General features: G+C 48.5%; 3 protein-coding genes across 4 annotated transcripts; all 3 read right to left on the bottom strand.

Annotated features, from left to right (window-relative positions):
* Positions 1-29,557: 29,557 nt before the first annotated feature.
* Rab7b (RAB7B, member RAS oncogene family) lies at positions 29,558-51,756 on the bottom strand. Of its 2 annotated transcripts, XM_042258105.2 has the most exons (7): positions 51,610-51,756; positions 44,859-44,951; positions 44,483-44,550; positions 43,721-43,847; positions 43,002-43,217; positions 34,924-35,049; positions 29,558-32,014 (listed from the first exon to the last, which is right to left on the bottom strand). In XM_042258105.2, exons 3-7 carry the CDS (start codon positions 44,533-44,535, stop codon positions 31,937-31,939), a joined length of 600 nt encoding a protein of 199 aa, XP_042114039.1. In that variant the 5' UTR covers positions 44,536-44,550; positions 44,859-44,951; positions 51,610-51,756; the 3' UTR covers positions 29,558-31,936. The 2 variants fall into 2 exon arrangements, with proteins under 2 accessions (XP_042114039.1, XP_006988892.1); XM_006988830.4 differs by lacking the exon at positions 44,859-44,951.
* A 7,000-nt stretch (positions 51,757-58,756) lies between these two features.
* Ctse (cathepsin E) lies at positions 58,757-87,457 on the bottom strand. The gene is made up of 10 exons (XM_006988831.4): positions 87,231-87,457; positions 69,865-70,051; positions 69,149-69,305; positions 68,448-68,565; positions 67,432-67,550; positions 64,466-64,665; positions 63,708-63,830; positions 62,187-62,328; positions 61,994-62,092; positions 58,757-59,493 (listed from the first exon to the last, which is right to left on the bottom strand). The coding sequence occupies exons 2-10, from the start codon at positions 69,930-69,932 to the stop codon at positions 59,329-59,331; spliced, it is 1,191 nt and encodes a 396-aa protein (XP_006988893.1). The 5' UTR covers positions 69,933-70,051; positions 87,231-87,457; the 3' UTR covers positions 58,757-59,328.
* A 24,443-nt stretch (positions 87,458-111,900) lies between these two features.
* Avpr1b (arginine vasopressin receptor 1B) lies at positions 111,901-118,582 on the bottom strand. Its single transcript, XM_006988832.3, has 2 exons — positions 117,119-118,582; positions 111,901-113,383 (listed from the first exon to the last, which is right to left on the bottom strand). Exons 1-2 carry the CDS (start codon positions 118,056-118,058, stop codon positions 113,049-113,051), a joined length of 1,275 nt encoding a protein of 424 aa, XP_006988894.2. The 5' UTR covers positions 118,059-118,582; the 3' UTR covers positions 111,901-113,048.
* Between the last annotated feature and the right edge of the window lie 16,463 nt (positions 118,583-135,045).

Raw genomic sequence — 135,045 nt, 5'->3', positions numbered from 1 at the left:
CTGCTTACCCTATGGAGGTGTCCGTGGCCAGTTCTGGGCTTGTGTACTTCTGCATTTTGACCACCTAGCCTGCTGCCTAGTGCTCATTAAGACTTCACTATGCGTCTATGAAATGGGTGAACAGACAATATGATGGGGTCTTTGAACAAAGCAAAACCGAAAAAAAACGAGAATCCGTCCATCAGCATCCAGCACTGTCCGGTGCAGTGGGCAGTCTGGCCGTGATCTGCATTTTGGCAGATCTAGGAAATTCCTAGAAAGCAGATGAGTCATCAGACTCCTACTGTAGCCCAGTGACAGTGGCCATCGGGATCAAACAGTAGGTCTCTTTGCTGAGGTACCATGTTTATCAGGGAATTTTTGGCTGTACTTCTTTTGGGCAGAGAGTATACTGCCCAGTGGACTGAGACCAACAGCGTTATCTGCAGATATCTCTTCTCTTTGAAATGACCCATAGATATTCTGGGCTACCGACCAGTTTAGGGTTAGCTTTATTAACCGAGTTAGTTCCCACTGAGCCCCATCTGGCTTGCTATATAGTACCTTTCAACTTTCATACAGGCTCTCTGATTTTATTCTAGAACCAGCTTTGTGGTATCACATGCTACTCTCATGTTTGGATGAGTAAACAGAGGTCGACTAAAGGGAAATAACTTGCCCCAAGATCACGAAGATCTTCACGGAAGAGATAGGAAGTGGATTTGGTGAAGTGTGTGCTTGTTGTATCACTTTGCCTTTGATCGTGTGGGTGGGGTGCCAGGCCACAGCCACCTTTTGGATACCATCAACCAGTCCTCAGGGGGTCTGGGCACGGATAGCTGGGGCTTCCAGAACAACGTGGGGGCCTCTTTGGCTCTTCTCTTCAACTTTTCCAGTTTCAGAAAAATTCTAGACAGGGAAGCTTTACCTACTTGGACAAGACAAGTGAACCCAGAAGCTCCTCTGAAGGTGAAGCTTAGATGAGAGGCCCAGAGTGGAGGAACCTGGACCAAACGTGAGGAGTCATAGGTGGTACTGGCGGGCAAGCGGCCCTGAGGCCTGGAAGGGCATCTTGGGGCCAGGCATTTGGATGGAATAAGCCTTGGCACAGTTAGGGCTGAGTAGGGACATGAAAATATAGAGAAACAGACGTGGAGCTGAGCTAAGAGCCCAGAGACAGAGAAATAGAGACCAATTCTTTGAACTAGAAAGCAGTGAAAACACCCATACCCAGAGCATCTCAGCCTTGGGTTTCCTTAGCTCACGGTCTTCTCATGTCAAAAGCCAGCCACAGGCCCTCATCTCCCTCTGGAGTGGGGTAGATTCTTCTTTGGAAGTTCCCATTTTATGCCCATCTTAGGGCTGGAAGTTGTACTGGCTTCTTCCCTCCCTCCCTCCCTCCCTCCCTCCCTCCCTCCCTCCCTCCCTCCCTCCCTCCCTCCCTCCCTCCTTCTCTCCCTTCCTCCCTTCCTTCAAAACCGCTTCTCTAGAGCTAGGAACTTGTCTTTTGAATACCTAGATAATTAAAATGGAATTCCTGTCATAAAAATATCCAGGCTGCTGGGCGATGGTGCTGCCGGGCGGTGGTGGCGCACGCCTTTAATCCCAGCACTTGGGAGGCAGAGCCAGGCGGATCTCTGTGAGTTTGAGGCCAGCCTGGTCTACAGAGTGAGATCCAGGACAGGCACAAAAACTACACAGAGAAACCCTGTCTCGAAAAAAAAAAAAAAGAAAAAAAAAAAAAGAAAAGAATAAAAACCCAAAACAAAACAAAAAACAAACAAACAAAAAATCCAGGCTGCTGAGAGGAAAGCTGAGCTAAAATCCCCAGGGGGTCACTACCAGGAAGTAGGATGTGTGATGCTCCCGGAAGCACTGTTTCTGGAGAGCTTTTCTAGATTGTGTGCGGTCCTCTGTGATCTCTGAATCATTCCAAGGGTCTCTGCTCTAAACCTGTCCTTGGGTTCCTCACTAAGCCCAAGCTTCCTCAGTGTCCCCAGTTTGGTTCTCCAACATGTCAGGATACATCGCACATGTGCACATACACACACAGACACGCACGCGCACACGCACATGGCTTGCACACATGCTGTACTCACATCAGACAGGTCTGGGGATTTTCTGAGTTACGCAGGTGAAGCCACAGTGTTACCCTCTTAACAAAGCTCATCTTTGAGCTGTTCCTGTTAAGGAACCATAATTTTTCAGATGAGTAAGCTGAAGCTAAACCTGTAAGACAGACACTGGATCTCCCCGAACTGACTGTCCATCCCTGGGCTTCTAGCATTGTGGCTTCTTGCATGAGTGCCTTGTACGGAGCCTGTGCCAAGGGTGTGGGCAGGATCATGTTTTGGGCAGAGTGGCCCAGTGACTTAAACAAACACCTCAAGGCCAAAGACAGACAAGTCTTCACTCCTGCCCTGAAATGCAGGATCTGACCTGAGTCTCAGGCTGCCAGCTTCAGGAGTACATAGGAACTGGAAGAATGTAGCGCTTCCCACAGGAAGTCACATCCTTAGCTCTCTCCCCAGGGGTTTAGTACCCCAGCTGCCGCATCATGGTCTGGTCAGAATGTCTGGGAAGAGAGTAAGGTGAACAGGGTGATGTTAGCTAGGGTTCAGTCTTCCCACACAGGGAAGCTGAGCTGGTGCCATTTGCCTGGCACCGTGATGGGCATGCGGGATCCAAGACCCAGTGAGAACCAGTCCTGAGAGGTCAAGACCCTGACAGGAGCAGATGGAAGAGGCTTCCAGAATATACATGACAGAGCTGGAGAAGAGTAGGCCAGAAGGAGATTCAAGTGGCCTTTGAGGTGGGTGGTCTGGTCAGGACAGGTTCCAGTCCCCAGAGTCTGTCACTCAAAGGGAAAAACTGTCATAGAGCTTGGCAGTGGGAAATGAGGCTTTGGGGTTGTCTGAGATACTCCTCCCTCATTTTACAGATGAGGAAGCCAAGTCCACAGAGAAGGCCAGCAGCCTTCCTGAGGTCACCAGCAGGGCTGAGAAGGCAGCGTGGTTGGTGCCCCACACGACTCTCACCTGCCTTGGCACAAGCCAAGTTTTTCTTCCACAACACCTCCCTCCCACGCCTCATGGTCTGCATCTCGGTGCGTTTTGCTCTCCTGCGGTGATGCTCCAGGTCTCCCTGCGGACTGCTGGGAGGGGAGCAGGTCTGTTGGGCGTGGATACCCAGGAGCTGAGGCTCTGACTGTTGCAGTTCTGCAGCTTCTAGAGAGAGGAGGCCTGGTGAGACCGCACAGGAGGTAGAGGCACTTGCTGCCAAGCCTGATCACCTGGCCCCTGGGACCCCATGGTGGAATGAAAGAAGAGCCAGCCTCCCACTGACCCGTGTGTGTGTGTGTGTGTGTGTGTGTGTGTGTGTGTGTGTGTGTGTGTGTTTGTGTGTGTGTGTGTCTGTGTGTATGTATTTGTGTATGTGTGTGTGTGTGTGTCTGTCTGTGTCTGTGTGTGTAGGTATGTGTGTGTCTGTGTATGTGTGTGTGGGTCTGTGTGTGTCTGTGTATGTGTGCATGTGTTTGTGTGTGTGTATGTATGTGTTTGTGTGTATGTATGTGTGTATCTGTGTATGTGTGTGTGGGTATGTGTGTGTCTGGGTATGTGTATATGTGTTTGTGTGTGTATGTATGTTTGTGTGTGTATGTGTTTGTGTGTGTATATGTATGTGTGTGTACATATTCATGATAAATAGACAAATAAATAAAATGAAGGGAAAGAGCCGGTGATACTGCTCAGAACCAGAAGTTGGTGGCCTAGGTAGGAGTTGTCCAAGGCAGCTGAAGCCAGCCTGGAGATGCTGAGACCAGGCGTGGGGACAGGCATGGGGACAGGTCTGGCGGGGACAAGTTCTGGGCTGTTGATGGTAATGGACAGGCCTCCTGGCTGCAATTCTGACTCTGGGGCTCTGTACCTTAGTAACTAGGTATAGGGGATGCTTTAAAGGGCAGGGTGTAGGGAGCCCAGTTTTCAGGGAAATTGAAATAACTGGAGAAACACAAAATTGGTCGTCTTTGTTTGCAGGATGACATCCTGTCTCCACATCTGGCTTGGCTTGCTCAGTTTGGGGATTAGATGGAAAAACCGTGTTTGTGATTTGGGGTCAGTTGGGAGAAGGCGGTGTATGTCTGTCTTTCCTTCCCAAGTCTGCATGCTTTAGGAAAAAAGGTAAGCCTAGAGGGTGCTTATCACCCACAATCCTCCCAGGGTCCCAGTGACTCCAACCACAGACCTCTGCCAATGTGAAATGCTGAGCTTTCCAAGGTGGCAAGTCTCCTCACAGCTGCTTGAGGACAGGCCCCAGGAGGCCTCAGGCTGACTTCAGGCTGATGATGTCCTGACTCCTGGTGCTTATTAGTCATGTGACTGACCTTAGGCACAGCATTAGCCCGCTTGATTGAAGTTCGGTTTATCCATCTGTGAAAGGGGCTCATGACAGAAGGGAGGTGCTGTGGTAAAGCTAACTCCTTCCTTTGGGCACAAACCCCTGCTCTGAGGTGACCACATACTGTCTGGCTACTTGCCTATCTTCAGCATTGATATCCTTCAGCATTCTGCCCCGGAGCCACACCCCAGCCCCGTGATGCCTCTATCCTATACAGCAGATGGCCCCTGAAGCGCCCTCTTGCTAGCCCTCCCTCATAACCTCCGAGATTGGCAGCCAGGAAGCTTCAACAGGGCCTTCCTCCGAGCTGCAGGGCCAGGACCACAGGCACCCTCACTCTGGTACCTTGGTCACTGGTCCCTCTGTTGGTGCGTGGGGACTGAACAAGAAGACCTTCATAAAGGAAGGGATCAGAGGACACACAGTTCACCTTTCTCCTTTGCTCTCCTCCCAGCCTTCACATGTTCCTTAATGACCTGTGGTCTTTCCAGCTCTTGGCGAGATTGGCCCCCTACTTGGTTGGAAGGAGCTCTCAGATCTGTAGATGCCTGGTGTGCTCCTGCCTGGAATAAAACAGACTCTTTAGGGCAGTATCCACTCTCTGTGTGGATATCTTTGTGAGAAACCTTGTGCCCCCAACACCACCAATTTATCCTAGAGAGTCTACTCTACTCTGAGGTTCCCTCAGAGGCTGCGCTTAAGGGGCACAAATTAGTCAGCTCCACGACTCCCCCATCAAAATCAACATTATATTGCTTTTTTTTTTTTTTTTAACCTCTGAGCTCAGGGCACTTAGGACTCAGATCCTCCCCACCCCCTTTTCAGAATCCTTCCCCAAACTTCCAAAGGCTAGGGTGGAGGTAGCTGTCAGCCCCAGAGGAGGGCAAGTCCCTTCTGAGCAGGAAGCTGGGACAAACTCCTGGTTCCTCAGACTGCTCAGCTCCTCCTGAACAGTGTCAACTCCACTTGCTTTCTGGGAGCCAGGGGTCATATGACGTGTGTGGAGTCCCCTAGTGAGGTGGATTCAGGAAAGGTACCTCTCTGAGTCCCCTCAGCCAGCAGGCAGGCCCTGGGTGGGTGGGACAAAGGCTCGTTGGGTCTTGTTGGGGTCCATAGCTTCAGATGTATCTCCATCTCTGGAGTTCAGGGACAGGCCCACCGGAAGCAGCTTTGGGAGTTCTCTTAGAGGCTCGCCCCTCAACCCCACCCGGGCCAGGTCACACCATTCCTTCAGGACCCGGCTCCAGCCAGGTTGCTCACAGCATTCAGCTTGTCTCACCCTGCTGGTACATTCTCCTTGGCTGTGATTCCAGTCAAAGACATCTTGAGGTTGCAGGCAGGGTGCCAAGCTTGTGGGCAGGATCTGGACTGCTCCACGGAGCAAGGAGCCGAGAGGCAGCCAGGGCTCCTGTCAGACGGGGATGTGACCATCTGGGGCTGTTTGCCCCAAGGGCAAGAGAGCCTCTCACGGGGATACGTGACACCACCACCACTGGCCCTGGAAGGGACTGAGTTTGTCAGACCCTGAAACCAGATCTCCTGAAGGTTGGTTCCGGCTTTCCCCCGAGGAATGGGCGTGCGATTTTTTTACTGTTCATGTTTTTGAGACAGAGTCTCTCGAGGTAGCCCAGGCTATCCTCAGATTCTCAGCTCTCCTGCCTCAGCCTCTCGAGTGCTGGATTATATAACAGGCCTGTGCTACCACACTCAGCTTCAGCAAGTTACTGAACTTTTCTGAGCTGTTTCCTCATTTGCAAAAAAAAAAAAAACAAAAAACGTGGGTAACAAGAGCACCTACCTCAGAGGGAGGTGGGGGAGATTAAACGTGACGTCATTCCCGGAAAGCACACGGCTCGAATCACTTCCTCCCCCCAAGAGCGCCCCTTCCCTCCTCACGGACACTGCTGTCCTTTGTGTGAAGCCCCCTCTCCCCAGCCATCTGGGAATGTTCTCCCGTTTTCTGAGACTGCCTAGCCATATCTCCAGGATGCCTGTCTTCTTACTCAGGCTGGCCTGCCCTCTCACCGTAGGTGGTGACTTCGGCTGATACTTGGCCAGTTGCTATCAGGGCCTTGGCTCGAATGGTCACACTTGCTCCTGGGGTTCATCTCTTCACCCCTTGCACTTAGGAGCACTGCACGTGCCTCTTCTGGACCATGCATGCCAGGCATGTTGGCGTCCTGTTTTGCCATGTTAGTCAGCTTTCTGTGGCCCTGATAAGATACCAGGAGAAGCCACTGAGAGGAGGAGACGTTTATTTTTAGCTCACAGTTCCAAAGGTTTCAGTACATGGTCAGCTGACTCCATTGTCTTTGGGTCTGTGTGAAGCAGAACTTTCTGGCAGGTACTGCATGGTGGGACAAAACCACCAGGAAACAGAGAGAGGGAAAAAAAAAAAGGGTATTCCCCCAATGACCATCTTCTTCCAGGCAGGCTGCACCTTAGCAGCTTCTACAATCTTCTAATAGCATCTGACATCAGCAGCGGAACCAGCCTTTAGCGCATGAGCTTTGGAGGCACTTAAGATACGAGCTGTATTATCCGCTGACGTCATTGACTGTGGCCAACCTGGGTCCTGCCCCAGAGCAGTGAGAAGAGGCTTAATTAATTCAGCTACGTGGTCTGGAGGGCCAAGTGTTCCCATGAGGAGCCTGGGCTTGCAACATGACCCTCTGGCTGGGGACCACATCTTCTCGCTAACCTGGATCTCCCTTGGACTGTAGTTTGCTGGCTTTAGGTTTGAGATTCTCCAGTTTTTCTCCTTGAAGCTTATTTTGTTTTGGATCTGAGGTTGAACCTGAGGCTGGGTATCTACCACTGAGCTACACGCTAGCCCTCCCCAACCCAAAACTGGTCCTTGCAGGTTTTGTTGTTATTGTTGTTGTTGATGATGAGGTGAGTCTCAAAGCAAGGCCATCTGGAAAATTCTACCCTTCTGCTGTATTTTAGAGCTCTAGCCCTTGAGGGACAAGTATCTCAGGGAAAATGATGGCCAGGAGCCACCTCATGTCCATCAGAAGCACGGGAGGAGGTTCCTGTAGTGTAGACTGCCAGCTTTTATCATCAGAAGTAAGGTCACCATGAGGATGCTAGGCCCAGTCTCCCTTCCCTGTGTGACTGTGTCCGCACTTCCGGGGACGACAAGCCACTTCTGTGCCCTGGCTCAAGTTGTGGGTGTTGCTTCTCCTATGTTTTCTCCCTAACTCCTGGCTCCACCATGCCTGCCGACGGTGGTCTGGCAAATTCGAAGGAATCTGGGCCTAAAACGACCCTGTGAAGCCAAAGGCACTGCCAGCCTTGGTTTACTCTCTTTGGAGTGGGTCAGGGGAGTTCTTTCTGGTATCATAACCCGCTGCAATGAGCTTCCCTTCACAGCAGGAATTGGCTTCTCTAACACACAGCTGGTTGCAAACCTCACTTAGGTCCAGGTGATAAGAGCTCCCACCACTTTTTTTTTTTTTTTTTTTTTTTTTGACAGGGTTTCTCTGTGTAGTTTTTTTTTGGAGCCTGTCCTGGATCTCGCTCTGTAGACCAGGCTGGCCTTGAACTCACAGAGATCCGCTTGGCTCTGCCTCCCGAGCGCTGGGATTAAAGGCGTGTGCCACCACCGCCCGGCTTGTTCCTGCCACTTCTTGAAGCTCAATACCTTTCTTCAGTGACTGGATGGAACCCAGGAGGGTAGCTGGGGGAAAGGCCATAGAGGGTCCCTTCTTAGACACTTGCTTTCTTTCCCCTCCAGAACTCTGATTTGGATGTACCAGACTCTGCTCTTCGTCAAGGCGAGCTGGGATCCCAGCATCACTTGGAGCAGGACTTCCATCTCCTGGCTTCCTAGGTGTTAAGGTAAGTAAGGCTGGCGGAGGGCTCAGCCCTCCTGTTGGCCTTGCCTCTGTCTCCAGGGCAAGCAGTGAGGGTCCTTGGGATTCAAAAAGAATCTGGTGGCTCGGTGGCTTCTCGGTCACTCTTATTCTCTTCCTGGAAATGGTGAGCGGGCGGTGGCGGAAGCGGTGCCACTCACAGAGACGGAAAACAAACAGGGCTGTAGCCAGGTGTTGCGACACACGCCTGTAATCCCAGCGCTCTGGAGGCTGAGGCTGGAGGATCAGACGCTCGTGGTTTTCCTTGGTTATATAATGAGTCTGAGACTAGCCTGGGTTATATGATCTCAAATAGCCAGTTGTGTGTGGTGGCACACATCTTTGATCTCAGCACTTGGGAAGCAGAGGCAGGTGGATCTCCATGATTCAAGGCCAGCCAAGGCTACACAGTGAGATGCTATTTAAAAACAAAACAAAACAACAACAACAAAAAACCCTAACAACAACAACAAAACACCACCACCAACAATAACAACAAAAAGCAAGAAAAACCAAGCCAGGCGGTGGTGGCATAATCCCAGCACTTGGGAGGCAGACAGACCTCTGTGAATTAGAGGCCAACCTGGTCTACAAAGTTCCAGAACAGCTAGAGCTGTTACACAGAGAAACCCTGTCTTGAAAAACACAACAAAAACCAACAAAGAAACAGCAAGGATCCGAGTCCTTCAGTAATGCATCTGGGTTTATGAGCAAATGCCTTGCAGCTGTGAAGCCCTGGGAGTTCACAAAGATCTTCTGTGAGTGCGGTCTCATCCAATTGTGCCAATGGCCTGAGATGTGGGCATGGGCTATTTGGGTTTCCATTTTTCCTGTGTAGATACTGAGGGTCTGTCCGTCACAACACAGAATGCTCAGCCTTGGATTTCTGTGCACTGCCAGGCTGGACAGTTTGACTTAAATGTTCAGAAAGTGTGGACCATGAGGATGGCCCGAAGAAGAGGCCATTGTGTTGACCCAGGTTTTAGTGTCCTCTGTACCCAGAGGGCCATCTGCCTCCCACTTGGTTTGGCCTCTGGGTAGGGATACATCATTTGAGAGAAGTCCTCGGCCAAAGCAGACTGGATGACTGAATAAGTGCTCTTTTACCTACAGTGGCCTGGCCACGTCAGGTGACTGGGTGGAGTGCAGGGCAAAGGGCCATCACGGAAGAAAGCCTGGATTGACCCTGGTGCCCCTAATTTTTGTGCCCCACTGGTTGCTTTGACACAGCCCAGCACATGGATACAAACACATACATATGCTAATCACCATCGGCCCCAGGTTCCAGCGACCTCTGTGGAAAAGCAGCATGCAGGGTTTAGGTAAGACAGAAAGGAAGCTTTCTCAGGGCGAGGCTATTGGATCATCCTGGACAGTGTGGAGCTTCAGAAAGATGTGTGACAGTTTCTAAAAACAGGAGAGCGCTGCTTCTCTTACTGGTAGTGGGGGTAGGAGTGGAATCAGGGGACTTTCCAAGTGGATGAATGAGGTATGAAGTCACTGGTCCCCAACCCTGATGCAGGAGAACAAAGGAAGAACAATCCAGGCACCTTGACGGAAGGGGGACAGGGCTGGTCCGGCTCTGGGCTGCTGGAGGGCTGGTGAGGTGCTGACACTCTGCAGGGACTCTCAGAGTCCTGGGGGGGGGGGGGCTGGGATGATCTTAGGAGGTAAGACTTGTTTTCTCCCTCCATGGTTTATTAGGAGAAACGACGAACATGCAGAAAACCTGTCAGACCCCTGCTGCCAGAGCCATGTGCCTGTCACCTGGAATCTTTCATGTCTCAGCCATGCCTCCCCACTGCCCACACCCTGGCTGCCCACCAGCCCCCTTCTTTGGATGCATTTCAAAGCAAGGTGAGGCCATCCATCTCCATCTAGACCAATGTTTCAGTGCCGGATCACTGACCACAGTCCAGCATTTTCCACAGCTATTTTGAGGCGAATTTTATTCATAATGAAACACATCAATTTACTGCGCAGGACCTAATTCTGTTGAACATTTACCCTTGGCTAACTCAGGTTCCTATCAACACCCACAGAATATGAGGGTGAACTTCCCTGGGAGCCCAATTCCAAGAAATCCCCATCCTATTCTTACATCATAGCTGTTCTGAGTTGTTTTTTTTCTCTCTCTCTGGTTTAGTTTGGCTGTCTGTGACTTCATTCATACAAGTAAAATCTTACAGTGTGTTCTTGCAAAGGTCTTCCTTCCCTTAGCATATAAGGTTCTGTCTCTGAGAAAGAATTTGCTATATGAAGTCAGACATTTTTCTTTGTCCAACTCTTTAAAAATCTGTTTAATTTTTTTTTTATTTTTTTATTTTTTATTTTTTTTTTAGTTGTTAAGGGTGGAACCCAGGGCCTCCTACAAAGTGCTCCATCACTGACCTATCTCCCCACCCCGGACATTTCTCTTACCCACCAAAGAATATATGCCCTGGTACACTCTCCATTACATAAGGAAATGATGTGACTAGCGCCTGGATGCCCACTGGTGATCCACAGAAGGTCAACAGGGTTGGATGGAGAGATATCTGTGAGCTGGGCAAGAATTTCAGACCCCAGCTTTCACTTTCTGCTGCTAAAAGATCTCTTGGGGGCAACCGACCCCACCTCCAGGATCCTTTTAATTCCAAACACTTAGTGCTCAAGCCCTCCCGCCTCCCTGACAGAAGCAGGGATCTGATAAGCAGCCATGTACACAGGATGACTGCTAGTTAGGTCCCACTGTGACTGGAGGCCTCCCCAGGTGTTCCTCTGCGGCTGATAGGCCCAGTGGCCTCCCAGACTCCACTGACACCCCCTCAGGAGGGGGAGCATGAACAGTCCCCACAGGTCCCAAAGCTCAGTTCACCACTCTCGATGGTGGACACAGGTCCCTTTAAGAAATGTCACAGATTTTTAATTCTTCCTCAGACTGGACCCGGGAAGTGCCCAGAGCTTCAGTCTATGATGCCGTGGAGGTGACCTGGGCGTTGACGGTTATATAGTGGTCACAGTGGGATAGTAAGGGACTGAACAAGTGGTTGCAGGAGTGAACACCTGGGAAGACCCAAAGGAAGTGACTAGAAGACCTCCCACCCCAAATAACAAGGGTTGGGAAAGGGGAGAGGGGAGGGCGGGCCGCTTCAAGGAGCCGTGTCCTAGTCATCACCGTGTGTGGCTCAAGAATGCCTACGCAAGAAAGCACCTTCTCCACACCCACACCCCACCCACACCCCACCCTCCCGGGTTTACCTGGGAAAAGCCACCTCCCTTGATCTCCCCTCTTCCCTTCCTCTCCTATTCCCAATGCCTTCCCTCTGTACTACCTTCTTCTGGCCCCTCTACCCTCCAGCCATCCTCTCCCCCATTTCCAGGCTCCAGGGGGCATTATTTTCTGGGCTTGGGCTTCTTCGGACGATACACACCTTGCCTAGACTGGGAGGCATAGCTTTTCCTAGACCTTTCAGTTGAAATGGCCCAAGAGGCCCAGAAAATTGTTCTTAGCACACCCCTGGAGGGAAGAGCAGGTTACTCCCGTCAGAACTGGGATGGCGGGGAGACACCTTCAGGCTGTGTCCTGCGTGACTCCACTTTGTAAAGCAGCAGTTTGCTCCGTTTTGGGTGCTCACGTCCAGGCAGAATGACTCCTGATTTTGTTTATGCAAGTAAACAGCCGCTATCAGTCCAGCACAGGCCACAAGGCCCAGACTGATAATAATGTATTTACTTAAATAAAATATTGTCACCTGACAACTTATCAAGTTAAGTCAGGAGCACATGAGTACATGGATGCATCATAGTCATGCCAGGAAGCTAGGCTGAGGCCCTCAGGTACACGGGACACACCACCCGTGTGAGACCAACAAGGTGAGACTCCTTACTCAGATCACACAAAAGGAGGGCTATCCAACCTGGGGTGCAGTAGCACCCACCTGCCCGCCACCAGACTCTTTGGTGCACATGTCATGGCATCCATAAGATCCCAGTGATTGATTGACAGGTGGCAAACGCCTGCCTCTATCTCTGGAGCCCAGCTCCACACGATGGCCTTGCTTGATGAGGCCCGCTTAAGTCCACCAGTTACAATTAGTCTGGACTCAGCATGTCCCAAACCAGCCCAGCGCCTTGCAGTGTGTTCCAGAGTAGCTCTGTGGCTGAGCTGGGTTCATCTAACTGCAGTGATCCCTCTGCCCGGCCTTCAGCAAGACCCCTCTGGATCCTGTCACTGCTTTAACCCTTTCTGAACTGCCCTCTAACTCACGTGTCATCGTGTGAACTGTGACATATGACCCGGGAGCTGATGTTAGTCATTAACATAGGAAGAACAGAACCGATGCCTGCAGCATGTCCATAAATACTAGGCTAGGGGTGTTGGTGAAGGAAAGACAAGGAAACCGACATAATGTGATTTTATTCTCCTTTAGCAAATTCATTGTGGAAAGACACAGATGGCGAGTCTCTGTTTCTGACAGGTCTCTCACGACGGTACCCTGCTCCCGGGAGACCAGCTGAGCCCTGGAAAGCTTGCTTTTGAGACTGCTCAGAGTGAAGGAGTCTGGGTTTTTCTTGGCCACTGGTCAGCATTAGGGGCCACCACAAGCCGGCTCAGAACCGTCGGCACTCAGCTCTTCCCTTTCCAAACCTGGGACCCCACGCCCTGTTGCCCAAACCCCTGTTTCTTCACCCAGATTCTTCCTCATTTGAATACGTAGTTTTCTTCAGCCTGGCTCTACTTGGGAACCATCTAGAAGATTTAAAAATAAACACACAGATCCCCAGGCTGTGTTCCTAGGAGTCCAGATCCATTACACAAGAGGCTTGTCCTTCTTATTTCCTGACAGCTCTCCAGGTGACTCAAGGACAGCAAAGCCCCGCCTCCCCTTAATCTTGTTTTCTCTGCCCTCTTCCCCAAGTATGTGTGTCTCTGTTTCCCAGCACAGATGACCAGATGTTGATCGGCAGCTGGCAACTTTTCACCTCAATGGTTTTAGACTCTAGCCTTCTTGGAACCCTGCAGCCGACTCTCAGCCACTCTGTCTGGTGACGGAGATGCGGCATCTTGACCACTCGTTGCATAAATCATGTCCTGTGTCCTGTGCGGCCCCTAGCTGACCAAGGTTTTAGTGAGTAGAACAGTTTGGGAGGGAGTGCTCCTCATTTTGATCACTCAGAAGGAACGGTTATGGTAGGGACTGGCTTCGTAGAGGTCCCCAGGCTCAGGACTAAACAAGCTTTGAACAAGTGGCCTCTCCGCGCCCCCTGCCCTCACAACCCCATGTTTTGTTCTCTAGAGTTCTCAAGCTGCGGAGAAAGTACTGGTACTCGATCCCATTGCTAATTCAGCCTTCTCTTGGGCTCAAACAGTTCCCCCACTAAGCAGCGTAAACAGTGATGCCATTTTGGCCCGTCCCTCCACAGAAGAAATTGGGTACCGCATCAACAAACCTCACTAAATTGCTGAGTTACAACCCTAGCCCTACTTAACCTGACCAGGAAGGACATCTCCGTGGTGTGGTGTGGTGTGGTGTAGTGGGGTGGGGTGGGGTGGGGTGGGGTGTGGGCGCATGTGGAGGGACAGAGGGAGGTGGGAGAGAGAGAGAGAGAGAGAGAGAGAGAGAGAGAGAGAGAGAGAGAGAGAGAGACTGACTAAGCAGAGGATTAAGTTGAGCAGGACCTAACACCTAACCCCAGAATAAAATTCCAACCCCAGTGAAAGGGAGAGTTTTACAAGTGGCAACCATGTCTTAAGGCTCACTCTGAACGGAGAAAAAAAAAAAACCTGTACATGTGTGCATGTTTGAGTGACACACCTGAGTTATAGCTTGCGAGCTATTTCCTTCTTCTCTGACAGAGGACAAATAAAGGATTTCTACAGAAAAGTGACTGGAGTCCGTAGGAAACTAATTTGAAAAGTCAAGGGGACTTCTCTCTGGGTGCTTGCTTTTCTCTTTTGCCAGTGACCTCATTCTAAGAGCTCAGGCCTTTCATCTCCCTCCAGTTTAGCTCAGATCCAGGCGGGGGAGGGGTGGGGTGGGGGTCTGGCATGAGACTTCGAGAAAGTCGGAGGCCAAGGAAAAAAATCCCCTCTCCAAGAAGCCTGGAGCTCCCTGATGCAGCTGGCTGGCACTGCCTGCGTCTACCTTGGCATGGCTGCGGGCAGCTTACTCCCTGGAGCTTCCGGGGAGCATCATGGCGGAACATCAGTCCAGCTGAGGGGCATTCTCCCATGCCAGGAATGAGCAGCCTGACTCCGCCTGGGCTAGAGTCAGACTGTTGCTTCTCCAGGCCTGGGATCTGTGACAGTTCCTTGCTTTTCTCCCCCACTGCATGTCTTATGCTCCTCCCTTGATTCTATGTCCCCATGTTTCTCAGACTCCCACCAGACACAGAATACTCTTTGTTTGTTTGTTTTGTTTTTCGAGACAGGGTTTCTCTGTGTAGTTTTGGTGCCTGTCCTGGATCTCACTCTGTAGCCCAGGCTGGTCTCGAACTCACAAAGATCCGCCTGGCTCTGCCTCCCGAGTGCTGTGTTTTTTTTTTTTGTTTGTTTGTTTGTTTTTGTTTTTTGTTTTTATTTTTTTTTTTTTATTTTATTTTTTTTTTTTTTTTGGTTTTTCGAGACAGGGTTTCTCTGTGTAGCTTTGCGCCTTTCCTGGGACTCACTTGGTAGCCCAGGCTGGCCTCGAACTCACAGAGATCCACCAGCCTCTGCCTCCCGAGTGCTGGGATTAAAGGCGTGCGCCACCACCGCCCGGCTGTTTTTTGTTTTTAACACAGAATACTCTTTACTAATTACATATATACGTTTTGATTCTGAAACTAATTCTTTCTCACTATAAAAATTCAAACAAAATGGCAATGTACCAATAAAAAAAATAACAAAAGTCCCCATTATATTATTTCCCTGAGATACTTGGCCATAGCAGCTGGGTGGAAGACTTCTAGATCCTTCTCTAAGCATGCACAGCTATGACAGCCATGCTTTTGATTTTACACCTTTGCTCCTAGGGTCTAATCTGCTGTCTGGAATGTTCTCTTTTCTGTTTCTGTACAGCTTTCTGAATGAGGCACACTGCTGCTACCATCCCCTCCCAGCCCTCAGCCTTGATCTGGTACCTCTCCTCTCCCCGAGCCCCCGCCTAGCCTTATTATAGCATCTTGGGCAACAAGTGATCAATCGCTTGCTTTTGTGTCTGTCTTCCATTAGAGCACACATTAGTGGCCAAGAGATGAGGGCCAGGGTAGACCCCAGTGGAAGCCACAGCCTCTGGGCTTTGTTGGACCATGCTATTCGTTTATCTATCTCCAGCATCAACCTTGCAGAGAATTCAGGGTACCTGGACATCACTCAGGAGGAAGACTGATTAGAGATGTCTTTATCTGGAAGTCAGTGGCTAGTAGCTTCCCTTAGTCCTCAGAAGGAGGTGGGAATCCACTTAATGGGTGAGGTTGGTTTGCAGCAAAACCAGGCTACTGGACATAGGTTGAAGCTACCCTGAGGTGGGCATGGGCTGGTACACACACAGAAGCCGGTTGAATCTCGGTGTCTGGTCTGCCGTTGAGGGGTTGGAGCAGTGATGTTGTTCACCCTGAAGCTTCAGGGGTACTGGAGGTGTGGAACACTCAGGATCTTCCTTGAGATACAGGGAGGCAGAGCTTGTGGAACACAGGGAAGCCTTGTAGACCACCAAGGGCCCTCTCTCAGGGCAGAAATCAGCCTTTACCCTGCCTTTGCCTTGCTTTGCCCAGTGATCAGGTATCTTTATGAATGAGACAGCCAGACTGTTTGGTGTCCTGAGATTGAGTGAACCATCTGTCACTGTAGAAGCTAGCCAGGTCAGTCAGGCTGGATGTTTGACTCTTCTCTGAGACCTTCCTGCCTTTTGCTTCTCTGGCTATTGCATCTCTGACCCCTGGGTTGGGGATGGTGGAAGAGATTTTCACTCTTCGGTGATGGCCACTGCCCGGCTCTTGGCTCTCCAGTGTCCCCACCTCTATTGGCCTATTATGGGTGGCCCAGCTCTCACCAGACCCCTTGGCTTCCTAGCCCAGGGTCGTCAGCCTTCCCCGGGGGCTTGGTTAGAAGAGCTGGGCAGATCTCACCCCAGCACTATGCCATCCATGGGGTATGGGCTTAGGAACCTGCATTCTAGTAAGTTCCTCAGAGTTCTTAGGAACCATCAGGTCTCCAGCCACCACATGAGATCACCACACTGTTCTGTGCTGGAGAGCATTGGTCTCCTCGGATGCCAGGAAGGAGTCTGGGTTGGTGGCGGTGAGAGAAGACTGGCTGAGTGAGCAGAAGCCCAGGCAGGAAGGCATTTCCCTGGCCGGACGCCCTTGGAGCAGACGACTGCTTTCTCACCTCTGGGTCCACTGTGTCACCCCCCCCCCACCCCCCTTCTCAAGTGCTCCTTCTCATCACAAGCCAACCAGGAGCACAAGGTTCATGCCCAAAGAGGAAACCTGAGGAAAGGCATGGACGTGGGCCAAGGAGAGTGAGGAAGTAAGGGAAAATTCTTTTTTAGAGTCACTAATTCCAGAGAAAAATGAGGGGGCCCTTTATCACCATCCAGGAACTTGGGAGACTTGTTAGACTTCTGACCAAATAATTGGAGACTGAAGGTCGGATGAAAGGAAGGAGGCGGGACGAGAAGGGGCTTGTGAGGTACTGACCCTGGTCGGGGAAGACAACTAAGGAAACTTCTAGTCTTGGGCTTTTTGAGGGTAGTTTTTTCAGTTGTTACTCAATATGACTTAGGGTCTACTAAATTAATCAGTGGAGGGGTGAGAACCATGAACAAGGGGCACTGGATCCTTCTTTCAGGTGCCGAAGGTCACACAGAAGGTCATGTCCTGCCTCCCTGGCAGCCTCCTTGTCCCCATCCAGAGTTAGCTATCTGGCCGGCACAGGCAGGTGTAGCTCTTGCTCAAGCCGGACGTGGGCCCCAGGGGGAGTTTGTGAGAGGAGGAGATGTGTTGGGGATTGGATGCGAGTGGGAGGCAGTGCCTAGGAGGCAGGAAAGCCATCTAGTGGAGTTTCCTTCCTCCCTGAGGTCCCTGCGTGTGCCAACTACCTCCATGGCTCACACACACACACACACACACACATCTAGAAAGCTGACCGACCGCCAGCCTTCTAGTATGTCACCACATCTCCACAGGAGCCTCCCCCATGACTCAAAGGCCTGTCATGTGGCCAAGCTGAGCAACCCAGGATGTCCCTGGAGCGCGGATGGTCTTGTTGGGGAAAGCTCCTGACTCACTGCATGTGTTCCAGTCCAATTGGCCAGGCCTGTGAAGTGTTTCCATAGACAACTTGGTCCCCACTGGAAACCTGACCTCTCAGATGCTCAGCTCAGGCTCCTTTGAAGAGCCTGTGAGGACCATCTCTCAGCACCCTGACCCACAATTCTTTTTTTTTTAAAAGAGTATCTATAGACCAGTAACCCCCTGGGAGGAACACAGGAAGGGTGTCTGTTGTCACCTTGTAGAGTGACCTGGAACTGTATACAAGAAGCAGTGAAAGAATGATTCAAAGCTGGGTGGTGATGGTGCATGCCTTTAATCCCAGCACTTGGGAGGCAGACCTAGGCCGATCTCTTTGAGTTCGAGGCCAACCTGTTCTACAGAGAGAGATCCAAGACAGGCACCAAAGCTACACAGAGAAACCCTGTCTCAAAAAAAAAAAAAACTTAATTTAAGCCGGGTGTTGATGGCGCACGCCTTTAATCCCAGCACTTGGGAGGCAGAGCCAGGTGGAGCTCTGTGATCTGTGAGTTTGAGGCCAGCCTGGACTACCAAGTGAGTTCCAGGAAAGGCGCAAAGCTACACAGAGAAACGCTGTCTCGGAAAACCAGAAAAAAAAAAAAAAAAGAATGATTCAAACCCTGTCCCCGAGGGAATGGGAGCAGAGACTTGGGTATTCCAGGCCCATGTCCAAGGGTTCCTGAGTCACTGGTAACCTCAGATAAGTTCTGGAACCCCTGGGCTCTCCTTCTTCCAAATGGGGAGATGATCCACAGCTCCCAGTGAAGAGGGCAGACTGGGCGCTGGATGCTTACTGTGTACCTCACCTCATCAGAACCTCCTAGACTGTGAGGCAAGATTACTGTTGTCCCTATTGGATAAAGGAAGACGCTGAAGTGAGGAGGACTGAGTAACCGTCTAGTCAGGGATAAGCTTCGCCACAGCCTGGCAAAGTCCTTCCTTTCAGTGGTTGGGAAGTGACGCCGTAGTCGGGCAGCCTGGCCCCACAGTGGCTCTCAGGCCCCCAGGCTTCCTGGAGACTGGTCCTCTCACACAGCGCCTGTGCCACAGTGGCAGCTGGGTGCCTGGAGACGCCTTCTCCTTCTGCTCACCCTGAGCCAGCCGCCAGCCTGTGCCTCTGCATTGCGCGCCTGCCCAAGCCCGCACGTCCTCTTTGCCCTTCAGAACATCCGTCGTTCCGTCTGTCTGTCCAGGGCCGCTCCTGCCTCAGGCACAGGAAGGGCCTTGAGCCGGTTCTGAGGCTCCCGCAGGGTCCTGTAGCTGGGGCATGGGCAGGACGGGACTGTGTCCACCAACGGAGGGGTCTGTGCAAGGCCAGGTCCTCCTAGGGCCACGCATGATCCAACGCCACTGGACAGGGATTCTGAGGACTCAGTGAGGCACGGCTGGTGTTGGATGAGGTGGGTCATCTACTCACTCACTCAGTTGTCCACTCACTCATTCATTCACTCAGTTGTCCACTCACTCACTCACTCACTCACTCACTCACTCACTCACATTATTAACTCATTCATTCACTCACTCACTCATGTAGTCTTCACTCACTCCTTCATTTACTCACTCCTCATTTAGTCTTCACTCATCATTTATTCACTCTCTCAGTCACTCACTCACTCATTCATTCACTCACTCCCCATTTAGTCTGCACTCACTCATTTAGTCTTCACTCATTCATTCATCCCCTCACTCCCTCCTCATTTACTCTGCACTCACTCCTTCCTCATTCACTCACTCATTCATTTGTTCATACACTCACTCATCGGTTCAGCCATGTTTTTCCGCCATGTTGAGGATCTGTGTTCGCTGCGTAGACACAGTACTGAGTGTACTTGTGAGCTCAGAGACCAGGGCACCGGCCAGGGACAGGAAGCAGGAAGTGAGTGGCCCTTACAGTAATAGACAGGAGGACTGAAGGACACCTACATTTTGGAGGCAAGGATGTCCCCTAAGGAGATCTTGAGGTGAGGTCTAGCCTGAGACCCAACGCATGCGTAAAGGGGCTTCTGGGAGGCTGAGGACAGGACACAGGGATGTCCCAAGTGGGCAGTGGCGTGAGAGCAAGTCACCAGTCAGCATTCTGCTACTGTGTTCTCCGTGCCACCCTAGGCTCTCACCTTTGACCTTTTTGTTTTCTAAGCACTTGGGATCTGGGCTCACCCCCAGGGCACTCAGCTCCCGTTTCCTCTCCAGTGGGCAGCCCCGGGGTGTGTGTGGGGGGGTGTGGGCACCGCGGCAGCTGCTCTGCCCACTGCCCTGCCGTCTCCGTGGCTCATTCCCTTGGGCGGTAACTGGAGAAGAGGTGGCAGGTGAGCTGTGAGGAACATCCTGGCACTGGGTCTGTCTGTCCTGGAGACCACGGAGAGCAAGCCTTTGTCCTGGTGGCCTGTAATGAGTTTCAGGAGAGAGCTTCAATATTTGATGCAAACAGAGACGACAAAGGATGTGAAGGACCATTATGAGCTGACTAAAGAGGAGCTAATCCTCCTGGTTGGGAGGGATTCAAGTGCCTGGAGGGCCCGGGGTGGGGGGTGTTGCCGTGTACCAGCAATTGTGAGAGAGAATGGTGCGGGAGGGAGACAGTCCCTCCACAGAGAGAGGCAGTGAGAGACACTCCCTGGAAGGCAGCGGACGGTGACAAGGGATGGCACCTGTCTCACAAGCCCAGAGACAAGGGGCGACACTCCCTGCACCCCCATGTCCCCGGACTCCGTGCCTGGAACAGCAGCTCTCTCCATGCAATCTGGATTGCCTCGTGGGCTGCCCTTTGCTGGGGTCACTTGGGGCTGGATATGCAAATGAGAGTGAAGGTCAACCGGGCCTCTTGGGCCTCTGCCCTCTGCCTCCCTCCAGCTCTTTCTGTGTCCTCATCTCCTTCGGATCTGGGCACGGAGAAATGGCAAACAGCTGTGCTCGTATGCAGCTAGCATAGAGAGGTTGTATTGCAGGGGGCTGTTCTCAGTTCCCCGCTCCTCAGATCTGCCCAGCGATCTCATCTGACACAAAAGTGTTCCGTTCAGTCACCAGGACTGAGTCTCTGCTGGAGGTAGTTGGTAGAGGGGTTTCCCCAAGTCCCTTCCAAGGGTGGGTTCCCGTGGGAGAGGAGCCAACCAAAGGAAGACTTGGAGACCTCAACTCTTCAAGCTTTTCTTTGCATTAGCTTTGTGGGCTCCTGCTGGAACTGCCTCATCTCTAGACTCCCCCAGGGCTTCAAATTTTGGGGGTTGTAAATACAGAACTGTGGCTGGTTTGCATAAATTTGCATAATACTGTATAATTTGCTTGGGTAGGATTATTCTGTTTTATAGAAAATTTCCAATTCAATGTTTTCCTTCCTAAGAGTTCCTCTTTGTTGTAATTTTCTTTGGATTTAAGACATTTTAGTTTATTTTTTATAAGACAAGGTCTTGTCTCAGGCTGGCTGTGAACTCACCGTGCCTCAGTCTCCCAAGTGCTGGAATTACAGGGATGTACCACCCTGTCAGATTTCTTCTGATTCTGGTTAGTGTCCTAAAATGAGGACAGTAGAGATGTGATGAAGGAAACCAGAAGAGAAGGCTTGTAGATGTCTGAGTTGGGGAAGGGCAATGTCTAGGGCCTTGGCCAGGTCTTAGAACTCCCTCTGGTCCTAGGATGCTCAAGAATCCTGAGGCATGGAGGGTGTTCTCGGGACACCTTCCTTTTCCAGAGCAGCCACAGAACAGAACCCTAAGAGCTGGACTCTCAGGCCGCACTGTGGCAGAGGTGGATCTACATCTCGGATCCAGACCCCTTCAGGGAGCAGGGGTTGGCTTTAAGTGCACCCTTCAAACCACCCCACTGACCCTGGCAGCAGAGGATGCTCTCCCGAGACAGCGGGGTGGGAAGAACTCTGGCCCCTCTCACAGGGAAGGGCTGGAAATTGATCTGTTTTTTTCTACTTACAGCCAAGGATCATTGTATGGAAGATAAATGAGGTCTGTTTCTGTGGAAGAGAAACACCTGCTACAAAGTCCTGCCAGCTGAAGGACTTGTCCCGCCCCCTCTCGGCTTCCTCTCCGATTTCATGAGAGCATCTCAAAGCTCTTCCCATCCTTGTTTTCCAGGTCTTTTTAAAAACTCACATTGTCGTTCCTATTATTTGTAACTTCCATGCTATTTAATCGGTTATTAGTTATAATACCCCACCAAAGCAATAGCATCCTCCTAAAATGTACATCAGGCCACATTGCTCCCTTGTCTGGAGAGCGTCCTTTCCCAGTGTGCCAGGCCCTGTGTGGCATGGGTGCATCCTTCCTCCTCCCCCCTCCCCTGTCCTCACCTTCTGCTCCTATCCTCGGGGCGCCTTCTGCTTGCCTGGGGGCCTCCCCAACCACTTCACATCTCAGTTCCTGTGCTCTTGTTTGCTCTTTCTCCAGGAAATCTTGAAGGCCAGTGTCTCCTCACTGGCTCAGGGCTTGGCAATGATATCCCTGCTCCCAGAATCCTCCTTTAGCTCCCAACCTAGGTAGGATCCCCGGTTATACAGTAACAACTGTCTTATTTATGTGGTGACCTATCTATTCGGCTTTCCATCTGGCCAGAGACTTCTGGTGCTTTGTTCATGGGTGTCTCCAGTCTCTGGCACAGAACATAAGCATGTAGGAGATGCTCAAATATATGTACACGCACACATACATGCATTTTAAAGCATTTATTTTATTATTTTTAATTAGGTGTGTGTGTGTGGGGGGATGCAGAGCCTGTGAAGGTTGGAGGTGTTGGATCCCCTGGAGTTGGAGTTACAGGCAGTTGTGAGCTACCCAGTGTGGGTGCTGGGAACCTAACGTAAGTCCTCTGAAAGAGCAGTAAGTACACCTAACTGCTGAGCCATCTCTCCAACACACACACACACACACACACACACACTCCTTTTTGAGACAGTATCTTGTTATTTAGCTGGCCTTGAATTATGACCCCCTGCCTCATCCTTCCAAGGCTGAAATTATTGGTATGCTTGTTGAATGAATGAGAAAGTGTGACTGAGTTGGGATAGGTGACAGATGACAGATTTTGCAGTCTGAGAGCTACAGCATTGGCTCTGTCACTCACTGATGGACAGTCATTGGCAAGTTACTCACCTCTCTCAGCCTCTGTCCCTCCCTTGACAGGGACAGCAATAACTTCCGTATCAAAAATTAATTCCAGCACCGTGCTTGTGTCTGCCAGCATCTGGCACAGGTAGGAGCCCATCAAACGGTAGTCATTAATGTAATAAGCACACGGTACGTCATCCTTACTGTACCAGGCTCTGTTCTGCCCCAGATATTACCCAGTTTATTGAGTGATACAGAGATCTGCAAGCCATGAAGAAATCATGGTGAGTATAGATAACCAAATTCAACAAGAGCAAAGTGGTCGAACCTATCCCCTGAATGAGCACTTTACAGTTTACAGACCGTTCGCACCTAGCTCACTTCATCACCTCCTGAGCTGCTGGGGCCCGGCAGGACTGGCCTCGGTGCCTCTGTTTTACCACAGGAGAGCAGGAGCTGAGGAGGTGGCCCAGGGTGACACTTCTCCCTTGTTCTGCCTGACTCCTCTCCCCTAGCACGCCATCGCCGCCATGCGGGGGTCCTAGGTGGTTTCAGGAACACTAGCTCCCGGGCACTCTGCTCTGTGCACGCTTCCCGCTCCAGCTCGTACATGCCAAATCCTGTTACTCTACGGAGAAAAGCAAATGAGGGGAAGAGAGGTTGCGGAGGCGGGCTTCGAACCTCTCAATCAGGAGGCCCATTAGCCGAGGAGGGGCTCGGTCCTCGGAGTTCAGCCCTGCCACACACTAGCTGTGCAACTCCGGGGAGTTAATTAGCTTCTCCGTGCCACACTTGGCCCACCTGCGCATCGGAACGATGATCCACCTAGTTTGGGGCGCTGTTGTGAGGCCTGCTCAGAACAGCACCTGGTGCACACAGTAAGCTCCAGCACACATTTGATCCCCAAATTAATACCTCAGTCCCAAACCTAGTGTTCTTTTCCCAACACCTAAGTGTAAAAGTTCATGGATTCTCAATCGCCAGCATGTTCATAATATTATATATATCTATATATGTATGTAGAATGTATATAAGAATATGTATTTATGAGTATATATATACACACACATATATATATAAATAAAATCTTTATAGAGCCTTGTGAAATCAGCAAGAAGTAGTTGCCACCCTTTCACAGACCAGAAAACCGAAACTGGGAACGAAGAGTCTATTCAAGGTCACGCAGGTGTGATTTAGGAGGTGGCTGCTTTGCTCATGACTCGGTAGGTCGGTCCCTGCTCACATCTACTCTGTAATAGAATATACTTCAACCTTTTCCAGATGTGCAAATGCATTTGATTTCCTCTGATCATGTCCTATCAATACAGGCAAGACCAAGGCTCCTGGCCATTTCGCATCGAGGAAAACTGCAGAATCCAGAGGGTCCACCTGGAGTTTTCCGGCAGTCAGCCTCTCAATAAGCAGACATTTCCATGAGCGGCTGTTGTGGACCCAGGGCTGTGCCCGGAATCGTGGGGAGAGGGGAGATCATGAGAATTTTCTGCACAGGATCTAGGGTCTAGGTTAGAAGAGGGGGCTGCACCTTCTCGGGACTCGGATTCTCGGGTTTGTGGCTCAAGATTCTGGGAAGCTGTGAGTATGAATCATGCTTTAATTTCAAGTTTTCATTTGCTTGCCAGAGGATTCAAATCCCAGAGTTATCCAGGAAAGAAGGTGTGGAGCTAGGGAAAGAATCCATGAACGTGTTCATCTGTTTCCTCATTCATTCATTCATTCATTCATTCATTCATTCATTCATTCATTCAACCTTCTTTTACTGTGCCCTTCATGGACAGTGGAGATCCCCAAGCTTATGGCTGAAGTCACAAACATTTTTATTTTTCCATTAGAGAGTGTTAGTTTCTGTAATCAAACCCAAATAGCTAAGACACATAATATAAACACAATATATTACCCTTCACTCATAGACTTAAAACAAGTGCCCCCACCAAATCCAGGTGTGGGGGTGTATGTCTTTAATCCTAGCACTTCAGCACTTGTGGGGGGCGGGGAGCAGAGGGAGGCAGATCTCTGTGAGTTTGAGACTAGCCTGGTCTACAGAGTGAGTTCTAGGATAGCCAGGGCTACACAGAGAGACACTGTCTCAACAAAGCCAAACAGCACCAAATTAAATGCCCCCATAACTTTATCACAAACATTTGTTGAGCACCTACTATGTGCTGGGCATGCAACACACAGGATAAGCTTAGGGTGTGGTGTAGGTTTTGAAATTGGGTTATTTGAGTCATGAAAAGGTCTGTGCACTCACACCCACCCATGATACACAGCTTCATGATAAAATGACCTCACCACCAGCTGGAGTGATACAGCATTTCCACTCGGCCTAATCACCTCGCACGCCTCTCCAGTCCCATTGCCCTGCTCCCCCTTCTCCTGACTCCCACTGACACTTGGGGTGCACAGCCCCCTTAATTTGGCGTTTAGAGTTTTGCTTTGTCACATATGTTTTTGACCCACACAGAAAAGACCCCACTTATTTTTGCTTGGCCTGGACTTGACCACAGCACCCTGCATTGTATCTTCTTCCTCAGCCTGCTCTCCTCCCCACGCTCTGAGGGGCGCCTCGTCCACGCCTGTGAGGATCCTCTCCTCACTCCCTCAGCATGGAATTCCACTGGGAACTAGATCACACTTTGTTTATCTGGTTTTCTCCTGAAGGTTATCTAGTTTATTTCCATTTTTTTTTTTTCTTTTTCTGTTACAAACAATGCCTCCTCTTGATCCGGTCCTTTGATGTACCCAGCAGGAGTGTTAGGTGTACAGGGTGGAACTGCAGAGCTTTTGGGCCCATTTTGTTTAATACAAACTAAAAGTAGTTGTACCTGTTTGATAAGTAAAATATCCCCCGGTAGTGGGTAACTCCGTTGACACAACAAATCAGATCAGGCCAAATCAAACCGAATTAAAGTCCAGGTTTTAATCTGAGGAAAGCATTCCTCGAATGGTCCTGCAATGGTCCGGGGGTGGTGGCGGGAGAGAAACCACAAGGCCAGTCTACGGGCTGGGTCTTAAATATTTGTAGGCGTGGTCTTGAGCATCTCAAGGGGAGGAGCCGCCACTTGGCGGGCTTTCTCAGTGGCGGGGTCTGGAGAGAGGTGGGGCCAAGGTGGAACTTCCACCTAAACACTGTTGCCTTGTAAAACTGAAGGAGCAGCTGCTGAGAGCGGGCTCAGCAGTCAAGAGCACTTGGTGCTCTTGCAGAGGACCGAGGTTCAGCTCACAGCACCCACGTGGCGGTTCACAGCCATTCGTAACTCTAGTTCCAGGCTCTCTGGCCCCTCCCTCTTCTGCTTCACGGCATTAGGCACACATGTGGTGCCTGGACAAACACACAGGCAAAATACTCCCACACGTAAAGCAAACAAATCTTTAAAAACCGAAACAAAACAGGCCGGGCAGTAGTGGTGCACACTTTAATCCCAGCTCTCGGGAGACAGAGGCCTCTGTGACTTCGGGGCCAGCCTGGTCTACAAAGTGAGTTTCAGGACAGCCAGAGTTGGTACACAGAAACACCCTGTCTTGAAAACCAAACACAACAAAACAAAAATTAAACAAAACCAAACGGAAGGAAATCCTTTTGAAGGGCCCTTTGGGCTCAGGTTAGGGGGCTCTATTGACTAACTAGAACGTCCAGAGACTGACCTTGGGAGATATCTAAGCATATCATTTACATGGTAATTCACAGAGCACGGCACACTTTTGATAGTTTATCTCAGAGCTGAGCCTCTGAGCTTGGAAACACAGGCTGTTATTGACTGACCCTTCGGAGAAACTTGACTTCTGGCCCGGCACAGGAGAACCAAGAAAGACCGAGGCGATCTTGCCTCACTGGAAGCTTGGCATTTGTGCCATGCCATGTGGGCTTGGAGAGATTTATTCTCGTGCCCTTCTATTTAGAACTCAGTTCATCAGCCTTGGCATCAAGGCCATGGCTAAGTCTCAGTGGAGCCCGATCTCTCCTCTCTCTAGCTCTTTTTCCTCCTCTCTCCCACCAATGGTTATCATCCTTCCTTTTAATTGTTGGCTGAGTAATACCTTCAAAGAGGTGGAAATTCAAAATGAAGGACGGTACTTTGGAAAGACTCAATCCTACTTGCCCAGAGTCTCCTATGAAAGGTAACTCACCTGCCCTCCTAGAATTCTCTTTATGTAAAAGTTACTATGCAAAGTTTCTAAGATAGACTAGATAAGGTATTATTATTATTATTTTTGGTTTTTCGAGACAGGGTTTCTCTGTGTAGCTTTGCGCCTTTCCTGGAACTCGTTTTGGAGACCAGGCTGGCCTCGAACTCACAGAGATCCGCCTGCCTCTGCCTCCCGAGTGCTGGGATTAAAGGCGTGTGCCACCACCGCCCGGCAAGGTATTATTATATACGGGTTTCTGACATGGAATTTTCAAGTATCAATGCACCATGAGTTAAGAATAGTTGTGTAAACAGCTGTGATTGCATTCACAAGATCAAGCCAGCCTACATCCCATGGAGGATGGGGTGGGGCAGGAATCATGGAATCCCATCAACATTGGCGGTTGGTGACTGCTGGGGGAGGGGTGGCGTCAGTTCTCTCCAGGGATGCATTGACTGGGAGGCTGCCGCGCTCCAGGAGATGCTTCCACACAGGCAGCACTAGAAGGACTCAAAGGGTTCTAAAAAGAAAGCGCATCAAGTTGGGAGAGGAAAATGGCAGGGGTGAGACACAGGGGGTGTGGGAGGGGAGGGAATGGGGGGTGGGCTTGATCAAAACCTGTGGAATTCTCAAACAAAACAGAAACGGTGAAAAAAAAGTAATGAGTTTTTCTTAATCAAATGTATGTATTTATTTAAAAAATAGCTACGTAATAGTCCATTGTCTCTCATTAATATTCATTTATCCCCTACTGTCCACCTATCTATCAAGCTGAGTGCTAAGGGAAGGGCTTAAAATGATGAATCAAAATATGCCTTCCCTGGGGACCGGGAGCCCGAGGCAGAAGAAGAATATCAAGTTCAGGGCTATGTATCAATAACAACAACAAAAGACAAAACTCACACACACACACACACACACACACACACACAAACCCCAAAACAACGAAAAGTACCTCTTCCCCCCAACAAAACCAGAAGTAGGCCCTGCCTTCAAGGAGACCACAGAGGAAGCGTGGCCAACGACAGCAGGCGCTGTTCACTCCGGAGCTGCTTCTGGAGTGCCAAAGGGTCTTCGGCACTGCTCTGGACCATCGGAGGACGAGGGCAGGAAGAGCCCTGAAGTGCCCGGCTGTGGCTCTCTGGCCCCAGCAGAGCTGATAGTGGCCATTGCGACCAGAGAGGACAGGGAGGCTGCTAGGGCCTCTGCCGCCGGACTTGGACCATAGACAAGGCTGCGTGTGTGTGTGTGTGTGTGTGTGTGTGTGTGTGTGTGTGTGTGTGTGTGCTAGAGCCAGGTGTCTGACTGCAGGTAGAGCTGGAGAAGCTGCCTGTGGCTGAGGGCTAGCCAGGCCACCGACGGGGCAGAGGTGGGAGAACTTTGCCATGTGGAGCAAAGGGAAGGAAAAACGGGCATTTTCCCAAGTCCCCTCGGGGCAGTCTGGGGCCTATCGTCCAAGCCTCGTTTGTTTGATGATAAGATTTGCCTGTGTTTTTTCCCCAGGCCCCAAGGGTATATGGCACAGGAGTCCTGGCCTGAGAACTCTCACCTTTCAGCAGCCCAGGCGGGCTCCTTTGAGCAGGGTCAATAGGATCAGTAGGAGAAAGACTCAGGTCTCTCTGTGAAGGGATGGTTATGAAGAGGACCTGGGATGTGCTACCACAAACCCCTACCTGGTCCTCCAGTGGGTGCCACTGTGGTGGGCCAAAGTCCCTGTGCCTGCTGGCATGGGTACTAAGGGCCAGTCTTGAACTCAGAGTCACGGTGGGCTGTGGCGGCTCACAGGGAGCCCTCCTTTTGGATCGCCTTAGTTCACTGTGGCCTGAGGCTGGGTCAGCACATCTCCCAGTTGCAATGGGAGAGTGTGAGTCTCCAGGCCCACAGGTCCCCGCTCCCGTTTGGAATATTTAGTCCATGCTCTGACTCTCTACAAGATGCGTGCCATGGACTCTGTAAGGCTGTAGTGGAGCCTTGCCTTCAAGCTGCAGTGTGTCCAGCAGGGCCGGGCCAGCACTCTGTCATTCCAGCTGAAAGCCCATGGCGTTCTCAGGACCAGTTCACGGGTGGGTGACCCGTCCTCAGGAGGACTCACCCTAATGTCGGGTGCTGTTGCTGCGTGCTGAAATTCTTAACTTTTGAACAAGCTTGCTTCATTACAGGGCCTTGGAAATGAGGCAGTTTTTGTTGTCTGCGCTCTACCCTGATGCCTTTTTTGTTTGTTTGTTTGTTTTCGAGACAGGGTTTCTCTGTGTAGCTTTGCGCCTTTCCTGGAACTCACTTGGTAGCCCAGGCTGGCCTCAATCTCACAGAGATCCGCCTGACTCTGCCTCCTGACTGCTGGGATTAAAGGCGTGCGCTGTTGCTGCTGCTGCTGCTGCTGCTGCCGCCGCCGCCGCCGCCACCACCACCACCACCTGGCACTCTGATGCCTTTTGTCGTTGTTTTTTGAGACAGGATTTCTCTGTAACCCTGGCCGTCCAGGAACTCACTCTGGGCCTTGAACTGAGATCAGCCTGACTCTGCCTCCCGCATGCTGGGATTAAAGGCGTGCGCCACCACCGCCCGGCTATTTTTATTTTTTTTTTTAATTTTTTTTATTTTTTATTTTTTTTGGTTTTTCGAGACAGGGTTTCTCTGTGTAGCTTTGCGCCTTTCCTGGAACTCACTTGGTAGCCCAGGCTGGCCTCGAACTCACAGAGATCCGCCTGCCTCTGCCTCCCGAGTGCTGGGATTAAAGGTGTGCGCCACCACCGCCCGGCTATTTTTTTTTTTTTTTTTTTTAAGTTGAATCGTGAACACTATAGTTTCTCCTTATCCAAGGAAGCACTCCTGGACCCACCACAGATGCCTAAAGTCACAATCCACACATGCCTATGATCAAGTTTAATGAATAAATTAGGTACAGCAAGAGATGAACAACACTTGATAATAAAATAAATGATCATGAGTCTGTACAATAATAAAAATGATGGAGATGTATATTTCAAAAATATTGTACTATTCTCAGCCTTCTCCCTTTGTGGTGATATGGGATGATACCACATCTGTGTGATGAGATAAAGTGCGGTGAGTGACCTGGGCATTGTGACAAGGCTCTAGGCTCCTATTAATAGAGGCATTGGAAATGACGAACGCTGATATGATAGCTGAGACAGCTCCAGTGACTGGTGGGTGGGTAGCATATACACTGTGGACACACTGAATAGAGGGATGACTGTCCTGGGTAGGACGGCACAGGCATTCATCACACTACTCCAAAGGACATGTGATGTGAACGTTGTGAGTTGTTTATTGCTGAAATTTGCTGTTTAATATTTTCGGTTCACAGTTGGCCGTGGGTAACTCAGACTGCCACCACAGACCGAGAAGGACTATTATTGCTCTACAAAGGATGAAAACAAAGGAGGCGCTTATTAATTGTTTGTACATTTAGATACGGTCCATACGTTCATTGTGATGCTAATGTTGATGCACACCCACACACCACACATCCCTTCACAGTCTGACTCCCAGGAGAGCCGTGTGTGTGTGTGTGTGTGTGTGTGTGTGTGTGTGTGTGTGTGTGTGTGAGAGAGAGAGAGAGAGAGAGAGAGAGAGAGAGAGAGAAAGAGAGAGAGAGAGAGAGAGAGAGAGAGAGAGAGAGAGAGAGAGAGAGAGAGAGCAGTGCATAGCGTTCACCTCTGAAGGACCCAGACGGTGGTCTGTTAGGGGTGCACTCTGTTCCTGTGGCTGCTGCCCATGGTGGTTTGCTTTCTACTTCAGAGCTAGGCTGGGGGCAGACGGGGTCCTCAAGTCCCTTGGTTAGTGCCTTCATCACTTGCCCCTCAGAGAATCTTTCCAGTCAGGTGCTTCTTCCTACAGGTTCAGATTAACACCTCAGATCTGCTTTAGGACTCAGGAAAGGAGACTCCTGTGGAGGCAGGGAATGTCTGCAGTAGGCATGAGGCATGAACCTGACCATGGAAGACCCTGAAAGTTCATCCTGTCCATCTCCTTCAGACTGGGCCACCCTATCTGTGCTGCTGAAGCCAGGAGGGGGAAAAAAAAAAAGGTTGTATCCTGGAAACGTGGGCCACAGAATCCGTATGCTCTCCAGATACGTCGCTCTGGGACTTGTCTCTGGTTTTGCTTTGTCGCCTGAATCAAGGATCCTGAAGTTTTTACCCAGGACACTTGAATTCTTACCCAACAACCCCGGAGCCTGGAAGCAAGCCTCAACTGCCTACTTGACAGAAACAACCAGCTTTTCAAGTATCCTCAGAACAAAGGCCACAGCCTTGGAAGCAGAGGACATGTCTGCCCCCTGGTGGTCAGTCACCAAATCTTCACGGTGCCCTCTGGAGCCAGGGTTTCCTTGGACAGCAACTTTGAGTCCTCAGGTAGACTCTTCATATGGAATATAGCAAGCTGTCCGTCGCCCCAGGGCTTGGCCTCGCTGCTCCCTCTCCTGACATGCTCTTCCTGTAGCCGTGAGCCCAACTGTCACCTCCACAGGAAAGCCCCCTTGCACCCCTTTGTCTACAACAGCACCTCATCGCCGTCATCTGTTCTGCTCCGTGCCTGCTGCCTCTCTTTCTCCAGCTGTCCTTTGGGAGATAAGGACATGTGTTACCCGTGTCCTCAGTGCCATGTACAGAGAAGGCATCAAAAACACCTGCTGAAGGAGTCAACGTGTGTGCCCGCAGCAGCAAGTGGGACTTGGATGCATCGTCTGGTCCTCAAACCACAGTGGAATATGGGGGACTGTGGGACCGCTGATCTGGCAGATGGGCACACTGAGGCCTGGTCAGTTATGGGAGCTGTTTGAGCACCTGGGAAGCAGGAACAACATCTTTCATCTTGCTTCCTCACTTCTCCCTGGAAGAAGCCGCAGGAGGTCTCAGGCCTGTTGGCTTCTGCCCGTCAGGAGTGAGTGGTCCATGTCCTGGCTCCTCGGCCTGGCTGCTGACGGAAGCAGAGCCACACGGTCATCGTCCTCCGAAGCTATAGGTCCGCAGGGCTCAAGGGAGCAGCCTGTCTGCAGAGATGAGCAGGACTGTGTCAGGGGAGGGGAGGCAGAAGAGCGTAAGCCATCCAGACTCCTGTGACGCCTTCTCTGAGGCCAGGATTTGCCGGTGACATTCTTTCCTGCTGCAGTGCCTCAGCCTCCCGGCTTGGCAGGGGAATGCTGGGGACTGGTGGGGTTGAGCTTGGAGTGAGTGGCCTGCACACAGCTGCAGGTAGGAGTCTGAAGGACGAGTCCAGGAGTCAGCAGCACCTGCTCTTTGGCTGGCCTGGCGAGAGCTTGATAGAGTCCACAAGGTGATTCTCTACGGTGCCTTGGTACTGGGGAGGAAAGAGGAGTCAGTATTCACAGCCTGTGGTCTAAAGAGCCCTGATACTTGGCTTCTCAATGGGCTTGGGAGCTGGGAATTCCGTCTTCCTTCTGTGATATTGTTGGGAAACTGAGGACCAGAGGGGAAGCCCGTACCTTCCCACCTTCGCCCTTCCCTCTCTCTGTCCTGCCTCTTCCCAGGAGTCCAGAGTATTCAGTGGAAGGATTATAGGATCTCAGGTGCCTGGCTTCCAGTCAGGTCTCATAATTTCCCATTCCCCAGAAGGAACAATTGAGGTGAGTGACATTTGGGCTTGGGTAGAGATAGACAGCTGGCCCCTCATCTCTGATGGATACTCGTCCCCACAAACATTTCCATACCCCCAATATTCTTTGTGCCTGGGCCCTTCCTGTCTCTTATGGCACCTGGAGGAGCCCAGCTGGCCTCCGTCCCCATCCCAGCTGTAGGGAGACTTGCCCTACCAGTTCAGTGTGTCCATGCCACTTTTCTCCCTCTTTGGCAACTATCCAAACCCCTGTCCCAACAAACACCCGGAGAAGGCCCCTGCCCACCTAACAAGCCCCTTGGTGCCCACCCAGCTCTCTCCCTCCCATCCCTTGGTTCCAGGGAAGGCCAGGAGTTCCTCAAGGGCATGGCTTTCTTTTTCTCTCTTTTAAAGACAGGGTCTCCCTATGGTTGGAAATCACAATCCTCCTTCCTCTGCCGTGGCTCTAAGGCCACGGGTCGCAGAGACAGGAACGCAGCTGTTGCTGCTTCTGGATTTATTTTTATTTTTTTAATTATGTGTAGTGGTGTGAGCTTACATATGGACATGTGCATTCTCAAAGGGGGCAGAGGTCAAGTGTCAGACCCTCTGGAGCTAGAGTTGTGGACGCTTGTGATCCACCTGACGTGGGTACTAGGAACGAAACTGGGGTCCTCGGGGAGAGCAGACGTGCTGTTGACCACTCCTGCTTCACTCTTTTTCCCTCTGGAGCCTGAGTGCTGTGAGGCCCCATCCTGAACCCCCACGTGACAGCTGGGGAAGTGTTGACAGGATGGAACGTTTTTCATCTTATGCGTGGGGGAACAGGCTCAGGTCAGCCATATGTTTTGACAGGTATGTACATAAAGCTGCTGGCACAGGACTTTATCCAGGTCAGTCCGAGTGCACACACCGTGTCTGTGACCTCCAGGCCCCGGCTCAGACTCCTGCACAAGTATCAGGAACTGTGGTGAGTTGTCTAGCTCTCCTTTTGCAGAGAAAGGATGTTCGCAAGAACAAGCATCGCTAACGGCCTCACACGACGAAAGTGACATCATAGGAAGGATATACTTTAACTCCAATTTAATGGGAAGGAAAGGACACTCTCTCCCCTGAACGGACAGATGACAGCCACATATATACACTGGCCGTAGGCTGGGGAAGATTCCTTGTGACTGAGTGTCTGGCAATAATTGCGCCACATTATCTTGATAAGTTGTGATAAGCCGTCCTGGCTAATGGTCCAGGCATGCTCACCTGCTGCATATTCGGAGCCTGCTTTCCTGACTGTGGCAAAGCTACGCTCACCAACCATACACTGAGTACTCTCTGCTGTTCTTCCTCAGGAGGCAGTGATGGCTGGAGGCTGACCTGAGGTCCAGCCTGGGCCTTGTGAACGGAGAAAGCTCTTAACTTTTCTTGCGCAGCTGCTGGAGGCAAATGCTGCCTGTCCCTACCAACGGCATCTTGGGACCTTCCCTTCAGGACAACATGGGTCATGCAAGTCAGTCAGTCACCTACAACGAGGTCGGCGATGGCAGCCATTTCCACCTCGGGGATGCCTCCAATCTCCTAACCATTCCTTGTTCATTTCCTCCACTTAAAATCGTTGCTCTGGCAATAATTTCTTTTTGTTTGTTTGAGACAGGGTCTCTCTATGTAGCCCTGACTGTCCTGGAACTCACTGTGCGGACCAGGCTGGCCTTGAACTCACAGAGATCTGACTGCATCTGCTTCCCGAGTACCGGGATTAAAGTGTGTGACACTACGCCTGTCCCCCTCTCTTAACTCAAGGTGGCAGGACAAGGTCGCCAGATGAACTCCACATTGCAACACTAAAGTTCTGCCATTAGCCGGGCATAGTGGCACACACTTGTGACCCCAAACACTGTAGAAGTGGAGGCAGGGGACTGTGAATTAGAGCTTAGTCTGGACTGCAGAGTGAGACCATGTCTCAAAGAAACAAAATCAAAACATACAGAAGCAAAGCCCACAATTGTGCCTAGGTGGCCTTCAGTGGCCGCTCCCGTCACGTGGGCTGTCACTGGGCCCCTTCCCTGGACTCCATCACCAAGTCTGCTCCAACCATGCAGAATTGTGTTGCAGTCACTCATGTTCCTCGTCTTCCTCTTGAGTCTGAGAATCCCCAGACCCCCTCACAGTGTCTGGGACACACGCCACACTCAACACAAGCTGCTGACGTTATCACATCGCAGCGCCTGGGTCTGTTTATCTTTCCGATTGGAAGCTGTCAGCAGCTCCTATAGGCTGGAGATCCCACTTGACTTAATGCAAGCTTGGTTGGCTCCACCAGACTTCTGTCCCACAGTGAGGACTGGCTTAGAGACCACTTCTCAAATCCTCACTGAATTCGAATCTCCAGGCACCAGGCACAGGACTGACCTTTTAAATACTGCACAGGGGATTGGGATAGCTGGCCATATTTGGATACCAACCGCTTGCTCCCAGGTACTTGATGCCTCTGGCAAACGTGGCACCAGAATTGCTAAGCCCATCCAACTACTAAATAATTAAAAAGACGAATACTCCCATGCCCTCTGAGTCCTTACCTACACCCACATTTTCTTCCTTGGGAGATCCTGAGGACCCCTGCCTAGGGCAGCTCTGAGGAGTTCCACCACCACATCACTTACCCTCAAGAGTGCCCGGCTGGCCAGAACCTCAAAGGCTTGTACCACATTGATGTCATTCTTGGCACTAACTTCAAAGTAAGGCATGTCCTTCTCTTTACACCATCCATGGGCTACCTCCTGGGACACCTGAGGGAGAGAAATGATCACCGTGTCCGTATCGCTGTGGCCACAGCCGCTGCCCTTGTTGCTGCTGTGGTTTCGGTGTGGCCTGTTCCCTCCAGAACCCGGGCTGAAATTGCTTCCCCAGGAGGACGATGCTGAGAAGAAAGGTGAGACCTCGAAGGGAGACTAGGTCATTAAGAAGAACTAACACGGCACCAGGAGGATAGCTCAGTGGGCAAGAGTATTCCATGTTCTAAGTGTGGAGTTCACCTAAGGACCCGAGTTCAAGTCCCTGACACCCCCACAAAAGCTGGGTATGATCATAGATGCCTGAAATCCCAGGGCTGTGGGCCAGAGACAGGTAGATCCTGAGAAGTCACTGGCCAGTCAGCCTCCCAGACATGGCAGACTTCCAGTACCATGAGAGACTCTGTCTCAAGGGAACAAGGACATTCATGACAGAGCAGGACAGCTGATGGCCTCCCTGGCCTCCGCCCATGCATGGGCATATACTCCTTTCTCAACATGCGCGCGCGCGCGCACACACACACACACACACACACACACACACACACACACACACACACACGCACTCATGCCTGCCCCATACACATGCATATACATTTTATGAAGAAAAGATAAAAAGAGATCAGCACCCAAGGGAGTGAGGTCTCTATTTTTTTTTTTGTGGGACTGAGAGCCGTCTGTCAGAAAGTGAGGCCACCCCTCAGCTTTTGACTCTCTCCCCTTTCTCTTCCGTTTCCTGCCACCACCACCCTCCCTCCCAACCATCACCCCAGCCCCCGTGATCACGGCCACCGCCCCTCTTGATGACTGAGAGCCTCTCCTGTGTCTGCAGCTCCATAGTTTATCTTTTCAGTTCCTAACATGACTCTGTGAGGTGGGTGTTGCCAACGCCATTTCACATACAGATGAGCACCTGGAGCAGTGGTTCTCAACCAGTGGGTCCTGACCCCTTCCAGGGGTCACCTACGGCCATCAGAAAACACATACATTTACATCAAAATTCATAAAAGTAGCAAATTATAGTTATGAAGTAGCAACAAAAATACTTTCATGGTTGGGGGTCACCACAACATGAGGAACTGTATTCAAGGGTCGCAGCCTTAGGAAGGTTGAGAGACACTGACCTGGAGAATTATCTTTGCCCGGGATACACAGCCTGGGCAGGATTTGGACATGGACCTGGCAGAATTAGAGCCTGCTTCACTCTCTGGCTTCCTAAGGTCTGGCTAGAAGCTTCCTCCCAACGTTGACTCCCTCTAAAGGAGACAGCCCCAACAGATGCAGGGCAGTCAGGGTGGGAAGCGAGGGTTCCCTCTCTGCCTCCTGCCGACTGAGCAGATCTGTGCCAGGAGGGACTCTTTTCCCTAGGGTAGAGCCCTGGAACAGTGAATAAGGCCCCCACTAGCTATGAGATGGATGCTGTTGGCTTGACTTTAGAGGCAGGAACACTGAGGCTCAGAGAGGTTCGGAAACATACCCCTGATCACACAGCTCAGGGAGGCAGAGCATGGATGCAGATTCCCCTGGCATCTGAATTGCCCCTGGAGGACTCTTTGTAAGAACCTTGATCTTCTTTACTGTTCCCCCCACGAGACTCCAGGTTCTTCCAGTTCAGGCTCAGGACCTTTTTATTCTCAGCCCTATATGTGAGTGAGCTAAGAGAGGACATTGCTTCTAAGTGCAAACAGCTGGATGCAGTTGGGGGCTGCTGGGTATGCCCCACATCCTTCTGAATTACTTGGAGGGGTGACTCATACCAAAGAGTGCGATGTCTCATTAGTTATTTAAAGGGGAAATTACTATATATCTTATATTTGCTGTGCCTGGTACTTTAACATTATTTAAATTTATTTAAGGGGAATCAAGCTCTTTGTCCCAGAGAAAGGACCATTTGTGCCTTTTCCTAGAACACAGGGCAGGCAGGTGAGATGAAAGACCCCCCCACCCCTTATCACACTGTCTCCCCACGCTTGCAGGTTCTGGGGACACCTATCTTCCTGAGATTATGAAGTACCACTGTTGTTCACTGTCTCTCTGGTTCCTGCCCTGCTGGGCTCAGGACTGGCAGGAATGCCCAGTGGCTCACGTCTTCTTTACACAGTGCCTCTATGGACCACCAGCTCTGGCATTGTGGGGTTTGCAACATAAGACTGTGGTCAGCAGAGCAAGAACGTCCAGGTCTCAGTCTTAGCCTCTGATGCCTAAGATTTTCCTGCCTTTGGGAAGAGGGACCCCAGCATTGGTGAGGAATGCTCCCTCCTGTGGGACAGATGAATGGCCAAGATCTGTAAGCCATCAACAGTCCTTCTAGATTGGGGTAAGTCCTAGACTGTTTAGAGGGAGACTTGGGACGTCTGTACTAGTAACATGCAGATAAATGATCACTAGACATTAATACATTATGCCTGAATAGCATCTTGAAGTAGTCATTAGATGTTAACACCTTGTACACTGGTGTCATCCTGTATATTCAAAGTGCTTTGGATCTTTCAAAGACTTACACTTCTTTACGTCCAGCCCTCTCCACCTCCCATCTCCCCAGATGCTGAGTGTTTAACTGCGACTGTTAGCTGGTGCTCAGGAGTTACTATCAACTGGGAAGGGAGTGCAAAGTGACTGTGTCTCTATGGTGTGGTCTGTAGGGGACACTTTTTTTTTTCTTAAAGATTTATGTATGTATGTATTATGTATACAGTGTCCTGCCTGCATGCATGCCTGAAGGCCAGAAGAGGGCACCAGATCTTACTGTAGATGGTTGTGAGCCACCATGTGGTTGCTGAATTGAACTCAGGGCCCCTGGAAGAGCAGCCAGTGCTCTTAACCTCGGAGTGATCTCTCAGGTTCCTGTAGGGCACTGTTTTTACATCAAGGCATAACAAGCAGAAGCCCGCCGCTGCGTCCGAGGCTGATCACCCACCGAGGGAGCTTGGGAGACATGCCGTTGGTTGCAGCTGCAGTGGCAGCTCTGCTGTCCCTTCCCTCGAAGCAGCAGACCGTGATGGAGGCGTCCTCCTGGTAAGACCCACATTCATCTTATCCCCCCGCCCCCTTTCTGATGGGTCTCGAAAATGACTGAGGGCAATCTCCAGAGCATCAGAGACTATGCTACAGCGGCCTCTTTCTGAGTCTCCAGCCCCGTCCCTACAGAGGGCTGGCTGGAGAGAAGCCACGGAACAGCACTTTAAGTCCTCTCTGCCAATTCCAGCCGTGACTTCATGACTTTGAGGATCATCTTGCCTTTTATTTACGAAGTACAATAGTTATTTATAACTTAAGCTCAGAGAACTCTAAAAGCAACTCCAAGACGTGGTACCTGGAGACGACTGTTACTTTCACACGGTTTCCTTTTGCTTACAATGGGCTGTTAACATTTGGTTCTGCTCACTCATTGAGAACCAGTGTTTGACAAAAACTAGGCCAGATTGCAAAAAAAAAAAATTATTCTTTTTTTTTATTTTACAGTGTGTGTGTGTGTGTGTGTGTGTGTGTGTGTGTGTGTGTGTGTGTGTACTTGTGGACATCAGAGACAAGTTGTAGGAGTCAGTTCTCTCCTTCCATCACGTCTCTCCCAGGATTCAAATTCAGGTAGTCAGGCTCTGTGGCCTTTACTGCTGAACCGTCCTATGGGCCCCTATCTGCATAATTTTGGTTTTGATGCGTTCTCCTTGTATAGAGAGAAAATGATTGTTATATAAATTTAAAATTAGTATATCTGGGGGCTGGAGAGGTGGTTCAGCCGTTAAGAACCTTTGCTGCTCTTGGAGAGGACCTGGGTTTGGTTCCCAGCACCCATATGGCAGCTCAGTTACTGACTGTAACTCTGGTTCCAGGGGATCCGATGCTGTTTTCTGGCCTCTGCAGGTACTGCATGTATGTGGTATGCTTACATGCATGTAAGAAAAATACTCATACATAAAATAAGGATAAATAAAACTTTAAAGGAATCAGCATATCTGATACTAGTTAGTAAGCCTCCAAGAATAACCAACAGTACTGTAGGAGACACCATTCCAGTTCCATTGGTGGTAGATCAGAACTCACACTTGGGCGTGGAGTAAGGCATTAAAGTTCCAGAGAATAAATCCCCACAGCTCAGATGTTAGAGGCCCTTTCTCACGAACCAAGATTTTCCACTGTTGACTTCTGTGGAAGGGTTTTTTGTTTTTTGTTTTTTTAAACAAAGATAAGCCAGTAATTTCTTTCAAATTATTCTGGCTATATGTGTGTTTGCATATGTATGTGCATCTTTATTGTAGTAAGATACACACCACATATAATTTAATACTGTAGTCATGTTTAACCATATAATTCAGGGCATTAAGTATATGCCTACTGTTGTGTGACCATCATCATTACTTGAGTCCAGAATTTCCTCCTCCCAAATCTAGCCACGTACTTTTAAACACTTATCTTCCTCTAACTAAGTAGGAAAAACTAAGCCAGGTGGCGGCAGCTCATGCCTTTAATCCCAGCACTTGGAAGGCAGAGGCAGGAGGATCTCTGTGAGTTCGAGGCCAGCCTGGTCTACAGAGTGACTTCCAAGACAGCCGGGGCTACACAGAGAAACCCTCTCTTGAAAAAAAACAACAACAAAAGTAGGAAAAACTACTTTTCCAGACCTGTTCCTGAGGAAGATACAATTACAATGTTTCCATCAACCCTCAAATAATATAGGGAAATCCATCCTCTGGTTTCCATGGCAGAGAAGAGGTTGGGGTGGACCCGGGGCATACAGGGAACATGGCGGACCATCGGTGGGCCACTCAGCCGGGGTGTTGAAAGAGATGGCGCCTACCTCCTTCAGCTTTGTCCCAGGGAGTACAAGCTTCCCTAGATACAGTCACGTGGCTAGTCTTTATTTTCCTCGTCCCAACCAGGGGTTAACAATCTCTTTGCTAAGTCGGCATCGGAGTACGGAGATGTGAGGGCAGGAGCCGCCGCTGCCGCCGCCGCTGCTCCTTAGTTCTTGGCCCTAACAATATGGGGTCTTTGTGGTAAGTCTCTGCACTTTCTCCTCCCACTTCCTCTTCCCTGAACTCATTTCCTTGTTGTGCAGTACCTCTTACCTCCAGTTCCTAGGCCACCTCCCTCCGGACCTTTCTTCTGGGCCACCTTGCTCACAGACGAACTCCCTTCATCTTCCCCAAATCATCCTTTATCCACCCCATCTGGCTGACCCTGGCTTCTCCTGGTGTCTCCGTCTTCGTCTCACCATCTCCATTGAGGGCATTACCCTGTCTTCCTCTCCAAGGATGATGTAGGATTGCCTAGTGTCTCATTGTTTCTTTCTCCCCCTTATTCTTCTCTAATGCAAAGCACATACAGGCGTGGCTTGGCTCAGACTTCTGTCTTAGGAGTCATCAACCCCCTTCACCATCCAGGCGCCCCCCAGTCATTGAACATTCACAATCTGTTTCCTTTCTCCATCAACACAAGGCTGCCACGACTCAAGGGAGCCAGAGTTCCTTCTCCGCTTCTCCATCTTCTTCACAGAATCAGGTCCGAATACAAACCTAGCCTTCCTTTCTGTGGCCACCGCTTTCTCTCTTTTCAACTTCTGCATGCCCATCCCATCCTGCTCCCTAGTATCTGATGCTCCAACTACCCCGCCCCCCTTCCTTCAGGTTTCCCGGGAGCCCTCCCACCCCCACCCTCTGATTCCCTTGCTTGGAAAAGCTGCGTCCCAGGTCCCTGGTTCCTAGCATCTGCTCCAGCAGGGCTGCTGAAACACTCCAGTGATGCTCCTTCAAGCTCAGCCTCCTCCTTCAGCTGAGCGCTTCGTGTTTCATCAATTCTGGTCCTTGTCCTTCCCCCAGCAGCTCATCCTCTCATGTTTGGATTTAATCAGTTATCAGAACCCAGCCCTAAATTGTATTAATTTGGAGTGGATGAAATTTAGAGAGATTCTAAATGGCCCATCTTGACCGTGGTTCTTAAGCTTCCTTTTTGGTTTCCTTCCTCACTGGAGGATGGTACCTCTTACTTCACTGAGAAAACTCTGGCCCCCTTTTCCTGAACTCCCTTAACTTGACCTTCAGATATAGGAAAGGGATGTTAAAATGGATGTTTGGATCTTAGCCTCGTAAGGTGATAGACTTCAGATGTGCAGTGGGATGGCCTTGGGACCACGCGTGTCTCCAAGGGTTTATGACAAAGAATCTCTTAGATGACACTAATATCCACAACATGGACACAAAAGGCTTGCAATGGAGGATTGGCTAGTATAGATAGATAGAAAGCTGTATGGTACATATAATTACACCTGCCTCCCCCAGGAGTCAGAAGAGGGCCTTGAGGTTGGTCGTAACATATGGCCTCTGAAGCCTGGTGGCTGTGACAGACTGGGGTCTGGCACAAACCTGCAGGTTCTAAGGTGAAAGGTCATGAGCTGGAGAGAACACTGGCTCCTGAGAACATGGCCAGAATGCCTGAGTATGCCTAGGCCAGGCGTGGGTTCCACAGAGGGGCAGCAGGGTTGGAGCTACCAAGAGGGTTGATTGAAGCTGAAGGAAGAAAGCAGGAGAGTGCAAGAGACTCCTTTCTTCCGGGCACCATGGAATGTCGCCCAACTAGGGGGTCTGAAGGACCCCAAGGGATGATTCACAGAAGAGGGGCCTTACCACACCCGCCAGGCCGGAGAACTCCAAGCTATACCACAAAAGACCCACAAAACAAGGACTGTCCTGTTCCATGACCACTTCTCAGTCTTCCTGCTTCACCCCAGACAGGATTTGACCCCAGATTTCCCATCTGACCTGAGCAAGTGGGGACTATGGACTTGTAAAGCGGACAGTGACGTCCCCACGGCAGCTAGTCCAGAGCGGGAAGAAAGGGAGACTTGGATTCCCGTCTGAGACAGGATGTTCCACGGACACGCAGTTTCCAACCTGAACTGGCCACACAGAGCGGGAGACTCGTCTCCAGTTCACACTTCTGTCCTGCAGTTTTGTTCTTAGGTATCCCAAAGCTTGCCGGTTCCCTAGCTGCTTCAGGTTGCTCTCCCAGCTTCTCAGATTCTGGATGCCCAAGTCAAACACATCTTCCTCTCTGAATAGGGAGCTTCCTCTCTGCAGGTGAGTGCAGCTGGAAGTACCCTTCTGTCTCCTCCCTTCTCTGGACCACCCTGTACTTCGCAGTACTAAGTTTTGGTTCATTTCTCTTGCGGCTTTCTGTTTGAACCATGGTGAAAACGGAGTTCCATCACAATGACTCAGTTCCCCTTCAACGCTTTTCCATTAGAAATACCGAAAGAATGTGGTTCTAACGGCTCCTTTCGGTGTTATTTGGGCTTCAATTGGCACAACATACCATGTCTTAATTTTTACAAATCAACATAACCTCTATTCCTTCTTTTGGTAGCAAGGAAGGGGTGGGAGAACTTTCCACTCAATAGCCCTGTGATGGCCATTACCACACAGGCGGGGCTGCTGCAGGCATTGGGGTAGACCAGTTGTCTAAAGGCTCATCGACTACCCTGGCTATATATGACTCAGTGGAAAATTATTGATTGCCTAGGAAATTTGTAGATCTGAAAACTGATACCTTCAGATCCCACTGTGATTCTAGGCAGAAATCCTGTTCTAAGACTAAATCAGATTCCTCCAAGACCTGACTTCTGGCTCCTCTCAGGTCCTAAGTCTCCTACTCCTTGTTACTTGTGTCTCAGTTTACATCATCCTGTTTCTTTAGCCTAGAACCCATTTCTTCTAGGAAGCTAGCTCTCTATTTTGGACTTAGGCATCCCTTTGTTCTGATCTCCAAATCTCCAAAGTGTGTAACTATCATTGCTTTTTCACATTGTACCATAATTGTCACTCTTAGATGGTGGAGTCCTTGAAGGGAGGACTCTTTCAGCACTGTATGTGAGGCCTAACACAGCATCTGGTATGCAGTTGTTACATAGTTTGTTAATGAATGAATGAGTGAATGAATGAATGAACTCACAGTACCTTCCTGTCTTCCAGATCGATTTTGTTCCCAAGCACTACCATGGGATACGACTGCTCCATGGGGATGATCTTTGCCAGGACGTCATCCCTCCAGATATCCAGGGCTTCAAAGGACTCTGGATCAGTGACATCGAACGCCAGGATACAGCCATCGGAACCTTTGTAGAACGTTGATACCATGGAGCGGAAGCGCTCTTGACCACCTGTGTCCCAGATCTGGAGGGGAAGAGCAGCGCCCCACAGGCTCTGATGAGTGGCTGAAGGGAAACCCAGCAAGGCTATGTCATGCCAAAAGCTTCATTTCTGGGTGGGGGAAAGCCTTGGTGTAGGTGTGCACGGCCCTTCCCCATCCAGACAGTGCATCCCTCCCACTCACATACACCACCACAGTTCTTAGCTCTCACTCTCTCTCTAGGTTATCAGGGCAGGAGTTGCTATCCCATCCCCTAACAATAGTGTCTTTTGGCTTTGTAAGTCACCCGTCTCTGTTACATTATTCACCTCTGCCATAGTAGGTAAGCAAGTGGGTGTGTCTGGGCCCCAGTGAAGAGACTAGAGTTAGCCCATGAGTTGAACTTTGCTGATATCTCTCCACGTCCTCTGAACTTCTAGTACGTTTTGCTATGTAAGTGGGTGATTTTCAGGTGTGTGTGTGTGTGTGTGTGTGTGTGTGTGTGTGTGTGTGTGTGTGTATTTCAGAGACGGAGGGGAGTGCTCACCTGGAGCTTCAAAGTTGTGTCATCCAGTATGATAATTTTGGAGAGGATGCTGGCCCCCAGGGTGGTCTGGTATTCCTCAAAAAATGTTTTGTGTACATATTGGTGAAGGAGAGAGGTCTTTCCCACACTAAGGGGAAAAAAATCCACATATGGTAAATGCACACCTATAAACACACACACACACACACACACACACACACACACACACACACACAGCTATGCCGTTGTTAGGACATTACCATGCTCTTTGCAATGCAGTCCTTCCTTGAGCCTTTGATAATTTTTAATCAAAGTTGGAGTTTAGGAACAGGCTTTGGTACATGAGTGATTTGAGGTTGGAGGAAAGACAACAGTACACACCCTAGGATGGGCTCAAGGGTCTCAGGAGAGAGTTGCTCAGAATTCTGAATTTCTAGTGTTAATGGTCTAGAGACCACCCTTTGGGGGGCAAACGATTGGGAATAGTTTCTAGGAGCAGGAACCAACCAAAGTGAGCAGTTTTGGATAAGATTGTCCCACAACAGTGCTCAGATTTCTGTTGGGTGTGGCAGGCGGTGGGAGGACCTGAAAGGTTACATAGCCAGTTATCCCACGGCTGGACCCAAGCCAAGAATGTTTTCCCTTCCTCGAAGCAGGATGCACTTTGTGCTGCCACTCTGACTCGGGAAGGGTCCCTTGGAGGTGGGAGCACAGCTTGGAGGCCTTACTGCTCCCAGGCAAAGCTGTTTTCCAGCGAACTCACAGCAGCCGGGCTTGGCTTACCCAAGAGCGCCAACGATGATAAGTTTCAAGTCCACTTTCTTTCGGGGATTCATGAGCAGCTTCAGAGCCTGTGGGCAAACAGAAGTCATTTTCACACTGGTTAGCCTTGCTTGTGGCCATTGTCACTGAGGCTAAGCCTCCCACACCCAGTCACTGCAGGCCTCCCCTCCCACGTGTCCTCCAGGACACCTTCCGAATAGTATTTAGCATGCTGTGACTCCTTTCACATCTGAGCTCTGTTTTCCTCTGGTTTATCAGGATCTCTGTCCTTGGCTAAGGACTCCAGTGAGGCTGTTCTCCTGAAGGACACACATGACTCAGCACCCTGTACACACCCTCCCCTTACTTTGCCTTGCCAAAGTTGCAGATCACTCACCCCTCAGCTCTTCAGAGTCCTGCGCTGGGAGGTAGCCCAGAGTGCCAAACAGCAGAGCAGATCTGAACAGAGACCTCGCGCACACAGCACAGCCTAGAGCCAGGAATGGAGGCCGGTGTGGGAAGAGGGGATGGGGTGGGCAGGACAAGGGGTCCATTGTCAGGACTGCCTGGAGCCTTTGGATGGACGAGAGCCCCTCCCCCAGCCAAAGTGTGCCGTGCTTGCAGAATCACAGGGCTCTTTGCTGAAGCTGGAAAGGGCGAAATCAGTATATGTTTCTGGAAAGCTACTTGGCAGCATGTGTGGGGAGCCTCAAAATAGTCCTGCCCTCTGCTTCTAGGAATTTTTCTTACGGAAGTCACCAGGAACTTGAGCAAAGACTTCTAGCACTGCTTATAAATACCCACAGCGAAGAAGTAGTTAGGCCAGGACACATGAAGGAGTACTTAGTAGTCATCGGAATGGAGTATTTGAAATATTTTATTATATGTGGGAAAATATTCATGCTCTATAATTTGACTGAAAATCATTGCTAAATTATGTGTGCAATATCGGCTAAGTGTCGACTACTATCACAATTGCATTAATTTTTTTTTTCAGTGTTGGGGATTGAATCCAGGGCTTTGTGAATGCTGGGTAAGCACCATATATATGCACAGCTCCCATGAAATACAGAATGTATACATTGCAATATAGTCAAATCCAATTAATACATGCACCACTGAATATCAGCAAATGTACCCCTTTCCTGTGAAGAGAACACATGCACGTCCTGAACTTGACACTGGGAGCATCCAGGATGAAACATGTAGGACCCTACTCCAGGAAACATCAGGGAAGAAGGAACAGGGACCGAGCGACACTAGAAAGTGTTCCCAAGACACAGAAAAGGTATGGTGCTGACAGTATGGCGAGCCTGAAGAAGTGAGGCGTATGGTGTGTAGGGGGTGATATTTCCTAGGAGAGAATGAAGTAAGAAAATTCTGGGGATGGAGAATGGAAAAGGTGATTGATTTGCTTCAGGACAGCAAGACTGAGGTGGACTATCCCATTTCATTCATTCATTCATTCATTCATTCATTCATTCATTCATTCATTCATCCATCCATCTATCCATTCATTCATTCATTCATTCATTCATTCAATCAATCATTATTATTCTTCTAGCTACTTGGCAAAAAGTCCCCATCTCCCAGGGATGTAGAGGCAGGGAACTAATGATACTAACCAGGGTTGGCATACTGCAACAATGTTGCTGCTTACAAAGGTAAGCAGCTAAGAAGTGGCTAAGAAGTCTTGGAAGGGGCGGGTCTCTGAGCATCAGTTATCTCTTCTCAAGGGGCCTGAGAGCAACCGAGTGCTGTTTCCTAACACTGCGGTGCAGTGTGTTAACTTATCTTGAAGGACCAATACAGTATCTTAAAAGGATTTAGAGGCTGGGCGGTGGTGGCGCACGCCTTTAATCCCAGCACTCGGGAGGCAGAGGCAGGCGGATCTCTGTGAATTCGAGGCCAGCCTGGTCTACCAAGTGAGTTCCAGGAGAGGCGCAAAGCTACACAAGAGAAACCCTGTCTCGAAAAACCAAAAAAAAAAAAAAAACAAACATAAAAAAGGACTTAGAGTTTCAAAATGGAGGCAGAAAATGGATGGACAAACTCTAGCAATGGCCGAGCACCGGCAGTGGGTTGTACCACCCTTTGTGCAGCAGGCTAGCCTCACCATAGCCATGAGGTGAGTGCAAACCGGGCCCAGAGAAGGGCCACTCCACTGGGGATATGGCACAGTACTACTACAGTTCTGGCTTAACTTGAACAAGGCTTCCATCCCTAGCATACAAGTGTGGGGCGGGGCGGGAGGGAGGGGGTTGGGAGGGGGGGAGGGTGAGTCTCTCATAACTCACATATCACCACTGGTGGTGGTAACTGGATGAGCTAGTGCTTGAACGGAAGGCCAGGGAAAGCTTTTCGGTGCCGTGGTGCCTTCAGATCTCCAGCTCTGGTGTCTGTGTCCATGAACGTATAGGGCGCTGGGCTCAGACTTGTTGTGCTGGACAAAGCCTTAGGCGCACTGGGAAAAGGCAGCTAGGGGGCTGAAGAGGCTCTGTTAGAGCAAGGGACCTGGGGATGCTGAGCGGGAGCTGTATGTGAGGGACCCACACTTCAGTGGACAGGCGGCATGTGGAGGTGAGGGAACGGGCCACACACATCGCCAGGGTATGCCACACTCTATATGCTGACATTTGCTGGTCAGACGCTGTGCTGAGAGCTTTGAAAATATGCAAACAGATAACAGCCCACGGTGTGGGTTAAATGAATTAGTGTGCTGTTGTGATACATTTACTGGCACAAATTGAGGGTTTTTAAAAAGAGCGTTAAGGTCTTAAAGCACTAGCTGTTTTAGCGCCACTGTTATTATCTCTGTGTCACTAAGAACTAAATGTTTCCAGAAACTAATTTAGGAGTTCCTAACAACACACACTCGGTAGTGGGGGAGCCCGGGTTGGAGCAGAGATTTGGATCCAGGCCCAGCTCTAGAGACTGCCTGTGGTAGTCGGTACTGATCATCAGTTTGGGAGGATCCAGCATCACCTGGGAGATAAACTTCTGGGCACATCTGTGGGTGAATTTCTAGATTGAGTTAACTGAGGTGGGAAAATATGCCCTAAATATAGAGGCACCATTCCACGGTCTAGGATACATGGATATGCATACTGAATACATACATACATACATACATACATACATACATACATACATACATACGCGTATGAACACAGAGAACACAAACTGAGCGCTGACATCCACCTCTCTGCTTCCTGGCTGCAGATGCAGTGTGAGCAGCTGCCCAGGCTCCTGCCACTGTGCCTCCCCATCCATGATGGACTGTTCTCTCAAACTGTGAGTCTAAATATGCCCCGATTTCCTCAAATGCTTTGCCAGGCACTTTATCACAAGTACAATGAGTGCCACTGGGGTACCCATACGCCAGGGAGCCTGCTAGGCAAATACTCTGTCATAGAACCCCACTCTCACACCTTTCTGAGGTGAAGTCTCATGCCATTTTCCAGACTGGCCTCAACCCAGCAATCCCCTGTCTCAGACCCCCAAGTATCTAGGACTGTAAAAGTGCACCACTGTGCCAAGAGACTTTGCCCTTAAGTGGAGATGAATGAGATTAACACAGCTTGGCCCTTAAAGGCTCCATCACAGCACATATTGCTCTACCTGGATGTCCACCAACAACACGCTTTCTTCTTTAAAAATTAAACTAATTAAAAAATTCATATATGTGTACTATATTTGCACCATTTCCTCCTACCCTGCATCCTCCTTCCAACCCTTCCCATGTTTCCAACCCTGTCCCCATTCCCTCTCAAATTAAATTGATGGTCTCTTTTAATGGCAGACTTTCTACACAAATGCCAGTCCATACCGATTCTGAAATATAAGGTCATTTAAAAAAGGATAAAGTGATGATGCGCGAGCACACACACACACACACACACACACACACACACACACACACACACACACGATAATTGAAGTAAAAAAGAAGAGGCAATCTGAGTATTTGACAGAGTGAGAGCGACCCAGATTATCAGGAACAAGCACCAGCTCACCGAGTGTGTCTCTGTGTTTAATTCTACACGTGCGTGTCCCGGAAACACACAGATAGAAACATGCCATCTAAGGAGAGACAGAAAAAGGAGGCAGAAGAGACCACGAGTTCTCATTCTATCTCAAGTGACCATATTTTTAAAAATTTATTCTGCAATCTTAGTTTCTGTAACTTAAAAATATCAGAAAAAGACTTAACCTCTTTTTTTTTCTCCCTCAATCCCACCCTGACTTAACCTCTCCTTGCAAAGCATGTGTGACTGGGTGGCTGCCCAGAGTCATCTGAGTGTGATTTCCTATTTGGATGAATCACTGTGACTGGGGTGGAGGTCGGGGGAGGCTGCCTTATACCAGGCAATGACTGTGACTTTTGGGGTCAGAGAACCCTCTCTCTTTCCTAATCTACCCACCTGTGACCTTGAGCCCTGAGTATTACTAACTTTTCTATTCTCTCCTGGATAAAATAGACATGACTTATGGCTGTGGCTTCCTCTGAAGATGGCATGTGTGTGTCATGTTATGATAGCATAACAGTATCCCAAAGTTAGGGAAGATCTAGATAACAGCTTAACACTTTTGTGGGGTGAGGGTTGGTGGAAGAGGTCCTCAGATCCAGTTTGCAGAGGTTGCCATTTTTGATGATGTAAACATGTCCACTATGGCTGCTTTCATACTACAAGTACGGAGCATGCATAGTCCTGGAAGGACCTGGATGTCACTTGATCTAGCACTGGGCAGTGCTAGGCTCCTGGGAAACAGCCAGACATACCCTGAGCGCTTGTTCCTCTCACTGGGGGTAGTTTCTTCACCCACAAAAACGTTCAATTCCTCTGCAAATGCCAGGCGTTGGAAGGGGCAGTGTTGGAGGGGGTTTCGCCTGCCTCCTCTGATCCTTGTAACTTCTCCACCCCTTTCATTGTCCTGATCCCCTTTCCAGATGTGCCTTGGCACTGCTCTGCCACCAAAGACCCCTGTACCCCGATCCCAGAAAAAAAAAAAACGGCGAACATTCTAGAGCCTGACTTCTAAAAATAGCCTGGATCTTTGGTTCAGCTCGAGACCCGGGCTGACCCAGTTGGAGGAGCTGGTTTGGGGGCAGTCAGCACCGGGGGCTCTCTTGACTACTCCGGGTTTCAGATGGTAGCTGAGGTCCCTTTCCCTGTCCTCCACCCCTGGCTGGGTTGTAGCCACAACGTCCTTTTCAGCCTCATTCTAGTCTAGTCGCTGCTGGGGGAGCTTCAAAGAGGGAAGCTGGGGATCTCCCTATCAACAAGGCTGAGTCATCTTCTCTTCTACTGAACAGTGAGTAGCAGGCTTGGAATGCAGGACCAGCCCAGCCAGCCCAGCCCACACAGAGCGGGACTCACTCCAGAGCGGGACTCCAGAGGGACCACCACTTCTCCAGCTCTTCCCAGCCAAAGCCCGGCCCTGCCCATTTGCTACAAAGCAAGGAAGACTGAGTTGCTGGAGAGCACTCGGGCCTGTGACCAGTCCACAAGAACTCTTGAGGGTCTCAACCTTCACCACCGTTCCACGTCCCCTCCCTCCCTCTCCCACTGGCTCCAGGCAGGACCCAGCATAGTCTTCTTGCCTTACTTGTCCTGGGTGGGGTCTCCTGTATGTCAGGGAGACCAGCGAACAGGGGTGGCTGAGAATTCCGCAGCAGGCCCAGTCTCCCTGCCCAGTATACAATCTACCCCAGATTCTGGTCTCCCCCCGCAGTGTTTCCTCTCCCTCTGACACCCCGTACTACAGTCATCCTAAAAACAAAAAATACTGGGACCCACAGGCTGAGTGCGAAGGCTTCTGTTTAGTGAGATTCCCAGGGAACATGAGGCCTTGTTGCCTGCAGGGATCACTTGAGAGTCGGCCTCACCCACCCAAATCCTTGCAGGTCCAAACCTGCTTCCTCCACAAAGTGCACCCACAGCGCTGCTTTCAGAAGGCTGAGCATTGGCCTTTTTTAACTTCTTTGGGGAGGTGTTTGTCCTGTTCCCCAGGTAGACTGCCTGTACCCTAGACTACGCCTCTTATCTCTCTGTATTCCCGCCCCCCAAAATGCATGTTGACTTAAGCTGGGAATGCATTGATGCATCCCTCCGTCCATGCATCTGTCCATCCACACACCCATGTAGTGTACGCCTGCTATTCAGTAGCATACTATATGTCTAAGAATACTCAGAAACTGGTATCTCCATCGGCTCTTTGTAGTAGGGGATTGATTAATAAGCCCAAAGCAATCATTTTTTATCAATACACAATGCCTAGCAATTTTAGAACACTTGCATTTTACAAAACGCTATTATAGCCCAGTGGATTCTGGGGTCAGAAACTAGCTGGGGGGCTGGCAAGATGGCTGAGCAGGTAAAGGCACTTACCACGCAAGCTTGATGACCTGAGTTTTATCTTCAGAACCCATGTAAAGGTGGAAGGAGAGAACCCACTCCACAAAGTCATCCTCTGACTCACCATGTATGCTGTGGTGAACATGCACACCCATCATGCATACAGAACATCACACACACACACACACACACACACACACACACACACACACACACACACAAAACAACCACAACAACCAAGATTAGCAGCCAGCTTAGAGTAGAACCAGGTCTGGCTGTCCAACTCCATTCATTGGCTCATGTATTATGGCTCTTTGCCAGAAGAAAATACAGATTAGAAAAAGAGGGATGTTTTCCTACTTTGGGAGCTTGTCTTTCTCTGATAGCCCCCACATCTACATCCCAGAAGGCACCCTGTCTGTGTGCCAAGGAGATGCCAGATGCTGCAGGATCCAGCTGTCTTGGAAGGCTTCAGTTTCTGGCATTCCCTGCAGGTCTAGGGACGTAGTGCCATCCTCCTGTGACTGAGCTGCTGGGTCCTGTCTGGCACTGCCACAGAACCCCGAGCTGGGCCCCAGCTCCCTGTGACTGGGAGGGAAGTCCTTTCTCCACCACACCCAGGAGCTGCCTGCTGGGCAGGGGTCTTCGGGCTGCATTAAAACCCTGCACCTGCCACATTCTGATCCCCACACCGTTGTTTCTACCCGGGACAGTTCTGGAGCTGCTGGGCACATGGGAGGACAGATAGGCTGCCAGGACACTCACTGCCACGGGCTGCAGGGCACTCACCTCACACAGGTGGAAGTTCTGGGTCTGGGCCTCTCTTCCCCGGAGTGGCAGTTTCAATCTGGCCAGTTTGAGACCGTCAAAGGGTTTGGTAAGAGGCTACTTCCCTCTGAGTTTTCCTTCTTCTCTCTGCTGTGCGCAGACTTGGGAAAGTTGCAAAAGAGGCTGGGCCTGGGTGACCTCAGCTGTGTGGGTGGAGGAGGCGGAGTGGATTGGGAGAGCAGCGAGGCTTCAGAGCTGCCTGGATGTAGGGCACCAGGAATATTTACTTCATAAAGGAGTCTGGTCCCAGGGGATGAGGAATGGCAGGCCTGAGTTGGGAACTTCTGGACAGAGGGCCTGCAAGGTGACATGTCCCATCTATGGGCTTGTAGAAACATCTGCCTCTGTTCATGGGAGTCCCAGGAAAGAAGCCCTTTACTGTTTTCCATACACTCATGGAGCAGATTTGGTCAAGCCACCAGGGCACCAGTAAGGTTGGAAGGAGTTCTGATCTTAAGCCTTGCCCTCACCCTGCACACCCCTCACACACTGGCACACACACAGAGGATATACACATACATCCCTGCCACGCGACACATACATAACACACATATATTTTGTATACATACCCCACATCCCTTGTGCCACATTCCTTATATACACACTACATGTGCCCCTTTCCTCACAACTCACACTCTGTACCACCCACACCCCCCACTCACTCACATAAAATAAACTCACCACCCACACCCACACCACATCAGGCTTGTAAGAGGTAAGGCATGTCCTGGCACGCCAACCCCCCACCCCCACCCCCTCTGGTTAGGTTGTGTGGCCCAACCTGGGGCAACGGTAAATTAAAACGCTGTTGGCACACAGTTAACCTTGGCATCTCATCGCACTGTCATGGACCATGCCTTGGGTAAGCACAGCTGGTAGATGAAAGGCAGATGGAGGGAGCTTAGACATGACTCCCCAGATCTCAAGGGGTCCCCTTAAGGTGTGTTTGATGGACTCCACATTCCTCACGACTTAGTCCTTGGTGTGATGACTGTCCTGTGGGAACGGTCTTCCTGGTTCCAGTAGCCCCCTCTGATGGGGCTTTCCAGCGCCATGTGTCTAAACCAGCTGTAGAACCTTGCGTTTGGAAAGCAGAGCAGGTAGCCTTGGGTCCCACGCTTGGCCAGTGTACTGCCGGGATGGGTCTTATTAAAGAGCTTTCGGTGGAACAGAAACTAAAGCTTATTTTCTTGTGTCAACCAGCAAGCAGTCTTGGAAGAAGGGACTGAATGATTTCCACACTGAATTCTCTACAGGAAAGGTGCGGGATATTCTAAAGCCTGTTTGCACCAGTGAGGTATTCTGGTTGCTCAGGAGTGGTTGCCAAGGCGGTGTGGTGATAATTGATGATTTATGGAGGCTGCTGAGCTCTTGGACTGGTATCCTTTAGACGCTCCCAGAGTCTATACCACCCTGAAGGCGTCTGATCTCATAAGCAATGCAGAGTTGGGCCTCGTAAGAACTTAGATGGGAAAAGCTCCCCCATATTGTTCTCCTTTTTCCCCCTCTGAGACTAGCTTTAAATGAAACTTTGCCTGTGTAGTTGTGTGAATGTGTGTTGTGTGACGATCACTGACGAGACGTGAACAAATGTCACTCAGGGAACCAAGTAAGGACACCACCCAAGTCCGGCTTGGTGACCCATTGAGTTGTACTGGGGCTGCATACAGGAGTATGGGGGAGGGGTTACAGGAGCAGAAATGACTCAAAGACAGCGGCATCACCAAAGCCCTCCCAGCATGGGTGACAGCTCACAAGAGCCGGGAATCTGGAGCCCACTGCACAATGTGTAAACAGCTCAGCAGATTGGAGGGTGACTCTTCAAGGCAGCTCAGGCAGCCTCACCTCATGGAGGCAGCTGGGCTAGTCTCTGCCTCTGCTAAGCACGCCTTACTACTTATTTATGCTTGGAGAGGCAGGGGTCAGATACACCCGGTCAGTTTCAGGAACTTCCTGAGGTCTCTCAGTTGTTTACTTCCTGAGCTCAAAGGAAGCATTCCTGAAGAATGGAATGTCTCGATTCCTTGGATCCCTCGAAGATGGAAAGTTTTATCTCAGAGGAAATGAGTACGCACAAAAACGAGATGATGCTGGGGCACATACATACTGTAGAGATGCGGTGGCACATGGACGAGCAGATGTCACAAGGTCTGTTGACGCGGAGGACCCTTTGGGTTATGGGAAGTGCCCTGTCTGCAGCTGGATTTTACTGCTTCTGACCAGGATGCTGAAATTCGTTCTCCTTGGCGCTGTTTGCAGAACTGTTTCCAGCGTCTTTTGGAAACTGAGACACCAGCTATCAGGCTCCAGCCCCCACTTCCTCCATCCACGTGAATCAGAAGTCAGTAGCTTCCCTTTCCGGCTTCCGTCATGCTGCACTAGAGACGGCTGCTCCGTTTGCACCCCGCCACACCCACTGCATTCACTCAGTAGTCCCAGTAGGTCAGACTCTTCGGGAGGGGGCAGGCACAGATGGATCCAGGAGCTTAACAGTGGAAAAAAGTGACAGGGACTAAGTAAAGGCATAAGGGAATTCAGAGAGGAAGTACCTAGTACTAGACAGTAGTACTAGATAAGGTGTTCCGAAGGGGCAGAAGAAGGAACTTGATCTGGAGTTGGAAGGACTGGCAGGATGTGCATGTGTTGGGAGGAGGCATGCGGACTCAGTGAAAGGGAAGTGACCTGGGAGTAGGCAGAGGAGATGCTGGCCCTCTGGGTGACGGAAGAGAGCTGGCACCTGAAAGGCACCCTGTTCAGGCCAACGCCTTGGCTAAGCATTCTCTGTGCTGGAGAGTTCCATCTAGGTTTTGCTTGTTTGTTTGGAGATGGGTGAGGGGTGGTGGTAATGGCGTGTTACTATGGACCCACGGTGGCTTTGAACCTCCTGCCTCTCTACCTTATGAGTCCTGGGGTTGTCGATGTGGGACATCTCTTCCCCTGTGGTCCATCAAGAAGAGGCCACTCTGTGGAGTGACCTACTCCTCTGATGGAGAGGGTAGGACTCCCGAGAACAGAATGTGGCAGTGAGGACGAGGGGGGAGGGAGTCAACAGGTTCTGGTGACTTATATGCATGGTGGAGGGGGTTAAACAGGAGCAGGTCCTGGACAGTCGTGAAAATCCTTCCAGCTCCGGTGTCTTTTGGCTCACAGGAGGGACCGCAGGGAAGTGGGAACCAGGGGAGGGTGGGATTCTGGTGACTTTCAGAAATATTCATCGGTTAGGAGGTGCTGGTGTGACGTGGGCATAGGGAGGTGGTGTGATGTGGGCACAGGGAGGTGGTGTGATGTGGGCACAGGGAGGTGGTGTGATGATGTGGGCACAGGGAGGTGGTGTGATGTGGGCACAGGGAGGTGGTGTGATGTGGGCACAGGGAGGTGGTGTGATGTGGGCACAGGGAGGTGGTGTGACGTGGACACAGGGCAGCGGTGTGACGTGGACACAGGGCAGTGGTGTGACGTGGGCACAGGGAGGTGGTGTGATGTGGACACAGGGCAGCGGTGTGACGTGGACACAGGGCAGCGGTGTGACGTGGACACAGGGAGGTGGTGTGACGTGGACACAGGGAGGTGGTGTGACGTGGACACAGGGAGGTGGTGTGACGTGGACACAGGGAGGTGGTGTGACGTGGGCACAGGGAGGTGGTGTGACGTGGACACAGGGCAGCGGTGTGACGTGGACACAGGGAGGTGGTGTGATGTGGACACAGGGCAGCAGTGTGATGTGGACACAGGGCAGCAGTGTGATGTGGGCACAGGGAGGTGGTGTGACGTGGACACAGGGAGGTGGTGTGACGTGGACACAGGGCAGCGGTGTGACATGGACACAGGGCAAGTGGTGTGATGTGGACACAGGGAGGTGGTGTGACGTGGGCACAAGGAGGTGGTGTGACGTGGACACAGGGCAGCGGTGTGACGTGGACACAGGGCAGCGGTGTGACGTGGGCACAGGGAGGTGGTGTGACGTGGGCACAGGGAGGTGGTGTGACGTGGACACAGGGAGGCGGTGTGATGTGGGCACAGGGCAGTGGTGTGACATGGGCACAGGGAGGTGGTGTGACGTGGACACAGGGCAGCGGTGTGACGTGGACACAGGGAGGTGGTGTGACGTGGACACAGGGAGGTGGTGTGACGTGGACACAGGGAGGCGGTGTGACGTGGACACAGGGAGGCGGTGTGACGTGGGCACAGGGCAGCGGTGTGACGTGGACACAGGGCAGCGGTGGGATCAGAGTAGCAGCTGGGATGTTCTTGAAGCACCCCTGGGAAAGGCAAAGCTCCGAATGGGATGGGAAGCCAGGTGGTGGCAGCACTTCTGTGACAGAGCCAGTGGGACTGGTGTGGAGACGGTCACCACTTCATTTGGTCATTTGGCAGAGGCAGTGGTGTGGCTTACGCATCATGCCCACCCTTTGGACTTCTGCTCTTCTCAGTCTGCTGGACATGCAGCCCAGGTCATCACATTCTAGGCAGAAATGACCCCAAAGAGAGCATCTCAGGGATGCTGCTCCCAAACTGGTCCCCACTTGGCTCTGGGATGTTTTGACGCCGAGGGTAGGTTATGAAGTCTTTTGTCTCAAGGGCCTCTGCTTTTTCTGAGTTTCCCTGATGGGTGAAGGCCTGTACCCTATGGACCAAGGCCTGCATGTTAGCTAACTGCTTCTACATGCTGATGGGTACTATCTTAGTTACTTTTCTGTTGCTGTGACAAAACCCCGTGACCAAGGAACTTATGGAAGAAAGAGTTTATTGGGGGCTTACAGTTTCAGAGAGTGAGTCCGTGACCATCTCTGAATGGGAGGCATGGCAACAGGCAGGCAGGCATGGTGCTGGAGCAGTAGTTTAGAGTTTACCTCTGATCTATAAGCATAAGTCAGAGAGAGAGAGAGAGCTAACTAGGAAGAGTGTGGGCACCTGAAATCTCAAAACGCACCTCAGTGACACACCTCCTCCAACAAGGCCACACCTTTCAAACCTTCCCAAACACTTCCACCAACTTGGTGACCAAATATTCAAATGTATGAGCCTATGGGGGCCGTTCTCATTCCAGCCACCACAGGCACAGCATCCTCACAAGCTCTCATGAAGCACTTCCTCTTACCACGATCATTTCACAGGTGAGCAAACAGGTGTGGAGGTGCTGCTGGTGGTGGGAATCCAGTCTCGGCTTGTCCAGCTCAGAACTCACATTATTAACCCGCCTACTCTCACGCTTTGGTAGTTTGTTTAGAACAAACACCTGTTCTGAATAAACTGCAAAGGCGGTAAGTTAATAAAACAAATGAATAAAATCTGTAAAGACAAAAAGTATGTGCACGACCATGAATGGAAGGTGGGATGCAGGTGTGAACCCAGGTCAACTGTCTGCCTTCAGCGTAGGGTGTTTTCCTTGACTCCTCCTGCCTATAAATGACAGTGTGCATCTGTCCTAGTGACCTTGTGGGTCTTAAAGTACCACATTTATTGCTTGACATAAACCAAGCATTTATTGGTTTTGTTTGAACCAAGCCTCAAAGAACCAAATGAACCGGAGAGAAGATTGGATAGACAGCAGATAGATGTTAGAACAGTGAATTATTTACAGTGTGAAAACCACCCTCCCACATGCCTTCCCCTCTTTCCTTTTCCTCCTGCTCTCCATTTTCTTTTAAACAGTGACTTGATGTGTAGTGCATCCTGGCCTTGAACTCACTCACAACTTCCTGCCTGAGCTTCCATATTTTGAAAGGAAATCAGCAATTTAGAGAATATGTGGACCAATATTTAGAGAATATTGCATAACAGTAACTATTCCTGTTAATATGCTCAGAGGAAAAAATATTGATTGTGTGTGTGTGTATATGTGTGTGTGTGCGTGCGTGCACGTGTGTGTGTGTGTGTGTGTGTGTGTGTGTGTGTGTGTGTGTGTGCATGTGTACGTGTGCAGGGCGAGAACATGGATGTAAGAAGACAAGTGAAAGGAGCAGTCTTTCCTTCTACCGTGTGGGTTCCGGAGATTGAACTCAGGTCACCAGGCTTGGGAGCCAGAGTCTTTGCTTACTCTTTCTTTCATTAAAAGAGAGTTCTTATCAACAACTGTGAGCTAATTCCAGGGTCACAGAACACTTGAGTCTATTTTATGATAAGTATGAGATTGAAGACCCTATTTTAAATGAAGCAAAGGAGGGAAGAGGAGAAGTGGAACCCGGAGTGAAAATGGGCTCCATCAGTCCCTGGGAGACCTCAGGCCAGACTCTGGGGAGTGTCCCTACGCGTCTCCTGTCTGACAGGTCTACCACATATTTTCATGACAGTAGACTTAGAGGCACGCTTCGAGAAACTCTTTGGGACAGTGGTTGAGGCTGCCTGGTAGGGTGGAAGTGTGTAAGATGGGCGGGGAAAATTCACAGGAAGTAACTTAAAGGGTCACTGAAAATTGAATATTGGTGGTAAATGTCGTATGTTAGAACGGGTAGGTTTAAGTCCATCACCCTCTGCTGTAGTGCCCGCTTGTTATTTTGACAACTGATAAGTTAAGTGGGGGAGGGGAAGCCTCAGGCAGTTGTCTTCTTAGGTATATGAGGTGGACCTCACAGTGAGCAGAAGGGTGGTGAAGGCAGGTGATTTTTATGGAGAAAGGTAGAACTGGGGAAACTAACCACCATGAGGGGTTCAATGATGACCATCAGTGGCTGCTGAAAGGGGGATTTTTGTATCAGGTGGTGTAGGCTGACAGCCGTAAATCCACTCATTCAACTTAACCTGACTGGTTAAAAGACACCCAGCATCATCTGCCTCCTGATGGGATGTACCTCGTGCCATCTGGGTCACGGTTTTGCCATGAATCAAGGTCTAGCCCTAACTACCATTCCATAGGAGGGGTGGGCGCAGAGGCCCATGTCAAACGATACCTCTAAATTCTAACCAGTCAAAATCTTTTTCGTGGTCTTGCCATACGGTCCTGGCTGGCCTGGAGCTTACTCTGTAGCCCAGGATGCCTTGAACTTGAAGTGATCCTCCTGCCTCAGCTTCCAGAGTGCTGAAATATAGGCCTGTACAACCATGCCTGGTTGCAAATTAGCAAAATTCTGAACATGGAAAATTTTATATAAGAAAAGAGACTTAAGAGACATTTCAAACCAATGCAATTTAATTTATGGGTTTTTTCTCCCCTCCCCAGTTAGGGATCTAGTTTGAATCCTGATACAAATAAATCAACTGTAAAAAACAGGTACACATTTATGAGTAAGAAGATATTTAAATTCAGACTTTTAGGTCTATTAGACATTGGATACAATGATATAATTTTTAGAATTCGTTTCTGAATCTAGATGTGTGGAGCCAGAGGGAGAGAAGATCGAGGGGTCTGAGCACATGTGGATGGCTGTGAGGTGGGGCAGAGGTGCACAGGGATTTATCTTGCCATCACATCTATTTGTATATATGTTTGGAGAGTTCCATATAGAAAGTTGGCAAAAAGCAATAAAGCCTACAGACAGACAGACTTCCTTCTTCCATGACGGTGGTGGAGGAGGTGTGTGTTCCGGGTTGGGGGGGGGCGGCGCTGTGTGTGCTCTCACGCTCTCTTTAGTCTGAGTACTCTGGGATGGCTGCATCCTGTGGGCAATGACTTTTGGATAGATATAAAGAGATCTAACAGGCTAAAGGGGTATCAGGTGTCCACACATAGACAGACATCCCTGTTTAGGGGACCGCAGGGGCCAGCCCCACTTGGTTATTGCCACGGTCAAAGACCGAATAAAACTGCCGGATGAAGACGTCCCCCAGGATCCAGAGGGGCCCGGCAGGCGGTGGAATGTCAAGTCCTTGAAAGCCACTGCCGCAGAACTGCATGCCATCCACTAAGTCCTAGGGTCCAAACAAAAGAGGCAGTTAGTAGCCGACAGGGGGAGACAGCGCAGCCCTGGGAGCTGTACTGAGTGGTGGTGCTGGCTGGCTGGCACCCAGCGGCCTGAGACGGTGGGTGAGTGTCACCGTTGTGGTTGGTGGGTTGTCTTTCATTCCATGCCCACATCCAGCTTGCTCAGTACAGTGCAAGTACTTTGTCCAGTTCACTCGTCTGAGTTCTACAGTTCTGAGAACTTTTTACAGCATTACCCTGACATCAGTCTATAACTGGGAACACAGAGACCTTATTGCAAAGGGTTCGGCATTAGAACACACTGGTTTAAATCCAATCTTGTTTAGTTTCAAGCAGAGCTCAACTTAATTTTTATAAGGGAGAGAAACTGCTCTATGAATGACTAGCCACCACTTCCTTCTTGACATGGGGAAGAAGCATTTGAGTGGGCTCCCCTAGACACAAGGCAAGCCCTCATCTATTGTTCTGTGAAGGGAGCCCAATCTCCCCCAGTCTTTTCTTTTAGACACTACGTAACCCATGTTGTCCAGAACTCACTATCCTGCCTCTGCCTCCCGAGAGCTGGGTTCCGGGCATGGACCACTGCTCCTGTCCCCTAATCTTTCCACGTTAGCAAAGATTTGGTTTCTACCAGGCAGGTGTGGCTTTCCCAACAACCCTCTGAAACTCAAAGCTGATGATGAGAAGGTAGGGGAAGTCACAGCTCTGTGAGAGGACAAGGATAAAATTCAAGGCTATTCCAGCATCCACTGAGATGGCCCTGATTGAAAGCTGGCAGGAAAAGACCCCAGTCCCATGTTGGGTACAAGCAGATCCTCTTGTTGGATGAAAGTGGGAGACTATAGGTGCTAGACATCTCCCAGGATCCAGAGGGGCCCAGCTGGAGGGTCAATGTCAAGTCCTTGAAAGCCACTGCCACAGAACTGCATCCCATCCACTAAGACTGAGAAAGCCACTGACTGCTACAGAACTGCATCCCATCCACTAAGGCTGAGAAAGCCACTGACTGCCACAGAACTGCATTCCATCCACTAAGGCTGAGAAAGCCACGACCACATAACTGCATCCCATCCACTAAGACTGAGAAAGCACTGCCACAGAACTGCATCCCATCCACTAAGACTGAGAAAACCACTGCCACAGAACTGAATCCCATCCTCTAAGGCTGAGAAAGCCACTGCACACAGAACTGCATCCCATCCTCTAAGGCTGAGAAAGCCACTGCCACAGAACTGCCTCCCATCCACTAAGTCCTAAGTGTCCTAACTGCAGTCCCTTCACTAAGTCCTAGGGTCCAAAGAAGCACTTAGTAACGTGGTGACTGGTGAGCAGAGCTCAGTCTCACTGTGTGGTTTGTCCCAGCACGCTGTCTGCAGAGACTGTCCCAAGAGCTTCCGAGAGTGTCCCAAGAGCTTAGGAGGCTTACCACGAAGCTACGCTTTAGAGCATAAAGTAAAGGTAACTCTATGTTAACACCTCTATGCTGACAGTCATCGATGGCATGATTGCTTCTGCTTAAAGATTGACAAGTGTGTTTCCCAAGAAGTACATCAAAAAACCTGCCCAGGGGATGGGAAGCGACTATAGGTTTCCAAAATGTCCAGCTTTTCTTCTCTACCTCACCCTCGGAACTTGGGAATCATTGCAATAAAAGACACATTTTGGCTTGAGGAGGAAAGCTAATTTGAATGTTGGTTCCCACCCCCAAAGCAGCTTATATCTTTTTTTTTTTTTCCGAGACAGGGTTTCTCTGCGTAGCTTTGCGCCTTTCCTGGAGCTCACTTGGTAGCCCAGGCTGGCCTCGAACTCACAGAGATCCACCTGGCTCTGCCTCCCGAGTGCTGGGATTAGAGACGTGCGCCACCACTGCCCGGCTGCTTATATCTTTTTTTAAAGTCACTATAAATTTTTTTTTTTTACTATTTGTGTATATGTGTGTAGTATGTATCTGTGGCACACATAATCCGAAGAGGGCATTGCTGGAGTTACATGTGGTTTGTGAGCCACACAAAGTAGGTGCAAGGAACCTAACTGTGGTCTTCTGGAGGAGCGGCAAGTGCTCTTAACTGCTGAGCCATCCCTCCAGTTCCAGCAGTCAAATATGAACTATTTATTTAACTCGGAGAGCCTTAGCATCCTCCCCTACAAATCAGGGTAATTGCATCTCCACTCGCACATGGGGAGTGCGGAGGATTAATGTGTGTGCTGATGAATTCCTCATGGCAATATCAGAAATTCCCCTCAAATGTCTTGTACCTAAGTAGCTGCTGCCTCAGGGCAGAACTGGAAACTAGAAGCAAGTCCAGGAGTTTCTACTACAGGCAGCTTCTTCTCTTGGAGAGAAAGCCACATCAGGACTGCACTAGGTGGGAGGGAGCGTGGAGTAGCCGCAGCCTTGTGTAGATGACTTTCCAGGGGGAAGTGGCAGGCACGTAAGGAGGATGGTGGCAGGCACTGTGACTCACAGAATAAGGAAATAGCCCTTACCGGCAGGATATAGGCAGTTGGGCTGAGGGTATATGAAACCCCGTTGATGAGGAAGGCGACATTTGGCATCGTGTTGAGGGAGGCACAGTCCACAGCGTACTAAAACAGAGAAGGATGACTCAGACAGCTCTCTCCCCAGAGAAGGACAGGCTCTCCCACTCCTACACCATCCCCGCTCCAGGTAGACACTCACTTCTCCATCCATGGGTGTGGCCCCAATGGCCTCTTGAAGCTGTTTGATCTTGTCAGAGGGGCCAGTGATGAGGGAGGTCCCTGTGTCCACAATGGCCTGGCAGCCCTCAGAGCAGAACATCACCGTGTCTCCCACCTGGATTCTGAGATCAAAGGGCCCCGTGGTCCTATGGTTAGCAACTGATCCTTGGCCATTCCTGCTCCCTGTGCGTCCCTTTACCATATCAGGACACAATAATGGTATCCCCTTTGGTCTCTTCTACCACAGGAGTGTTTTTCAACTAGCTTGTTTGTTTGAGACAGGATCTCTCTGCATATCCTTGGATGTTCTGAAACTCACTATGTAGACCAGGATGGCCTTGAATTCAAAGAGGTCCACCTGACTCTGCCTCCCAGGTGCCGGAATTAAGGACATGTGGCACCATGCCTAGCCAACTTGCTTCTTTTTAAAGAAGGGTTTCACTCTGTCCAGACTAGTCCTAAACTCACCAATCCTCCTGTCTCAGCCTCATGAGTACTGGAATTATAGGCATGATCCATTATACCTGACTCAACTTTTTTTTTTTTATGGCTGAGATTCACAATAAGAAATATATTTACTTCTTGACCAAGCGCGCGCACACACACACCCCCACCCTGAAATACATTCTTGTAGTTCTATTGTACTCTGTTTTTATTCAGAAATGCATATCAGGAGCTGGGCATGGTGGGGAACACCTATAAGTAACTCCAGCATGTAGGAGGCTGAGGTGAGAAGATCCTGAGCATCCCAGGCCAGCTGGGGCTACTTGGCAAGATCCAGTCTCAGAAAAATAACGCGAATCAAACAAACAGAGATTCCTTAAAATAACATCGTGGGCGTAAATAGGTAAACCTCTACCACCTGACAAGCATCAGTAGCCAGTGAGCATTGGAGCTGTTTCACTTTTTATCCAGAACATCTTAGAACAGAAACTAGACTGCTCTGTCCTGATCTCCCACTTTATCTAGCAAAGTGCTGGCCCTGGGACGGGGGTGCATTCCTATTTCCCCATTAGCTGCATGCCCACGCATGGATTTCAAGGCTCAGTTTCAGAGCCATTGCCTCCATAAACCCTGCACGTGCAGCCTTCAGACAGAAGTCTCACTCTGCTGGCCATTCTAGCGGCTCGTGGATCGCTGACCACATCCACTCAGTGTGGTGGCAGTTTGGGACCACACCTCCTCACCTTCCATGCAAGCTTCAAGTGAGCACAAAACCGGAGTCTGAACCACGCTTGCATTCCCCATGTCACTCAGCCCTTGCCTCGTGTGTTAACTAAGGCTGTGTGAACACAGGGTAGCTGGCTGCGGGAGCTAGAAGGAGGCCTGCTGAATGCATACAGAAGGAAGCCGCTCCTCCAGTCAGTCCTCCCTGTGTGTTTCCACACCTCCAGTCCAGATGTCAGGTCCCCAGCATCTGCTCTAGTGCCTGGCAGTCACTCGGTTAATCCCGTTTGAGTTGTGGCTGTTCAACCATAGCTACTGCGTGGAGGATACTTACCCATCCAGCGCAATCTGCCAGTAGCCTTGCTTGGTGACTGGGATCCAGTTGAGGCTCCCAGAGAAATGAGAGGAGTCGTAGCCTCCGAAAGTCAGCTCACTGCCTGAGCCATGTTCTGGGTCACTACATAGAGAGAAAGACACATTGTCGAAGAAGGGCCCGTGGAAGCATTGGGGGAGGGGTGGTCCTTGAGGACCCTTTGCTGCCTGTCTGGGCACTTGCATCTGGTACCCAGGTCAGCAGAAACTACCTAGGTAGCCTGAGCCTTTGGGGACCAAAGAAGAATGACTCTGTCCAGTGCTCTGTGAATATCCCCTGCTTCTTGGATACAAAGTTTAGGAGGTAGGGCACATCAGAACGGCAGATCCAAGGTCAGGACCATCCGGGGTGTGCAAACACTGAGGATGTAGTCCCCCGCCCAAATACCCTTTCTCGGAGTATCTTCCCTGCTACGAATGCTGTGGTGTTGGGAGTCCCCACAAAATCCACTCCCCTTTGTCAAGGTGGAGAGGGTAATTTGAAAGCAATACATCTCATTAGAACTTGACTGTTGGTTAATCTTCAGTAGTTTCTTTTTTCTCAAGTTACATGCTGGAATTTAGTAAGATTCGGGGAAGAATGGCATTTCCAGGGGGAAAGGAGCAAAAAGACACAGAACCTGGGGTGCTGCAGGACAGGGTGTACCCGTGAAGTTCGTGTACCAGGCCAAATGCCTGTAGTCATCACTGACCTCACCTGGGGAACCTGACTGGCCTCACCTGCTCAAGTAGACAGAGAACATAGGCAGATCCACAAGGTTCTGGGCCATCATGTTGTCAAACACTGGGGTCACCCCTCCAGCAGCCAGTGAGGGGTATCCCAGGCCCAGAATCCCATCAAACTCCGCATTCACAAAGGTCTGGCCAGGCTCCTTAACGCTTTCTCCAAACTGCTGGCCATCCACAGTCAGCCCTTGCACCTGAAGGGAGAATTGCACAAAGGTTCATTGGATGAGGGTCTCAGATTCCTGGGTCTCCATTCTGATTAAAGCCAAGTCTTCCTTTCTCAACTTTCCTTGATAAACAGGGACAAAAATGTTGACTATAATCCCACTAATGTAATTTCTTCATGTGACTTTAAAAAATGAAATATAATGAAATGCAGAAAATATGAGTGTCTATTTTAATAACAGTCCACATACTACACATGCCCATGTAACCCTCCTGAAACAGACAGAACATTCCAAAGCCACAGTACATGCCTTTCTTGTGCGCTGCCTATCATTGTATGTTCCTCCAGAGTGACTGGTCTTCCCAGCAGCATTGGTTTGGTCTACGTCTTTAATGTTACATAAATGGAATTATCCACTATGGTGCTACTACATGCTCTTACAATGTTTTTATTCTCATTAGTATTCCAAGGTATGACTATGTTACCATAATTGATCCCTTATGCCATGGGTGGATATCTGGGCTGTTTCCTGTGTTTGACTATCACTAATAGTGCTTTGTATGCACGGGCTTTGGTGAACACATGTACATATTTCTACTAGAGTAAGTCTCTAGATTTCAGGGTTTAGAAGTACTCTTGCTGAGCAAAGGTCCTGAAGTCTTCCAAAATTGTGCTACCAATGTTTCCATTCCTGATATTCTGGGAGCCCCAATTGGCCTATACCCTCATCAAAACTTGCTGTGGCCTGCCTTTTCCATGTTGGTTTTATAGTACATATGCCGAAGGTTACATTGAGATTTTAATTGCATTTCACAAGAATTCATGAAATTGGCTCTTTGGAGAGCTCCTTTTAGGAATGCCTGCTTTTGTTGCAGTTGTTGGTGTATTTTGGAGCCAAGTCCTTTGCTGGCAACTGCAAATTTCCCTCTAACTGTCAGTGATGTCTTTTGCTGTTTTTGATGAACAAAATATGAATTTTAATGTAGTTAATTTTATTAATTTTTACTTCATTATTAGTGGTTTTTTATAACATGCTTCAGAGTTGTTATTTTTTCACAGTCATGAAGACATTTTCCAAAGTTTCCCTCCATGCTTTATTCTTTTACATTTTTGCATTTAGATCTGTAATCTACCTAAGGTCTGACAACATATGACAAAGCTATTAAGATTAATTTTTCTGCATAGATATCTAAGTGACCTACCATTTTTAATAACAGCGTTATCTTCTACATACTGCAGTAAAATGTTCAATATGAGCAAGGTGATTGGTGGGAGATTTTTGGATTTTTCATAAATCCTGGTACATTTGTCTTTCTTTTTTTCTTAGCCTATACCCACATGGCAGTCTAAATTGTGGCTTTATAATACCTTGGCAGTATTTTTACTAATCAAGATTACTTTGGTATATTATATTACATTCGTCTACATTTTAGAACCAACTTATCCAAAACTTATCCATTTCTAACAAATCATTACTGTTTTGATTATGGCAATACTGGATTTATAAATCAACTTGGAGATTTTGACTTTTTTTTAATCAAAATGAGTCTTTCTATAGGAATGTCTCATCTTTCATTTACATAAGTCTTTTAATTTTGTACAGTAATGACTTATTTTTTTTTTTTTTTTTTTGGTTTTTCGAGACAGGGTTTCTCTGCGTAGCTTTGCGCCTTTCCTGGAGCTCACTTGGTAGCCCAGGCTGGCCTCGAACTCACAGAAATCCGCCTGGCTCTGCCTCCTGAGTGCTAGGATTAAAGGCGTGCGCCACCACCGCCCGGCGACTTATTTTTTTTTTTTTTTTTTTTAGGGTAGAGGTTACATATTTGTTAAAGGTAAGCTGTTTTTGATGGTATCATAAATACTGTTTTTAAGGCCTTTTTTTCATTTGTCTTCACATAGAAATCCACTTGATTTTTGTTATATTTACCTCTTCTAGAAATGTTCGTAGATTTTATTAATATCAGTATTACCAAAGATACTTTTAGATTTCCTACATGTAGAATTTTGTCTTGTGGCTGTTTGTGATGGCACATGCTTTATGCTTTAAATCCCAGTACTCAGAAGGCAGAGGCAGATGGATCTCTATGAGTCTGAGGCCAGTCTGGCCTACAGTGAGAGTTCCAGGACAGCCAGGGCTACACAGTAAGACCCTGTCTCAAAACAAAACTAAGCAAAACAAGAGGTAAATCTTGCCGGTACTGGAAGCCTAGCCAACTACCCAAGGCTAGAGAAGTAACAGATTGTGGAGGAGAACCTACAAACACCACTTACAGTTCGGGAAGATTGGCACCAGCTTTAATTGGGACCAGGACCTCTCTGGTTCTCTGATCCCCACAGATCAGGGACCTAAAAGACTTTTGGTCTGGGACAGGGGGTATTCAAGGAGCGGCCACTAGACTTTGGGACTTCAACCCCTGTATTCTGCTCTGTTGTTTGTTGAATATCTGCCTCATGCCTTCCTATTTCACTAATGGAACCCCAGCTCGCTCACTGGCTCGATTTTCTTTTTCCTTCTCTCCTCTCCTTAGTGCTCAGAGATTGGCAATCCAGCCCTGACACCAAGCAATGCTCTGACCCTTGTTTCTTGAAGTTAGTCCCACACTGCTCTCATCTAGGGCTCAGCACACTGAAGAGACTGGCCACTGTCCCAACTCAGGTGAAGGGTTGCTCCCTTCCCTTAGAAGCTAACCTTGTCTATCCCCTCCTTCAGAGGCCTGAGACCTCTGAAGCATATCCTGCTACCCCTGTGCCCAGTTCCTGGGCAAGAGAGCAGAGATGGAGGAATTGCACTCACAGAGACTTGGTCAGCTCCGATGATTCCTGTCAGGCTCCCGGTACCATAGTGGATGAAGAAATGACTCCCTACCTCCTCATATGTGCTGGACTGGGATGGGTGGAACACCGGGTGTGTCTCTGGAAAACAAGAATGCTGCTCACTGCTTCCATCCCTGCCCTAGAGAGCCAGAGTGGCTTCCCTCCCTCTGCTCCCCACAAGAAGTGGAAGATGGAGGTTCTTGGAAAGGCTTGTCACGGCCTTTACTAGTGAGCTACTGTGTTCTCTCTAGCCTACCCAGGTGTGTTCCAAGCAGGGACCAAATATTTGTCCCTGGGCAAACCTGACCTCATAGACACAAGATAAGCAGGGTTTACCCGGCGCCAGCAGTCATCTCAGGCATCGGTGTGGGGCAGAGCCTGGCCTCCAGAGAAGGCTCAGGGGTGAACAATTACCACTCCAGGAAATTACTCCCAGCTCTTCATCCCACTTTGCAGATGTCTAGTTTCGGGTTTCAAAGAGCTTCTACCCTTGGGATGTGTCTCACACAGAACAAGGGCTTCTGTTTCCAATCTCTACCTAATCCCTACATTACCTCTGGCCAAATGGACACACCCAGACCCCTGTGCCCCACCAGCCACACCTCCCCCGGAGCCGGGCCATCGGGGCCTCCTTGAAGTAGGTGTACAGTCTTCCTTAGACGTCAACCGCCCTACCTGTTCAGGTACAGACCAAAGGAACTCCCCCCCACCCCGTGTTCTCTTGGGTGTTCCAAAGGAAGTGAGTCACCAAGTCAAAGATTTCTCTTCTTAGTGGCTAATGTTTTCTCCATTATTTTTGACTAGTATGAAAGCTGTTATCTTGACTAGTAAGTTACTTTTCATCTCTGTGCCCGGCCCAGCCACGCCAAACAGAGATAGGAAGCGGAAGCTGGTGTGGCGGGGAGGAGGATCAGGGGAGACAATCTAGGTCTCCCCACCCCACAAACTACCACCTTCGCCTCTAAGAAGTGGCTCCCGCCATTGCCATCCACTTACTGCATGCTGGGCTGGTACAGTAAACCGAAGGGACCCAGAGGTTGGAGGAGCCGGTGTCAAAGATGACGGTGAAGTTCTGTGGTGGGGAGCCAATGGAGATAGTGCCGAAGTACTCCATCTACAGGGAAGGGAGAGCAGGAGAGGAGGAGGAGCGTTTGCAGCTGGAGCCTGGAGTACCGTAGCTCACCGTCCACAGAGCCTTGAAGAAGCAAGGCTGGAGACAAAGGATGGCAGGAACAGAGCAGGGACCACCAGGAAGGACACTGAGGAGAGCTCAGGAAACTTGGTTCCATTCCTCCCTCATTATCCTGATTCTCATTATGTCATGGTGGGCGAGGCAGGGGAGACAGGAGTGCCTCCATTTTAGGGATCAGGGGACTGGGGATGTGGGAAATCAAATACTGTCTTTGCCCAAAGTCATAGCTGGTAAAATGCCCAGCTGAGCACACAGTAAGGGTCTTTCCGCCTGGAGCACACGTCATCCTTGTCTCTTGCCTCTTAAAGGAAGCCCTGCACACTGGCCCGTCCTGAGGCCTGCTTTACAGAGTTCACAGAGACTAGGGGATCATCCATCTGAGCCATCCAAGCAAGAACTCCATGCCTGAGCACCCGAAGTCACCAGTGTGGCACTGGTCCCTGCCGGAGGCCTAGCCTCCCTCCCTACACCCAGGGCCCCCAGGCTTAAGCCCAAGAAATCTTACATCCAGGTAGTTGATGAGTGGCTCATTGGTACTCTGGTCCACATTACAGGACTCGCTGAACTGGATCATGTCCAAGTTCTGGGACTTCCAGAAGTCTGAGAGCTGGCCTTGGGCCCGCAGCTTCTTCCGGAGGGACTGGTGCCTTCTGAGGGGCACCCTGGAGAAGAAGGGCAGCGTGAGGGGGCAGTTCTGCTTCCATCCCCTATTTCCATGTATCAGTGCAGAGCCCGACTACAGCAAGGCCCAGGAGGGGACCTTCAAGACCAGGGTGCGGCCAGGTGCAGCACCTTCGCGGTCTGGAGCACTCGGAATCTGATAGAAATGCCTCTACCTCCTGGGCACGGGCCCTTTGAGGGTTTTCTAGGGAGTGGGAGAGAGACACAGTCTGCAGTTTTATCTGACCCCATGAAGGGCTGACTTACAGGGACAGAAGGACTCTGTGGATAATAGTGCTCCGTCCCCCCGGGAAAGTATTTGAAGGCTTGGAGTTACAAACCATAGCTGTGGGGCCATGCTTTCCACCAACAGAGGGGAGCCCCTTGAACTGAGACAGGCACCGCTACCGCAAGGAGAGGCCTGGCATTGACGGGGGAACATTCCCTAGGAATTCCCTTGAGATCCCAGTTTCTTCTTTTTCATTTCCTCATTAGCTTTCCTCCCCCAGGGCAGCCTTGGGCTGGGGTTGGGGGATACCTAAGTTGAACTCAGTGCCTTACCTGTTCACAGCTCCTTGGGCCTGTCCCAGGTCCAGGAGCACCAGCAGTAGCACCAGGAGGGATTTCATTGTGATCCAACCAGCAGCTTCCTTCTCTCTCTGCTTCCACCTCTCTTCCCTCTTCTTTTCTTCTCGACTCAGGCCAGGGGCACCAGTTCTTCCTGGTGCCCAGACTTGCCCTGCCCAGTCTGAGGACCCAATGATAAGGTCTGGAGTCAATAGTCATATGCCCAGAGTAAACAGTATGTGTAATAGGACGTCACGTGCGTGCCGTCTGAAAATTAGGGGTGTTCCTGTCCCAACTTCTCCCAGGGTCTTTGGACACCCCACACTGGCTTTAAGAAATCCCATCTTTATTGTATGAGGGATCAAAAGGTCCTTAAACCAGGGTCCCATCCTGTTGAACTGCTACTACCAGTGTTCAGATTTTAGACCCCTGAAGGGCAGAAACTGAAATGCCGTATGTGTAGCAGGAAGGACTATAACTCAAAACATTAGCCAGGCTTTTGTCTATATTCTTATTGTCTCTCCATTCCTTTTGAGGCTCCCAAAGCAATCTGTCCTACTCAGAGCAAAACCAGTACTCCCCAAAGGCCCTAAAATGGGAAAGTTTGGCTATGGATTTGTAGAGTGAGTCTGGGGCTGTGGTCTGTACAGAAGGGAGAGCAGAGGCAGCCGTGGAGGGGCAGGGTCTGGGGCAGGCCTGTGTTGGTGCACCAAGGCTGCCATAGCAACGTGTCACAAACCAGTGCCTTAAGCAACATTTATTTCTCGTGACCCTGGAAGTTGGAAATTCAAGTTTTCTTACCATCAACCCTTCCTGTGGGTGTCCCTTCTCCAAAAGAAAGGGCCAGCTTTCCTGACTTAAGAGGTGGGGATGAGGAAGGAAAGGCCTCCCTCCGTAACTGGACTCCAGTTGGTGGCCTCTGAGCTGGACGGGACAGGCCATCACTACTGTCATAGGTGCCAGCACTTCCAGAGAGTTATGAAGTAGGAAATAGGGTGCCTGGGCTGGGTTTTAGCTCTGCTCTTCCCAGCCAATGCTCTGGCAGAGTGCCAGGGCCTAGCCTTCTATCTCCGAAGCCCAGCAGAAGGCAAAATTCGGTCTGAAGCTAAGCCAAACCCTTCCTCAGATCCAAAATGTTGACAAGACATCAAAAAAGAGGAGGAAACCAGAACAGAACCAACTTACCATGAGCCTAAAGCAACCACACCTCCCTGGCATTCGCTTCTTTCCCAGGAGCCTGTCCTCTGGCCTCTCACAAGGGAGAGGGGCCTGTCTGTCCCCCTAAAGAGGGGCATGCAGCAGGAGGGCTACGAGGCCAGGTCACTCCTCCCAACTAAGCTCTGTCAGGATTGCCCACAGTTGCCTGACCGGACACCTCAGTGTCATTCTCTGGGTTCTTAGGAGGCTTGGGGGCACAAAACAAGACACGGGGAAGCAGTAAAAACACCTTAACACATCCCACGGGCAGAAACCTGTCGCTGGAAGATTTCTTCCAGGTCCTCATGGCCAACTCACTTGCACAGCGCATGGGAACGTGGTCCGGGAGACATAAAGTGATTTCCCCAAGGGCACAGTTCATCACGGCAGAGCTAGGCTCTTAACTGCTAGTCCAGGGCTCTTTCTGTGTGCTATCCCTGAGCAATTGGTGCCAGTACGTCCGAGCCCCCCTCCTTCTCCATCTCCAGAACTTTCTCCCCATCTGTTGACTAAATTATAGAGGGTTAGGCTGTCCCATGTCTAAATGGGACCTGGGCAGCTATGGGTTACCTAACCCCGAGGGAGAAGACTCAGCCTGCCTTTTAGAGGGTCTATTGAGTTTGGGGAAGTCTGACAAAGATTGGGAGCAAGCATGTGGGGACGTTTGTCCAAGTTGATGGGCTCTGTCCTTTCTGGAAACACCAGGAACTGCAGCTCTCCTGGCTGTGTGTGTCACTGGCCTCTCCCAGGTTGAAATGGAAAATCACTGTGAACCATTGTTATGGACCGTGTGCACCCTCTCTGGGAACAAAATCCCTGGGCATGTGGATGGCTATGTGTGTGACCTCCGGGGAGAGGCAGAGGGAAGAACATTGGAGTGAAAGGGTGGCGTGGGTCATAGGGCACAATATAGGCAGTGATCTGTTCTCTCAGCACTTGCAAAGGGGCTGTGGTGGTTTGAAAGAAAATGGGCTGTAGATGTAACAGTCTTATTAAATAAGAAACACAGAGCCGGCTGGGCAGTGGTGGCATACGCCTTTAATCCCAGCACTTGGGAGGCAGAGCCAGGCGGATCTCTGTGAGTTCAAGGCCAGCCTGGTCTACAGAGCGAGATCTAGGAAAGGCGCAAAGCTACACAGAGAAACCCTGTCTCGAAAAAACAAACAAAAAAGAAAGAAAGAAAGAAAGAAAGAAAGAAAGAAAGAAAGAAAGAAAGAAAGAAAGAAAGAAAGAAAGAAAGAAACACAGAGCCATATGCAGAGTTAAAAGCCCAAGAGGTCAGTGTAAGGATTATGTCCTTAATCATGTCACCAGCCTGCGACGGCGTCCCAGCCTAAAAAACAGGTGTGCCCTCTGTGCGTTCTCTTTTTCCGCACTCTCTTTCTGTGTCACCCCTCTGCACGGTCCCTTTCCTCCCCCTCTCTCCCAATAAAGCTCTAGAAAGGTAACCATGGCTCGTGACTCTCCTCCAGCACTCTCAGTCAGCATGGCCGCCACAGGCAGCGGCAGTGTAACCCAACATTATTCAGACTCGGATAGATCAACGAGGACCTGCTGCCGCTTGCCGCCTCCTCCCCCATCCAGCGAGACCTCAAGGCTGTGAACACGCATGTCCCTTGCCTCCCCCTGGACCCACACACAGCTACCACTACTGATACTGCCATGATTCTTCACCACAATGAGTCCGCCATTCTCGAGGCTGTAGTCTGAGCTATATTCTTTGCGACGGACACCCCAGGGGTTGTCCTCAGGCTGTGCTGGCATCGGCGGGCACATTTTTGCTCCTGATGAGGGGGGTCAATGCTGTCTCCGGTCCACCGGGGACCAACTGCAGCACAGCCACTGCAGCCCTTCCCATCCCTTGATGAAGAGGACGGGAACTTGAGCTGATTCATAGATCCCTCTTTACTCTGGGGACACCCGAGATTGGAGTCTGATCCCAGTTTGTTATTTTAATTTTTTCTTGGCTACAGCCAAGTGACAAAGGGACAGATACATTTACTGCCTACATTGGTGGATAGGGGCGGGTACCAGTAAACCTGGCCACTTTGAGGGCCAGCTTTGAGGAAACTTCTGCCAGCGAATGGGCAAAGAGTTACTTTATCTCCAAGCTTTCTACATCTTGTCAAACAAAGTTCTCAGGCACAGCCAAGAGGGATACATGTCTCCAGAGCAAGCGGGTGACAGACAGCATCCCACAACACCTGTCTACCTCAGAAGACTCCCCTTCTCCATTCCCCCAAGAGCCAATCGACGTCCAGAAATCAGCTGGAAGCAGTTTTTGTGAGGAACGACGCCCCTATTCCCACCTATCTGCTTTTTTTTTATAATAAGCGAAAGTCTGGGATGTAAGGATTATTTCCTTAATTCTTAATTCACCAGCCTATGACAGCGTCCCAGCCTAAAAAAACAGGTGTACCCTCTGTGCGGTCTCTTTTTCCGCACTCTCTCTCCTGTTCCCCCCCTCTGCAGTCCTTCCCCACCTCCCAATAAAGCTCTAGAAAGGTAACTATGGCTCATGACTCCAGCACTCTCCTCTGTCGGCATGACCGCCGTGGGCAGGGGCCACGAGCGCCGCTGCGTAACCAACAGTCAGAGCAGTAGTTAAGAGCTGAGACTTAAAGCCGCCTTCTTACCCTTTCTGCCGCTGTCGTCCTTCTCCTCCAAAATAGACCTACTTCCTGTGTATCTGTCTTTTTATAGACTTTCTATTCTGTCTTCTCATTGGTTGTAAACCCAACCACATGACCTCACTGCCTGTCTATACAGACCTCCAGGTCTTTATGGTTGGTATTGAGATTAAAGGCGTGTGTCTCCATGCTGGCTGTATCCTTGAACACACAGAGATCTGCTTGTCATGTGATCTGGATTAAAAGTGTGCATCACCACTGCCCAGCTTCTGCTATGGCTTGCAATTAGATCTGACCCCCAGGCAACTTTATTTATTAACAAACAAATAAAATCACATTTCAGCCGGGCGTTGGTGGCGCACGCCTTTAATCCCAGCACTCGGGAGGCGGAGGCAGGCGGATCTCTGTGAGTTCGAGGCCAGCCTGGGCTACCAAGTGAGCTCCAGGAAAGGCACAAAGCTACACAGAGAAACCCTGTCTCGAAAAACGAAAAAAAAAAAAAAAAATCACATTTCAGCCAGGCGGTGGTGGCTCACGCCTTTAATCACAGCACTCTGGAGGCAGAGGCAGGTGGATCTCTGTGAGTTCGAGGCCAGCCTGGTCTCCAAAGCGAGTTCCAGGAAAGGCACAAAACTACATAGAGAAACCCTGTCTCGAAAAAACACCCTCTCCCCCAAAAAATCACATTTCAGTACAAATAAAATATCACCATACTGGGCCCCAAAGGGAGTGGCACTATTAAGAGATGTGGCCTTGTTGGAGGAATTATGTCGCTGAAGGGTGGGTTTTGAGGTTTCTTTTGCTCAAGCATCTCTCAGTGTGACAGTCCATTGACTTCCTGTTGCCAGTCAGATGTAGCACTCTCAGCTCCAGCACCATGTCTGCCTGCACGCTGCCACGCTCCCCTCCAGTGATGGTAATGGACGGAACCTCTGAAACTGTAAGCAGCACCCCAATTAAATATTTTCTTTATAAGAGCTGCTGTGGTCATGGTGTCTTTTCACAGCACTAGTAACCCTAACTAAGACAGAGGCCTTGAAAAGAGGGCTCTCCAGTAATGTGGGGAGGAGGCTGGCTGGATGCAGAGGTTTGACGCTTTCCAGGACGTGGGAAAGCTGTTGGTGATGACACTCCCTAATTAGCTTATTTTTCTACAGCTTTAGATTGCAGAAGATAAAATAATAACAGCTGCACAGTGCCATGTGGAAGGGAGCTGCTAGTGTGGGATAAGAGCTGGCTCTGGATGGCTGGGAGCTGCACTCCAGGGTACACTGTCCCTGGCTCTGGGACATCAGCTCAAAATGACCCCGACAACTACTTGGAGAAATGTCTCAGCTTCTTTCTGCTCAGAGTTGAGGAATAAAGGAAAATCTGCTGTTCTGCCGGGTGGTGGCGCACGCCTTTCATCCCAGCACTCGGGAGGCAAAACCAGGTGGATCTCTGTGAGTTCAAGGCCAGCCTGGTCTACAGAGCGAGATCCAGGACAGGCACCAAAACTCCACAGAGAAATCCTGTCTCTAAAAATCAAAGAACCAAACCAAACCAAAACAACAACAACAACAACAATTCACTGTCCCACATGTGACCAGGCAAGGAGGGACTGGCAGACGATGCCTGGATCCACCTGGTTTTGCCGTAACTGGCCACCTGACCGTAGAAGTCATTTCTCTCAGAGCCGTAAATCCTCCTCTATAAACTGAAGAGGCTGGGCTGAATGGTGATAACAAGGGACGCCAGGGAGCGCGTAGCTGTCTCAGACCCTGTGTTAAAGGACTTGGGAGTATTCCTTCCCACCTCACACTAATCCTGGATATTTAAAGCTACTTCACACACGAGGATAAGGAGACACAGGGTGGCTCCCATGCAGCGCTGTTAATAGGATCCAGACGCAGGTTTGCCGGACTTTAAAGCTGAGATTCCTAACCATGACACTGAATGATCTACAGAGTCTTAGGTTCTGAGCTTCTTCCTGAAAGAGGGGGATGGAGAGGCTAAAGAGAGGGAGAGGCTCGTTTCCGCCATGGCAGACGATTTGTAGGCTTGGAAGAATAAAAAAAAAGGTGTGTATAGGTGTGGTGATAAATGTTCTCAGTGCATATTCGTGAAGATTTGCTTGTTCTTTGAGACAGGGTCTCACTGTACCCAAGGCTCTAGTGTCTACAAGCCCACTCTACGTTTTGTTTTGGTTTGTTTTTCGAGACAGGGTTTCTCTGTGTAGCTTTGCACCTTTCCTGGAACTCACTCTGTAGCCCAGGCTGGCCTTGAACTCACAGGAATCCGCCTGGCTCTGCCTCCCAAGTGCTGGGATTAAAGGCGTGCACCACCGCCCGGCTAAAGGCAGGCATTTTTTTTTGTTTTGTTTTGTTTTTCAAGACAGGGTTTCTCTGTGTAGCTTTGTGCCTTTCCTAGAACTCTGTAGCCCAGGCTGGCCTCGAACTCACAGAGATCTGCCTGGCTCTGCCTCCCGAGTGCTAGGATTAAAGGTGTGTGCCACCACCGCCCGGCTGTTGTTGTTGTTTTTTTTTTTTAAATATATTTTCTATTTTATGTATTTTCTATTTTAATGTATTTTCTTGTCTTCAATGAGCCACACAGGAAAGATCATTACTGTATTGCTGATTGGTGAAAATTTTGCACCCCTCTCTGACTGAATTATGAAAAAAATGAAACTTCTATTCCATCGAAACATCTGTTTAATGCAGAGAGAACTTAGCACTAAACACTTATCCCCCCGCCCCACCCCACGCACACACAGCTTGGTTTTCTTTGTTTTTTTTTTTCAAGCCTCCTATTTTTGAGTGACTGGGAAACAGGAAGACTGACATCCTCAGCATTTCACCGTGGCACCAACTCAGTCATTTGAGTTATTTTTTACAACCACCACCAGTTGTATTCTGGGAGATTTAGACCAGAAATTGCACAGCATGGCCAGCAGAGGGCGCAGGCACCATGCAAGTTTCCTGTCCAGGCGCGGCCTCTGCTGGCTAGCATGTGTGTGCCCTGCTTCCCGAGTAGTGACTGATACCAGCTTACAGGCTTGAATGCAGACAAAGCAGGGTTTGAGTCTGCCACGTGGCTTGTGATACCATGGCTATGTTCTGAGTGTCAGCTTCTTCAACTATAAAAGAGGAAGTATGTGGGTGGCGTGGTGGGGTCACGCCTGTATAATGTCAGCCCTGGAGAGGCGGAGACCAGAGGTTCACAGGGAGACCAGCCTGGTCTACATAGGAAGTTCCAGGCCAGCCAGATCAAACAGGGAGCGAGGGAGAGCAGTCCATTGGAGGAAATCACGTATAAGAGAGCAGTTAAGATGATGTCTATGTCTAAGACGCTGAGACAGGTATCTGATTAGATTCACCAGACTCCCCTGTGGAAAAGCCTCCAAATGGAGGTCTTGGCAGGCAGACTTCAGTTATTTATTCACAGGTTTGGGGTGCACAGTGTCATTGATCTAATTTCAGAAAAAGGAGCACTGAGGCCCCAAGAGATCTCTTCCTCAACAGGCACGACTCAGGTGTAGCAACCTCAAGATTGTCTGACTAAACTTAAACGTCATGGTGGTTTGAAGGAGGATGGCCCCCACATGCTCATGTATTTAAATATCTGGTCCCTAATTGGTGGACTGTTTAGGAAGGGTTAGGTGTGGCCTTGTTGGAGGAGGTGTGGCCCTGCAGGTAAGGGTAGGGGTGGCAGTGGGGTGGGGGCTTTGACTTTTCCCTAAAAAGGCAACCTGTGCTCTTAGAAAGAGCTTTTATGGAAAAGCCAACAGCCTATACTAGGCCCAATCTTCCTCTCTCTGCCTGAGGCCTGTGGATCCTGATGTAAGCTCTCAGCCACTGCTCCAGCGCCATGTCTGTCTGCCTGCCTGCCGCCATGCTTCCTGACGTGACGGTCATGAACTCATCCTCTGAAACTGTAAGCAAGCCCCCGATGATGTTCTTTTATAAGTTGACTTGGTCATGGTGTCTCTTCACAGCATTAAAACAGTAACTAAGACAAATGTATTCGTGCCTACTACTGTAATGTAAGGGATGACGGTAGCTTGAGCGAGTGCACACGGTAGACCAGGACAGAAGCGGTGTGCAGAGAACTGTTCTGTAGCTGGAGCCCAAAGGAGTATTATGGGTTAGATAGTGGGAAGGAGGTTAGGCTCAGGGAGGACACCTACAGTTTGTCTTACTGATGCCCAGTACTGGGCAAAGTGCAGCAAGTTCAAGGTTGTGCACACGGAGCCGTTCATGATTGAGAGCTTAGAAACAGCTGGCAGTCAGAGGTGGCTCAGTGATGTTATCTATGAATGAAAAGGCTCTGGGGGGAACCTCTTGGACACATTGCTCAGATGAAAAGGTAGAACAGAATGTGAGTATGTTACTATTTATATAAAAGATGAAAGATACATAAAAATATAGTACACACACACACACACACACACACACACACACACACACACACACACACACACACACACACGAGCCCTGAGGCAGGAAAACACAGGTAATAGCTTAACAACTTGGAACTTCACTTGGCTTGGGCTATATTCCTTTTCTAACAATGCACCTTGGGACACCCACCTCCCCATGCCTGCATTAAACTGCAAGTGCACCCCACTCGGAGAATGGAATAAGTTTGTTTTCATTCAAGCGTCGTGTTCCAAGAACATGTCTTGGTATATGAATGCCAGGGACTGATCCAGTCGGGACCGATTTTGGGTTCATGTGAGATAAGGCAAACTGTGCCTTCTGAGTGAACTTTTAGGGAAACATTATTTACCTTCTTATATTTATGCATAATTTGCATGCACAGGATAAAAATCAGGTGCATTATGGGAAGAGACATGCACAATGAGCAAAGGCTTTATGTAATTGCTATGGCACACTCCTTAGTAACCAGACTCTGCCTCCTAGACCCCATAAAGGAAGGCCCCAACAGTAACCTGGAGTACTCACCTATTCACCTAGATAGCTTGCTGTTATTCTTTTAATTGATTGATTGATTGATTGTTTGATTAATTAGTGTGTGTGTGTGTGTGTGTGTGTGTGTGTGTGTGTGTGTGTGTGCGTGCATGCATGCCACAGCTGCTGGTGGAGGCCTGAGGACAACCTGAGGGAGTTGGTTTTCTCCTGCTATGTGGGTACCAAGGATCAAACTCAAGCCACCAGTCAGGCGCGGCAGCAAGCGCCTTGTGCGCTGAGCTATCTTGCCAGCCCCCGTAATTCCCGTGTTTGGGGGTGGGTATCTTTGATAGACTGTCTAGGCTACCAGATGTGCCTGTGTGAAGTTGTTAGATATATTTCATGGTGGCCCTGTACAGTAGGCATTGTTTCCTCTACTTTTCCAAATGAAGAAATTGGGGTTCAAAAACCCCAATAGTCATACCACCTTGTTAGCTGTACAGGGTCCAAACGCAAGTGTCGGTTTTCCTCTTACCGTTCATTTTTGCATTTGAGTCTGCCCTGCCCACTCCCCGGATCCCATTGGTTCATCCTGCTGTGTCTACAGCTGGAATGGGAAGGAGACCCTCCAAGTATTGCCGACTTTGAGACTATGTGGGAGGCGGCCAGGACCTGAGAGCAGTGGGTCACCTTCTAGTCCTGGTGTCATCCCTAACTTACTAAGCAGCCTGGAACAAGGAACTTCCCACCTCAGAAAGGCAAAGAAAACCTACTGTTGGGGGAATCACATTTGGTTATTTTGGAAGCTTAGTCCTTAATTCTTTACCACTAGAGTTAGAGGACGTTTTTCTAAATAAGAATTTGTTAGACAACTAAAAACAATGTGAAGTAGCTGAATAGGTAAAAGTGATTGCTGCCTAGCCTGAGGACCTGAGTTCATTCAATTCCTGGGTCCCACACAGGCTAAGGAGAGAACTGACTCTCCGAAATTACCCTCAGACCTCCACACAAGCCCTGTGGTGTGAGTGTGCACTGGCCCCACCACACACAACAAATATATTTTATAAGCAGCCACAAGCTGATGTTGCAAGCTGGTGATCCGACTGCTTGAGGGGCTGAGACAGGAATGTGTAAGGATCAAGGCCTGCTGGTGATTTAATCGGACCCTGTATCCAAACAAAAAGTGAAAAAGAGGCCTAGGAATACAGGTCAGTGGTTGATTGTTTACCAAGCATGCCCAAGGCCCTAGGTTCAATCCCTAGTACAGAGAAAGAGAAACCCAAGCCGGAGAAGCTGCTATTTCCTCGTGCCCCCAATTTCATAGACTGTGCTGGGCACTTCTTTCTAGACAGCATGGTCTGTGCTGCATGGTGGGCAGAAAACCCCAAGTTTGTTTTCAAGGACTGGGGGGTTCTGCTCACTCAGAAGGTGGCTTCCAGGGTGAATTCTTGCTGGGCTGCCCTTGAAAACTGCGATCTGGTATCTGACAACGGGATAACAGCTCTAACTGCAGAGCCCTGCTATCTGCTGAGAAGACTGGTGTGGAGTCCCTTGTCCTTCCGCAGCCTGCAGCCTGCCTACTGAGCCCGCCTGGAGGCTGCTCCATCCAAGCTGGGCAGCCCTGGGAGCCCCTGTTTATGGCTCTACAGCCTCTTTCCTCTCCCAAGCACACCAAGCCTGCAGGGTATTTCTCAGCCGAGGCTGACTCAAAGGCAGCTGGATCCCTACACCTATTCCCCAGTGCAGGCCGTACCCATATTTCTTTGTTAATTGTTTGCTGGTGGCGCCTACAAAAGCTCATGAAAATAAATTTTCCAAAGGTGTTAGAATTCCTTGTTCCAGATCTCTGGAGGGTAAATTCAAATACCCTGAAGTCATTATTTCTTCTCAATGAGTTTTATGTCAAGTAAAGATGATTTTGTTCAACTAGGCTGAGACACAAGTTAATTCACTACTGATCTTTCAGGCTTAGAGGTTTAAAAAAAAAAGTACCTGGTCTGCATATGAGTTCCAGGACAGCCAGGGCTGTGTAGAGAGACCTTGTTTCAAAAATAAGTAAATAAATAGTAAAAATAGAACTGGATCAGGAAACATATACTTTATGTACCTCCCTTTGACATTTGGTTCTGGGACTCTGAGCTGGGGCAGGGAAAGGAACAGAATCACTGTTTACGAGGCTCTGAAAACCTGTTCGTTAGTGTTTCTATGAGTAGTCAGTGCCTCCCCAAACCCAGTCAGGAGCCTTGTCTAGACCCCACAGCTGCAAATAAGAGAGGAAATTGTCTTATGAGGACAAAGGCCTGGGGCTGAAGAGCTGGCTCAGCAGCCGAGAGCCTGGAGGTCTGAGTTCAGTTCCCAGCACCCATGTGCAGTAGCTTACAACTGCCTGTAAATCCAGTTCCAAAGGTCAGTGCCCTCTTCTGACCTTCACAGGCATCAGGCAGGCAACGCACACATGCACACACAATAAAATAAGTAAATCTAAATTTAAAAAATCACGTGAGGGGCCTAACCTCAAAGGTACTGGAGAAATACAAGTCAGAGATATTTTTTGTTGTTTTACTCACACTTGTTATCAGTAACTCCCAGCTTCCAAGACACTATGAGCTGTAGGAGCTACCCCTGCAAAAACAGAGACAAAAATGCTCTTAATTTGGGTGTCAAAATAGTCCCAGGAACACTGTGGCATTTTTGGAAATCACTGAGCAACATTTATGTGAATCTCTATCTAGACCTGGAGTCTTTCAAAGCAGGGAGCATACAGTAAGCACTCAATAAATGCAGGCTAGCCAGGACATGCTAAGGAGCCAGGTTTTGCTGGCCACACTTCTCTTGGGGCTTCTTGGCGGCTCCCAAAGCTGCAACCTCCTTTCCTGACAACACAGGAGAAAAGTGCATGACCCCCGTCCTGCTCTGCTGTCCTGAAGTCAGAAGAATGAGCCCCTACAGATGTCCCCTCCTTTAGGCAAAGCAGGATCCGACTGAGACCCTGGCAGAGCAGGCATGACAAGGATGCCCAGGTGTGTGGTGTCTCTGGTAAAGGCAGTGGGGGCTGAAAATGGAGGACAGGGAGCAGACCGCTGCAGAGGGAGGTGTGGAAGGCTTGGGTGGGAGGTAGAGCATAAAGGCTGGCCCAGCTTTCTCCAGGCGATCCGGCGAGCTGTACATAAGAATTGACACAGGTAGAAGACGATAAAGAAAAATGGACTCTGTCGGGTGGTGAGAAGGTAGGCCAGGCTTTGGGTGGAGGACGGGAGGACCCGGGACTCGGAGCTGCTGAGTGGCAGGTCCTCCCAAGCCACCAAAGGTGGCTCTCTATCCCTGCTGCTCTCTATCCCTCTTACCTTACAGCGCCTGCACATCTAACGTGCTTGGCTTTGGGTTTCGAAGGGAGCTAAACACAAAGTGACTCTAAGGAGTGTCAGATGTCACACGGCCTGGATGAAAGTGACATTATATAAATAGGAATCTGGGAAAGTAGAGATGGTCTAACCCTTGCTCATCATTTGTCAGAGGAGGTTTTTTTTTTGTTGTTTTGTTTTTTGTTTCTTTTCTTTTCTTGGCTAAGCCACTTTAGCTACAAGACAGCAGACATTACTAGAAAGGTCAAGCTTCAAGACAAATGAATTTTGTGGCCACAGAAAGGTAGATAGTCTCGGGACTGAAAAGGAATTTAGGGCTGTCTTTCATTGTCAGGAGAATTCTTTCACAGGTTCAGAGTTCTCAGCTCATTCCTCTGCCCCTGCCCTCCTCAGTCCATGTCTCGGCTTCGTTCAGGGACCATTTCCCTTTCATTTCCCTCGGAGAGGCCTGACAACCCTGGGGGAGGGTGTGGAAGCCCCTCTACAGCCTCCTCACATCTACCTCTTCCTGCCTCTCCTCTTCAGGCTCCCTTTTAGTTCAAGATAGATTCATTCCAGAGATCATCAACACCCCCCACCCCTGCCCAAGAAAGATGTGTCTGGATGAGGTGGTGGATGCCTATAACCCTAGCATTCTGGAGGCTACGGCAGGAGAATGGGAAGTTTGAGGCTAGCCTGAGCTACCTAGGGGGGCTCTGTCTCAAACAAAAGTAAAATAGAAACATGAAGAATATGCAAATCACCACTCACAGATAATTATTCACTTCTGATGTTTATCCCCCCCATCGCCGCCCACCACGGACATAGACAGAGTCCAGAATGGACGGCTCAGTGGAAGGAGAGCAGGAATACACAGAGGTGCCTCACATTCAGTGGAGTGAGCTTGCATCCTGCCCTGTGTTGATGCAACAAGAACCCAGTAAATGCAGGTTGATTCCATGTGAATTACGCGTGAGACAATTGAACCCCAAATAACAGAAAGTGTGTATCTCTGGGTATAAGCCAGCTTCAGTCATAAAATCACTCCCAGGGAAAAGGAGATTTTCCGAGGCAGCGTCTTATTTCTGTGGAAACTGCTGCTGGCGTCACAGAGAGGCAGCTTTGGAGTTCCAGATGTCAGAAGTACATTTCCCACTGCAGACTGAGGGTACCCGGTCAGTACGTGCTGGCAGCACCAATCTGGGAGTGTCGTGCCCAGCGTGCTGGTCTGCAGCTAGCTGCGGCACTGTGTGGGCCAATTAGAGTCAAGAAGTGACAGACAGACGTTAGTTCCTCTTTATGTGTTTGTGTGTGGAGGGGGGGGTGCACGCGTGCGTGCGCGAGCACGTGCTGGTGTGTTTGTGTGTAAGAGGCCGGAAGTTGACATCCGGTGTCTTCCTCTACATGCCCCACTTAATCTCATGTATTTACTTATTTTGGTGTGTGTGGTGTTTGTGCACGTGCGTGTGCAGGTGCGTGTGCCCACATACACAAGAGGAGACTGGAAGAGTGTGTGTCCTGCTCCATCACTCTTCGCCAGGTTCCCTTGAGGCGGGGTCTCTTACTGAAGCTGGAGTTAGACCGGCCAGGCGGCCAGCAACCCCGAGCATCTCCCCCGCCCCCGGAATCTGCCCCCACTAAGTGTTGGGTTAGAAATATGGGTCACCATGCTCAGTTTTAGGTGAGTGCTGGGGCTCCAACTCAGGACCTCACCCTTGTGCAGCCAACTCCTCAGCCCAGACTTTGGTTCCTGGACCAGTTGTCTCAATACCACACTTCTTGCCTCATGCCTCAGTGTCAATCATGTGTTTCTAATGGTTACGAAAGTTCATGTTTACCACACCTTTTCAAATCATGTGTGTAATCCGAAGAGTGAAAAGGCCATAATATTCTTGAATATCACAAACCTTTCTTTCCAATATGGGGGGAGGGAGGATCTGATACTGACTTTTGGAGCGTAGAAGGGCTAGTCATATGACTCAGAATTAAAATGAGTTTTCTTTTTCTAGTACTTTCTATTTTGGAGAAGTTGCTAGCAATGTCAAAAGTCTGGCATCTGTTCAGCACAGCAATATATATTTCAGGAACAACACTTTGATCAACTAGGTAAAATTTTCTTTTTTTTTCTAAGTGTCTCATTCTTGATATTTCTCTGGACACTCTGTACATGAGCATTTAAGTTCTGCTTATGGTAAAATTTATGTAGTAGGGATATGGCTCAGGGGTAGAAAGAACACTTGCCTGGCATGCATACAGGAGGACCTGGTTCGATCCCTAACACAGAACAAAACAAAACAAAAATCCACGCTGACAAAAGCCAAACACAAAAACCACGGTGCTTACGTTGTCACAGACTTGACTTTCAATATCACGACAAATCAGAGCAGGGGAAACGTATTTATTAAATATACATTCTCAATAGTATGTCCTTGGCTTATACTCAAGAATCTATGTATTTAATAATGTTGATGCTTTCTAGAAGAGTGCTCCCTGTGCCACTGGCTTTGTCAAGTCCCAGGGGTTTCAAACAGATTCTTCTGTCCTCGGAGCGTCCATGTTTATTTGACTGCTCTGTTGTCATGTTTTAGCCGAAGTCAGGCCGTTCCAGCTGACGTGATAGGATTCACTAATGTCCCCAGAACTTTTAGATATATTATTTTGCACAGCCTTAGGATCTTTGGGAAACTTACATTGAAATATAATATGATTGTTACAATTTTTCTTCAGCCTTGTGTCCCTATTCCCTCAAATGCTAATAGCCTAGGTTTGGTTGGTTTCTTTTTGTTGTTGTTGTTTGGTTTTTTTCCTGATAATCTAGTAAAAATCTGCATAGTCCTTTTCCAGCTATATATTTTACTATGGAAACAATTTTTGCTTGTTTGTTTGTGTTTTTTGTTTTTGAGACAGGTAGCCCTTGCTGTGATGGAACTCACTCTGTGAACCAGGCTGGCCTCGAACTGAGAGATCTGCCTGCTTCTGCCTCCAAGTGCTGGGATTAAAGGCGTGTGTCACCATGTCTGACTAACTTTTAATGTTTATATACAGACAGATTTGTGTTTTGAAAATATGCCTAAGGAAATTAACTGCTCCTTTGGCATAGGAGACAAACCTCAGTGGTATCTAACATTTCTTTTAATATTAAAAGTGATTTCAGTCAACAAATTGGTATATGCTGTTGATTCTTTTAAGCCAAAATGTGTGGATTATTTGGTGTTTGTATTTATTTTCTGGGTTAATGTTCTGCTATAATGCTATGAATCTTCTATAATGTCCATAAATGAAGAAGATTCCTGTTCAAATTTTTTTATCTTCCTCTTCCTCCTCTTTCTTTTCTCTGTTTGGCAGCTCTGGGGATGCAGGGCTCTGACACCAGGCTAGCTCTCTACTCCGAAGCTACATATCCTCAGCTCCACTTTGCTCATTTTGAGACAGGGCCTCTCCACATTGCTCAGACTGTCCTTCAACTCATTCTGTAACCTACTCCAGCCTTGGACTTGACAGCCTCCTGCCTCAGCCTCCTTCATAGCTGGAACTACAGCCTTGTACCAGCAAGCCTGGCTCCAGAACTTTCTTGAGATGCTATTTGGAATGACAAATATTATTGTTGACAAATATTATTGTATGACAAATATTATTGTATGACAAATATTAAAAAAATTGTTGACAACAGATTTGTGTGTCTGTGTTTAACGGCAACATGCTCATTTTCCTTATCATATAGAATCTGATTGGCAACATTAGTAAATAGATATTTCCAAGACAGATTTGAAATTTGAAACTGTTGATATTTTGTTTCAGTTTCTTCGTGTTTACTGGGGAGAGGGGGAGGGTGCTGAATTCTTATCTTTGTATGTTAAAAATTTCTAGTTTTCCAGTTGGTTAATTTTCCATTGTTCTTGTTATTAAAGAACTGGTAAAAATGTAGATTCCTTTGAAGTCTCATACAGTAAGATGCAGATTCTATGCGGTTTGTTACCGTCTGGAAAAGTTATTTGTTTATTCTATTTCCCAAGACTTTTAGCCTGCATTATCATCCATAAAGTAAACACTTCTTCCTTGAGGGGAAGTTCTCACCGAGGGCATGTTCATGACCTGTATTTCCATAATGTGGCTGAGGATTCGACTTTTTCACTTTTCTAAGTCTAGCATTTATTGAAATTCCCAGCGATGGTTGAGGATGGGACGCAAAGGTGAATTCACACTCTGCTCCTATTTCTAAGACACATCTGTGTCAGCAGTTTCCAGCTGCGCTATTTTCTTTCCACGTACACCTCGTTCCCTGTCAGACTTAGTCAATAATTCAAATATCACTTCTTTTCTCTAGACCGGTTTTCATTTTTTGTTTTGGGGCTAACATTATTTTTCTTTTCAATGCCTTGAAAGACACACCATATTAGCCTAGATATATAATATATATATGTAATAGTTTATATTAGAATTTGTAATGAAAATAAGTAATAAGCTGTGAAATGTTACCAGCAGATATTTTGTTTGTTTTTTAAACAGTGACTCACTGTGTGTCCTGACTGGCCTAGAACTCGATATGTAGACCAGACTGGCCTTGAACTCAGGAGATCACCTGCCTCTGCCACCCCAGTGCTGGATCAAAGGAATACAGCAGCCCTCCTGGTCCCACCGTATGTTTGTCCTGAAGAAGTTTCCTTGAGCAATGTGCTGATAACAGCTGTGGATCAACTAGCAGTTCACATACAATGCACTCTAATTTAGGAATGAAATGTAGATATGTAGTGGTACATGGACATTAATTACAGTAAAAGTGAGTTGTGCCATAATAAAAACCTTACAGACTCAGCTAAGTTGGGGACGTAAAGGTACCATTCAGATCACGTGACCTATAATGCTAAACCTCATATTTCATCGGTACACAAACTAATAGGGGATTAAAAAGACATTTAAATACACATAGCAGGGCATGGTGGTCTATGCCTGCCACCCCTGCACTAGATAAGAAGATTGAAGGGAGTTCAAGGCTAGCCAGACCTACGTAGTACGACCATGTCTCAAAAAAAAAAAACCCAAGCAATCAGACAAACAAAAACTTCACAATCCTCGTCTAAGCTCCTCTGTGGGAAGCATTGGCAATTTCTACGGCAGTTTCTACCAGCAGGTCTTTAGCAAACTCACTCCACTTTAACTTGCAAAACAAGTGAATGTCAGCCTTCTTAGGAAAGGTCTGTTTTTCCCTGTCAGAAGATTATCATAATAAATGGATTTTGTTGGATGAAGCATCACCTTGTCATTTACCAGAAAAATTTGTAATAAGATGATGCACCCCTTACCTTTGAAGTTACCAGAGAAACGAAAAAAGCGTCAAGAGTACAGTTTTCTCGTAGAAAGCGGATGGCCGGCTCGGAGACCACGATCTGCGTGGAAACACCAGTTTCGGTCTTGGCTAACTCTGACCTTAAGCAACTCTTATCTCTTGGCCACCTCAGCTGCAAATGGGAGATAACCGCGTCTGATCCTTCTAACTGCTTCTGGAGTCACACGGGGCACCTCCAGTTCTGAGGAGCAAATGAGACTGTGAGATGGGCGAGCAGTGTTTTGGCACTTACAGGAAACGTGACTGCTTTCGGAAATAAACGAGAAGCGGGTTTGAAAGTCAGCTAAAGGGAGCTGGGTACGGTGGTGCGCGCCTGTAATCTCCGCATGTGCGAGGCAGGCACACACATAGCAGCGATTTAAGGCCAGCCTCGGCTACGTACTGACTCGAGGCTAGCCTCGGATACATGAGACCTTGTTTCCATGAAAATTAAAACAGTCAAATAAAGAATACGTTCAGAGTCAGTAGAGGGCATTATTTCTGTAACACAAAGTCTGTCCCTGTGGAACCAGCTGTGGCCCAGGTGCTGGTCTTACATGGTCACCGGTGGACGTTTGCCGGAGCTCGCAGGTCTGACAGCCAGATGCACTTAGAACACCAAATGTTAAGCCGGTTGTCGGCTGTTTGCAGATAAGCTACCACACAAATTGAAAGTCTCAAAGTGAGTCTTTCAGGCAGCTTCAGTCAATAAGTGGACTCCATGATAAACCTCAAGGGGACACAGGAAACCTATCTGGAGAAGTGAAAATTTGCGGTAACAGCCGGAAGGACATTCAAGTCCCAGACATGGTGAGGGCATTCACTTCAGAGGGAGCAGGGAAGGTGTACCTCAACATCTCTGCCCTGCTTCTACTCCCCGCTGGGTATAGCAGCACATCTGTGGCCGAGCTGAGGACAGAAAGGGGACAGTCCCAGCCGTCATTCATCCGTCAAGCATTTACAGAGGACTGCTATGTCCCTGCACTGGCGTAGGTGCTGGAGAGACGAGTCTTAGGCCACACAGAACTCTTGAAATCTACTTCGTGGACCTGTCACACGCTGTCTTCCCTTTTTTTCTTAGGATCCCTCCCTTCATGCTCAGGCACCCCGAGGCTCATCTCTCACCAGTGGTTTCGGATGCTCACTGAAGTAGAAAGGACCATAGTTCCTGATAGCACGCCTTTGTGCCTGGCACCCTCTTACCTGGAACACAAAGGCAGCCTCATGCTTCAGCACCAAGGCTACTTCTTGTTACTCAAAAAACAGCTGCCCTGGCACTTGGAATACAGAAGAAGGAGGATTGTGGGTTCAGGGCCAGCCTGGGCTTTGTATCGGACCCTGTTGAGAAGGAGAGAAGGCTTTGATCCTCTCTGATCCCACAGTCCTTCCTTTGGAGCAGGGTCTTTTTAACACTAACTTTAATCTTTTTCCGTGCCCGCTGAGGTCCAGTGGAGACGCCCCCAGTAGTCTAGGGTAGAAGCGGGTAGGGTAGGGTTGTAGGTACCATGTCTGCCCCTGCTACTCATGTCTCACACTGCTGGAGACACAGCATACACTAAACCAAGCTTTGCCATATTGGACTTTTTTTTCCCTTTGATTTTAGAATTATAGTAATTAGAATTTAGTAGTTCCCTTGCTTGGTTACACTGTGATGGTTACATCCATCAAAGATGTGGTTGGTCCTTCCTCTGCTCAGTTCTCATGGTCTGGTTTTGAGCCTTTTGGTTTCCTTGTTCTTTATCCCTGCTGTAAGACCTCAAATCTAGCTTCCAAATGTTATTTGCCTCTTTGTGTGTTTAAATGATTCTTCATTTTATTTGGATGGAATTTCGTTATAACTAATTTTCCAAAAGACTTATTGCTATTCTTGAAAATTGTATTGTTGACAGAATAATACTAGAATAATACTGATAGAATATTGGTAAAAGAGCTCTGGGTTCTTAGATCTGCCCCTGCATTCAGTCTCCTGTGAACCACTCAATGGAGCCTTTGGAAATGCCACTATGTTGTTGGAGACGCTGTGAGGCGGTAGCAGCCATCTTGGTACCCCAATGGGAATGCTTTGACTTTGTCCACCCTCTGAAAGGATCCCTGGGGCTCCCGGGGGGTCCCCAGGTACACCTTGAAAACTTTGAGACCGTCTGGCTTTGGTGCTCCAAGAAGCAATAATCTCTGGAACTTGCACCCACAGGTTAGATTTCCTGCAGCTGTCTTTGCCTTAGTGTGTCTGAGGAGCCTTCTCTCTGGGGATGTTCGTCCAGTTTGGGTCACTGTGACAAAATACCTGAGGAAAACAACTGGGGGGGGGGTACTTTGTCTCAGAAGGGTACGTCAATGGTCGGTTGGTTCCATTACTGTTAGTCATGACAAGGCAGACACATTATGGTGGAAGAAAACTGCTCACCTCATAGTGTTCGGGAAGCAGAGAGAAAGCCAGAGGAGATGTCTGGAACAAGGTATATCCCCAAGGACGCACTTCCAAAGACCTACTTCCTCTAACGAAGCCCTACCTCCTAGCTGTCTGTTTGTTCAGCTGTGAACTCATGGGTGAATTAAGCCATTGATAAGGTCTGGGCTCTCATGATCCAATGATCTTGTAATAGTACCATCATATGAGGGCCACTCTTTCAGAGTATGAACCTTGGGGGTACATTTCACATCTATTCCAGGACAGGTGGGTGCTATCCGTGTGCAGAGTGGGATCATACAGCTGTTTTATGAGGGAAGAAACATGAAAGGCCCAAATGCAGGGCAGGCAGGTGTTAGGCTGGAAATGAAAAAAAATATGAACTCAAATCCTGGCTTCAGTACTTTTCTCAGGCCATGTCTGCCTTTGGGTTCCCCCCTCTGTGCAGTGAAAGGCTGTGTGATTTCTTCAAACTGGAGACTCTAGAGTCAGACAATGGCTGTAAAGGGGATGGTTGGATGTCTTCATCCGGTGAAGAAGAAAGCTCTTTCAAGGTATGGATAATTTCCCCTTTCTTCTCTTGATCACAGGCATACTTGCCTTCTATTCCTAACTACACCAGAACCTTCAGTGGCCTTGACTGACTGTCAGGCTCCTTCACAGTGCCTCTGAGCATCTGTACTGTCATGGCGGTCTTGTTTCTGGATATCCTGTCACATCTGGCCACTGTTGGTGAGAACGGCAGTGCTTGGGAGTGAATGGTCAGAACACAGCATGGAGTCAGAGAGACATAGACGCACTGTGTCTATGACCATGAGTACGTTGGGTCCCTGAAAACTGACTTATTTACTGTCAATGGGGTGGGTTCCTGTTCCTATCTCATGTTTATTTTTGAAGATTAAATGCAGCAATGAGTATGCCTGGCATATATTAAGTCTCCAATAAATAGGGATCTCTCACTCTTGCTCTCCTGAGGCAAGAGCTAAGGTATGTGTGTATGAAGACTAGGGGCTCATATTACTAAGAGCCCAACTGTTTTTCCCTGTCAAGAACTGACAGCTCATGGGAGTCCATTCATGAGCTACCCAGGCCTGTGGTCTGTGAATGGCTGACTACTCTGTACATCTGCCCAACAGACTTGCTGGACAAGATGCCAGATGTCTGGAAGTATGCGTGGGGTGCAGGAACAAGGGAATTGTGCTTTATTGAGGGACTTACGGAGCCCCTGAGAAAGGCTCAGTTGGGCCCGTGTCGTCAGTCATGATCAGGGTCAGCTGCCGTGGGTAGTTGATAGTTGCCTGGAACTCAGCGGGTTGTTTACTCCTGCATTCCTTCAGTCAACACTTGGACGAAGTGTTTTCATTTTCTTGGTTATTGGAATGTAGCAGTGAACCTAAAACCCATCACTCTCACGGAGTTTTTAGAGGAACACACGAAAGACAACCCTGAAGATCAAAGGGTGGCATGCCACAGACAAAGAAAGCTCCGTGGGAGTGACTGGCTATTTTGTGTTGGGCGGCCATGGAAGACTGCACCACCTCTTGACCTAAGGGGACTGAACGTGGGACTGGAGGATAATGGGGGCGTGACTTGGGGAGTAGGAGCTGAAAATGCAACGGTCCTGAGGAAGGTGGGCTTGACACGGTCACAGAAAAGCAAGGGCTGTCTAGAGCGGTTTCCTGAGGTGACATAGGGCAGAGCAGTCTGTGGAAGGCATCTTGCATGGGTTTTGACTACTGGAGGGAACTTCGGGGCGTTCGGAACAGGCTCTGACTTACATTTTTAAATAACTGTTCTGGGTGCTGTGTTGAACATGGATGATAGGGTTAAGGATGGAGGGAGAAAGGTCTGATATCCATGTGCTAGAATGTTTAGTAGTTCAACCCACAGAAGTAGAAAATGTGCATGCCTCACTGGCGGCCACCAGAAGGCAGGATAGACTAGACAGAAGATAGAGGTGGAGATGTGTGTTGAAGCCAGTCACTGAGCTCCAGGGACCCCTGGACAATGGCAAAGGAGAGAACCTACCCGCTCACTCGCATCCCTCAAGTCTAACAAGAGGGCTTTGGGGAAGTCAGTCAAGGATTGGAAAAACCAGGGTGCTCTCTGCCACTGTGTTTAAGAGGCCAGCCTTCCTGTGAAGGGCAAGTTTATGTGCTTCCCCAGGACCAGCACACAGGAATACCTATCCCTCCCCAGCCCTGTTCTGCCTGGCACTGGGCACCTGCCAGCTCCCTCAGCTTGGCCTAGTCAACAAGGATATAGGAAGCAGAGACCCATTTGTCACTGGTGGGACTTCTTGGTGGCCTGCTCGATTTCAGTCATGGACCCAGCCTCCTCAGCCAGGGAAAACAGGAAAAGAGCCACTAGAATTACATTTCTCTACACAGGAAGCCAGGAAGATCACTAGCTGGATGTGTTCAGCATCATTGGTCCTTCCAGAGATTTCTGAAGACTCCCATTGACTCAGCACCCGAGTCTGTCAGTCAGTAGCCTAAGCAGTGTTTCCCAAAGTACAGGCCATGGACATGTCCAGGCCATGGGTGTCACAGGCCATGGGCAGCACAGGCCACAGACATTCATGGATCACAGCACAGGCCTTTGATGTCACAGGTCACAGACAGCACAGGTCATGGGCAGTACAGGCCATGGGACAGTAGGTACCTCAGCTGTATCACTCTGCATGCTTCTGTTGCTCTTACCTGTCCGAATAAAACATTCTCCTCGTTTTCAAGAACTTTCTTTGGAGGTGACTCGACCTCCACCTGACACCATCCCAGCCTGTCTCAGTGGCAAAGCAACCGGCTTCTCGTAAAGTTCTCTGCGATGTGTTCTACTCATGAGAGGTTTTATTTTTGTTTTTGTTTTTTGCGTGGGGCGGGGCGGGGGTGGGGAGGGGGATTAAGACAGGGTTTCTCTGTGTAGTTGTGGTGTCTGTTCTGGAGCTCGCTCTGTAGACCAGGCTGGCCTGGAACTCACAGAGATCCTCCTGGCTCTGCCTCCCCAGTGCTGGGATTAAAGATGTGCACTACCACTGCCTGCCCAGCCTTCATGAGAGTTCTTAATGGGTAGAGAGAGAATAAATTAGAGCTAGCGTCAAATAATGTTGGGAAGTAACAAGTAAGTGGAGAATAATGTGGAGAAATTCTTACTTAAAACCAATGCCCAGCTGGGCACGGCGCTGCACATTTCTAATCACTGCACTCAGAAGCTGGACAGTCTTGAATTTAACTACTCCAACAACAAAACCAGTGATGAAGGCAGCTGCCCTGTCTTCTGAGGAGGGTGCCGGGTCTCACGATGCTAGTGGATCCCATTCCACCTACAGGTTCCAGATGGGAGAACGCAGAAAGCAGGTGCATCCAAGCCTCCATGCCCTTCCCGTGTTGAAAACCGGGCAAGCATGGACCAGGCAGCGCTAGGCCTCAGCAGGGTGGAGGACAAGTCATGTGACCTCGCTGGCTTCCCATCAGCCCTGTGGAGTTATCAGGCCACGGCTACTCTTGAGTGCCTTAGTTTGGATGCTGTATTGCGTGGTTGCTTGTTAACCAGGCTTTGGGAACGTAAAAGTAGGTTTGAGGTCAAGGAATGAGGGGCAGGAAGTGGTTTGGTACAATAAGATAAGTGAACTGGGGGTGAGGCCGGGGGAGCTGGGGAGATGGCGGGGGAGCTGGGGAGCTGGGAGGAGAGATTTGATGGGAAAGTTAAACATTTTTTTTCTTTTGGAGACAGTGTCTTTTTCTTTCGTGTGTGTGTGTGTGTGGTGTATGTGAGTGTGGTTGTGTGCATGCCACAGCACATGCGGAGATTGCTGCTGTGTACCAGGCTAGCTGACCCGAGGGTTTCTGAGGGTTCTCCTTGTGTGGGGAGGGGGCAAAACAGCTTGACCACGCAGCTGCCATGAATGGCTTAGAGGCTCAGACACAGCTTCTGGCAGAGCCCACCCAGTGGGGCCTGTGTCTCAGGGGAGATACCTGAGGCCCAGACACAGCTTCTAGCAGGCAATACCTGGGTCTATAATCCCAGGGAGTGATGGCAGAAAGCAGAAAGGTATATAAGGCATGAAGACCAGAAACTAGAAGCTTTTAGCTGGTTAAGCTTTTAGGCTTTTGAGCAGCACAGTTCAGCTGAGATTCATTCTGGATTCATTCAGAGGCTTCCAGTCTGAGGAAACAGGATCAGCTGAGGAACTGGCGAGATGAGGTGGCTGTGGCTTGTTCTGCTTCTCTGAAGTCAGAGAATTTACCCCAATAACTGGCCTCAGGTTTGATTTTATTAATAAGCATTTACCCCAATAACTGGCCTCAGGTTTGATTTTATTAATAAGACTTTCTAAGATTCATGCTACACTTTTTTGTTGTTGTTGTTTTTCCAGAGCTGAGGACCGAACCCAGGGCCTTGCGCTTGCTAGGCAAGCACTCTACCACTGAGCTAAATCCCCAACCCCTGTTTGTTTTTTAAGACAGGGTTTCTCTCTGTAGTTTTGGTGCCTGTCCTGGATCTCACTCTGTAGCCCAGGCTGACCTCAGACTCTTGAAGATCCACATCCCTCTACCTCCTGAATGCTGGAATTAAGGGTGTGAGCTATCACACCTGGCTTCAGGACGTCTTTTGACCTTCCTTGATTTGTGTATTGCAGTCCTAGATGGGCAGAGACAGCAGACCCCACAAGGGTTGTTTTCCCCACCCTTCTCCCTCACCCCAGCCGACACTTGCATTGCCTGGACACTCTTGGCTGTCGTATCTGGGTGGCGCCATGCTACTAGCCTTGAATGAGTGGTGAGCAGGGATAGTGTGAAACATTGTTCATCAGAGCCAGCGGGGTGGGGTGGGGGTATCCACAGTCCTGCTGCTAAGACCTGTCTGTGAGGTCTTCCCAGGCTCTTGGGGAAGCCTTCCTCTGTGCTGACTCTATAGATAATTAGAGGTCCTTGAGCTCCAAGCCAGAGTTCTAGACTAGTGGTTCTCAACTTTCCTAATGCTGCAACCCTTTAGTACAGTTCCTCATGTTGTGGTGACCCCCAACCACCAAGTTATTATTATTATTATTATTATTATTATTATTATTATTGGTTTTTCGAGACAGGGTTTCTCTGTGTAGCTTTGTGCCTTTCCTGGGACTCACTTGGTAGCCCAGGCTGGCCTCGAACTCACAGAGATCCGCCTGGCTCTGCCTCCCGAGTGCTGGGATTAAAGGCGTGCGCCGCCGCCCAGCCAAATTATTTTGTTGCTACTGCATAACCATCATTTTGCTACTGTTACAAATTGTAATGTAAATATTTGATATGCAGGATGTCTTATATTTGACCCGAAATGGGTCCAGACCCACATGTTGAGAACCATTGTTCTAGGCGATGTTAACAATGGTGGCACTTAATAATGACTGGAAAGTCTGAGCAACTAGACAGGTGACCAGTTCCACTGGTTTGCCTGGGATTGTCGCAGTCTTAGCCCTGAAGTTCCAGGTCTCAGGGCAGCGCGGAGGCCTGGCCTGCTCTTCCTTTTGTGGCTAGGGACTCTGCGGCAGAGAATTAATCTCTCTGATTTTAAAACAAACAACTGCCCTTTTCAGGCTGGGAGAATTCTGGATGTTTCTAACTAGAGCCTAGAGGACAAGGGTGTGACAAGCTCCTTACTATTACAATAACTTCTGTCCACAACCCCCGCCTAGCAAGGGAGGGGTCCGAGTCTCCTTGACTCCGTGACTTGGTAACCATGACTCACCTCTCAGAGGAGAAATTCAGTACATTTTGCTGAATGAGCAACTGGGGGCAGTTTTTCTCGAAGGTTCTTGGAAAACTCTGTTCAGCTGGCCGAGGGCATGTGGCAGGAGCTATTTCCCTTGGGAAAGCATAATTCTGGAAGACTCTGGGATAAATGATTGATGTCTTAGCCAGGGCAGGGACTTAGAATGTAAGATGATTTGCAGAGTCCTAAGACGAATCTCTGTGTCCAGAAATGAGGCCACCTTGTCCTTTTAGTACTTCATGTGTGTACGCTCGTGTGTAGGTGTACCCCCTACTGCTCTCCACCTTGTTGGGGGGCGGGGGCGGGCTTTCTCACTGAGCCCAAAGCTAGGCAGGCTGGCCAATGAATGCCAGCACCTGACCGTTTCCTTACCCTGCTCAGTGCTGGTATACAGATACGCACTGCCATGTCTGACTTTCTATGTGGCTTGAGGACGGAACTTGGTAGTAGAGTGTTGCCTAGCATTCATGAAGGGGTGTGTCTGTGTCTGTTTGTCTCTCTGTCTGTGTGTGTGTCTGTGTCTCTGTGTCTCTCTCTCTCTCTGTGTCTGCTCTATTAGAGAATAGAAAAGGCCAGCTTTTTGTGTTCAGTGGAGAAAAATACTTTGTCACTTACAGCATCTATAATAATGTGTACATGGTGGTCATAAAAAGCAGATCACTGCTGGCCACAGTGGCATACACCTGTAATCCCAGCCATTTCGAGGCTAACACAAGAGGAGGATCAGTAGGTCAAAACCAATGTGGGCCACACGGAGAGGCCCTGTTCTTTTTTTTTTTTTTTAAAGCAAAGAACAGCAAAAAGCAGATTGCCTTTATTTGGTTTATTGTTTTCCTCTGCGACATACTCCTTTATACTAGGATGGAAAGTTAGTTCCTCGAACCCTTGGCTCCCACGGTCCTCCAGCCAGCAGTGCTGGGCCCTCACTTTCTGTACACAATCCTTGGCATTTTCTCATCTGCAAAAGGGCACTGTGAAGGTTATCTGACAGGTAGGTACCATCTGATGGTGTTATTTGAAAATACTCTGGGAACTGAAAGGCTGTCGAAATGTGGAAACTGATTGCATCACAACCAGTTATGATGTAAAGGGTTATTCCTCATTGGTCAGTTGGTGGACTAAATGTGGAGGCCTGTTTCACCAACAGTGGGTACAGGAGGCCATGTCGAAATTATGGAAACTGATTGCATCACAGCCAGTTATGATGTAAAGGGTTATTCCTCATTGGTCAGTTGATGGACTAAATGTGGAGGCCTGTTTCACCAACAGTGGGTAGAGGAGGCCATTGTCAGTTATACATATTTTTTGTTTATTTATTTGAAAACCATTCAGCAATCTTTAAAAAATTTAGATTTATTTATTTTATGTGTGTAATTGTTTTGCCTGCATATATATATATACATATATGTGTGCACCATGTGCCTGCCTGTTGCCCAAAGAGGTCAGAAGAGGCATTGTTTCCTCTGGAACTGGGGTTACAGACAGTTGTGAGCCACCATGTGGGTGTTAGGAATTGAACCCTGGTACTCTGCAAGAACAAGTACTATTAACCACTGAGCCATCTCTCTAGCCCATCCACAGGATGGCACAAGAATTGGTTTAGAACACATCCACGAGACTGCATCACTGTGGCATGTCATGTTTCTCACTATGCTCATTCATGTCCTGTGTGGTGCTGGAGACCGAGCCCAGGGCCTGGCACCCGCTGGGAGAGCGGTCTACCACTAAGCTTCACCCCCAGGCGCTCTGGTTTTCAAATGGCCACTGTCTTGGTCTATTTTATTCATTAACAAATATTTTCCAGGGCTGGACAGATGGCTCAGGGGTTAAGAGCATTGGCTGCACTTCCAGAGGTCCTGAATTCAATTCCCAGCAACCACATGGTGACTCACAACCATCTGTAATGACATCTGGTGCCTTCTTGTGGCCTGCAGGCATACATGCAGGCAGAACCCTGTATACACAGTAAAAAAAAAAAAAAAAAAAAAAAAAAAAAAAAAAAAAAAAAAATCTTTATTTTATTTTATTTTATTTTTTTGGTTTTTCGAGACAGGGTTTCTCTGTGTAGCTTTGCGCCTTTCTTGGGACTCACTTGGTAGGCCAGGCTGGCCTCGAACTCACAGAGATCCGCCTGGCTCTGCCTCCCGAGTGCTGGGATTAAAGGCGTGCGCCACCACCGCCCGGCAAAAAAAAAAAAAAAAAATCTTTGAAAACAAAACAACAAATACTTTTCCATGCTTAATCTCATTGTGAAGAGAAAAATATTTTTTTATCGCATCTTCTGATTGTCAGTATCCAAAAATAGTACAGAGACATCCCCATCAGGATGGGAGCAACTCCTACCTCCGTTTCCAGTCAAGAATCCGCCTTCATAACCCCACATGCCTTGTCTGGGGTGTCTTCTCTTTGCACTATGTCTGTTTGCTTCGTTTTTAATTAAAAAAAATGTTTTGTTTTGTTTTTTCAGTTTTTCATGACAGGGTTTCTCCGTGCAGCCCTGGCTGTTCTGGAACTTACTCCATAGACCAGGCTGGCCTCGAACTCACAGAGATCCCGCCTGCCTCCTGCTCCCAAGTGTAGGGATTAAAGGTGTGGGCCACCACCATCAGGCTTAGAATTTAGGAATTTTATTCTTTGACAGTTTTATACACGTATATAACAAATTTTACTAATGTCACGTTCCCATTCCCTGCTCTCATCCCCACCCCCTCCCACTGAACCCCTTCTTCCCTAAGTCCCCCCACTTTCACGTCTTTTATGTGTGACGCGCCGGGTTTAGCGGCAGTTAATGCAGGAACATGGGTAGGAGATTATTCGCTGGAGAGTGGGCGATCAGCCCATCAGGGGCTACACCACTAAGAAAATGACGCTTCTTCCCCCCAGCAACCACTTACAGCCAATAGACCCTCAGGGATGAGGGGACCTCACGGCGCCTCCCCCACCCATCACGAAACGTTGGCTCAATCTTTTTCTGGTCTTCCGCAGATAACCATAGCTGTGTGAGTTCATGCGTGCAGGCAACGTGTCCAGAGGATGTCTTTGTGCTGCGCATCTCCCATCCGCTGCCTTTGAGTTCTTTCTGCCTCCTTTTCCCAGACGTCCCTTGGGCTTCTGAGGGTGTGATGGCACTTATTTCTGGTAATTTGGTCAACTATACGTTTCTGAATTCGCCTCTTCCCACTTAGAGAGACTTATCTGGCGAAGGCTAACGTCTAGCACTAATCTCGATAGTTTGTCATCTCAGAGAGGAGTCCCCCCACCCCACCCCACCCCCGCCCCTTTCCACCCATCTCAGCACTCTGTCCAAAAAGACAGCAGCTCCTCTGCTCGGCCTCCGGTCCCAGGCACAAAACCTCCCAGATCTCTGGACAGCAAAGCCACTCAAGGCAGGAGGGTCCGTTTTTTTTTTTTTTGTTTGTTTGTTTGTTTGTTTTCTCTTTGTTTCCTAAATGGGAATTTGTATGTTTTACAGAATTAAGGGGTTTTTGGAAAGGGAGGACTCATTCACTATTTAGTCTCCATAATCAGTTCTCGTCCATGCTTCACATTTCTAAAAATTTCTACATTATAACAAATGGGCATTTCAATTCCACAATTCAGACCACGGCACTTTCAGCTCAAAAATTTCCAGGGAGCCCACACGTGCTTCAGCCCTAGCTCCTGGAGCCATTCGAGATTAGTGCTAGAACAGGCTGAGTCTCAGTGACTCTAGCTCTGTCTAAGATATATGACGGTATAAAATGCACGCCGTCAGCATGGAGGTTTCTACAAAATGTCACCTGAGTCTTAGGTCAAAGGCCCAGCTGGGGAGGTGGGCTCCAACATGTGGGATTCAGCAGCCACCTGACCTCAAAGAAAACAAGCAAAAATAACGGTGAAAGGCAAGAATGGATTTTAATCAAATTGATCCTTTTGGGCAACTGGGAAGCAGACATTTCAGTTCATTTTCAGGGCCTGGCAGAGCGCGTCAGGCTTAACTAGAAGAACTGGGCCAGGGTGAGAGGTCTGCTTGATTAACTGGTCAGAGGGTGGCCTGTTGATTGTTACCTCAGACCTGGCTTTGGAAAGTGGCCTGCAAGAATCCTTACTGCTTTGGGGAACAAACTGCCTCCCGCAAGATGATTGTTCCACCTGGAGCTAGAGCCTGTCAGTTTAAAGCACATGGCACAGAGGGTGATCTGTCTCCCAGGCTTTGCTTTTTGTTTTTCTTTCCTGGAATCCAAGGTAATTGCATTTGAGGGACCTTAAATGAGACGCGGTGAAGCCCTGGGTGAGATGCCCGGCGTAAGTTAGTCATGGTCATTTTCTAGACACTTAAGTGATTCGCAGGCCTGTGTGCCGAGTAACAGCACCTGGCCCAGAGGTTTTAACAGAGGGACAGATGTGAAAGAAAGGTTTAAGGTCAGGCCCCTGTACTGCATCCTTCAGGGCTTCAGCGAGAGTCAGGACTTTTTCGAAAATGATGCTGGAAAGGATGAGAAAAACATTTCTCACAGGGGCTGGCGGTGTAGCTCAGTGGGAGAGCATGTACTTATGAGCGGGCAAACACCCTTATATGGGCTAGAGGTACAGCATGTGTGAGGCTGAAATTTGATCCCCTGCACCTCCCCCCCCCCAATTCCTTGTAATGTTATGTGACAAAGATATATGTCCAGAAAGGACAAAGCCTCATCTCTCCCATCACTGAGGTTCAAGTCAAGGACAGTTTCTTCTTATCTCTGGGGCCCCAGAAAGATGGCTGTATACTGCTTCAACACTGAGTGAAAGGGTACTTGGAGGAATGTTCATTAAATAAAGAAGTCACTGTTTCCAGCATGTGATCATGCCCACTCAGTCCCCAATCAAATGAACAGCTCTCAAGTCCTATGCAGAGGACATGAAACGTGTTCAAAGGTCCTCAACATTCAACACATGACACTGTGAGCCTGGAGCACAAGCATGGAAAATTCTGGTCCCAGAGTAGCCATACAAGACTAGGGTAGTAGACTGTCACCCTGTCCAGGGACACAGATGATGGGAAGAGCACATCAATAATGGCAGCTTAGGGATGGAGAGATGGCTCAGAGCTTAAGAGCACTGGATGCTCTTCTAGAGGACCAGGGTTTGGTTCCCAGCACCCACATGGCAGCTCACAACTCTGTAACTCCAGTTCCAGGGGATCCAATGTCCTTCTCTGGCCTCTGCGGGCATCATGCATGCACATTAGTGCACGGGCATGCACGCAGATAAAATACCCATACACCAAAAATAAAATTAAAAGTAACTTTACTTTTAAGGAAAAAATGGTTTATTTCCACCAGTTAACTGTAGCTCAAGTGCACAAGCCACATTGCCTTTTTTAAATTAGGGATTTATTGCTAACGTTTACTGACAAAAACTCAAGATCAGAGAGGGTAAGTAATTGTTCTTAGGTTACCCAGCTGCTAAGTAATATAGTCAGGGTTCAGATTCTGATGTAGCTGACTCAGAAGGCACTGGTCTACACTGGCCAACTTGTCCCGAGTGAGGAAGGAGATCACAGAGGCCTTTCCTGTCTTATCTTTTATCTTGTTCTCACTTTTCTTCACTCCCAAGTCTAGAACTTGGGGATTTAGTGCAATAAACCCCCCCTCCCCTTTCCTGCCACTCTGTCATACAAAGCTAAAAATCACCGTAGCTTAGTCTTATTTGGTGCTTTACATCCCTCCTTCCTGCCCCCACACTCTCAGTCTTTAGCAGCACCACACGGAGATCGGAGAAGAGCTACATGGACAAGAGGGTTTTGCTGGCAGCTGGAGCGCCTTCATTCTGAAGGCAGGACCCGTCCCTGGAGGAAGTGAGCTGTGGGATCCTGCTCAGCCAGTGAGTGATGGTGTGTTTAGACCGCTCTACCTCCAGACATGTGCTGCTGCTGGGCCTCCTACTGTGTGGCCCATTGTTGGCTGGCTCCTCCGCGCTATCCCCTGGGACCCTCCTTCACGGTCCGAGGTCCGCATGGGTGTGTGGTCATTTGAAAGGATGTGAATCTTGGCGATGGTTCCATTTCCATTTTCTGTTGCTGCAAATAAGCCAACAGGAACAACACCCTCTAGTTTTTGATACTGGAGGTTTTGTTTTCTTCCTTTCGCCTGTCGGCCGTTCTTTCTTCTCTCTCTCTGTCCCCCAGGGCTGGGGACAGAAGCCCCGCCTTGTGTGTGTTACAGTAAGTGCTCTCTACAGCCGCGTCACACCCTTAGCCTGACCTTTTTTTGTTTTTAATCTCAAGAGTTGGAGACTCAGAGGGTCACTCTCCACACAGTGGAAATTGCTGTCTCAGTGGGGAGGGACCCATTCACTCTCCGCCTCACCGGTCACTCTCCGCCTCACGGGTCACTTCGCCTCTGCATGGTTTATCTCTGGATTGCTTTCAAAGGCTGGAACTTGTTCCGTCCTTCTGACTTACCTTAAGCTGGGCCTCAGGGCCTGTGGGAACCGAGGGTGCGGCTCATAGGCTCTCTGTGTGTCTGCAGAGCATGGGAGGTCTAGCCCCTAACCTCAGGCCCAGAGCTTCCCAGAGCCTGACCAGAATCTGAGACTGGGTAGCAAACACCTCAGAAACCATTGCTCAACCCTCCTGACTTACAGAATAAAAAAAAAAAACCAGGGTTCAAAAAAAAAAAAAGTGACCTGCCCAAAACTAGTGACAGCCCAGCCTGGAACCTGTGTGGGGTTTGCTTTGGGGCTTGCTGTCTCCCATGTGCCTGCTGACTCTGGTGGCTTCCCTGTCCCCAAGATCTATCCAGCATCAAACCCGGTGTGCTATTGCCCCTCCCCCTTTCCCTCCTCCTCCCCTTCCCTCCTCCTCATCTATGTCCCCTCCCCCTCCTTCTCCTCCTTTAGACAAGGTCTCATTGTGTAGGCCAAGTTGATTTCCAGCCTCAAATTCATGATCCGCCTGATTTGGCCTCTTTAGTGTTGGGATAACAGGGGTGAGCCGCCCTGCCCAGCTCCTGTGTGCTTCTCACCAGTTTGAGGTGACTCTGGATGCAGATGCAGTGACCGGACCCTTGGCCATGTTTCTCCCATTGTTGGAATCTCTGCCATCCACCACCCTTTCTCTCTATCTCTTTTTGGGCTCTCTCTCTCTCTCTCTCTCTCTCTCTCTCTCTCTCTCTCTCTCTCTCTTCCACCACCTCTGGTTTTGTCTCAGTCTCTGCCCGCTCTCACCACCTCGGCTCACTTTGGAAGAGGAACTGTTTCCATCTCTCCCTAGATGACAGCAACACCTACTCAGAAAGCATGGATAGCTCCAGCAGCTTGGACAGCTCACCTCCCACCTGCCAGGGAACCCCACCGTCCTGGTGATCTGACTCTCCATTTGGTGATCAGGGTTCCTGATGTAAAACATGAGAGTTAAGCCGTCCCAGTGATGGGTGTGAGAACCAAACAAGGAAGGTACAGGGTATCCTAATGGCACCTTCCTGTGAGGTCACCGCCTGAAGCCCCGAATACTCGTGCATCATCAGACATATCAGCAGGCAAAACACCCTCACACATAAAATATAAATACATTTTTTAAACCTAGAATTTAGAATCTAGTTAGATGGCTCAACAAATAAAGGTGTTTGCTACCAAGCTTGACGACCTGAGTTCAATCCCTGGGACCCACCTGGTGGAAGAGAGAATAATCTCCTGGAAGAAGTTGTTCTCTTGTCTACACACGCACACACACACACACACACACACACACACACACACACACACACACACACACACACACCCTGCATACATGCCCAGCAAATAATATTAATCATCTAGACTTCATACAAACTCTTGAGTGTCACCCACTGTCTCAGAGACAGCAGGGTTCGCTGCAACCCAGAAACTGGACTCATGGCCTTTTAAATTGATATTGGCAAAGCTGGGGGTTTCCTTCATAGTCACATAATTCAAGACAAAAACCCCTGTTCTGTTGTCTGATGACTGGAGGGACCACTTGTGAAAGACCGCTTTCACATCCCTGGTGGTCTAAGGGACAATCAGATGTGTGGAGATTTCTGTCCTGTTGGGGTAGGCAAGAACTCTGGGCTGAATTTTTGCTTCAAGAGGCTCACTAAAGGTCTGGTGGAAAGCGGCAGGTGGTTACATGGGAGAACAGGGTCAAGGCAATGAGGACAATTGCCAAGGGCTTTATTCTGTTTATCAGCTAGGACTGGGCTGAAGGGTGAGCAGGTGAGAGGTGATGGATAGACACATCAGACTCAGTCCAAATGAGGTCGGGACCCAGAAATGATTTTGGCCAGGTGCCTGGAGTCAGGAGGAAGGGAGCTTGCCTCTTAATCTTAGTGCTTTGCTTAGATCTTCTTGTCCCTTAGGCCACCAGGAATGGGTTGTGTCTTTTTCATTTGACGTATTTCATTGAGTAAGCCTGCCTTGCTCCCAGATTTTTAAATAATTCTTTTAGAAAGCCTACCATCAGCCAACCTTTGAATCAGTTTTGGTTTTTCAAGACAGGGTTTTCTCCATGTCATTCTGTCCTTGAACTGGCTCTGCAGACCAGCCTGCCCTCAAATTTGGAGAGCCACCTGCCTCTGACTCAGAGTGCTGGGATTAAAGTCGTGTGCCCCCAGGCCTGGCTTTTTGTTGTTGTTAGAATTTGTTGGTTTTAGCCGGGGTGGTGGTGGTGGTGGTGGTGGTGGTGGTGGTGGTGGTGGTGGTGGCACGTGCCTTTAATCCCAGCACTCGGGAGGCAGATGCAGGAGGATCTTTGTGAGTTCAAGGCCAGCCTGGTCTACAGAGCGAGATTCGAAAGGCACAAAACTATACCCGGAAACCCTGTCTCGAAAAATCAAAAAAAAAAAAAAAAAAAAAAAGATTTTGTTGGTGGTTTTTATAAACAGAAGATGGCCAATTGAATCCTAGTTTCTACCACCGATATCATAATTGGTTAGTTCATGGGAAAATCTTACAAAATTTAATTCACTAAAATTTAATATTCATGTTTTTTGTTTTATTTGAACTAATTATAAAATAAAAGATACTTTTCTTGACTTGAGTCAAAATAGTTTATCAGAGATGGATGGTTATGTGACATTTAACTATGGTCCCACTTAATCAAGAACAAAGCAGACTGTTTACAGCCTGCTGGTTTCTTTGTTATGGACTATTGCCTTAGACCAGTGGTTTTCAACCTGTGGGTCTTGACCTCATTGGTAAACCTCTATCTCCAAAAATAAATACTTAACAGTAGCAAAACTATAGTTATGAAGTAGCGACGAGAAAATCTTATGGCTGGGTGTCACCACTAGATGAGAAACTGTATTAAAGGGTTGTAGCATTAGGAAGGTTGAGAAGTCCTGCCTGCCTTAGAAGGTCAATGTCAGCCAAGTGCATTGACGGCGCAGAGGCAAGATGAAGTGGAGACCATCCTGGGCAAACAGTGAGACGTTGTCTTAATATTAAAAAAATAAATATTGGGATGCCATCTTCCAAGGACTCCAATTTGCAGTAAGGATCGTTAAGGAAGGGAATGGCTCAGTTGCCTTTAGGCTACTGGCTATGGGTGGGTTAGGACTTCTGTTGGGTCTTTTCTGTGTCGCACACACAGATTGCAAGCCCAGTGCCACTTTGAGATCTTTGGCAGCAGTTAACTCTACAGCTCACACACAATTGAGCCTGTATGATAATGAGTATTCAGAGATGGGTAATTCCTGGGGGGCACTCACCAACCTAAGACAGAGCGCCTGTGTGGCCTGGGCAGGTGTCTCCATGACAGGTAAGGTGACCTGCTGATGTCCCACGCAACCTAAGTCAGAAGCTCATTTTTTAGTAAAAGGGGGACCTGTAGGGCCCTAGCCCCCGTTTTGGGTAACCGTTGCCTTGCTTGCTGACCTTGATCTTGATATCCTCCCTATGCTAATTCCCTGCCGGGTTCTACCCTTCTGAATGCTTAAGGAAAGATCCTTGTCTGTGTATCCTGCATAATGGGCATTAACAGCTTAGATGCAAGATTGTAAAACATTGGTAGCAAACTTCTGCCCTCCGGGGTTCTCCCATTGTGCTATAAGCCTGTATTTAAGACCTCCTCCCCCCTTCAATAAACAGCATTGGGGGGGTGAAATAAATAAATAAATAGATAGATAGATAACATAAATAAATGCTCTAACTTGTGGAAAGGCCCACTGCTGTAGAAAATCTAAGGACTTAGCTTAAAGTTCTTTAGAGTTGAGCTGGGGCTGCAGTAGTCATGTGCTTGTCTAAGCAGCATGAAACACTGGGTTCAATCCTCAGATCCATCAGAAGAAAAAAATGGAAATTTGGGGCTGGGGAGATGGCTCAGTTGATAAGCACCTACATGCAAAGTCCAGCATGGAGGTGAATGCCTGTAATCACAGAATCCTGGGAAGGACCCTGGGGCTTGCTGGCAGCAGTCCAGCCAATCAATGAGCTCCAGGTTCAGAGAGAAGTCCTGTGTCCATAGTAATAATAAAAGATGGAGGGGTTAGGGAGATGACTCAGTAAAGTGCTTGACACACAAATACAAAGACCTGAATTCAGATACTCGTCTGTATGTGGTATGTAAAAACTGGCCAGGCAGTGTGTCTGTAGCCCTAGTGTTTGGGTGGGATGGAGAGTACAGGCAGATCCCTGGTGCACACTGGCCAACCATCCTAGCCAACAGGTGAACTCCAGGTTCAGTGAGAGACCCTGTCTCCAAAAGTAAGGTGGAGAGTGATTGAAAAAGGCACCCAGCTTCAACCTCTGGCCCCTCCATGCACACATGTTCATATGTACCTGCGTGTGGGTGTACACACACCACACAAACTCATATAGACATAAACAAAAAATTAAAGTGGACAGCAATCAAGAAAAACACACAGTGTTGGCCTCAAGCCTCCATATGCACATATGCACATATACAACACACCCACAAAAACGCACACACATGAGCATGTGTACACATATATCCACACACACAAAATATTAAAAAAATAAAAGGGCAGGTGAGATGGCTCAGCAGGTTAAAGGTGCCAATGAAGAATGACACCAATGATAAAATAAAACAAGAAAAATGAAGTTGCTATCTCTTCTTTGGTGCATGAGACCCTGTGACAGTCAGTGTTATAAACCAAGTAGCTACTAAGTGACCGATGGATGGGTAACACATCACGCCAGGGATTTGCTGGACAAAGAGATGATTCCTGTTGGAGGTAGGAGGGAACAGAATGGTCCAAGGTTTCATAACAACCGTTGAAAAAAGTGTGCAGTTTGAAATGTATGGTTTCTTCCCAGGATATTTTGGTGAATGTTCTCAGCTCCAGTTGGCTGCCACTGAAACAGGGGAAAGTGAGGTTGTAGAGAACAGAGATCATCTGTAACCCTCAGCCAACCTACGTCACTCCACTAGCAATCAAGGAGCTTTTGTTTGTGATCGTTCCATGATCTTAAAAGATTGGCTGCCTACATCTGCAGAAGTAATCACTCCTTGAGGAGGGGTGTAGTGTCCAGCTCAAGGTGTCTTCCCTCAGGGAACCATCACACTGTTCCTCGTGTGTGCCCTTCCATTGGGGGAGGCACTGGATAAAAGTTTTCCCAGCTTGAATAATAATAAGATGCAGAGAAATTGATTTGCTTAAGCAGCCAGCAGATGATTGTGTGTTTACAAGCTAGAAATACAGACCACAGCAAACAGGACCCTGCCTCATGAATTCTTGTTCTAAAGGAGCAACCATTCCAATGCCACCTCGAAGCTACAGCAGAAATCCAAGTTCATCTCATTAGTGAACTGGACCCAGAGGTATTTTAGACTCAATATCAGTGGGGATTTGTAAATAAGGATTTCTGGACTCAGCAAGATCAGAGGGCAGCAGTAACATTGCCCTTTCTGGTTTTTTCTTTTTTTTTTCCTTCCTTTCCTTTCCCTTTCCTTTTTCCTTTTTCCTTTTTCCTTTCCTTTCCTTTCCTTTCCTTCTTTCCTTCCTCTCTCCCCCCCCCCCGTTTCCTTCTTTCCTTCTGAGGTACCCTACTCCCTCAAACAGTCCTATGCATGTCTTTCTTAATCCTCCTACAGCTCTTAGGCTTTGTGGTTGTCAGATGCACCCTCGTGACCTTAGAAGGAAGCCCTGAGTCTGGCATCACAAGAGAACCCAGGCAAATGAGGAGCCCACACTCTCAAGGCTGGCTCTCTCAGTCTGCCCCTGGGGCTCATTGTTGCTTTAGGCTGTCCTGGGCAAGGGTAGGGAGGGATGGCGAGTGTGTGTGTGTGTGTGTGTGTGTGTGTGTGTGTGTGTGTGTGTGTGTGTGTATACACACTGGATCTCAGCAATGTTTGCCTAGAGAAGGGACTTCCTTCATTTAACCTGATTCTTAAGGCAAGGGGTGCCCAGTCCAACCCAGGGCCACAGGACCTGCTCCTTCAGCTCCACACTGCCACCTTGTGTTTGCAGACGCAGTTTTCCTGTTTGCAGGGGGCAAGAGACCCTAATCATTTCTCTCTGCCCACCAACTCCTATGCTGCTTGCTCAATAAATCATGTTTTAATTTTACCTTGTGAAGCCCATTATTATTGTTCATAAGAATAAATATGCATGGGATTTTCCTGGATATTAAAGAGTTGTATTGGTTAATTTCAACCAGGACTTTAGAGCTCTGGATCCAAAAGGGAACCACGGGCAGCCTGGGCTGAGTTAATAGCTATTTTAGATCAAAGACCTATTTACATAACACAAGGACATCCAACTGGGAAACGAGTTGCTGGTACCAAATAGCTTCAAAATCCAACCTGGTGGGGTGGTGGTGGTGGTGGCGGCGGCGGCGGCGGCGGCGGCAGCAGCGGCGGCGCACACCTTTAATCCCAGCACTCAGGAGGCAGAGCCAGGTGGATCTCCCTGAGTTCAAGGCCAGCCTGGGCTACCAAGTGAGTTCCAGGAAAGGCGCAAAGCTACACAGGGAAACCCTATCTCGAGAAAAAAAAAATCCAACCTGAAGGAATTCCTACAGTTAACCTGTCAGCCTCCCACACACCACTATACTTCCTGCCCTGTCTGTACCCGGTGTCCTATTCCTACATGGCTTGTTTGTTTGTTTGTTTGGTTATTTGAGACAGAGCTTCTCTGTGTAGCCCTGGCTGTCCTGGAACTCACCCCATAGACCAGGCTGGCCTCAAACTCACAGAGATCCCGCTGCCTCTGCCTCCTGAGTGCTAGGATTAAAGGCATTTACCACCACCACCTAGCTCTGGTTTTATTTTATAAGACAGGTTTGCATCTATGTAGACTAGGCTGGCCTTGAACTCTCAATCCTGCCTCTGCCTCCTGAGTGCTGGGATTACAGATGTGTGCAACTATTCCCAGTGCCTGTGTGAGTTTTGGATTCTGTTTATTTTTGCAATGCTGGGGTCAGAGGATTAAGCCTAGGGCCTGCCTGTTGCTTGCTAAGGGATTCCTCTGCCGCTGACCTATGCCCCCCGCTATTTTTATTTTTATTTCAAAACAGGGTCTTGCTAAAATATCCAGTCTAGTCTTAAATTTGCTCTGTAGCCCAGGCAGTTCTTATATTTACAATCCTCCCACCTCCTGAGGAGCTGAGGTTACAGCCTGTGGACTCAGGCCCAGATTGCCTATGTAGGTTTTAAGGGACTGAAGTACTGGGCTTCACAGTGCACAGGGTGTCGTGAACTGTATATACATGTTCCCAACATAGAAGCAGCATTATTCAGGTTATCCTGGTGTTAGGGGACAGAAATGATTTGGGCTCCCTCCTGACAGGGCCCACCTGCTTGTAACCCATCCAAGGCCCTCTCACTGGTCCACACTGTCTATGCGAACTCCCTAATGGTGCTACAAAGGCTGTCGCTCATAGACTTAGGCCAGATCCACCTTTGTTCCCGGAACATCTTAGAGTGGGCTCCCTGGCCCAATGTGTGGGTCACTTCACATTGGTCTTATTGTAGGACCTGCTTTCTGGAAAAGATCCAGTGCAGTCTTTCCATGGGAGGAACTGTTGGGGCCCCAAAGATACCCACAAGTAAATTTTCCTTGTGTAATTCACAAGAGAAAGTACGGGAATAGACAGGGACTAATGGAGATAAAGAGTGAGCTAGAAAGGGGCGTTAGCCAGCCTTGGTCCTGGGTCCTTTTTCTTCTCTGTTAGAGATTCTCCAGGCCCATGGCCTTGGGAGTCATCCTCTCCATGCTGTCTAAGACAGACCATCATCTCTGCCTATGACATCAGGAGAGAGTCCTCTATAAATCTCTCCCAACAGAGGGACCTTGCTATTTCTAGCTCATTAATAACGGCAATACTGTTTGGGGAAATTGGAGACTTGCTGAGTTCACATGGGTAGAAAGAGAGCAAGACTCAGCCCTGGGTCTTTGGGATGCACAACTGGGGTTCCTGCTGAGTTCCAGCCACGTGGTGAAGGACTTGATTAGTACCTTCTCTGCTGTAGGCACTGGAGCCAGAAACTGCAGTCAGAAGATGGGGTGTTGGGTAGTGGGGTGAGGAATGTCTTCAACTCCTCCGACCGGCTTGATGGGGTGTGGGTCCCAAGCCCAGATCCACATGATAGATGGGCAGAGAAGAAGTAGTTAGGTGTCTGGGGCTGCCACAAACGGACAGTAGTATCAGGACATAGTATCATGGATGTAATAAATCAATGCAATTAATGTAATTAATGAATATCATAAATATTGAATGAATACTGCGAATGTAATCAATGAATACCACAAATGTAATTAATATCATGAGTAATTAATTAATGAACATCATGAGTGTAATTAGTATCTTGAACGTAATTCATGCCACTGAATTGTGAACTTAAAGATGGTTACAATTGCAAAAAAAAATAAAGTTGAATTTTGTTATTAAAAAAAAAGATGTCTGGGGCTGCCTTGGGCAACAGAAGCCACAGGACAGAGAGGGGGTGGGTGACCCCCTCCTGACTGCCTTCCTTGCACCATTAACACTGCCCCCCCGACACACACTTGTGTCTGTTTGCTGTTCTCCAGTTCTCTAGTACCAAACAAAGGGTTGGTACTGCCCAGTTGCAGCATCCACTGGGGTTCTTTTCTTCTAAGGAATCCTAGGAGGCTTCTTAGGGCAGAGCGGCTGTGATAAACACATGACCAAGAACAACCCAGGGAGGAAAGTGTTTATTTCATCTTACAACTCCCAGGTCACACTCCATCACTGAGGGAAGTCAAGGCAGGAACCTGGAGGCAGGAACTGAAGCAGAGGCCGTGGAGGGGTGCTGCTCACTGGCTTGCTCCCCATAGCTTGATCAGCCTGCTTTCTTTCTTATTTTTAATTTTTAAAGTAATTTATTCTCTTTTTTTGAGATTAGAGCTTAACTACATCATTTCCCCTCTCCCTCCAAACCTTTCCTTCTCTCTCTCAAATTTATGTCCTCTTTTTATCATTGTTGTTCTATAAGTGTATGTATATGTGTACATATATACATATGTACTCCCTAAATACATAAATACAAACTGCTCAGTCTGTGTGATGTTACTGGCATGCATGTCTTCAGCTCAGCCTTCTTTCTTCTACGACCCATGACAACTTTCCCAAGGGCAGTACTGTCTACAGTGGGCTGGGCCTTCCCACATCAATCACCAGCCAAGAAAATGCCCACAGACCAGTCTGATGGAGCAGTTCCTCAACCGAGGTTCCCTCCTCCAAGATGAGCAGAGTTTGTGTCGAGCTGACAGAAACCCTAACCCCACGAGAAGCGTCTTTACAGAGCCATAATCACTCTCCAAAGCTTCCCTAGGAATCGGGGGAGGGTGGTGAGCCTGTTCCCTGGGGTTGTTCTCAGAAGCTTGTAGATCAGTCGTGACTGCAAGCTACATTTGTACCCCCTTTGTCTGACTGAGATAGCCTGACTCAGCATGTGACTGGCCCTGGTCACTGCTAGGACAGAGCCAGGACCCGGCTCTCCTGACCTGCTGCAGGGTGGTGCTTTTTGTATAACCTTGGCTCTGTCCCTTGGAACCAGAACCGAGGTGGGGAAGTTCCTCTAAGAGTTTAGTTCCCCTGGAGAGAGTCAGGAAGAGTGGGGCCAGGCCCTAGGTTTCACCTTTCCTCACTGTCTCTTCCTACTTAGAAAGAGGATTCAACAATACAGAACTGAGGTCAAAGGGACCGGCTCTGGTGTGGCGGGACCTAGCAGAACTGAAGTAAAGGTATAGATGTAATTGTTATAAAAATGGAACAATTCTAGAGCCTGTTGGTTAGAACACACTTCGTGGTTTTTGTGCTATTACCCTAATTCTGATTTTTCGGAGTCATAGATAGCTAGAGCTGAGAAAGACCTTAGAGGCCATCTCACTACAGGTGAGGAAGCTGAGGCCTGGAAAGTGGAGGTGACTTCCCAGGGCAGAGCAGAGACTTAAAAACCTTGATTCTCGATCTCTGTGAGTTCGAGGCCAGCCTGGGCTACCAAGTGAGCTCCAGGAAAGGCGCAAAGCTACGCAGAGAAACCCTGTCTCGAAAAACCAAAAAAAAAAAAAAAAAAAAACCTTGATTCTGCCCGCCGGGCAGCGGTGCCACACATCTTTAATCCCAGCACTCGGGAGGCAGAGCCAGGCAGATCTCGGTGAGTTCGAGGCCAGCCTGGGCTACAGAGCGAGCTCTAGGACAGGCTCCAAAACTACAAAACTACAAAACTACAAACAAACAAAAACAAGCAAACAAACAAAAAATAAACCCCTTGATTCCAACTTCTCTTAGAACTTCAAGAATTTCTAGAGCCATAATCAAGTCAGCTTTTTTCAAAAAGGATGTCTGTTCCGCACAGTCCCAGAGGAAGGAAGTCTGGACCTCTGGAGGAGACAAGGAGAAAGGTCCTAGCCCTGTGGCCTTTTAGGCTTATTCCTTCCCCTAATTTTATTGTGACCCTTTTCATTCCTTCGTCCCTTTCCTCTTTCTCCCTATCAAGCCCCAGTGGACCATACCACTGAGAATGCATGGTGCATCCCAGTGCCACCCATCTGGTGGCAGGAATGATGTGGGAGAAGAGCATTTACTATGTTCCTACTTGGTACCATGTTCCACATCACCATCAGGTACCAGATCTCACATCACCATTGGGTACCAGGTCCCACATCACTATCAGGTCCCAGATCCCACATTACCATCAGGTAGCAGGTCTCACATCACAATTGGGTACCAGGTCCCAACACCACCATTGGGTACCAGGTCCCACATCATCATTAGACCACCTCATTTCTATAGACAAGTGAGCACAGCTGGAAGTCCCACACACCTCTTCTCCTTTCTAATAATCTCTTCTCTCCTCTCCTGGTTGCACTGAGATGTGCCAGTCAGATGAATTAGAATGGAGGCAGTTAGCCAAGTCATGAGACGAGCCTCTGAGTTGATAGTACCATCTAGGCCTGTCCTAGATCTAGAACACTATATCTACCAGTTGGGCATGTTTGTGGGTGCCCTAGTGGATGTAGAAGGAACAGGGAGTTCGATTCTCCTGGTTTCCAGCAATCTAAATTGAGAGAGAATGGCCAGTACTCACACTCGGGGCGGTCATGATACCTAGGGTAACGGCAGCCATTCTGGCCTCTTTACCCTGCCTCAAACTAGGCTCCACTCAGTACCATCACCGACCCGTTTAGCCCTTACTCCCAATGGTTGAGATGTGCGGAGCCGGGTTCCAGGGAGTCTTCTCTAAAAGATGCTGGTCTCCACGGCGGCTTCTCCATCCCCCTGCTCTAGATCCTTCTGTGGCTCTGCAGGCCTGGGCTTTGCCTGGAGGCTGAGGTGAAGGCTGAGACGGAGGGTGGACGGACCGCTGGAGTGGGTCAGCAGCGTCGTGCGGCGGCTAGCCAGGCTGCTATCGGAGAGTTGCCTGTGCACCCGGGGCTGGGAACCCCTGCAGCAGACCCGGCGACTCAGGGAACGTGGCAGCAGGTGGCTGTTGAAGGCCATGTAGATCCAGGGGTTGCAGCAGCTGCTGAGGTTGCCCAAAAGCATTGAGATGGTGAAAGCCACGTTGGTGGAATCTGCCAAGACAGAAGCGCAGAAGGCCTCTTAGAACGACAGCTCAAGGGGGGATGGGGGGCTAGGGCGGAAGCTGGGTCTCCACTGAGCAGATGCAGACATGGAGTCCCGGAGAGGGAAAGACATTCACCTGGCGTTTATAACTGGAGAGCACAGCTCAGGCTGGACCCTTCATTTCCGAGTCCAGGTCTTACCGCCCTGGTTTCAGTTGACTTTGTAACCGTAGTGATAAGGTTTCCTTCAAGTTCAACTTAGAAGAGTCAACACTGCCTGGGTAGGATGGGTCCACACAGAAGGAAAGGTTTTGTTTTAAAATCTGGACCATGAATCCTCTAATTTGAGCCTTCTCTCTGTCCTCTTCTGTAACACGAAATCTAGTAGATCTCCTAATAAAAAAAACCTGGAGCAAGATATCGGGGTAATACAGTTCCTCACGTTGTAGTGACCCACACCCATAAAATTATTTTCGTTGATGTTTCATAGCTGTTATGTTGCTGCTGTTATGAATTGTAATGAAATGTCTGTGTTTTCCGATGGTCTTAGGTGACCACTGTCTCCAAATACAGCAGGGGGGCAGCTTCTAGGGACAGAGCTTCCGCTCAGATCTCAGTCTTGCTCTCGAATTCTCACTAGGAATCTCCTCTCTCATGAGGGAGAATGTTTTTTAGGCAGGCAAAATGTACAGGTGAAAAATTCCTCTAAGAACCCTTCCAGACACACATTTCTTCCTAGAGATTTAGTGAAATACTTCTCACAAACAGGAATGCTGACCAGATGACCCTGGCCTCCTGCTGGACACATCTGTACAGCGGCACAGCTGGCCTACTAGCCGCCTCTTCGCGGAGGTTGAAGAATCTTTGAAAGCAATGTCAGACCTGAAAGGAAACTCCCAAGCAGACTTTCCAGTCATCTGGCACAGTCAACAGGAAGTGCCACTCCATGCCTTTGATCTCTAAAGCCAAGATCCCGGATCCCACCGGAGCTTCAACCACTAATGTCCAAGGTCTAGCTCATGTGTTTACCCTGCAGTCTATGACAAAACTGCAGACAATCACAAAGAACTCCCTCAGGTATACTCAAGATAGGGCCACTCCTGGTACAAAAATAGCCAGGGTATAGGGTGGGAACATTTGATAAAAGACACAAATCATAGGTGTGGAAGCCAAAGCCATTTGGCCCAGGTGCACAAATTCCATGTCTTAGGAAGCATGTTTTGGTTTGGCCTCTCTGAGCCAGGCACAGTGTAGGGGCTGGGAATGTGCCACTGAGAAGCATCCGACTCTATGGAGGCTTTGCTTCTCTTCCTTGTGGGACCATCTCCCACACCCAGTCCAGGCAGAAATGCAGCCTAGAGGGCCAAGGAGACAGGCTTTACCCAAAGACCATGGGGGAACAGGGTGTACTGAACATATAACTCTAAGGCGGTGGGTGACTCAGAGCCCACTGAGTGTTTATTTTTCTGAGAGTGCATTGTAAGATGATGCTTCGTCCCTGCTCTGGTTCAGAGAGGCCCTCAGCGATGGGCAACCACTCCCTATGCGGACAGTGTATCAGGGACAGGCTGCAGACAAACAGGGAAAAACCACACTGCCTAATGGAGAAAACAGAATCCATCTCCCCACACATCCTTCAATAAAGGGCAAACAACCACTTCATCTTTGGTGTCACTGGCCAGACTGTAACTGTTGAGAGAAAAGTCATGTAACAGGTAAAGCTGGCCCACGAAGTCCCTGAATCAAGTCCTGGCTCCATCACCTAACAGTGGCATCTTAGACCAGTCTCGTTACAGCTTCTCTGAGCTCTGAGTTTAGATGTACTGTAGAGAAAGCCACTCCATAACACCATGCAGATTCACACACTTGGTACCAAGAAGCCTTTTCCACTATTCTATCCTTGGCTACAACAAGGGGAACCTCAATAGTAAGTTGGGTTTAATATGCTCATTGCTTACAGAAAAGCTTGCAAATACCTTTATGTCCAGGCTAATATCAACAGGACAGTTAAGGGCTACAGAACCAAGAATGGTGTTATGCATCTGTAATCCCAGCACTCAGGAGGTAGAGGCAGGAGGATCATGGTGGGTTACACAGTGAGTTACAAGGTCAGCCTGAGCTACCTGCAGCCTTTGAACCTCAGGAGGCTGCTGGCACATCATTCCCTGTTACCATGTAGAGCAGTCTTCTTGGCGAGTCTCATTTTGTTTTTCAGGTAAGAGGAAGGCCTCTCTCCTTGTAGAGCCAAGTTAAGAACCAGGGTTGTAGGCAAGGAATGGGTTAAAAGAAAAAGACCAGGCACTGGAAGATTGGGATCTACTCTTTGCCAAGTCACAGATCCTTTCTGAGCCTCCCTTTCCTCAGTGACATAAGGAAGGAGCTGAACTTGAGAGCTCAGGGCTGTCATATGCCAGCCCTAACTAATTGGAAGTGGCTACTGAGAAAGGTCACAAAGCTCTGTCCAGACACAGACGGGAAGGGCACCGAGAGAGAAGACAGAACCCACACATTCCAATCCTGGACCAGACTGTTTGAAACTCCCTTTCAGCTCTCTTAAGTCTCTGATCCTAAAGCCCACATAGCACCTGGAAGTTGGCTGAACAAATCTGCCCAAAACGTCTCTCTCTTCCCCACAGGGGCCACACTGATTTCTGCATTGTTCCAGAACAGAAGCTGTCTTTCACTAGCATCACATAATATTTTTAAATTGTTAAATAAGTAACCAAAACTTAAAAAAAATCAAGAAATTCCACATAATTGATATCCACTCACATAGTCTTAGTGGGCTGGATGGGACCACGCAAGGCAAGGCTGGTCTGAATGTCTGCCCCTAGAATTCATGTCTCAGAAACAGAGTCCTCAAAGTCATGTGCCGATGGTACTTTCAGGTGAGACTTCGGAAAGACTACAGGGGCTTGTGGATTAATAGGTTAATGGGTTTTCAAGAAAAAAAGAAAATGTTTGTTACCATAAGAGTATGTCCATGAGAAAAGCCAAGTAGGCCACTGTGGTGATATATTGTGCACCCCAATAAAACTTATCTGGGGATCAGAGGACAGAGCCAGCCACTAGATTATACATAGAGGTCAGGCAGTGGTGGCACCCACTAGCACACTAGCACTAGGGAGGCAGAGATCCATCCGGATATCTGTGAGTTCAAGACCACACTGGGAACAGAGCCAAGCATGGTGGCACACACCTTTAATCTCAACATTTGAGATCTCCTGCCTTTGCTTGGGAAGTACACACGCCTTTAATCCCAGGAAGTAAGATGGCAGGGCAGAGAAAGGTACATAAGGTGTGAGGAAACAGGAACTTTTCCTTTTGTCTTGAGACTGAGGACTTCCTAGAGGTAAGAACATGGCTGGCTTGCTCTGCTTCTCTGGTCTTTCAGCTTTCACCCCAATATTTGGCTCCGGGTTTTCTATTAATAAGACCGTTTAACAATTCATGGTACAGGCCGCTTTCAAGGGATCTCCTTCCCCACCCTGGAAATCTTCCAAGAGTCCCCACTTACAAGAAGAGCCCTCCCAGACATCCCAGCTTCTAGGACAGTGAGAAATAAACTTCTTTAAGCGTTAGGTAGGTATTTGTTACAGCAGCAGAGCATGCTCTAAGACAAACCAGCACCAACGTTCTTAGTGACTCCATTCGCTTGTGTCCTGCCTGGCCCCGGAAGGCACTGCAACCCTTATCCTAACCCGGTTGTCCTCCTTGCCCACCTCACGTAAGCCACAGACTTGCCTTCATTGGGGGCGTTCTCGTCCCACACAGACCACATCTGGACACTGAAGAAGGGTGCCCAGCAGGCGATGTAGGCCAGCACAATCACAAAGGTCATCTTCACAGTTCGGATCTTTGCTCTGGAGATGGTGCTGATGCTGCTGACCCGGGATGGCAGCCCTCTAGTGGCATCAGCAGGGGCCGGAGATGAAGACTTGTCCCAAGTCCTCCAGCCACTTTTTTCCTCTCTGCCAGCCTGTGTCTTGACTTTCAGGTTCTTGTAGATCTCACAGCAGATGAGGCTGTAACAGGCTGTGAGCACAACCACGGGGAGCACAAAGATGGCCACAGTGGTCCAGGTGATGTAGGCCCGTGGCCCCCAAGAAAAGTAGAACTCTGCCCAGCAGTCCAGGACCCCCGAGCCCTGGATGACCTCTCGCAGAGAAAAAATGAAAATCTGAGGAAGGCTGAGGATGGCAGCCAGCAGCCAGGGAGCCGCAATGAGAGGGTAGGTGGACTGGCTGGGCTGCTGGAGGCTACGAAGGGGGTGACAGACAGCCAGGTACCGGTCCAGCGTCATGGCCAGCAGCATGTAAGTGGAAGCGAACATGCTGAGCACCTGCAGATACTTGACAAGCCGGCAAAGGGTGTCAGAGCCCTGGAAGCGGTAGGTGATATCCCAGAGCAGCTGAGGCAGTACCTGGAAAAGCGCCACGCCCAGATCCGTCAGGGCCAAGTGCAGCACGAACAGGTGCATGCGGGAACGCTTGCGGCCCTGGAAGCCCAGTGCCAACAGCACAGCCAGGTTGCCCCCTGTGGCCAGAACCAGGACAGTAGCTAGGATCCCAATCTCCACCTTGGCTAGCTCTTCATCCCTGCCCAGCCAGGGTGTGGTAGCATTGGGGACAGACAGAGTGCCCCCAGGAGAGGGAGTGGCAGTCCAAGAAGGCTCAGACTCCATGGTCAGGATTTGGGGGAGAGAAGGTTAGGAAGGTGGGTGGAGGGACCCTGCGTGCGGGTGCCAGTAAGAAGTTGGAAAGATGAAATGGAGTAGGAGAGAAAGCTGTGGAGGTGGAGAGAAAGGGCGGGGGAACGGCAGGGTGAGGACTTGGAAACAGCTCAGCAGATAGGGATAGGGAGGAGAATAAAACCAGCAGGGAGCAGAGCGGACATGGCTGACCCCACTGAGGTCAGGGAATCAGGGAAAGCAAAGGAGAGTCTGGGAGCTGGGTGTCAGTGTGGGAAGGATGGAGGGGGTTGGAGGTGGGGGCTTCTGAAAGGGGGCACAGAGGAAGCAGAGGGAGCAGCTGCCATCTCCCAAACCCAAACCCAATTCACTTTGTCCGAACTTTTCTGAAAGTGGAGAGAGTGGATGTCCCTAAGTGGATGTCCGTGAAGGCGCAGTCCAGGACCATGGGCGTTGCCTGCAGGAACTGGAAACCCGGCTAAGCTATGCGCTCTCTCCGCTCTGCTCTCACACAAGCACCAGCCCAGCAGATGCGGCAGCTCAGAGCGGGGGTTTTTATGCGCTTGGATGCCTAGTCCTGAGCTGCTGTGTGTCGGTTGGCTCCTGCAGAGGAGGGTGGAGCGAGACTCAGTAGCACCCTTCAGACATTCAGACAGGGGTACTGAGGGGAGGGGCTGGGGAGCTGGGTGGGACTGGGGCGGAGGAGGATCGGGGAACGCGGAGCAGAAGGGAGAACCAAGCCCCCACCAGCTGCCGGGATCTGCTGAGCACCAAACAAACTCACCTGCGTTAGCATCTCGACTCTCTCCAGACAGGTGCACTAGAGATAGGTGTGTAGGCTTGTGTGTGTGTGTGTGTGTGTGTGTGTGTGTGTGTGTGAGAGAGAGAGAGAGAGAGAGAGAGAGAGAGAGAGAGAGAGAGAGAGAGAGAGAGAGAGAGAGAGAGAAGTGGCCTCTCTTCCAAACAGTGCTGTGGGCGCCCTGTTGTGAAAGATACCAAATCTTCAGGGATGGCTAAGAGGCATGTCCCAAAGAAACCTAAAGATGTGACAGCCATTTATCTTAGGATGGGCACTTGGATGTTTGAAGGAAGAAGAAAAATGAGGACGTTTGTGATTGACAGGGATGTAGGGGACGGGGCAGGGGATGGTGGAAGGAGCTAGACCCGGGAGCCCTGCTGTGATCAGAGGGGATGACGGGAGAAATTTCAAATAGAGTTTGCATCTCCAGGGTAAGTGTGAACTTCTGGCCTCTCTGTGGATACATTTCATGAGCTAAGGGTGGCGTTAACCACCCTGTGAGGCAAAAGCACAGCCGCTTAGAAATTATGTTACTTATTTAGAAGGTTACAGAGCTAGTCATCAGCAGCGCAGGACCAGACCAGAGCAGCGTGCATGCGTTCTGCTGCACCACAGCAGAAGCGAATACATTATCTTCAACAACACCAATGTGAGGTGAGCTGTCTGAGGGGCAGCGGCTGGTCATAAACAAGTCCACATCTCCTGGCCCTGAGAAAGTTTACAGCTCGCTGGAGCTGGCCTCGAATGGCATTAGCTGGGAAATTCACTTTATCTTTGGGAATTTCACACTGTTGGGACTCCCTAGGTAGGTTAGAATTCATGAGGAGCTGCCATGGTATGATCCAAGCCTCAGGGAGAGCAGGGTCTGTGACTGACTGCAGGTCCGTTTAACTTGCTTTTTTGGATCAAAGCTGATTCAACCCCCTTGACAAAGCCACCCTCCCACATACCCAATTTACATCTTTTCTAGATTGTTTTATCCGCTATATATCTCACAAATTCTTCACCTTTTGTGCTTTGCTGCCCAAACTTCCACTTTTTCCAGAATTTTGCTGTTTGTGAGCCAATTATTTTCATTCTCTCTGTTGGATCATTCGACTTCTGTGCAAACAGACTCTAGTACTCTTCATTTAAAAAAAAAAATTAACTTTCTCCAAAGACTATCCCCAGGTTTCCATAAGTGTGGTCTTCCTGCACACAGCATGCCTTCTTGCTCCCAATCATTTACTTTTTTTTAAAACATACGATCTCTCTGGGTAGAACAGACTGCCCCTCCAACTCAGAGTCTGCCTGCCCCAGCCTCCCAAGCGCTGGGATTACAGGCGTGAGTATCAAGAGCTGCCTCCAATCATTCATTTCCATACTGTTTTGAGTAGAGTCATCCAAATTTATATTTTAAATGATAGCAAACCATATGCACCATCTTTGAACTTGCTTTTTTGGTTTTGTTTCTCTTGAGGTTGGAGTATGTTTTTGCTTTGTTTTTGAGACAAAGACTCAACCAGTCCTGGTCGACCTGGAATTGCCTGTATAGTTAAAGATATCCTTGAACTGTTTAGGGGTGTGTGTGCATGTACATACACGTGGAATTCAGAGAATAACTTCAGAGAGCCAATTTTCTCCTTCTACCTTGTGAGTCTCTTAGGTCACCAATCCTGGCAGCAGGTTTCTTTACCCAACAAGCTATTGCGGGGACCTCACCTCAGACTCCTGATCCTCCTGCCTCTGCCCCCAGGTGCTGGGATTACAGGTGTTCTACCACAACTGGCTCTGGATCTTGATTTTTAAATTCTATATAGTTTTTGAGGTTCCTATGTTGCTACATGGTATAAATCTCGCTAACTGACTTTACTACATGATATTTAAATATGCAAGTACACCACTTGTTATCTTTCCAGAACTGGTTTTCATAATTGAAGTCATCCCAGGGTTGGTTTTATTTTATTTTGTTTTTTTTCCTATTTACTGTGTTAATTCGTAAGACTTTCTCTCAGGTGAATAGCTAGCATTGTTGGGTCATACAGTGAGTGATTTCATTGCTGTTTGTTTTGTTTTTCAAGACAGGGTTTCTCTGTGTAGCTCTGGCTGTTCTGGATCTCACTCTGGCCTCAGACTCCTAGGGATCCGCCTGCCTCTGCCTCCTGAGTACTGGAACTTTAGGCGTGCACCCCCACCCCCACATATGAATGGATTTTTAAAGAGATAAAGCCACATCCTGAATTTTTGTCTCTCAACTGGCTCTTCCACCAGCTGCATTGAAGCTTTCCTGTCTTCTCATGGCTAGACTTCTTAATTTTTGTCAACTTGATCTGCATGAAATGACATTTTGTTCCGTTTTTATAGTTCTCTGATTACCGTTGGTTTGGAGGATCTTCCCATGCTTTTCCCTGTCTTGATTTCCTCTTTTATGAATGGTCCACACCCTTCGTACAACTTCCGGTTTGATTCTGTCACGTCTTAGGTCTTTCTGCATGTTCTGATCTGGGTCTTTGATACATTATCACACATTGCAAATATAAGCTATGGTCTCTGACTCATCTCTTAACTTGTGGGGTCATTAATTACACAGGGAATTTAATTAGGATTTAATTAATGGCTTTTCTCATTTTAACCTCTTGTGTTTTATGGTCTCTACTTACAGAAGAGAGAGGGTCCCTCCTGCGCTGACTGCCCCACCCCCACACTCAGCCCCGGCACTGTTTTTCACTTTTGGGTTTGAAATTCTTTAGGAATTTATTTTTTTTCCAGTGTGTGAAGTAATTATCTAACTTCATTTTTCCTCCCAGGGAACATCAGTTCCTACGTTTATTAAGCAATCCATTGTTAGCTGTCTATTACCCAAATAATTATCAAATCTTAAAGTTTTTATTGAGACTATTTCTAGGATTTCTGTCTAGTATGGTCCACTATTTTTAAAAATCCCTTTTCTAATATTTTACTATTTGAAAATGAGTTTTAATGTGTAGTAAGACAAAAATGAGTCTATCCCTTGTTCCTTTAAAAATTTTAAGTATGTATTATTTTTAATGATATGTATATGTGTGAGTCTTGAGGGGGGTATGTGCATGTGAGTACAGATGCTCTCAGAGGCCAGAGGCTTCGATATCCCAACAGCTGGAGTCACAGGTGGTTGAGAGCCATGAGTTGGTGCCTTACAGCTTGAATTGTGGTCCTGATCTTTCCCTACTGTTAGACCAGACTGGAAAAATACCTCTTGTGTTTCAGCCTCTCAGACTTTCAGCCTGGAATGTATCCTGCCGCCTTCAGGCCTGGACTAGAAGTATACCACCATTCTGAATCTCCAGCTCGGAATACACTTGGTTACAATGTTGTGTTTTGTTTATTTGTTTCTTCTAGTTCTGGGGATCTGACCTAGGGTCCCATACATGCTAAGAAAGTGCTCTCCTATAGAGCCGCTCTCCTATAAAGACACACTCCTAGACACACTCACTGTAGATCTGTAGTTGCTGGGACTTCCCCACCTCTGTGATCATACAGCTGAGTCTTACAAATCCCCAGTTCCCTTTCCACTCCGTCTGCCTCTCCTGTCTTTTCTCTTCCTGTCTCCATAACCACATTCATACCACTTACTGTTTCTCTGAAGAGCCCCAATACAGGGATGGTACCATGCACCATTATATTTAGAAACACATGTTTGAGATATTAACAATAAAATGATGTCTGATGTTTGCCTCAAAATCATACCGAGGTGAAAAACGGAAAAAGATATAAATGAAACCAAATTGTCTATCTACTGATCACTGCAACATCTGAGAAATGGAAACAGAACTATGCTGCTCTCTCTAGTTTTGAATATGATTCGATATTTCTTTAATTAAGAATTTAAAGTGGGGGCTGGAGAGACGGCTCAGAGGTTAAGAGCACTGCTTTCTCTTCCAAAGGTCCTGAGTTCAATTCCCAGCAACCACAGGGTAGCTCACAACCATCTGTAATGAGATCTGGTGCCCTCTTCTGGCCTGCAGGGATATGTGCAGACAGAACACTGTATACATAATAAATAAATAAATCTTTAAAAAAAAAAAAAGATGATGAAGTCACATGGCATGTACTCTTTTTAAAAAAAAAGAATTTAAGGTGAAAGGAAAGAATTGCCTCCATTGGGTAAAAAGCAAATGGAGGTAATTGAGGGGTTATTTTTATTAGTAACAACTTTTGTAGACTCACTTGACTTGTATACGTAGGTTAAAAAATAATACATCTTAAAATTTGTGACTGAAGAAGAGCTACAGAACCTGATGCTTCAAGACAAAATTCAGATTCCTTTCAAACACCAGTGACTCCTGTTCTTCAGCACCGTACTGGAATCTCAGCTGTAACAATAGGATAAGAAAAAGAAACGAGATAAATTGAGACTAGATAACCAGATTAATGTTGTTGCAGACAATACCACACGCCTAGATAAGTTGCACACTACAGAAAACCTACAATATAGAGATAAAAACAAGATGCCACCCCGGGCTGTTCCCGTTTACTGGCACTAACAGCCAGTCTATAGGAGACGCAGCAGAACACAGAGATGTGCGTAAGGACCGCAGAAACTGTCAGGTAGATTGAATCAAATCACCACGGGGCGGGGGGCGGGGGGGTGTCTGGAGTGGGGCTGGGGGGGCTTTCATAAAGAAAGACTGGAGCATTGTTGAAGGATGTCAGACCCAGTTAAAAATCATACATAATGCTACTTCTTCCCCCAAATTCAGTGTTTCTGACCTAAGTTCAACAGAGATTTTTGTGGAATTGGGCAGAATGCCAAAAATTGTGATTTTCAAAATTCTGAAAAACAGCTTGAGAAGAAAAACAAGAGAGCAAGGGCCGGAGAGGTGGCTCAGTGGTTAGCAGGACATACTTTTATTCCAGGAAGGATCAGCCTCTGTGTTCTGTAGGCCTTCAACTGACTAGGTGTGCTACCCTCAGTCGGCAAGGAAAATCTGCATTATTCAGCCTACTGTAATGTGTAACTGTTAATCTTCCCCCCTAAAAACATCCTCATGGATAAATTCAGAATGTTGGACTAGATATCTGGACAACTGATGACCATTCATGCTGATATATATATATATATAATTAACCACCACAGGCTAGTGAGATGGTTCAGTTGGTAAAGGTGCTTATTACAGAGACCCAAGGACCCCAGTTTGGTCCCCACATCCCACAGTTGAAGGATAAAACCAAATGCTGAAAATTGTCCTCTGACGTCTACAGGTACACCATCACATGTGTGTGCCTGTACTCACACACACACATACCATACACACACTATACAATAATAGAATAATAAAAACTAGTCATCAGAGCTTCTGAAACGATTAATAATTCATTCTCTTAACAAATATCTGCCTAGTCACAATAGTCTACTGTCTTAAAATTTCTAACGGTCGGAGTCCAAATTCCAGTAAGTGCAGTGCTTGTCTGCCTTTGTGTTCACGCCTATCCTTTCGTAGTTTCTGTGCCCACCAGTTTTGGTCCTGAAGAAACCACATTGTACAATGCTGTGGGTATTCCCATCATCTATGCACTACCTTTATTCTCTTCTTATAAAACTGTGTTTAATTTTTTTATTTGAAAGTTTCATACACGCATATAATGAATTTTAGGTTGTTTTCACCACCCCTATAACTCTCTCTTATTCTCTCCTTCCTCACCACTGAAATCCTTCCCCTCTAACTTTGATATCTCTCTCTCTCTCTCTCTCTCTCTCTCTCTCTCTCTCTCTCTCTCTCTCGTGTGTGTGTGTGTGTGTGTGTGTGTGTGTGTGTGTGTGAGAGAGAGAGAGAGAGAGAGAGAGAGAGACCCGTTGAATTTCATTACGGTTGCTCGTGTGAGCATGGAAGGGAGATCATTTACTGGAGGATCAACTCTCCAGTGGCTACAGCATTGAAGAGAAGGGAATCTCTCCTTCAACACCCATTGCAGTCATCCCTCAGGGAAGGGTGTGGCCTTGTGTGGTATTGTGTTCCCCCAAATATTGTGCACACTAATAAACTTATCTGGGGTCAGAGACAGAGCAGCCACAATATTAAACATAAAGGATAGGTAGTGGTAGCACACGCCTTTAATCCTAGCATTCCAGAGGCAGAAATCCATGTGTTCAAGGATATAACCAAGCATGGTGACTCATCACACCTTTAATCCCAGTAAGCAAGCCTTTAATCCCAGGGAGTGGTGGTAGAAAGCAGAAAGGTATATAAGGTGTGAGGACCAGAAACTAGAAGCATTTGGCTGATTAAGCTTTTAGCTAGTTAAACTTTAGGCTTTCGAGCAGCAGTTCAGCTGAGACCCATTCTGGAAGAAGACTCAGCGGCCTCCAGTTTGAGGAAACAAGACCAGCTGAGGATCCAGCAAGATGAGATCGCTGTGGCTTGTTCTGGCTCTCTGATCTTCCAGTGTTCACCCCAATAACCGGCCTCAGGTTTGATTTTATTAATAAGAACTTATAAGATTCATGCTACAGCCTCGTGAACCTCTCCCATCCATGATAAAATGTTGATTGTTGATGGGCCCTGTCTTGTGCAGGTTGCCACTGCCACAGTGAGTTCATGAGTACAACTCATCAGTTAGGAGTCCCTTCATTAACTACCGTCTGCTGTGATAAAAAATTTTCCTGATGAACACCGAGAGCAGTACTATTCTCAACACATACATACAAGCATACTATGTAGTTGGAGGTTTTTTGTCCCAATTGCCTGCTCCCAAGTAACTGACATGGAGGCTTAATATTACTTATAAATGCTTGGCTGATAGCTCAGGCTTGTTACTAGCTAACTCTTACATTTAAATTAACCCATATTTCTTATCTATACTTGGCCACATGGCTCATAAACAAACACCTCATTTTCTACATGTCCTTGGCAGCTGGCTGGTGTCTCCCCTGTCTCCATCCTTCTTCATCCCAACATCCTCAGTTTGATTGTCTCACCTAACTTGATCCTGCCTTGCTATAGGCCAATGAACTTCATTATTAACCAATGAGAGTAATACATATTCACAGTGTACAGAAGGATTATTTCACAGCATACTTAACACACATACGTGTGTGTGTGTGTGTGTGTGTGTGTGTGTAAGAGAAGGTAGTTTGCCAGCATGTCCAATTGGCAAAACAATAGCAATAAATTTCCCCACAGCCTATGAGCTCCCCAGTCATAGGCTCTTGACTAGTATTATATTAACAGGCATGAATCACCTTCTATGAATCAGACCTCAAATCCATCCCAGTTGGTTGTCCCCATAATACTTATGACCCCACTGCACCAATGGGCACATCTTGCCTGGTGGGTCATTATTATAGTTCACAGAACTCACAACTGGGTAAGACAGTTGACTCCCTCACATGTCTACACTCCACTCCCAAGAGTTCACATACCAAAGCTTCCAGCTCATGCGTGGCTTGATTTCTCTATGGCCTGTGACTAAAGTGTGTAGGGTGTTCAGCAACAGGGTCTTGCCATCTAGTTCTGGTAGGCAATCAAGACCAATGGTGGTAGCCTGTTTGGGGGTCCCCTGGGACCTCCCTGACCAACCACTAGTAAGGAGGTATCCTACACTTGGCAATGGAATTTTTGCTTAATAATCTATGTCTTCTGGGAACATTGTCAATTCAGTTTTTTAAAAATATTTTTTTTAATTAAAAACTTTTAGGAATTTATTTGTGTTTAGTGCAAAGTCTGACATCTGGCCACACGGCTCTGAAATGTGTAGCTGAAATGTGAGAGATGTAGGTGAAGGAACCTAGTGTCCGACAGCAGGTAGTTAGCAAGTATGGCCAGAGATAAACACCAACCTTGCTGGGTCCTGCCCTGCCCAGGTCACAGCTCTGATGAAGAGTGAATGCTGAACAGTTTCTATGGGGTTGGCACAGCCTTCTTGGGTATTTACATCTTTGATCAGGCTTCTTAGAACCAGAGGTCATTCTGTTAGGCTCGAATCACACTACCCAGTCAACTTCCTTTGTGGCTCAGTTGAAACTTCCTGTAAAGTAATGAACAACTCACAATGAAGGATCAGCTCATTGTACCCATCAGATCTCCAGTAAGAGATCCGCCCTGGCCCATACCCTGGGGGGCATGTGGGAAGCCAAGGTAAGACGATCTCTGTGAGTTCCAGGCCAGCGAAGGCTACATACTTAGACCCTGTCTCACACAAACAATCAAGCAGACAGGGATCTCTAGTAAGTTCCTCTGGCATTTGAGATGTTGGGGCAGTTTAGGGAAAATTGAGGGAATGTAAGAACGGGAGAATAGCTCCTCACCCTGAAATCCGGTTGAAGGCTCATTAGGAAAAATCGAGAATTCCAGGAAAATTAACAACTGTTTTAGCCAAGCGTCCTCCCTCCCCAGCCTTAAACCTGCCATTTTCTAGGAATCCCATGGGAAACCACACTGGCCAGGAAAGGCTGCGTTAGGTACTAAACTACTTTGCAAAGCCAGTGGCGTCTGCGTTCCCTTTATCGGATTATAGCCCCATCCAAGGTATCTCAGGCGCCACTCCACTTACCTCGACTTTCAAAGGAGAGGAAAATAAAGGGTTTCATAGCAACCTTTGAGATGTAACATGAGAGCCACCAAAACGGTTTCTATGGTTCATGCTAAGGCAATAATTCATTCCAGCTCTCTCTGAAGGAAACCATAACCACATTTGGGTATGGTTTATTCTTTCAGACTCTCTCTTAGAAAAGCCCACAACCATGCTCTGAGGTTCTAATTTCTTTAGTGCCCCCCCCCCCGCCCCCGCCCCATGTTTAAGCCTATGTTACATTACTTGTAACAAAAATCTCCAAATTGCTTCATCATACCGGCTAGTCCCCAAATTCTTTTCAGTACTGAAGCTGCAAATCCCAGTTTGGAGTGAGTTTCCATCCCTAAAAGATTGGGGAATTCTTCAGGCTGCTGAGGGTGACAGCATGGAGCTGGGACTCCGCTCCCTCACCACAAAGAGCTGTGACTCACAGGAGACAGAGACACAGCATAGGTTTCTAGTTTCCAGAAGATCTGTCTCCTACCTAGACAGCAGACTTGACTGAGGTGCTGTGCCCGGTAGAGAAGCCTCAGGCAGGGAGAGGGCTGGGTGAGGTGCAGAGCTGCTGAGCCCAGGAGGTGGTGGGCGAGGGCCCAGGTGACTGTAGAGGTCTCCACTCTGTTCAAACTCAGTGCTCCCTCCTTCATCCAGAATGCACTCTCAGGGGGCTGGAGAGGTGACTCAGTAGTTAAGAGCACTGGCTGGTCTTTCGGAGGACCTGGGTTCAATTCCCAGCACCCACATGGCAGCTCATCCGTAATTCCAGTTCCAGACTATCTGAAGCCCTCTTTCTGGCCTTCTCAGGCACCACGCACACACACGTGCACAGGCATACCTCCAGGCAAAACACTCATACACATAAAAAGTAAAAAGAAATTAAAAAAAAAAAAAAAAACGAGAATGCAGTCTCAAAACTCACTTTTTGTTTTGTTTTTCTGAGACAGGGTTTCTCTGTGTAGCTTTGGAGCCTATCCTGAAATTTGCTTTGTAGACCAGGCTGGCCTCGAACTCACAGAGATCCACCTGGCTCTGCCTCCCAAGTGCTGGGATTAAAGGCGTGTGCCACCACTGCCTGGCCTCAAAACTCATTCTTAAGAAAAAGGGAGTTTGTTCCCAAGCCTGCTTGCTTAGACATGAAGTTATTTTTCTTTCCACTGCCTGAGTCTCACCTCAGCCATGTTCCCAATACACTCATGCTTGAGCTGCTTGTCAAGTTTTATGGCTGGTTTAGGAGGAGGGCTAGAGGATAATCTCCAGTAGTGACCATCCATTGCATTTATCTCTGCTTCAATGCCTTGCCATGCTAATAAATGCAGGCAGTCTATTCATTTGTGTGCTGTGTGTGAAATAACCAAATAGACTATGTATCTCCAGCCTACCACAGACCAGCTCACAGTGACTCAAGTGTTTGTTGGAAGGATGGATGGAGGAAAGATAAGAAAAACCATTGGTCTTGAAGTCAGGAAACCTGAGTTCTCTTCTTGTACTACTGATAACTCTTAGTGAAGTTGCCTTGTCACCCTGGCCTTAGTTTTTTCTCTTAGGGAAATGAAATGGTTGGATGGTTGAACTCTAAGATCCCTGTAGTATCTCTGTTAAGATTCTGTGATGGCACAATCCAAAATATCCTGAACCATGCTAAGATGTTAAGGCTAAATATTATCCCCAGAAGATGATACTTATTTTTAAAACAGCCTTCTAGAAAAACAGCCCATAGCCCAAAGGAATGACTCTAATTCTAGATTCAGTACTAGCAAGGGAAGTCATAGAATGGATTAGTTTCTTGGTCAGAGTCCAATCCCCATGCCAGTCAACAGCCAGGATCAGCCACCATTGTGACAGAAGATGCCTAAATGTTACACAACGGACATCAGCAGCAGAGTGACAGATCGGTGAGGGAAGAAGTAATGTCGCTCAGATGCCTCCACCCCAGCACATACCTCTGCCTCCTTCTCAGGGTCTAGTCTACATACAAGTCTGGTTTTGAACATATTTCTGCTGACTATTTAGTCGTAAGGAATGCCGTTGTATAAAACCCAAAGCAGAGTTCAAAGGGAATTGTGGGTCAACTTCCACAGGGATGTTTCGATAAAAAGAAAGAAGAGACCCGAGGCAGAGGATGAAGGTGGATGTGAGTGAATCGGGATGCTGGAGAGAAACTCAGATTAGAGTTTATTTGGTATCTATCTGGCCCAACATTGCTCCAAATTCTCATTGCAGCCCTGGGGAATAAATATTGTATTATTATTATTATCTCTTTCCACCCCGCTTTCATGCTAGTGAGGAGACCAATGGTCAGACAGGTTTGCCCATGTCTCCCACAGCCAGGAAGTGGGGAGGCCAGGGTTCCAAATCCTTCCACAGAAGATCTCAGAACTCATCTTTCTGCCATAATAGCTGCTTCTTGGTACTTGGAAAAGGGGACATAAAAAGTTGGTAGCATCTTCAAGATCCACTTAATGAAGATAATAATACTGATAATAATGACTTTTTACAAAATTTTCAGTTGGAAATCACTTTGATCACATTATCTCATTTATTTAGTTATTATATAGAGATATAAGCCATTTTCACTAAGATACATAATGTCCTTTAGCATACTTGCCATTTCTTGCAAATGATTTTTACCATATTCTTTTCAAGTATATATTTTAGTCCTAATTCAAAAGAATTATTGAGGTTCAGGAGAAGGTAACTGATAGGGCAATATCCCACAGGATGAAGATTGCTCTGTGGAAAACATTCTTTGGGGGTCTCCATAAGCACTAAGTAATTTGACATTCTGAGAAGCCCAGTGAAGACCATACTACTTCTCAGCTTTGCATTGCTGGCCGTCTTTTTCAGTTTCCCAGAGCGGGTGCATGGGAAGCAGACAGTCACGAAGCTTGGAATCGGGAAAATTCCTCAGCCCTCAGATCTCAGAGGATCCCGAGAATCCCCTAGGGTGCTCTGGGCCTTCCCCCGCAGGTAGAGGGAAGGCTGCGTGAGTGGGGCTTTGGGAATGTGGACATTTTAAACTTTCCGTGACCCCTAAACAGATATGAGTAGGATATTTGATAACTTGAAGGCCACAGTGAACGATGGCCATGTGTCCTCGGCTTTGTGAGACATACTGAATTTCAAAAGGGCTTATTGTAAATTTATATCACGCATCAGTTTGGGGTTCAGAAAATATAGACACTATGCCAACACTGCTGCTACAAAATACACGTGGCAGGGATCTCACACTGTGTAGCTGTTACACATCTGGGTCCAGCAGGGCAAATAGGGGCTGGTGGCCTAGAAACCGTGTTAGAATCAAACTTTCCTAAGTGTTAATGACTGGATCCATTGGTGGCTGTTTCCCCAGGCTTAGTACACAAGGTTCTGGATATTAGTGGCTTCCTTCCAATCTCCCAGACAGTGTCCCAGATGGAAAAGAAGCTCACCAAGGAAGAGAAAGGTGAAGCCACTGTGTGCATCTCCAAGTGGCATAATTTGATGGTACCTGAATCCTCTTCCAGCATAGACCCAGGGCCAACTCAACCAGGTTCTTCAGGAGGGTAACAGCAGTGAGCTGGAAGAAGCTGCCACCAGAAGTGTGGGAGGGCACAGATCAGATGCCCCCGGTGCCCAGGGACTTCATAATGGATCCTATCATGAGTGGCGGTGGTCAGGATGGCTTTAAAAATCCCAACAGAGACCTGAACATCTTCTAGGCAGGGGCAGCTTTCCTGCTGCATAGAAAGCGAAGCTTTCCTCTGACAAGAGAAACTTCCAGGAGGGAGCCACTAGGTGATGATGAGGAACCACAAAGAAGTAACCTCAGAAGATATCCAGAAGGATAACACAGGTCCACAACACATATAAAAGAGTCACCCTGTGAAAAGAAACTTCAATTCCTGCTGGTAGACGGTCTGAGCCTGAGAGGGTCTAGTCCCTACCTTCTTTCTGTATTGTGTTATATTTTGGTTTTTAGAGACAAGGTCAGCTCAGGCTGGCCTCAAACTCACTATGAGTAAAAAGATGACTTTAGATGTCTGCCCTTCCTGTCTCTACCTCTGAAACACTAGGGTTACAGGCATTCGTCATGACTTGTGGCTTGAGAGTGGGAGAGGATTTATATGCAACTGGTTGATTTAATGCAGTCAGTGCCCAAGAAAACGTCAGCTACTTGCAGCACCTCATCTTAGGCAGAGGATGAGTTAAACAGATTCCAGTCTCTAAGCACTTCAAGGCTTAGTTGAAGGTATTTATTTCTATACAGCAAGTCTCCCACAGGCACTGATTTAGAAAGATCCTTCTATTTAAGTTTCCCCTTACCTCTTAAGGTGCATTCTTCTGGAGTTGTCCAGACACAGTGCCCAGGTGTTGGCTTCCGGTTATTTTTTCATTGTCCTGCCCTCTTTCTCTTGCTTGAGTCATTGGGATGTAATGGGAAGCAGGCAAACTGTTTCCTTATCCATAAAATGGGGACATTTGATACCCACTTTCATGTCACTGAAGAGATTGTGTGTACTTGGTGCCTAACAGGACATGGTACCCAGCAAGTGCTCAGTGAGATGCATGGCAGGATACACTGCCACAGGTCGCCTCTGCAGCGCCTCCTGTCTCTGGCTCCCCATGTCTGTTCAAAAGCAAGTATCACATAGGAAATTAGTACCTGAAATTATTTCCAGTGTTTGTACTATCTTTTGGGTATTCTGTTCTGGAGGGTAAATGGGGCAGAAATGGGAAAGACTTTTTTTTCCCCCAATAGTCTAAGTATCATCATTAGTGTTAAACTTTATTGGCTATAAAATTCGTTCCTTGACAATCTCCAGGTGGATAGTGATGTCTTTTCTCTTTTGAATGCTGTGTTGGTTAGTTCTATGTCAACTTCACACAAGCTAGAGTCATCTGAGGAAGTGGGACTCTCAATTGAGAAAATGCCCCCACCAGACTGGCCTGTGGACAAGCTGGTGAGGCATTTTCTTAATTGATTTTTGATGTGGAAGGGCCCAGGTGGGTGTTATAAGGAAGCAGACAGAGCAAGCCACGGGGAACAAGCCAGCAAGCAGCATACCTCCATGGTCTCTACTCCAGCATCTACCTCCAGGTTCCTGCTTTGAGTTCCCGCTCTGATTTCCCTTCATGGAGTAATATGGTCAATTGGGATATGTAAGCCAAATAAACCGTACCCACTCTAAGTTGCTTTTGGTCATGGTCTTTATCATTGCATAGAAATATAACCAAGACCAATGTATTTATTTCAGTACAAAATTACCTACCAGATACTTGCTAGAAGAAAATCTCAGAGAAGACAAAATACAGATGGATTAATGTAAGAACAACTCAACTCTTTTATTTATTAGGTCCTGATCACATTAAAATATTCTGCTTCTTGTGCCAAGAGTACTGACCCACACCTGTGATCCTGGCACCTCGGAAATGGAGACAGGAAGATCAGGGGTTCCACATCAGCCTTGGCTGTGCTAGACCCTGTCTCACAAATCAAACAAACAACACAACAACAATGCAAAACAGAAACAAACAAACAAACAAAAACAGGTACAAAACCCAAAAACATGCTGAGACCAAATCTAATAGGCAACCTCTTTCAAATGCATAAGAGAATCTCATGATTGAATATTTTGTTTGTTCATTTTTTTTTTTTTTAAGAAAAGACAAAACTGGTTTCTAAACGTCAATGTAGGAATAGCTCAGTGGTAGAGTACTTTCCTGGTATTCAAAAGGCCCTGAGTTTGAACTGGAGAGAGAGAAAGAGAGTGAGTGAGTGTCAACAGGGGCTATGTGTGTTTGACCCTCCATCACAGCTCTTGGTTTCATGTACATCAAGTGTCTCTTAGGAGTACTATCTCACCCTCTGAAGATGCCTGTGCATATTTATTTCCTGTTGGCTGTTTTCTTTCAATCTAGCCCTGGACATTTTTTTTTCCCTTTCACCCAAATCAAGCAACCTCCTTCTGAAGTCTCAGAGCCCCATGCAGTTGATGCAGATTCTGGTGGGACACTCCGGCAGAGATAGTCTGTCCTTGCTCTGAAAGGACAGCTGCATTTCTTGCCCAGGTCACCTACCTGGTTCCAGCAGCCTGGACTGAGATGACCGGCCCCAGGCAACCTGCCTCTGGCTGCTCTTAGCCTCCTCTGCAGCACCTGCCCTCCGGAGTTTCACTTCCTGTTCATTGCTGTGTTTGTAATCTGGCTCAAAATTTGCCACCTGCAACCCCTCCCAAGGCCCCCTGACTTCTGCCCTGAGCTCTGCCTCCCTGCTTCGCACAGACTGCTCCATGAGAAGATGACATCCATGTACGGGATTCAGCAAAGCAGAGGAACCAAAGACAACAGAAGGACATACCAGTGAATGTAGCCAGTGTTGCAACGAGAAAATCTAGAAAGATCTTGAAATTTCAGCATTCATTTAGCTCTTGAATTATATTCAGGGACAGCAGATCATCCGTCCTCTAGAGCTTGGGGCCTCTGCCTGGATCAGTGAAAAAGTTGGTTTGGATTACATTCTTTTTGGACTCATCTATTAGTATTAGGCTTTTTCTTAGTTTTATTTCTGTTACTGTGATAAAAATCCTGACATAAAACAAGTACAGGGTAGCAGGTTTATTTTAGCTCACAGTTCCGGGTTGTTGTCCACCACTGCAGGCAGGTCACAGCAGCAGGAGCTTAAGACAGCTGCTCACATCACCAGTAAATAGAATGAATGGTCACAGCTGTCCGTTCATTCACAGAGGAGAGAAAAACAAATGCATGCATGCTCGCTTGCTCGCTTAGGCTCAGCTTGATTCTCCACTTACAGTTCAGGACCCTCTGTCTAGGGAATGGTGCCACCTGCGGTAGCCTGGTCTTCCCACATCAGTTCATTTGCTTAACACCATTATCTACAGACAGCCAACCTAATGTAGCCATCCCTCATGGAAACTCTTTCTTTGGGTGATTCCAAGTTGTGTCAACCTGACAATTAAAGCTAACCACCACATCTACCATGTTCTAAAATAAAAATGTTGACTGTCATAAAAAAAAAGCATATCTATGATGTGGGTGGACGTGTGGCATCTGCCCTACCCTTCCCTTGCTAGTACCTTCTGCCTTTGTCTCACTCCAGGCCCACAACCTGGATATATCTGCTTCCCGTGCCTTTCTCAAGTCTGTCCTTCTGCAATGTGCCTCCAGAATAATTTCTCAGGACCTCACAGCCATCATGTCCATTTCCTGTCTTTTTTTTTTTTTTTTTTTTTTTTTTTTTTTTGAGACAAGGCGTCACTCTGGCTTCCTCCTGCCTCTGGCTCCTGAGTCCCGGGATTAAAGGTGTGCAACACCACACCCAGAAGTTTCCTGTCTTTTCTTTTTTGAATTGTCTCTACCTGCATTTTAAGCTCCCTAGAGACATGAACCAGATGCATTTTTCTATTTCCTGTGTCTCAGTGATTCTCAAACTTTGGTACAAAGATTTGAAATGTAACTCCTTGGCTTTCCCTTCAGAGATAGCCTAGAGATGTGGGGCAGGGCTGAGGCTCAGGGACCTGCCTTTTACATCCCAAACACAAACCACAGAAAAGGGTGGTGCTGTTGGCCTATAGATCACGGATTGAGAAATCACACAGCCACGTACATACGATTTAGTTTTCATATGCAAGTAAACTAAAAAGGGTCCTGCCTACA

This window comes from Peromyscus maniculatus, chromosome 11, assembly GCF_049852395.1.
Source record: "Peromyscus maniculatus bairdii isolate BWxNUB_F1_BW_parent chromosome 11, HU_Pman_BW_mat_3.1, whole genome shotgun sequence".
NCBI classification, from domain to species: Eukaryota; Metazoa; Chordata; class Mammalia; order Rodentia; family Cricetidae; genus Peromyscus; species Peromyscus maniculatus.
The sequence above is the reverse complement of the archived record's forward strand: the minus strand, read 5'-3'. Positions and strand labels throughout refer to the sequence as shown.

Excerpts from the sequence above, each read along its gene's own strand:
- Rab7b (XM_042258105.2), bottom strand. The coding sequence starts at position 44,535 with ATGAATCCCCGAAAGAAAGTGGACTTGAAACTTATCATCGTTGGCGCT. Across the intron at positions 43,218-43,720 it reads ACACAACTTTGAAGCTCCAG|ATCTGGGACACAGGTGGTCA; the intron begins GTGAGCACTCCC and ends CTTCCCCTCCAG. Across the intron at positions 35,050-43,001 it reads TCGATCTGGAAGACAGGAAG|GTGTCCCAGGAGGTAGCCCA; the intron begins GTACTGTGAGTT and ends TCTCTCCCTCAG.
- Ctse (XM_006988831.4), bottom strand. The coding sequence starts at position 69,932 with ATGAAATCCCTCCTGGTGCTACTGCTGGTGCTCCTGGACCTGGGACAG. Across the intron at positions 67,551-68,447 it reads CTGTACCAGCCCAGCATGCA|AGACACACCCGGTGTTCCAC; the intron begins GTAAGTGGATGG and ends CTTGTTTTCCAG. Across the intron at positions 62,093-62,186 it reads CCACACCCATGGATGGAGAA|TACGCTGTGGACTGTGCCTC; the intron begins GTGAGTGTCTAC and ends TCTCTGTTTTAG.
- Avpr1b (XM_006988832.3), bottom strand. The coding sequence starts at position 118,058 with ATGGAGTCTGAGCCTTCTTGGACTGCCACTCCCTCTCCTGGGGGCACT. Across the intron at positions 113,384-117,118 it reads CGAGAACGCCCCCAATGAAG|ATTCCACCAACGTGGCTTTC; the intron begins GCAAGTCTGTGG and ends CTGTCTTGGCAG.